This window comes from Bos grunniens, chromosome 5 (genome assembly GCF_055505025.1).
Source record: "Bos grunniens cultivar Pamir isolate PY7600 chromosome 5, Bosgru_T2T1.0, whole genome shotgun sequence".
In the NCBI taxonomy this organism is placed as follows: Eukaryota; Metazoa; Chordata; class Mammalia; order Artiodactyla; family Bovidae; genus Bos; species Bos grunniens.
The window spans coordinates 22,759,263-22,903,441 of record NC_141169.1 but is presented as its reverse complement, the minus strand read 5'-3'; the positions used below and the strand labels follow the sequence as shown (position 1 = coordinate 22,903,441).

The window sequence follows — 144,179 nt, the reverse complement described above, 5'->3', positions numbered from 1 at the left end:
TCTCAATTCTGTTACTGAAGCTGTGATTTTTCCATTTTAGATTTGAGATACTAAAGCTAAACACGAATATGGATTTCACTTTCAATAAAATCACTGGCTGGTAAGACCCAAATTAAAGCAGAGCATTGGAAATCAAGCTGCCTTTTTCTATTAGAACTAACAAAAGCTGTTTCATTTTCCAAATCCAAAGTTCTAGATGCTGAAATCCTATTTGTTGGAAATGCTAGGCATTATTAAAAATGCAGATAGTTATCACAAGCTGGCATGTTTTCTTGTGGTTGCCAGAATGTTTTAACGACAAAGCTAAGGACAGGTGCACGTAATAATACATCAGCATTTTAATCAAAGAACAAAGAAAAGGGAGAAGATGTGAACTGCTTCAAAGCATTTAGGAAAAATAAGGCTTCCTCTGGACACTTGGCTGTGACTCATTGTTAGGACAAAGGCTGTCTAAAACACATCTATTTCTTTATTATCTCTTCTTGAAGTGAAGTTTGACTTAAGTCAAACTCAATCATGTCTGACTCTATGTGACCCTATTGACTGTACCCTACTGGTCCTCTCTCCATGGACTTCTCCAGACCAGAATACTGGAGTGGGTAAGCTATTCCCTTCTCCAGGGGATCTTCCCAACCCAGGGATCAAAGCCAGGTCTCCTGCAATGCAGGCTGATTCTTTACCATCTGAGCCACCAGGGAAGCCCATGAATACTAGGAGTGGGTAGCCTATCCCTTCTCCAGGGGATGTCCCTGACCGAGGAATCAAACCGGGGTCTCCTGCATTACAGGTGGATTCTTCTCCAGCTGAGCTACCTGGAAAACCCTATCTCTTCTTCTCTATTGATATTTCTCTTCTACCTGTAGTTCTTCATCATAAAATAGCAACTATAATCATAATAATAACAACAACAAAACTTTGTTTGGCCTGGTGAACCCTTTCGTCCGTATCTAAAAAACAGATTTTTAACCTGGGTTCCATATTAACTTCCATATATATTCTTTTAATGGTACTTTCCCCCCTGGAAATTAGGTTCATAGCTTTTGCAAATGTGCAAAGTACTTACATCCCTCCCAAAGAAGTTAAGACCAAAAAAAAAAAAAAAAAAAAAAGACAAACAAGAAATACAGGGTACCCTTCTCTTAGTGCATCTCTCTTATACTGCCAGTTGTTTCAGCTGGACTTTTGATAAAGTCAAATCGAAGTTAAATTTTCTGGTCAGAAAAGATGTGGTGCTGCTCATTACTTTGAGTATTGTAGAAAGATGGGATTGTGCAGATACACTGCTAACCACTTCAGTTCAAATTTATCTTCCTTCCAAAACCATTTCCACTTTAACAGGGTACCGCAACCTCCTCCTCTTAAGCACCATTGCTTGCGATCCAAGTTTTCTGGGAATCTTTCCTGACCTTTCTCTCTCTGTCTAATCAGTTGTCAATCCTTTCAGGTCACCTTCAGAAGTCTCTTACACACACCTCTTCCTTTTGTTGTTAAAAACCAGCATAGTCTAACCTCAGTGATTTTTACCGCTGACTAAACCTGAGGATTACATAGAAAGCTTTTTACCTTATACTGAAGCTTAGACCCTTGACCCAGAATGTTCCATATTACTCCTTAGGGATAGCACCTGGGCATTTGAAATTTTTAAAAACTCCTTAAGATGCAGCCAGCGCTGAGATCCACTTGCCTAACCTCTCTTATTTGACTATGTGCATGCTCAGCTGCCTCCAACTCTTTGTGACCCCATGGACTGTAGCCCGCTAGGCTTCTCTGTCCATGGAATTCTCCAGGCCAGAATATTGGAGTGGATTGCCGTTTCTAGTCCAGGGATCTCATTTGACTACACACACACACACACACACACACACGTATTTTAACTATTCTAGCTATTTGACCTAGCTGCTGATCCTGTCCAATCTTGCTACTGTCTGTCTTACTCCACATTACTTTCCTCTCCCCCAGATTAGTCGTCTCAGTATCTTAATTTCCTTATGATTTTTTTTTTAATGCTTTGATTTTAATTATTTATTTGGCTGCTTTGGATCTTAGTTGCAGCATGTGGAATCTTTCAATGTGGCATGTGGGATCTAGTCCCCCAACCAGAATTAGACACTTGCCCCCTGGCCTTGGGAGCATAGAGGCCTAGCCACTGGACCATCAGGGAAGTCCTAGGTGTTTTTTTGTTTGTTTGTTTGTTTTAATCAGGAAACCTGGTTACCTTCCATTGCATGTCTGTAGAGGCACTTAAACTGCTCTGCAGGGCAGAGTTCTTTGACTGGGGGAGGATGAAAGGAGAGTGTTCTGGAATCTCTCTCTCTCCTAGTTTTTTTTTTTTTTTTTTTTTAAATATAGCTCACATCGCGCTCCTCTTGCGGACCGAGGGTCAGGATCTCAATGCCAATACTGTCATCGACCCCTGCACAAGCCCACGTGGCGCCAAGAAGCACAGCCCGGTCTACCTCAAGTCCAGCTAAAGGGTTTCCTCCGCACCCTCTCTCCTAGTTTTGCTACTGCACCCTCCAAGGTAGAGTGACTCAACTTGCTTACAGACACAATCAGTTAATGGCCAAGATGGATCTCGACCTCAGATCCCCTTACCCTTGGCCCCTTTTTTGAATTCAGAAAACTGCCTATCCCAGGGCTGTAATAATGGGTGATAGAAGCCAGCGCTGGGCTGTTGCCATTTTTCTCCATCTGCTAGCTCTGTTCTGCAATCTTGGCTTTCCTCTGTTTGGAACATCTTCAGCAGGTATATCTGCGTCTTCTGTAAAATCAAATATGACTGAAAAATTTGGCTAGTCCAATTTGTCATGATTTGTTGACAGCAACCCTGGGAGCTGTGGGACCAGTAATGCTGGGACCTCAGTGCCATGCCTGTCAACTTTATAATGCTGTGTTCAAACACATGTTCTGCTTTTGCCTCAGAGTCGGTCTGTGATGCTTTATATTAAACAGGTTAACTTTAGGACAAGCTCTAAAGGTTATCTAAATAGCAGCTTATTTGTAATTCAAAGAAAACCAGTGGTCAACCTGCCCAAAATTTTTATCCTTACCTCCCTCCCACAATACTTGAAGTTCTCGGTTTTGGTCACTCCTCCTAGTGATAAGGCAATCTTCAATTTGTAAAATGTAAATGTGACATCTTGAAAGCATAATATTTAATTACCAGCATTCATTAAGATCTTAAACCAGGTTTGATTTTTTTCTTCTTATATTAGCACCTGGTTCAGAGTGAAGTCCTAAAGAAATAGAACCAGTGTGTATAAAAGTTGATTGAGGAAGGGTGGGTATAGAGCAGAGCCGAGAAAACAAGCTAGAGCTTGGGTGCAGTGCTATAGAAGGAACCGGGACATTGACATTATTAACAGGAGAGACAGAATTGGAGAGAGCGCCTAAGAATAAGTTCTGCTTGATTCCCAATTTTGCCAAATACAAATTTTCTCCCAATATTTTCCTTGGTTAGCTCACTTTCTTTACTGATTTTGCCTGGCATTGGCTAAAATGCTGAAAATTTGGGAATAATAATAACATCAAGTTATTTCATCCTCCCCCACAACATTTGGAGGTGCCACTAACAGTCCATTTTACAAATAAGGACACTGAGGCCAAAGGCTTGGAGAACTGCTTTAGGATCATCCAGCAAGGAAACAGTGGAATCAAGGTGCCAACCCAAGCAGTCTGCCCCCAAGGCCTATATTCTTAACCCCCGTGATCCACTCTCTCCAAAATCACTGCATTTGTTTTATTTTAAATTTTTATGTATTTTATTTTATTTATTTTCGGCCACATCACGTGTCTGGTGGCATCTTAATTCCCTGACCAGAGATTGAGCCAGGTAATGAAAGCAGCAGTTCTAATCACTGGACTGCCAGGGAATTCCTGAAAATCACAGCATTTGTAAGCAAATGGTAGAGTGAAGCTTCAAATAATCTTCAATGAGGGAAGGGATAGTTAGGGAATTGGGGATGGCTATCGACACTCTGCTGTGTTTAAAATGGATAACCAACAAGGACTAACAACATAGCATATGGAACTCTGCTCAATGATATGTGGCAGCCTGATGAGAGGGGAGTTTGGGAGAGAATGGATACATGTATATGTATGGCTGAGTCCCTTCCCTGTTTACCTGAAACTATCGCAACATTGTTTGCTAATCAGGTATATCCCAATACAAAATTAAAAGTTTAAAAAAATCTGCAAATATAGTCTGATTCCAGATCTTTCTACTATAATGCCCCCTGGACTATAATAGATTTGTTCAGTCAGACTTTTACAGTCATAGAGACTCTTGTTTGTGGTCCAGAGAAAGTTTCTTGGTTTAAGATCTTCCTAAAGTTGTGGCAGTCTGGTGTCTTAATAACAGTGCTCTATTGTTTTAATATAAAATGCCCATTTGACAAAAGTGGTTGAGTGTAAACCTCGCAAGTGTTGGGCAAAGTCCCTGCCCAACTGTTACTGTCCTACACTGAAATGGAGAATTCAAGCAAAATTACTTCTTGTCTCTATAAAAGATCAGCTGAAATAAAAATTGGTTAATATTTCTCCTTCCTCTATATAGCCAAACACTGCTAAGTATCCAGGGAACATCAAAAGTAAACCTGAAATCTTGGGTTTAGGAAATCAAGGAACCAGCTTTGGTTGTATTTAGTAAGGCTCTCTGAAGGGCTTTTTGGATATTATCTAATGAATTCTCACAGACATTCAGCCAAGTGTTTATCTGTTTACCGCTTGGAGTGCCACCTTCCCACTAAGAACAACTTCCTGGAAGTAAAGCAGATGGCAGGTGTTGGATTCATATAAAAATGTGGTTATAGTTTAGAGAAAGACTTGCTCAACCCATCTTCTCCCCTCTAATGATAGAAGGAGTTCTGGGATGATGGTCCATTTGGGGGCTGGATAAAGAATGAAATGTGCTTTAGAGAAGTGCTACTAGAACTCAGCTTCTTGACAGTTGTCTGGGAGCTAAGAGAATGGAAACAATTGGGGAAGGGAGGTAGGAAGGGCTGAGGGAAGGGGCAGCAAGCTTACATGACTGTGTAGACTATAGGGTATCATCTTTGAAATTCTCCCCTCTTCTAATAGCTAGTTATTTTCATACTCAGATTATTTTTTCCTATTGTTCACATAAATGTGAAACATCAAACAAGGAAACCAAAATATTCATTTTGTCTGAAAAGATTCTTTTCTGTTTTTCTCCAGGTTTCAGGAGGAAAATGGCTGGCCCACTCTCTTAATAAATTTGACCTGTCTTTGCTTGTGAACATCTTTCATCTTTGTTTCATGGCTTAAGGAAACAGTAAGACATGGCAGCAGGGATTCCCAATCTTTTTGTTAAGAGAAGCTGTTTTTCATTTCCCCAAAAGCTTGATAGTTCAGTTGATAAAGAATCCACCTGCAATGCAGGAGACCCTGGTTCGATTCCTGGGTCAGGAAGATCCACTGGAGAAGAGATAGGTTACCCACTCCAGTATTCTTGGGCTTCCCTTGTGGCTCAGCTGGTAAAGAATCTGCCTGCAGTACAGGAGATCTGGGTTCAATCCCTGGGTTGGGAAGATCCCCTGGAGAAGAGAAAGGCTACCCATTCCAGTATTCTGGCCTGGAGAATTCCCTGGATTGTATAGTCCATGGGGTCGCAAAGAGTCAGACACGACTGAGTGACTTTCACTTTCATTTTCAAAGCTTTAAGGTCAACCGATGGGGGTGAGGAGATTTCAGCAGATGTTGACAGGCAAGCTGTCAACCCCCAGGCCACTGACTTAAGCTCTATCAGATCAGGCTTCGAGATCTACCAGCAGATTCTCATTGGCTGGTTGAGAACTCACGTACAAGGATTCTTCCACTGGATGAGACATGGGAAAACTCTTTTTAAAAAAGTGGCGGGGTAGGGGGGTGGGGCATATAACTTGCTCTTTCACTTCCCCAGAGCATGTTCGAGGAGCCAGCTAAACTCATTTCCTTCCAGATTCTTGAAGTTGATACAGTTTGGCTTCTATAATTTCTTAGCTTTGTACCATCCTTGTATGTATCCCAGACCAAGTTTCAAGTTTCATTCTCTTGTTGCCCTGAATTGAATTCCAGGCTTACCATCCTGGTTGAATGGGACCATGGGCCAGATTTTCACCCATTGTGGTACCGTCTTCCTTCTAAAGTCCTGCAGTAAGAACTTCCTTGGAAATGGATCTCTGACTATAGGTGCTCACAATCCCCACTGATTACTCTTAAACCATTCATAGTTCTTGAGTTTTCGGGTACAAACTATGCTTCTGTTCTGAGTTGGAGGACATGTACTATGGACATGGAGAAACTGAATTGTCCAAGTAGCCATGCTAGGATGATTCCCTAGGAATACCTTATGGAGGAGAGTATGGGCATCAGAATTCAACCCATAGAATTTCGAATTTTATAGTTAGAAGGAATTTCAGTAGATTCTTTGATCCAGTCCAAATATCTTACATACAGTGACCTTATTTTACAGATGACATAGAGGCCTGGAGAGAACTAGGAGTCATATCTGAAGTTACTTGGTTATCTTCTAAGAGTGCTGAGGGCCTTTGTTTTCTGCCCCCTACTTTATGCTACTTTATAGATATTTAAAGGGGCCTGTGATGCCAACATGTAATGACTTAGGTACATGTATTGTTTGCATTGGAAAGAAAAATAATGGAATACTTAATAAAGCTGTTAGGTAGTTAGAATAGGAAAAAGGAGTCCAAAATGGTAGTGGCTCAAAGACAAAGAAAGGGAAAAGTCCATGAAAAGGGAATAAAGCAAAAATCCTCAGACCAGAGTAAGAACCTCAGGTGAAACAAACATGCCCCCTTCCTGGCTAGCCCTAATTTGCATAGGGCAGGCGTGGGGTGGAGGGGAGACAAGACATATAAAAAGAGGGAGCCAAGACATGTTGAGACCTCTCCTTTGGGGTCAGCCCACCCTCACACCTCTGGGTGTACTAGCCTTTGTTTGCTAAATACAACTCTCAGCTGTAACTGAGCTGTAACACTGGTCTGCTGTTTCAAATCCTTGCTGTGGTGAGACAGAACCGAGGAAATTACACACTTTCCCAACAATGCAATATAGGAAGTCTCATGATATCAGTCCCTTCTGATTCCTAGTCTAGTTTGACTCCTTTAAGAATCTGGTCCAAACTCAATCAAAGTAGTGCCCTGTTGCATAGTCAGTGTTTATGGATTAATGCTTTAGATGCCTGACTTTATGGTATAGCATGTTGTTTCTTATTCTACTTTTGTTAACTTTATTCCATACTGGTCCTCTGTTAAAGTCTCCTCCTATCCTTCCCCCATTTGCCTCATGACTTGCCACCTCTACTTGGTTTTCTGCTTTTTCTTGGGTACTTCCTCAATAGCTGAGCGATTCTTCAAAAGTCAGATAGGTAACACTATTCCTGGGTCAACCAGGTTCCCAGTCTTACCTCCTATATGCTGCTTGTAGACAGCCCCCACCCAGTCTATACTAGACACTGGTGAGTGGTGAAGACCTTTTCTGGTGATCGTTCTTGTAATTACTAACTCTGGAACTACATACAAATTGCTTTTGTTGTCACTGCAGTAAAGATAGACAGAACTTAAGAAGAATGAGAGAGAGAAGAAAACAGATAGTGGGGGTTAGTTCGTGGAGTTCCCAGTTAGTATGTGTCTTTGCAATAACAAAGTAGTATCTGGAGTGCTAGATATGGAGTTGAAATACAGATTCTGTACTTGAACTATGCATTTTGAATTACTGCAGACAGAGACCAAGAATGTTCTTCAGTTGATATAAAAATACCCATTCCCACACAGACAAATGTGGCAGAGGGAACCATATGGAACCTGAGAAGGAATGGCCATATTTCAAATGAAATGTGAAGAAAAGATACAAATGGCATCAGGATATAGACATTTTCTTAACCCCAGTAGCTTTGGGTTAAGCCTTGTAGAAAACCTTTCCCCCCACCCCCCACCCCCGTTTGCTTTGTAGAAAGAAGTAGAAGCTTGTTTTAGATTATTATTGTCATCTAATATTATTGTGAATTTATCTCATTCAATATTGTTGTAAATTTGTATATATATAGTTATGTGTGTGCTCAGTCACTCAGTTGTATCTGACTCTGTGGCCTCATGGACTGTAGCCCACCAAGTTCCTCTGTCCGTGGAATTTTCCAGGCAAGAATCCTAAAATGGGTTGCCATTTCCTACTCCAGGAGATCTTCCTGACCCAGGTATCAAACCCACATCTCTCGCTTCTCCTGCTTCGGCAGGCAGATCCTTTATGACTATGCTACTGTGGAAGCTCATATGTAGTTATACTATATTCAATATCTATTGCCATATAATGAATTACCCCAAGATTTGGTGGTTTAAAACAACCACCATTTATTATCTCACAGCTTCTGAGAGTCAGGAACCCCAGAGTGACTTAGCTGGGTGGTTCTGGCTCAGGGTCTCTTATGAGGTTGTGGTCAAGATACCAGCCAGGGCTGTATCATCTGTAGGCTTGGATAGGCTGGAGGATCTGCTTCCAAGAAGGCTCACTCTTTGGAGTCACCAGTTCCTCACTAGTATGTCCAGAAGTCTTACCTATTTGCCATGTGGGCATCTCCACAGAGCTGCTTTGGTGGCCTCAAGACTATAGCTCTCCTAGAGTGAAATGGTCCAAGAGACAGAAAGAGAGAGAGACAGAACACTCAACACGGAAGGTGCTGTCTTTTGAGAGAACTTTTTTTATTTTGGTAAAAAATATATAACATAGATTTATCATTTTAACCATTTTTAAGTCTATAATTCAGTGGCATTAAGGACATTCAGTTGTTGTGCAACCATGACCACTATCCATTTCCAGATCTTTTCATCATCTCAAACAGAAGCTTTATATACCCATTAACAACAATTCTCTATCCACCTACTCCCAAACTCTGGTCATCTCTATTCTACTTTCTTTCTCTATGAATTTGCCTATCCTAGGTACCTCATATAAGTGGATTCATGTAGTATTTGTCTCTTTGTGTCTGGCTTATTTCACTTAGCACAATGTTTTCAAGATTCATCCACATTGTATCATGTATCAGAATTTCACTCCTTTTTATGCTGAATAATATTCCACTGTGTGTATATACACATTTTCTTTATCCATTCATGTGTAGAGGGACATTTGGGTTGTTTCCACCTTTGCTGCATATTTTAAAATCTAATATGGCAGTGACACACCATCACTTCCATTGTAATCTAGTCCCTGGAAGCAAGTCACTGAATCGAGCCCACTCGCAAGTGAAAGGGAAGGAGAGGAATATCAGAGAATTTGTAAGTGTATTAAAAAAAATACTTAAGTAAATTTTACTGATTGCACATGATTTTTTTCATGGGCTTTGGTCATTGTTCTTAATTCTCTTGTAGGTTTTGTAAAATGCTGAGTTTGAGAATCTTTCCAAGGGCTATACCTGGAGTAGCCCCAACAGAGCAAAGTGCTGAAAATGGACAAACCAGAAGAATGACATGCCGTATACAGATTGCCCTAATAAGGTACATTTTGATACATGAGATACCGAAAAAATACAGACCTAATTTCTATGCTGCTCTTAGGCCTGGATATACCAGCAGGAGGAATCAAAGTAGGTCTGCCTCATGTTTCATTTTATTGCGTGTGAGTGGGAACCATTTAAGTAGTAGTGAGCGTGGCATATGTTTTTTGAGCACATTCAGAGTTATTCCTGTTTGAGTCTGTCTTTGTATGTGGTTGAAAGAAGTAAAAATAACAACAAAGAAATGATCCCTCCACCAACCCCCCCCCCATAATTATCCTTTTTATTAATCCCATAAATGTTTTTATTTCTTTGTTTTAAGACTGGTACCACAAAGCTGAGCTCTTTTGGCTTTTTAATTTATGACACTATTTCAATTGTCTATTTTGTGATGCATGTGAAGAATTTGGAAGTAGTTTGCAAAGACGAAGGCAGGGAGGATAAAGAAGCAATTACCTCGTGCCAATTACACTGGGAAATGGTGGAGGTGCCATTCCGGCAGCGTTTCTGTCCATTTTTCTTCATTACTGTAATGGTGGCCACTCTTCTCATTGGCTGACACATTTCTCTTCATTACCAGCTGGGGTGATGGGGGTGATGATGAGTGTTCTTTACAGCTGGAATTCTGTGAAAGGCCAAGCAGATGAGAATTATTCAAACAGATATATAGAGGCCAAAAAAGGTGAGTGGTTAAAGTGAGGCTATTCTGTCCCAGAAAGGCTGAGAGGTAATTGCTTTTGAAGAGGGTTTGGTTCATGTTCTTCAACCAGGGGCTGTCCTACAGTGCTGGGATGGAATGGCTTATCTGAAGTATTCAGTGTGTTCTTATAAGAACTGAAGGGAAAACAATGAATTATGTATATCATAAGACAAATGTCTATTCCCTTGGAACCCCAGCTTCATCTGTCAGGGAGGGAGCAAGGCTTTCATTGAGTCTATGCTCAAAAAATAACCAACCCCCAAACTTTCCATTCCATCCCTCAACCCCTATAACATGCTATCTACCTATCTATAGTATCTATCTATCTGAGACAACCTTGTTATAGCAATACTTATAAAGCATGTTAACTATCAACTATTTGTGTATCTAGGTATGTATATATGTGTCTATCTATCTATCTGGGGAAATTTTGTTATAGCAACACTTTAAAAGCATATTAACTATCATCTCTCTGTGCATGCATGTATGTACATATCTATAAATCTAGCCAGCTAACAATTTTTTTGTGTAGTCAGAGTTCTCCAGAGAAACCAAACCAGCAGGATGTGTATGGAGAAAGAGAAAAAGAGATTTATCTTAGTGAATTGGTTCATGTGATTGTGGAGGCTTGGAGCGTTCAAAATCTAATGGAGTGAGCCAGCAGGCTGGAGACTCAGGAAGGAGTTGCAGTTCTAGTTCAAAGGCACTCTTCTGGCTTCTTGTTCAAGGGACGATAGTCTTTGTTCCATTAAGGCGCTCAACTGGTTAGATAAGGACTACCCACATCGTGGAGGGGGATCTGCTTTAACCAAAGTCCACTGACAGACTAATCTCTGGCTAATCTCATTAAGGCTAATTTCATTCAAAAAAGCACCTTCACAGAAACATACAGAGTAATGTTCGACCAAATATTTGGGCATCATGGCCCAGGCAAGTTGACACATAAAATTAAACATTATTCTATCTATCATCTTCAAATCTAAACCAACGAGGTACAAAGAATTTGTGACTCACAAATAAAGGTGGGGATTGGGTTTTTACCTAATGAAGAGTGTTTGAATTGGACCATGAAGAGTCTTTTGGAGGTGGGGCCAGTTGTTGAAGAATCCAGCATCTCTAGGCAGAAATGGAGCTCTGCTTTCCATCCAGCCTCCTTCCAGACCCTTGAATTGAGGGGAATAATTGCTCTAAGGGCAGGAGAGGATCTGTAAGTGAGTTTGAAAGAGGGGCAGAGTGTACATATCATTGGGAACTGTGGTGAATTGTTTCATAAAGAACATCTTTCAATTTAATCATCTAATTGCTCCTCTTGCTTTGATTTTCTCCCTAGCAATGACCCTCACAGTTATCCCATGAACCCCGCTCAATCAAACATGGCATTGTTGAAACAGGCTGCAGAAGTTCCAAGCCAGACAAGTAGGAACACGTTGGCTTCCCAGGGAAGGGCTCACAGGCAGGACTCTAGTTAACCCCTGCTGGCCTGGAACATTTGGGGATGAGGCCCTGGGAAGAGATTTCCACTAGCAGGGCATTGCCATTTGCAGACTCTGATGGTGTGTGCAGCCAGTTAAGAATGATAGAGGCAGTGTTCCAGCACAGCAGGCTTTCAGTATGAGACAGAGGCATGAAAGGAGTACAATATGAAAACAGCAGGTGAGAATGGATATATCACACAGGGAAAGGATGTTAGAGGAATATTGAGGGTTATTAATTCTCCCTGGGTCCTCTCAAATTCAGGAGCTTTGGCGAAAGCAAAGATAGCCTCTTGAATTAGGCCCAGCGTCCTAACAAGTGCCATAGCACCATCTGCTTAGTAGCAAAAGGCATAGGAGGTGGGAAAAACAGACCTGCATGCCAACCGGTGATATTTTCTTCAATAACCTTGATTTCCTTAGGGGCCTTCACAAGCTGTCATGTGTGGACAAGCTCAGGGAATTTGATGTTTCCTAAGTGATGCTTCTCCAGAGCTACTCCTACAGGCAAGATGGCATTTGCCCAGCGGCTTTGGGATAATTTGCACTTTTCTAAGGGCTTGAAACAAACAACAGAAGCAGCACCTGTTTGGTACCTGGAAAGTCCTTCCTAATGATTTATGTCTGTAGAGGCTTCTCAGCCTACTGTCTATGGGCAAGTTGTTAGACACTGTCCAAGACAAATGGTTCACCATTGAGAAAGAGCTTGATATTGTACCTTCCCACCTATCTCATTATAACTTTAATGAAACAAGGACCCTACCATGTATGGGTGCAAATCAACTATATCTCTGATAGATAGAACTCAGGGAATTCCTGAAATAACGCAGTCTTTTGGACTAGGTATTTGACTTATTTTCCTTAGGGTTTGAGCAACTTGTCATTTTCCTAAGCCAATGTCCTGAGCCTCTGAGATTATTATTGTAACATTTATAATTACTATAACAATCTCTGCTAGGTAGACCCAGCTGGCTTAAGTCCATTACGACTCTGCCCCAATTTGGCATCAGATATCCATTTGAAAAATGTGGGTGCACTAATTTCACCAGGCCTCTCCCCACTGTTCCTGGGTAACCTCCAGTCTCAAGGATTCAGCTACCACTTATAGTTGATGACTTGTAAACCATATCCCTCTTCTGAGCCCTGCATGTAGAACAGACACCTGAACCATATTTGAAACTCACCCCAAACTTGCTGCTTTCGTTTATTTCTTGGCTCTGTTATTGGTATCACACTTGATCATTTACTAGAATTAGTTACCCTTAACTTCTCCATCTCTACCCACTCTCACACATGCATATTTATTACCAAATTATGCTGATTTCATATTCTTAAGAGCATTTTTTTTCAGTGTATCTCTTTCTTTCCATTCTCCTATTACTATTGCCATAGCCCAAGCTCTTAGAGTCATCCTGATTTGTTCATAACTAGTCCCTTTGCCTCTTGCCTTAATACTTTAAAATGTTTAAAATCTCCCCATCATTTACAGAACTAAGCACAAAATTACTTATTCAGATCCTCTTTGACTTTTTTCCCGGTCCTATCTCCCAATAACTCCTCCTGTCCCTTTCTCCTCTTGTAATATCCTTTTAATTCCCCACATGTGCCCTGCTGCTTCCAGCTCCATGCCTCTGCGGGAGATATTTCTTCAATTTGGAACACTCATCCCACCCTTCTTCACAGGCTAATTACGTCTGACTCATCTTTAATACTCTGCTAAAGCATTATCTCTTCCAGGAAACCTCTTGTGAACTCCCGGATGGAACAAGGACCATTCCTCTCTACTGTTTCCTCTAAGACTCTGTGGCTATCTCTGTCATTATCTGCCATGTCTGTCTTTCTCATTGGATTTTTAGAACATTTTTTTTTTTAATCCTTACCTTCAAAAATCCTAGAATAGGACTGCAGTGGCCACTGAAAATTTTAATAAATAAAAATAAATAAAATTTTATTTATTCCTATATCTTTGCATTTTTAGACCCTCGATCATGGAATATTATTAATCCTACCAATACATTTATCTGGTTCACTAAGACATCCTAATATCAGTTTACTGTACATGGAACATCCCTATCTGAAAATCCCCAAGGATTTTGAGTATCCCCATTCTCAAAAGCCATACATCTTTTCTATATCCCACATCTACTTCTCCGGTAACACTGATCTTGAGACAAGACTGTTGGATCGAATGTCTCTGTGATGTATGTTTCTGGTATGACTGACATTGTGGACTTACTCTCTGGGACACCACAATCAGCAGAGCGTGAAACAAGCCAAAGCAACCTCGCACACCTGTGTGTCTGTGCATGTTGCTTCACTACTGTGTGAAGGCATTGACTCAGAATGTGTATGATTCTGATACATACTCAGATGTAAGAATTGTCACCTTAGTTTTTCTTTCCACGCAGAATAAAACTCCAGTAGAATTTTGAGATCCCATATATGCTGTCCCAAACTGACCAAAACGTTAGGTTAAAATCTACTTTTGCCCTGTAAATGCGGCTAAACCAGGTTTCTCTCAATCTGTATGGAATCTATGAGACTTTCTTAAGTTCATAACTTGTGTTTCTATTTTATATTTTATGTGCTAATTTTGGAAGCTACTTCAGGACTGCTCATTTCATTGTGAATCGATAACCTACCACAGAAGACCTTAGCTAAGATGTGTGTACAAATATGGTTATGAAATCTTATGTCTCTGCAGACTGTTCATCTAAATTTCTAATAAAGATGGTGAGTACTGAATCAAGAACAGAGTCCTTTATCCACCCCCCAATATAATCCATTTCCCCATATGGCACTCTATGATCTTTTAAAATCATAAATCAGATCACATTGTGCTTCAAATTAAAATGCTCCGGTGAATTTCCTTACACTCTCTATGGTCTTCAAGACTGCCCTGAGGAACTTCTCTGGTTATCCAGTGGTTAAGACTCTGCTTCCAATATAGGGGACACAGGTTCAATTCTTGGCTGGGAAACTAAGATCCCATATGCCTCACAGCGTGGCCCCCAAAAAAACTCTTCATTCAAGACTGCACTGACCTTTCCTATCAGACTTCATCTGCCTCATTCCTCCAACATGCCAGGCTCATGGCCAGTCCAAGCCTTCATATATTGCTAGTCCCTTGGTCTAGAGTGCTCTTATGTAAGTCCCCTTGTAGCTGCTTCCCTCTTGATAGTCAGGTCTTGGGTCAAATGTGAACACTTAAGAAATTTCCTCTCCTCACTGTAACGTGTAATGTGCATGATTTGTATTTTACTTGACATCTGTAATTATCTTTATGCATTTAGTTGTTTTATGAGAGCAGAATATTGTCTTGTTCATCAGTGTATCCCCAGCACCTGGAAGAACATTAAACTACAGGGATGCTCAATAAACATTCTTTGAATGAACGAAAGAATAATACCTTTTTGCTTATTTACAATGATCTGTTAATCAACCCCCTTTGGATATAGTTATTTAGTTAGCTACCAGTTCTGCTTGTATGTCCATGTTAGCAACAGGCATAGCAAGAAAGCCTTTGCCAGCACTTCCCTGAAGGTCCAGTGGTTGAGACTCTGTGCTCCCACTGCAGGGGGCATAGGTTTGATCCCTGGTTAGGGAACTAAGATCCCACATGCCACGTAGGTGGCCAAAAAAAATGACTTTCCCAAAATTCATTCTTGATACTGACATTCATGTGTGACACAGCTGTGGTGTTTTCCTGATATCCATGTGTCCATCCAAAAGGAAACACAGATTCATTTGACAGAACGTTTCCTTAGTGACCCCACACTGGTTCCTTGAGATCATCCTTTAGCTCTCTAATTTAAATTTTCCAGAAATTTCTGTCAGTTGCACTAGAGTTTATTCTGTTGATTCCCCCTTCCCTCAAACAATCTTTTTGAAAACCATGGAGTTCGTTCATCATCTCTCTCCTTCTATCCCTCTCATACTTCATGACTTCTGAAAGGTCGTTTATAGAGTCCTACACTCACATTTATCTGGTCTTTAGTGTGAAGGAGATAGCAAACCGTATGATTGAGTGACAGTATGGGCTTTGGAGCAGTAATTCTGACTGCAGTGTGCAATGCAATGTGACTCTGGAGGAGAGCACAGCACCCACTCCAGTACTCTTGCCTGGAGAACCCCATGGACAGAGGAGCCTGGTGGGCTATAGTCCATAGGGTTGCAAAGAGCTGGACATGACTGGAGTGACTTAGCCTAACATGGCCCAGCACAATACAGTGTGTGTAAGAATTACCTGGAGATCATATTAAAATGCAGATTTTGATTCCATAGGTCTGAGATTCCACACATCTAACACGCATGTGGGTAATAAAAATGCTCCTGATTTGTGAACTGTATGCTGACTGGAAGGCTCTAGAATCAGACTGTCTGGGTTCAAATTCCAGGCCTGCTGTGAAAAAGCTATTTAACTTCCCTGGGCCTCAGTTTTTACATCTGAAAAGTGGGAATATACTACCTTCTAGGTTTTTGTGAGGATTAAGTTAGGGTATATATATATCAGGCACTTAGAGCAGAACTGTAAATCTGATAATCAGTATTTTCCATGACTATCACTACTTTAGAATGCAGTTCATCCAGACTGGAGTTCATATAATTGTGATATGCTTTCTTGTCTATCTTGGGCTTTGATTCTCCTTTGACCAGAATTTCTATTTTCCATATTTTCCAGTTTGCTACTTTTTGATGGCAAAGAAGAAAGCACAAAGGAGTGGAGAACTTTAACTTGTTTTTGCCACATATTAATCATGTACCCTCTACCCCAAGTGGGCTTATCCTTATGTTTTTCTTCTTGTTTCCATTACACTTTGAAATATTCTATTTAATATTCTTGGCATTTTGGCAAACTCTAATTCATTCTGACATGACTCAATGTCAAGAGTCTGTTTACCAATAAAAACAGAAGCATTTTATATTAGTTATTGAGGATAGCTAAGTGATTTATTCAAACCTATTTTTGTGGCATAAATGCATAAGAGCTTCTCAGAGTCAGTATCTTGCTTCCCAGGTAAAGAAGCCAGATAATAACAGGTAAAGTTTTCAATTATCTCTGTTGTGGGCCAGATAGAACAGGTTGTGGAGGTTATTGTCAGTTTTCCAAGAACTCACCACACCCTTGTTTAAAGACAATTTAGAAAATGGGGATAGTGATGAATGGGATCATTCCTAGATGTACATTACATCAATTTTTACAAAGTTGTTGTCAAATTTCAGTTTATTTGGATAAAAACTGACTTAGGGTTGTAATGTCACATACATGCCTTATAAATCATGGCTGTGGTAAGTGTTATAAAAATTAAAGTGATAAGTCTGCAATTCTCATGAGACAGCAATCATCAGATTATATGATAAATTGAAGATCATCCACATCTAGGCCAGGGGCTGAGAGCAGGCAGAGTCCAAGGCAAACTACGCTGTGTGAACTATAAATAATAAGGACAACTTGCATTTGCATTCAATTTAAGAGATTATAAAATCTTCCCACATATATTATTTTATTTGAGCGCCCCAGTGGAATCTCAAGTAATTCCTCAGAAGTATTTATTTCTTTCCACTGCTTATGGAGGGGTAGTCAATAGCTCGGGCTCTTAAATCAGATTACCCGATTGTGTTAATTTAGGCCCTCCAGAAAACAGATGCCAAAATGGATTCAACAAGCAAGAGTTTTCTTAAGGCAAATGCCTAAATTGGAGAAAACAAGAGAGGGAGCTGGGATAGGCTGGGCGAGCCATTATCAGTGATGCATATCTGACCCTGAATGAAGAGAGAGGGAGGGAAATTGGGTGGAAGCATCTTAATCTGCTGTGAAGTCCAATAAAGATGTGGCAAGGATCTTAAGGAGTTCTTAAGGCAAAGTGAGCTGTCAGAGAAACCATATCATCCAGGAATGGCCCCGCACAGCATGCCTGCAATAAATTTCAGTGAGCTGTAGCTGGGCACGCTGGTCAGTGATACATCCTGTACTTGGAGATCACAGGTGCCCCATGGTTCAAATTTTAGCTCCACCATTAATTAGCTGTGTTATTTTGGCAAATTACTCTACCTCTCTCGAAGCCTCATCTTACTCATTTGTAAAATGGTAATAATAGTGGTACTTCCTATGTTGTGTGGCTTAAACCCTCACTGCACCAACAGCTTCAATAAAATAGGGGATCCAAGCCCATCCTACTGCTTGGCATGTGATCAGGCTGAAATTCATAGCCATCCTAGGCTAAAGGGCTTTCTAATCTCATCAGGAAGCATTTGAAATATTTTACCTTTTGACTTTTGAATATAATTCTCTCTTTAGAAAAATAAATGTATAAAGAACAAAGAGGTGATATACTGGGAAAAAAATGAGTAAAAATCTCAGAAACATGTAAAACTAATATCAAAAGATCTAATATTATGTCCTTGGAGTCCTGGAAGGAGAAAGGAAACACATGGGGCTGAAGAAGTGCTCAAATACCATGGCTGAAACTTCCAAAATTTGGCAAAAGACATAACCTACAGGTTCCAGAAACTGAGCTAACCACAAACACAGAAATACAGAAATCCGCATTAAAGGCACATCATAGTCAAATTACTAAATATTAAAGACAAAGAACAATCTTGGAAGCAGTGAGAGAGAAACAATACCTTACCTACAGGGGAAAGACAACTTGAATAAAAGTGGATTTCACATCAGAAATATGACAAAAGGAAGCAGTACATCATTTTTCAAGCGCTAAAAGAAAAGAACTGGCACTGCAAAATCCTATATCCGGTGAAAATACCTTTTAGAAATGAAAGAGAAATCAAGAGATTCTCAGATGAATAAAAACAAAGAGAATTTCTCACCAACAGAACTTCCTAAAAGAAGGATGGGGAACACGTACACCCATGGCTGATTCGTGTCACTGTATGGCAAAAACCAGTACAATATTGTAAAGTAATTAGCCTCCAATTAAAATAAACAAATAAAAAAGAATGGCTGGAGAAAATTCTCTAAGGAAAGGAAATGATAAAAGATGGACTTTAGAATGTTAGGAAAAAAAGAAAGAACATGATTAGCAATAATAAGATTAAATTACAATAAACTTTTCAGTTTTCTAAATTATGTTTGATGGTTGGAGCAAAAATTATAACAACGTCTCATGTGGTTCCAAATGTTTACTGAGGAAATATTTAAGCTAATTACATTTTAAACAGGTAATAAAGGGCATACAAATTAGCAAGAAAGAAATAAAACTTCCCCTATTTCCAGATGATGTGATTTTCTACAAAGGAAAAAAAACCTCCTAGATCTAATACACGAGTTTCTCAAGGTGCAGGATTCAAAAAGCATAAAAAATTCAGTTGTATTTCTATATATTAGCAATTAACACATAAACACTAAACTAAAAATAAAATACTATATGCATGCGAGTGTGTTAGTCTCTCAGTCACGTCTGACTCTTTGTGACCCCATAGACTATAGCTCTCCAGGCTTCTCTGTGCATGGGATTCTCCAGGCAAGAATACTAGAGTGGGTGGCCATTCTCTTCTCCAGGGGATCTTCCCAACCTAGGGATTGAACCTGGGTCTCCTGCATTGCAAGTGGATTTTTTACCATCTGAATCATCAGGGAAGAACAGTCAATCAAAAATGATGCACTTTGGTACAAATCTAATAGAATGTGTATGAAACTTACATGCTAAAAATTACAAAATGCTGACAGAAGAAATCAAAGAAGACCTAATCAAATGGAGAGGCATACCGTATTAAAAGATTCAGCCTAAGAAAGATGTCAATTCTCCCCAAATTGATATACAGCTTTTAACCCAATTCCTATCAAAATCCCAGCAAGAGTTTTGTAGATGTAGCCAAGACTATTTCCTTTTTTTTTTAAGGCATGGGAGCTAAGATAGATAAGCTAATTGTGAAGAAGAATAAAGTGGGAGGAGGGGTGGGGCATTCCCTGGCAGGCCAATGGTTAGGACTTGGAGTTTTGCTGCTGGGGCCTGAGTTCAATCCCTGGTTGGGGAACTAAGCTCTCAGAAACTGTACAGCATGGCCTAAACAAACAAAGTAAGAGGAATCATGTACTTGACTGCAAGACATATCATAAAACTTCAATAATCAGAATATTTGGTCATGGCAGAGGAATAGACACATAAATGTGTCAGTGGGACAGAATAGAGAAGGACCCCAGAAGTAAATTCACACAAATACACTCAACCAATTTTTGAGAAAGGTGCAAAAGTGATTCAAAGCAGGAGAGACAGCATTTTCATTAGTGCTGGAGCAATTGGAGATACACAGACAAAAACTGAACCTCAACCTGTCTGACACCTTATCCAAATGTTAACTCCAAATAGATCATAGACCTAAATGTAAAAAATAAAATGTAAAAGCTTTTAGAAAAGCAGTGAGAGGATTTTTCAGGATCTAGAGCTAGGCAAAAAATGCTTAGTTTTGACATCAAAGGCAAAAATTATAAAAGGAAAAAAATTATTATGTAAACTTAATTAGACTTGATCAAAATCATACCTTTTGCTCTGTGAAAAATCCTATTAAAAGGATGAAAAGACAGGATACAGACTGGCAAAAAATATTTGCAAACCACCTATCCAAAGGACAAGTGTACAGAATATGCAAACAACTTTCAAAATTCAATAGTAAAAAAACAATCCAGTTAGAAAATGAGCAAATGAGATGGAGAGACATTTCACAGAGCGTACAGAAAGGAATTAATACATGAAAAGATGTTCGACATCATTAGCCTTTGAATGAAATTAAAACCTCAGTGAGATAGTACTGCACAATTACCTACTTAAATGTCACATGTAACCTATGGGCTTAATATTGAAACCAAAGTATGAAAATTTATAAAATATACAGCATAATCTAAGGGACAAATGCATGAGGCACCCCTGCGCTTTATACTATTTGTCAGATACACTCACAACACTTTGCAACAGTAATTTAGAAAGCACATAATCAATGTTTTCTAGTTAAATGATTAAATTATCAGATTATTGAATAGTTGAATGAATAGATGGATGGTGTCCTAGACCGAATGTTTGTGTCCCCCTAAAATTCCTATGTTGGAAACTAATCCCTAATGTGATGGTATTTGGGGGTGTTTGGGAGACACATAGTCTTGAGGCAGTCTTCATGGTGGTATTAGTGTTCTTATAAAGGAGACCCAGACAGTTCCCTTGACCCTTCCACCAGGTGAAGACACATCAAAAAAACAGCCTTCTATGAACTAGGAAACAGGCCCTCCCTCACCAGACATGGAATCTGTCAGCCTCCAGAGCGACAAGAAATAAATGTTTGTTGTTTAAACCATCCAGTCTATGGTAGTCTACTATATATTTTATTATAGAAGCCCAATGGACTAAGGCAGATGGATGGATAGATGAATGTGTAGGTGGATGGATGGTTGGTTGTTTGAAATCAAGGAAGTATCAGATCAGATCAGTTGCTCAATCGTGTCCGACTCTTTGTGACCCCATAAATCGTAGCACGCCAGGCTTCTCTGCCCATCACCAACTCCTGGAGTTCACTCAGACTCACGTCCATGGAGTCAGTGATGCCATCCAGCCATCTCATCCTCTGTTGTCCCCTTCTCCTCCTGCCCCCAATCCCTCCCAGCATCAGAGTCTTTTCCAATGAGTCAGCTCTTCTCATTAGTTGGCCAAAGTATTGGAGTTTCAGCTTTAGCATCAGTCCTTCCAAAGAAATCCCAGGGCTGATCTGAAGTATGGAACAATGTAAAGCATGTTAAGACCTAAGACATTTACAAGCATGACGTTAAAGAGCTTCTTTTAACTGAGTTCTGTTCACAATACCCATTTAAAGGCACAGGGCCAGGGCAGAAGGATATAGGAAGTTCAAAGAATATCAGAAAAATTTGTCACAGCTTGTAACTAAGAACTCAAGTTATAGACATCTTTGGGGGAAAGTGCATGACTTCTTGGAATAAGTATGTAATACAGATGTTTTGAATAGAACTTTTCCTGTTATCTGCTGCATAATCTAGGCATTTGTGGGACTGGTATCTTTGATCTCTCAGACTTTTGGCTGACCACACCTTGGAAGTCTTATCTGTATTCAGTATGGCGGGAAATGCAATGGCAAGCTTCCTGACAAGGAAGGCTGGTAACAGAGCAACATGTGGGCTGGAACAACCGTTTGCCTGTCTTTGACTCCTGACAGGACTTGACCTCCACTTCTGAGCATTCTATTTCCTAGCTTTGGATCAGCGGTCACCACACTTGACCTCTGACCTCAGTGTGACCCCTGACCCTCCCAACTCCGTTTTGATTGTTCTGCATAATCTATAGTTCCCAGGGCGCAGAAGAGCTCTTCCACTAGCTCCCACCAGCTGTTGCCACCTTTGTTCTCTCTCTCCCCTGCTCCCTGCTGACTGAAATCCACAGCCCCTAACAATGGCAGGGTCCCTCCAAGTTGCCTTGTGTGCTGACTTTGATTGAATGCTAGTAATTATTATTAGGAGTGCCCTTTTCTGAAATGCTAACCATGCTGCTACATTCAGCATCTCATTTAGCATTCAAGGATCCCATGAGAAAGATATCATTTACCCCTGTCTTTGGCGATCAGGAAACTGAGGCTCAGCAAAATAGAATGTAACTGGTCTAAGTTCATACTGCCAGAAAGAATCAGATTTAGGGCCTGTCATATTTTACTCTAAACCCATCTCCCATGCTTCCTATTTATTAAAGATTCTCCAGAGTTCCATTGTTTCCTGGGTACTGAATATACGCATTGTGAAAAAGTTTTGTTTTAGTTTTAAAAGATGTTCAATTTGTAATGCACTGGACATCTCTCATGTGAATTTTAAGTCCTTTCAATTCCCCCTCTTATCTAACCTCAGATGCAATAACCAGTTTCATGAAGCTTTGACCAGTTTTAGCAGGTGCAAGCTGGCAGTATCTCATCTCAGTTCTCTGATACTTAGGACATTTGTGGGAAACCATGCCACTCATTCTTGCACAATCCAGAAGTATCCGGGAGCTAATGCCCATGAGTGCACCCTTGACTAGTGTGGGATGGGAGCCAATGAAGCACTTCCTCCTTACATCACCCATGGCCAGCTCCCAGATGCCTCTGTTAAACCTCCTCCAAAGATTCTGTAGCAGCAAGCACCAGTTAACTGTACCAGTGGTGAACTGGAAAAGTCATTTTTGTGTCAAGTTCCCTCCTTCCTTGTTTCAGTTCTCTTGTCTCTCACTTCTGCTCCCTGGAATCACCTCTCTAAAATAACTACACACACACAAGATTGACTTAGGATCAGATTCTGGAGGTTTCCAGGCTGGCCCTTCCTATTAATGAGTCTGAATTAGCGAATCCTTTTTAAAATTTGTACATCATCGTTTTGCATCTTACATGTCTGTATGACTGTGCACAAGGAATAATCCAGTTTATCTGACTTAGTTGATTTGGCTTTGACAGTGGTTTTATAACAATGTGAATAGATACCTATATGGAAGCTATTACCAACATATTTGTGTAAACATTTCTTTTGCACTCATAAGGGAACTTTAGTGAACTGCTAAGTAAGAGGACTCAAGTTGGTTCAGAAGTTTCCTGGCTGGCCGTTCATGGTTCTTATGTAAATGACAACTAAAACCTTTCCTTGATGACAAAAATCCACACTAACAAATTAATAGCTATTCTTTCACATTCCTCTGCCCCTGTAAGTACGCTTCTTGACAAGATGTATAATGTCTGTACCTGAATGGTTTACGGCTCTTTGCTCCCTGTAGGAACATACTCCCTGGCCATTTTAGTTCATTTGATCACTGGTTCTGCAACTGGTTGAGCATGACGAGGGAGGTGAAGAGGGATGTGCACTTTGGAAAGGTTTCCTGACGGTTCTGATACTCACCCAGTCCAGACCTTCCCACCACCCTCTGCTCCTCCACACCATGTGTGGTCTCACACACCTGGGGTACAGAGCAAGCCCAGATGCAAACGATGTGACGATACGATAAAATCATTTCCTTAGATCACTGCCTTCAGAATCTCTGTGGATTAAAAAAGTAAAAGCAGATAAATGAAGTCGGTGGAGGGAAGAAAACTGAAAATTGAATGCTTTTCTTTCATTTTATGTATGTATATATATATATATATATATATATATCTCCTTAAGAGACCCAGAGTTAAATTGCTTTTTATGAAATCTCCTTAGCAAATAAATTTGTATAAAAGCAGATAAGCTTAGAAATTCTCACATCTTTCAGAGAATCAAATATTCCAGGTAATTATGATCTAGGAGTCTGGGGAATTGATGGTTGTGGTTTATTCTGAATGTCAAGGCATAAAAATATATGAAGAGAGATCATATATAGATTATACACCACAGCTAATTCTCTGTTTTCTTTTTCCTCTGCCTTGAACAGCAGTCCTCTAAGCTGTATAAATGAACTAGTACAGTTAGCACAGAGCTGCATTATTTGACCAAATAGCAAGATTAGTCATATCAGAATAGTGTTTGAAAGAAAGGATTCCACTAGCTGCTTTACTGTTTTTTGTGTCTTATACAAAAGCTAGCATCACTGTTCATGTGGGAGTTAAGTCAGTGAGCACTGAGCTTTCAGAAAGACTTTCTGAATTATCCAAGGTAAAAAATAAATTATAAAAATGAAAATACACACACATACATTCACATGTGTGCATGTACACATACATACAGGAACAGCAAGATGATTCCATGATTTTGTTGTTAAGTCACTCAGTTGTCTGACTTTTTGAGACCCCATGGAATGCAGCACGTCAGGCTCCCTGTCCTTCACTATCTCCTGGGGTTTGCTCAGATTCATGTCCTTTGAGTCAGTGATGCTATCTACGTAACCATTTCACCCTCTGCCCCTTGTTCACCCTTTTGCCTTCAATCCTTCCCAGCATCAGAGTCTTTTCCAATGAGTCAGCTCTTCTCACCAGGTGGCCAGTGTTGGAGCTTTAGCAATAGTCCTTCCAATGAATATTCAGGATTGACTGATTTGATCTAAGAGTCTTCACCATCCCTACAATTTGATAGCATCAGTTCTTCAGCACTCAGCCTTCTTTATGGTCCATCTCTCACATCTATACATGACTACTGGAAAAGCCATGATAGATGAATCTATTTTTAAAATTGTAAATGAAAGCATTTGTTAAATTATTAAATATCAGCTTCTATGTGACACTTCCCAAAATGATACAAATTTCTTCTTCGTATACTTCATTCCAACCTCTACTGTAGCCTTTATGACATTTTAATCAAAGTTTGTTACATATCACCCTTCTTCCCAAAGAGATTGTAAGGGCATAGCGGACAGATACTGGCCTGGTCAGCCCTGGCAGATGCGTGGCATAGGGTAGACAAGTATGTGCTTTGGGGAGTGAATTAGTGAATGATTACAAATTATTCGGTAGTTGATCTATCCTAAGTGGTATCCAAGTTTTCCTTTTGATCTAAGGACACACCTTGGCTCATCACTCAGAAGATGCAGTATTCTTACCACATGGTTCTCCTGGTAGGTCATCTACAAACTGTTAATACAGAAAACAAACTATGCAAAATTTTATGAAATGTGCAGCACACGCCATAAAAAACAAGTGCTTGGGCCATCTCTGAGCCCTGTTTTGAGGGTATATTATTTACCAGATACTTTAATGCACCTTCTCTAAGTTTACCCCCACAGCCCTTAGAAGCGGTCATGTCCTCCATTTCCAGGTCAGGAAATGGGTAATTCAAGCAAGTTGCCCAGAAGTACACATCTCGGCACATGATCCAAGCTTTCAGAATCTATGCTCGGGGCTCATTTTACTGAAATGCAGCTGCTTTCTTCCTTTAAGAGTATTTGTTTAGACAAATATCCCAAGGGGGAAAATAGCCAAACTAACTGCTTGGCATTGCATTGGTTCAACACGAAACAACCTGTTGATGAGATGAATTACTCACTCTTCACTCGATTATTTTGTCGTCTTGTACACACAAGCATTCTCTGGTTAAGGATGAAAAATGTCTTTCATAAGACTGTTCAGCTCTGCCCCTGGCGTGTTCTGTTCAGTATGATGTTGTTATTTTTCTTTTAAATCTTCATGCTTCTTATTCCAAATGCAAAACAATCCAAGCTCCTTTGCGTTCTCATTCTGTAATTTATTCTTGAAGTTATTCCTCATGTTTTGTTTAAAATTTTTAGGTTTTTCTTTTTAAATGCAGGTGTGAGGCATATATAAGTTTTAATAAGGAGGGTTGATTTTTTTCCACCTGACAAACATACCTTTAATTTTACAGATAAATAGACAGCTATGATTTGCTATATTGAAATTCACCTTACAGACAACTTTTTAAAAGGCATGCTCTTCTGCAAAATGCAACATCTGTTCAGACCAAGGGACTAAAAGGAGCAAAGGTATAAAAATTCCTCCTGTAGCTCTATGAATGCTCTGATCGGTTGTCACTTTTCTAAATGCGATTTTCCCCCAATCACTACATTTCCAAGCGTCCAAATGGAGAATTATAATTCTGGACAATGATGGAATGAATTGGGCTCCACAGATGCTGAGGCAGCCGGTTCACTATTAGATTTCAAAGGCAACATTCCCAAACTGATGCCTGAGGAGATTTGTTTTTATTTGGATAACAGAAAACTCGAGATGAATAAAATGATAGCTTTACAAGTACTATTCAGCACTACTATGTAAATAAGTAGCTTACACAGCCAGACTTAGTGATAAACAAAGGAACACGTCAACTGACATTCAAACTACATTACTGCATTAATGTAATCTTCCTAGGTATGGGGTGAAGTAATTTCTATAAATGTGTATAGAGGCACAGAATAAAAAATCGCCACATACAAATTTTCAACAATTTATCCTGCAACAATAGAATCCTCGAAAACACACACTAAGAGTATCTTATTCTTCTTGCAACATTTTAGCTGTTTCCTTTATTTGAGCAACTAGAGATTTCTAATGACCTCTCATCAGATCAGTCAGTGGTGGGACTGACCTCATTCAGCACAACCAGTTGTTCATAATTGAGTTTTGTGAACTGTGCTGAGTAGTAGGTGCTTTCCATTGCAAGTGTCTTCTACATGATCCCCCACGAGTCCCATCCATTTCAGTTTTTCATTTCTTCCAGTAATTTGGGCATGCTTAGAGCTTCAGAATCTTTACAATATGATAAAGGGTGGAGTGTTGCCATTATCATGTATAACAGCATGTCTCTGTTCTGGGTGGGGATCTGTCTGCTCTGAGATGCAGGGGTTACATGGCCTCCCTAACTAAGGATTAATGTTTGTGAATTAGAACCAATCACAGAGTTCAGTTATTATTTAAAATAGTTGATTCTACTTACTGGGACCCATAGTGATTTCACTCTGTGATCAAATTCTTACCCATCCACTGTGAAATGAGGAAAAATAAGGTTAAGTCAGGGAGGTTCAATAACTGTAAGCTATTTTAATTCTGAAATTCCACTCCTCGGAGTCATTCTATGAAACAGTGGAGGCTGTAGATGCTAACATGTTGGTTTTCAAATCCCTACTTGGATAAGCTAAGGATTAACAATTTAAGTCTGAAATATTCATTCCAATCCCAAAGAAAGGCAATGCCAAAGAATGCTCAAACTATTGCACAATTGCACTCATCTCACACGCTAGCAAGGTAATGCTCAGAATTCCCCAAGCCAGGCTTCAACAGTATGTGAACTGTGAACTCCCAGATGTTCAAGCTGGATTTAGAAAAGGCAGAGGAACCAGAGATCAAATTGCCAGCATCCACTGGATCATCAGAAAAGCAAGAGAGTTCCAGAAAAACATCTACTTCTGCTTCAGGAACTATGCCAAAGCTTTTGACTGTGTGGATCACACCAAACTGTGGAAAATTCTCAAGGAGATAAAAATACCAGACTACCTGACCTGCCTCCTGAGAAATCTGTATATAGGTCAAGAAGCAACAGTTAGAACTGGACATGGAACAACAGACTGGTTCCAAATCGGGAAAAAGAGTATGTCAAGGCTGTATATTATCACCCTGCTTATTTAACCTATATGCAGGTTATAACCTATATATAGGTTATATATATATAACCTATATGAGAAATGCTGGGCTGGATGAAGCACAAGCTGGAATCAAGATTGCTGGGAGAAATATCAATAACCTCAGATATGCAGATGATACCACCCTTATGCCAGAAAGTGAAGAGGAACTAAAAAGCCTCTTGATGAAAGTGAAAGAGGAGAGTGAAAAAGTTGGCTTAAAAATTAACATTCAGAAAACTAAGATCATGGCATCCGGTCCCATCACTTTATAGCAAATCGATGGAAAAACAATGGGAACAGTGACGGAATTTATTTTCTGGGGCTCCAAAATCACTGCAGATGGTGATTGCAGCCATGAAATTAAAAGACACTTCCTCCTTGGAAGAAAAGTTATGACCAACCTAGACAGCATATTAAAAAGTAGAGACATTACTTTGCCAATAAAGGTCCGTCTAGTCAAAGCTATGGTTTTTCCTGTAGTCATGTATGGATGTGAGAGTTGGACTATAAAGAAAGCTGAGTGCCAAAGAATTGATGTATTTGAACTGTGGTGTTGGAGAAGACTCTTGCGAGTCCCTTGGACTATAAGGAGATCCAACCAGTCTATCCTAAAGGAAATCAGTCCTGAATATTCACTGAAAGGACTGATGCTGAAGCTGAAACTCCAATACTTTGGCCACCTCATGCAAAGAGTTGACTCATTGGAAAAGACCCTGATGCTGGGAGGGATTAGGGGCAGGAGGAGGAGGAGACAACAGAGGATGAGATGGCTGGATGGCATCACTGACTCAATGCACATGAGTTTGAGTGAACTCTGGGAGATGGTGATGGACAGGGAGGCCTGGTGTGCTGTGATTCATGGGGTCGCAAAGAGTTGGACACGACTGAGCAACTAAACTGAACTGAACTGAAGGATTAACAACTATGTATCAACTCCACAATTATCTAGACTTCGCTGGTCTATAAAATTCAAAATTTTTATCAAAAATGTTATTCAAAAATGTGTTGAGAAAATTATTCTTTGAATAAAATGTAAAAAATAATAAAGTTTCATAGGTATTTCACAGTTAAATCCCAGTGGGGTAAATATCTCATTGTAAAAGGAAGAACAGTAAAAGCCATTGGGAAAACTAAGTAGTAAAAGTATTATCATCAGACTGAGGAAAACTTCTAAGTAAGACAGGAAACTCAGAAAACATAATGGAAAAAAAGTATGAAAGTACAGATTTGACCTTAAGAGTTTTAGGTCTCAGGAAGTTTATTATCCAAGTTCCTTCAGTTTCAGCAGAAGTCAAAACTTTCATAATACAAAAATGTTTATTCAATATTAACACCCCTGCTCCTTCCCTGAATAGTATTCATGTTCAGTTGCTTCAGTCATGTCTGATTCTTTGAGACCACATGGACCATAGCCCACCAGGCTCCTCTGTTCATGGGATTTTCCAGGCAAGATTACTGGAGTGGGTTGCCATTCCCTTCTCCAGGAGATCTTCCCCATCCTGGGATCAAAACTTCCTGACCCAGGAATTGAACCCATGTCTCCTGTGTGTCCTGCGTTGCAGGTGGATTCTTTACTGCTAAGCCACCCGGGAAGCCCTTCCCTAACTAGTATACTAATACCTATTTCTACCCATTATGTCAGTGAACTAATTATTGTCTGATGTTGCAAACAGTGAATAAACAATTCAAAACAACCTGATTGCTAAGTGAAGTTACAAATCTTATAAATGTTGTAGGATTTTCACTTAAGTGATTACAGAGATGTTGGAGAATTATTTGAATCATAAGCAATGTCGCAGACAAATGATGATCCAAAAGAGTCAGAGCAGTTAACAGCTACTTTAGAGACCCTTAGGCAAAAGAATAAAACCCTCTAATATTTCTACAAAATAGATCTTCATTATGATCATAGTGGGAAAACACTTATTCTGTGGAGGGCTTTTTAAAGGGCTAGAGTACAATCTGACTTACATCTAACCTACTATCAAAATAAAATAATTGTCTTTGGATGTTTTAAAATTAGCTAATTGGGAGACTTCCCTTGTGGTCCAGTGATTAAGATTGTACTTCCTCTTGCAGGGGGTGAGGGTTTGATCCTTGGTCAGGGAACTAAGACCCCACTTGCCTCATGGTGTGGCGAAACAATAATTTTTTTTATAATTGGCTAATTTTTAGAATTAAACTTAATATAAGAAAAATAGCACCTTAATTCCTTGTCATCATTTTATTTTAAGGTTAAGACTAAATCAACTTAAAAATGTATTTTCCATGATATTTTGTTCTATCTTTAAAATGGAGTCACTTAATTTAGACTTATTGTATCAGATCTCCTTAAGACCACCTATTCATAAACATACATGGTTACATATGGAGAGACGAAGATAAACAAAGACTGGGGGAGAATATTGGAAGCACCCACTACTGGTAAAAAATTATTGTCTTTAATATATAAAGAGCATCTACAAATCAATATGTATAGGATAGACACCTCATATAAAATACTCATGAAGAGTATGAATTCAGAGACCAAATTATGAATTCAGAAGAAGAAATATAAATAAAGCTATGAAGAGATAGCTAACTTCACTAGTATTCAAGGAACAGTAAATAAGCTGAAGCAGCCAGCTAAGTCTCACCCATCAAATTGACAAAAATGACACAAACACATTCATCACATTTTGGCAAGACTGTGAAAAAATAACAATTTTATTGGAGTGTGAAAATTTAGATTTCTTTTTGCTGACTCATTTGTAATCTCTGCTAAAATCTAAAATAAGTGTATTACTTAATCTAACAATTCCACATCTAGTACCTATTTTACATAATATCTTCCCAATCCAGGATCGACCCAGGTCTCCTACATCTCCTGCCCTGCAGTCCGGTTCTTTACCTCTTGAGCCATTCAGTTCGTTCAGTCGCTCAATCGTGTCTGACTCTTTGCGACCTCATGAATCGCAGCAAGGCAGGCCTCCCTGCCCATCACCAACTCCCGGAGTTCACTCAGACTCACGTCCATCAAGTCAGTGATGCCATCCAGCCATCTCATCCTCTGTTGTCCCCTTCTCCTCCTGCCCCCAATCCCTCCCAGCATCAGAGTCTTTTCCAATGAGTCAGCTCTTTTCATGAGGTGGCCAAAGTTCTGGAGTTTCAGCTTTAGCATCAGTCCTTCCAAAGAAATCCCAGGGTTTGATCTCCTTCAGAATGGCCTGGTTGGATCTCCTTGCAGTCCAAGGGACTCTCAAGAGTCTTCTCCAACACCACAGTTCAAGAGCATCAATTCTTCGGTGCTCAGCTTTCTTCACAGTCCAACTCTCACATCCATACATGACCACAGGAAAAACTATAGCCTTGACTAGACGAACCTTTGTTGGCAAAGTAATGTCTCTGCTTTTGAATATGCTATCTAGATTGGTCATAACTTTCCTTCCAAGAAGTAAGCGTCTTTTAATTTCATGGCTGCAGTCACCATCTGCAGTGATTTTGGAGCCCCAAAAAATAAAGTCTGACACTGTTTCCACTGTTTCCCCATCTATTTCGGCTTCCCTAATATTAGACAAAATACATGCAAATATGTATACAGGATATTCACTGTAGCATTATTTGCAATGACAAATAAAAGAACTTACTAGAAAACTTCAGTAAATGTGGTGTATTCATACAATGGAATTTCAAAGACTCATTAAGTCAATGAAAGATGATTTTTTAAAACAATGTTAAAAAAAAGTCCAGGAACAAACAGATTTGGTCAGGATTATTTCATTTCATTCTTATGAATATATAGGTTTAGCACACATGTACACACACACTTAATTTTTAATGTTAAAAATTAAGTATTGTACTCACCGAATTCTTAACAGTGATTATCTTTGGGAGATAGAATTGGTAGAGAAGGGGGTGATTCTCACTTCTTGCTTTGTATTTATTTTTTAATGGTGTAATAATAGGTGAGTATGCTTTTCATGTGTTTTTCAGTATTTTTAAATAAAAGTTCATAAATAAATGCAGTTGATGAAAAAAGGCCTAGGACCTTATTTAAGGCTGCAGATATTATCCAAGGTGACTTCCATGGCTGAGAATACACTTATAGCCAAGATTCACATGCATGCCCTCCTGAGAACATGCCATTTCTCATCGTCTCATTCCATTATCTTCATCTGGGGCCCAGGAATCTGCAAAGATCGGTGTGTAAAGGTAAGGGAGTCTGTGAACTTGAAAGGGAAAAAAAAAAAATCACATCTATACTTCTTCTAACCTCTAATTGAAATGTAGCCATTTCTAAAATTGGGCGGGTGGGGGGGGGGGTGGGGGTGGGGGACAAATCTCAGAATTCTTAGTAGTACCTGCAACGTTGTTGCCAGTAGAAATCATAGCTATTTTCATATCTCACTGCCATTGTTAGAGACACCTCAAAACATTATTTACGAATGTCTCTGTCCTCAAACCATTTCAGACTCTCCATTATCTGTTCTTTAACACAGTGATAAAGCAGCACGTCCACTTGTGCACTGTGTGTGCTCAGCTGCTCAGTCTTGTCCAGCTCTTCTCGACCCCGTGGACTGTAGCCCACCAGGCTCCTCCACCCATGGAACTCTCCAGGCAAGAGTACTGGAGTAAGTTGCCATTCCCTTCTACAGGGGATCTTCCCAACCCAGGGACTGAACCCACGTTTCTTGCGTCTCTGGCAATGGCGGGCGGGTTCTTTACCATCGCACCACCTGGGAAGCCAATACTCTTTCATAAATATAATGTTTTCAGATACTATTTTGAGAACTATATATAGCAGGAGTGGCTTCCTTTGTAGTCTCTGTGTGTGTGTGTGTGCGCATTTAAACATTATTCAGAAAAGGAATCCATAGGACTCATCAGACATCTCCCCCTACCCCCGACCCCAGGGGCCATGGCTCGAATGTGAAATGTTTAAGAATCCCTTTAAGTGTATTGGATCTTTTGGAGAACGACACTGGAATGTGGTAAATACGACACTAGACTGTAATTTTGAAGTTTGCAGCTTACTCTTTACATTCTGCTCAAGGATGGGTTTAAAGCCTTTTGAAAGCCTCTGCTCTGTGCCAGGCACTTTACCAAGTGCTGAGATGATGATTTCAGTGAACAGATAAGGAGCAGTTCAATGAGCTCACATGGAGCTTCTGTCCAGAGGAATGAGGAGGGCAGAAGGCAGATAGTAAGGTCAGTCGCTCAGTCGTGTCTGACTCTTTGCAACCCCATGGACTGCAGCAGCCCAGGCTTCCTTGTCCATCACCATCCCAGAGCTTGCTCAAACTCATGTCCATTGAGTCAGTGATGCCATCCAATCATCCCATCCTGTGTTGTCCCCTTCTCCTCCTGCCCTCAATTTTTCCCAGCATCACTGTCTTTTCAAATGAGTCAGTTCTTTGCATCAGGTGGCCAAAGTATTGGAGTTTCAGCTTCAGCATCAGCCCTTCCAATGAACACCCAGGACTGATCTTCTTTAGGATGGACTGGTTGGATCTCCTTGCAGTCCAAGGAACTCTCAAGAGTCTTCTCCAGCACCACAGTTCAAAAGCATCAATTCTTCGGTGCTCAGCTTTCTTTATGGTCCAGCTCTCACACCCATACATGACCACTGGAAGAACCATACCTTTGACTAGATGAAGCTTTGTCAGCAAAGTAATGTCTCTGCTTTTTAATATGCTGTCTAGGTTTGTCATAGCTTTTCTTCCAAGGAGCAAGCGTCTTTTAATTTCATGGCTGCAGTCACCATCTGCAGTGATTTTGGAGCCCAAGAAAATAAACTAAACAGGAGATCAAATAAGTAATTACAGATAGAAATAAGTTCTATGAAGAAAATAAAAGAGCATGGATGGGCATTTAGATTCTGTTGTAAGTGCATCAGGAAGCTAATGTATATTTTAAACCAGGTGGAAAATTGATTGCAGGAGGATGAAACATAATGGTGGTTTGTAACATAGAGATGGAGACGTGGAAATGGAGAAAACTAGAACGGAATGGATTATGTTTGGTTGCTGACCAATAGTTTCCTCACTCCACTTAAGGAATAGAACATCCATTCTAGAGACTGTAAAACCAATCCTCTCAAATCACTAGTATATTCTGTAGATTAGACGGTAAGATGCCTGAAGAGTAGCATTAAAACATGAATTCAAACGGGTCATTTGACATGATACAGAGAGGCAAGAGGGTGGCTGAGTATAAGATTAGGCTGATAGAGTTCCTACAGAAGATGGACTCACATCTCCTTTGTAGATGTAAGGAAAACAAAATCATATTCTGTGAGAACAAGCATGTTGACAAAGCATGCCATTCCAAACCACCGGAAAAAATTAGGGATCGTATCATATTCAAAAAACTAAGGACAGAATGTCTTGGGATAGAGCCATATTTTCAACAAAGGCACACATGACCGCACTTGCAAGATGGAAGCCTGCTAACCAGTTCCTAGCAACGCTGGGCATTGTTCATAACAAGGAGCCTCTCAGCTCCATGACACATAGCCCTCGTCAGCAACAGCTGTGTGATCATTGTTAAGGCCTGGCAGCCGCAACGTGTTGGCAAAGCGCCTTGTGCAATGATACTGCCAGAATTATCTACCAGGGATGTGATACAACAACAATTATGTTGCTGCTTCTGCTGTTGTTAGTGTTGCTGTTCCTATCGCTCTACTTACTGAGCGCCTACTCCGTGCCTTGCAGTTTACTGGGAACTTTATGCATATTGTCATATTTAATCCTCAGACAAGTCTCAGACTCATCATGTTACTGTCTGATGAGTTCAATGCATGTTTTGTTTGTATTACATATATAACATATGCATTGTATGAGTAAAAATCGGTCTATTAGACACGTAGGATGTTTCCATCATTGTAGAAAGTTCTGTCTGACAGTACTGGATGCTAGATGCTTAACCAAAGGTTCTGTGTGTCCAGTTCAGTAACTGCATTAGTTACTGAGCTTTTGAAATGTGGCAAGGCAAATAAGGAACTAAATTCTGATGTTTATTTATTTAAATTGTATTTAAATGTTTTATTTTTTGTGGACTTTCCTGGTGGTCCGGTGATTAAGAATCTGCCTGACAACGCAGGGGACATGGGTTCCATCCCTGGTCTGGGAAGATTCCACATACCACGGAGCAACTGAGCTTGGGCACCTCAACTACTGAGCCTGTGCTCTATAGCCTGTGCTTCCGAACAAAAGAACCCACTGCAATGAGAAAACCCTTACACCACAACCAAAGAGTAGTCCCCACTTGCCACGACTAGAGAAAACCCGAGTGCAGCAGCAAAGACCCAGCACAGCCAAATAAATAAATACAATTAAAAAATTTTTTTTAATTGTAAGTTTATGTAAATATACATTTAAATAGCCAATGTGGTTAGTGGCTACCATACTGGACAGCACAGTTCTAATACCAAGTTTATGTAGCTAGCAAATATCAGAAGTAGGGATTCAATCCTGGGATTATCTGGTTCCAAAGTCATGCTTTAAAAATGAGTAGTAATTCTTGCTGATGTTTGACAGAAAACAACAAAATTCTGTAAAGCAATTAGCCTTCAATTAAAATAAGTAAATTAAAAAAAAATGAGTAGTAAGTGGGCACCCTAAAGGATGCTATCATTCTGCATCATGAGATCATTTCAGTGAGTGCTTACAGCTGCTTTCTGCTCTGGGAGCCTAAATTCTGGTGCCTTTAGTAACCTGTCCTGAATATGCTGTACTCATAGGCAGTTTCATCTGCTATGGACACTTTGGTATTGTTAATAGAGTCCCCTGGTTATGTCCATCAAGCTAATCAAATGTGAAGGTAGGAAGTAAAACTAAAAGAGAAACTATTGGTGTTAAATATTTCCTATTTGTCTCCCTGATCTACACCCGGCTGTTCTCCACTCTGCTCTGGGTCGAGAGGCCTGACAGTCTATGGGCTGTTTAACAGGGCTTCCTTGTCCTGTGGCTTCTGGTTGCGTTGAGCCAATGGCAGCCTCTATTCAGAACCTGAAGGGTAGGGAGAGAAAGAGATCCAAGTCTGGATTCCTCTCAGCTTTCTCTGCCAGGCCATTGTTCAGCAGTGGCTATATAATTTTACTTGAGGGCACAGCTCCTAGTGAGTGCATCTCTGCTCAAATGCAGGTGTCACTGGGTTCCAGTAATCACTCCTATTTCCCCTTCAGTTAAAACTCATAACATCTTCCCACTGATACTAGCCCTCTGGTGCTTCACTGAATCTTGTTGGTTTTCCTTAACTCTGCCCACACTTTTGTAAACAATTTCTTTACTAAACTCCTTTTTGCCAAGTCTTTTGAATGTCAGGTTCCTCTGTCCTCCACTATCTCCTGGAGTTTGCTCAAATTCATGGCCCTTGAGTCAGTGATACTATCCAACCACCTCATTCTCTGCTGACCTTTTATCCTTTTGCTTTAATATTTCCCAGCATCACGGTCTTTTCCAATGAGTTAGCTCTTTCCATCAGGTGGCCAAAGTACTGGAGCTTCAGCTTCAGCGACAGTCCTTCCAATGAATATTCAGGGTTAATTTCCTTTAGGATAGACTGGTTTGATCTCCTTGTTGCCCAAGGGACTCGAGTCTTCAACAGCACCATAATTAAAAAGCATCTATCTTTCGGCACTCAACCTTCATTATGGTCCAAGTCTCACATCTGCATGTAACTACTGGAAAAACTATAACTTTGACTATAATGGACCTTTTGTTGGCAGTGATGTGTCTGCTTTTTAATACGCTGTCTAGGTTTATCATAGTGTTCCTTCCAAGGAGCAAGCATCTTTTAACTTCATGGCTTCAGTCACCATCTGCAGCTATTTTGGAGCCCAAGAAGATAATATGTCACTGCTTCCACTTTTTCCCTTCTATTTGCCATGAAGTGATGGGACCAGATGCCATGATCTTAGTTTTTGAATGTTGAGTTTTAAGCTAGCTATTTTCACTCTCTTCTTTTACCCTCATCAAGAGGCTCTTTAGTTCCTCTTCACTTTCTGCCATTAGAGTGTTATCATCTACATATCTAGGAGCAGGAAATGGAAACCCACTCCAGTATTCTTGCCTGGAGAATCCTGCGGACAGAGGAGCTTGGAGGGCTGCTGTCCATGGGGCCGCACAAAGTCAGACACGACTGAAGCAACTTAGCATGCATGCTTGCATTGGAGAAGGAAAATGGCAACCCACTCCAGTATTCTTGCCTGGAGAATCCCAGGGACAGAGGAGCCTGGTGGGCTGCCGTCTATGGGGTCGCACAAAGTCGAACACGACTGAAGCAACTTAGCAGCAGCAGCAGCAGCATCTACATATCTGAGGTTGTTGATATTTCTCCTGGCAATTTTGATTCCAGCTTGTGCTTCATCTAGCCTGACATTGTACATGATGTACTCTGCATGTAAGTTAAATAAGCAGGGTGACGATATATAGCCTCATCATACTCCTTTCCCAATTTTGAACCAGACTGTTCAATGTCCACTTCTAACTGTTGCTCTTGACCCGTATAAAGGTTTCTCAGGAGATAGGAAAGGTGGTCTGGTATTCCCATCTCTTGAAGAATTTGCTGTGATCCACACAGTCATAGACTTTAGAGTAGTCAATGAAGCAGAAGTAGATGTTTTTCTGAAATTCCCTTGCTTTCTTCATGATCCAAGAATGTTGACAATTTACTCTCTGGTTCCTCTGCCTTTTCTAAATCCAGGTTGTACATCTGTAAGTTCTCAGTTCACATACTATTAAAGCCCATCTTGAATGATTTTGAGCATTACCTTGCCAGCATGAGAAATGAGTGCAATTGTCTAGTAGTTTGAACATTCTTTGGCATTGCACTTCTTTGAGAACTGACCTTTTCCAGTCCTGTGACCACTGCTGAGTTTTCCAAATTTGCTGACATGTTGAGCACAGCACTTTAATAGCATCATCTTTTAGGATTTTTAAATAGCTCATGGAATTCCATCACCTCCTCTAGCTTTGTTTACAGTAATGCTTCCTAAGGCCCACTTGACTTCATACTCCAGGATGTCTGGCTCTAGATGAGTGATCATACCATCATGGTTTTCCAAGTCATTAAGACCTTTCTTGTACATGTCCATCAAAAGACATGTGATTAAATTAGAGTACTTGTTTTATCAGGAAAACTATATAGTCATTAAAAAGAATGAAGAATATCTTGAAATACCAAAATGGAAAGATATCTGTGACATACTTTTGAGTGGGGAAAAAAAAATGTGTCAAACTGTACATAACATAAATTGCAATATTTCTGAAAATAAATGAGAATTCATGTGTGTATTCTACAAATATATTGAGTACCTACTATGTGTCAGGCATTGTTCTAGGCTCTAGGGATTTAGCAGGAGTCAAAACAGACAAAAATCCCTGTCCTTGTGGGGCTTGCCCTCCATTGGAGGGAAGGCAGACAATGAAGGAAATTAGTCAAACATATAGTATGTTAAGAGTAGGAAGAGCACTAAGTATGAAGAAAAGGGGTAGAGAGTGTTGTTCAGGGGCCCCCGTGTTGGAGAGAATGGTTAAGGAAAGTCTCACTGAGAGGTGACATTTAAGTAATGACCTGATGTGGATCAGAGGGCATAACTGGGAAAAGAATATTCTGGTAGAGGCAATAGGAAGTGCAAAGGCCCTGGGGTCAGGGCTAGGGTTAGGAGCACACTTCAGTGTGCCTGAGGTCTTAGAGAAGGGGTTGAGGAGGGCAGAGTGGCTGAAGCAGAGTGAGTTGGGGAGGAGATTTGTAGGAAAAGAACTTAGATGTTTATTTAACTATATGTGTTTATATGTGGATCTTAAAAGGTCTAAAAGTACCCACCAAACTCTTAACAGTAGTTGTTTCTGGGGAATGGGGAAAAAAATTACTTCTCTTTGAAAAAGCAGTCAGATTGTTTTTTAATTGAATTATAGTCAATTTACAGTTTTGTGCTAGTTTCAGGAGTATAGCAAAGTGATTCAGTTAGTTTGATCTATCTATATTTATATATTTTTTCAGATTCTTTTCCCTTATAAGTTATTACAAAATATTTAATATATTTCCCTGTTATACAGTAGGTCCTAGAGATTTCAGTTTTAATTTTATATACTGATGTATTTTTTTAATCTTAACATAGATGGGACTGGCTTTTAACATTTTAAACCCATTTGATTTTTGAAAGAAGAATCAGAAAACAAAAGACCATATAGAGATTTCATATTTGCCAAAAAATTAAAAATAACTCTCCAAAAGCAACAGTATTTCCACAGAAAGTGACTCAAGACATTTTTGATCAAAATTATACATTGATATTTCAGGATTATTCTGAGGGCTAACCTCAGTGCCGAGAGTTCCATTTTAAGTGCCTGCTATGCCAATGACAGCCCCACAGCAATTACTTACATCCCTTGTCTTCCTCAATGCTGTAGCCTCTGACAGTGGATTTGCATTTATTTCTATTGAATTTAGGGAATTTGTATATGAGAATATTATGAGATGTCACCATTGTGATTCATTAAGCAAACTAATAGCCTTAATAAAAGCTAAGGATGCCCTGAGGCAAGTTGTTAGAAGAAATTGGCCAAAACAACTTGTTAGAGTCTTCATTCAGTGTATAATTGCATATTCAACAGAAGTCCTTCTGAGCTCCCACTGAGACAAAACGGCAAAGCTCACTTCAACTGACCTGCATAAGATTAAATCGAGATTTCATTCCCTTACTCTTTGCTCTTTTTTATGAGAATAGTTTTTCTTTTCAGGAACTGTGAGATCTCTTCCTTCTTCCCTCACTTCCTTTTTTTTTTTCCCCTCTTTCCGTCTTTACCCTCATTTTTCCCCTTTGCCGCATACGTGGCACATTTCTCTCCTTCCTTCCAGTCCCAGATGGCACCTCTCTCACGTTTGGGCTCTCTCCTGTCTCCCTCTGTTTCCTTTTCCCCATGTATCTTTTTGTTTAATTCATGTCAAATGTTCATAACATGAAATTTATAATAGGCTTTTTACTTTTTCATCTTCTTTCTTTAAAAAAGAAAAAGATTGGGAAAACACTGTAAAATACAAATAAAGTGTTTTTCACTTATTTTTTTTTTTTTTAACATGAAGGAATATGAAGGTTTGCCCAGATGGGTTTCTATCACTGTAATTGAGGGCAAGGTGTGCACTGGACAAGGATGAGACTGTGGCCAACTCACCAGGGTGTTTGTTCTGCTGACTAACAGGAAGGCATTAATTAAGCCAGAACTTTTAGAAGAAACTGATACGGGATACCTGTGGTGCTGATTTCCATTCCTGTGCCCTTAAAAGATACTGCCAACCAGGCACTGTCTTGCCCCTTCACGGGTGCAGTTTCAAGGCCCTTCTCAACGCAGCACTTCAGGCAGCCATTCATTGGCATTAAGGGTGAAGCTTAGTTATCATTCTGCATTGGAAACATCTCTTTGAAGGTCATCTGACCCTGAGGCTGGGTTGTACCACTTCTCCAGAACCACAAGGTTAAGACGGAAGCAGTAAGTCTCCTTGGTCTTGGGGAATTGCATCAGAGTTCTCACTTGGATGAGCTGGTCAGGACTTTGACTCAAGACACCAAAATTTAATGAATAAAATTTTTAAAGATTCTGTAGTTTTTCCTTTTCTATTACTGACTCTAGCTATAGGGAAGAGATTCTTGTGGCCATATACAGACCCTTCAGTAGCTGATGTACTGTATGGAAGAGAGCAGAAGTCAAGGGTAGGTTGTCCATGGCTCAAGTTCCCAGTCTCCTCTTCTGCTCCCCCTCTCCCATCCACAGTCTGCTTTGAAATACCCCGGGTTACTCCAGACTATGTTTGTGTTGCCCCAGATCAAGATTCTTGGGAGAAATACAGAAAGTGAAGAGGAACTAAAGAGCCTCTTGATGAAGGTTAAAGCAGAGAGTGAAAAGGCTGGCTTAAAACTAAACATTCAAAAAACTAAGATCATGATATCTGGTCCCATCACTTCATGGCAGATAGATGGGGAAAAAAATGGAAACAGCGACAAACTTTACTTGCTTGGTCTCCAAAATCTCACTGTGGATGTTGACTGTAGCCATGAAATTAGAAGACTCTTGCTCCTTAGGAGGAAAACTATGACAAACCTAGACAACATATTAAAAAACAGAATTATCACCTTGCTGACAAAGGTCCCTATAGTCAAAGCTATTGTTTTTCCAGTAGTCATGCACGAATGTGAGAGTTGGACCATAAGGAAGGTTGAGTGCTGAACAATTGATGCTTTCCAATCATGGTGCTGGAGAAGAAGTCCCTTGGACAGCAAGGAGATCCAACTAGTCCATCCTAAAGGAAATTAGTCCTGAATATTCATTGGAAAGACTGATGCTGAAGTTGAAGTTCCAATACTTTGGCCACCTGATGTGAAGAGCTGACTCGTTTGAAAAGACCCTGATGCTGGGAAAGACTGAGGGCAGGAGAAGAAGGGAGCAAGGTGATGACATGGTTGGATGGCATCCCTGACTCAATGGCCACGAATTTGAGCAAACTTCAGGAGATAGTAAAGGACAGGGAAGCCTCGTGTGCTGCAGTCCATGGAGTCACAAAAAGTCAGACATGACTGAGCAACTGAACAACAAGATCCCAGTTATTGCTAAATGTATCTCTAGAGTTGCTTGGTCTTTTTTCTTTTTCTTTTCCTACTAGATAATGGAACTAGTCTCACTACATTGCATGCATGCTAAGTCACTTCAGTTGTGTCCAACTCTGTGCAACACTATGGACTGAAGCCTGATAGGCTCCTCTGTCCATGGGATTCTCCAGGCAAGAAGATTGAAGTGGATTGTCATGCCCTACTCCATGGGATCTTCCCAACCCAGGGATTGAACCCGTGTCTGTTGCGTCTCCTGCATTGGCAGGTGGTTTCTTTCCCACTAGCGCCACCTCGCTACATTAGTACCTCTTTTCAGTGTGACTTGGGGATGTCTTAGAGGTAAAGCACAATTTGAAAATATGAATTAGAAGCCCTAAAAATACCTCTCTCTTTAACCTAGCACTTCCAATTCTATAACCAATTAAAGAAACAAAATTTCAACCACATACACACAAGTTATTCATCTGAGCATTGTTTACAACAGAGAAAATAGGAAGCAATCTAAATCTTGAATATTAATGAACAAAAATTCCATATGGAGTACCACAGGAAAACTTAACCATATGACCTATTTATTATCCTTGTACTATACTGTGCAGCTTTAAAACTTAGAGTAAAATTGCAAACAGTAAAAATCTGTTTTCAAAAGCACTGAATATGAAACAACTAAAAACATTGATAAATAGCATCAAAATATTACCAATGGTATCTCTGAGAAGTGGTCTTATGTATTGTTTTTATTTTCTCTCTTTTGCTTGTCAATAAGTGGGTTCTATATTTTTCAAAACAAATCTAAAACATTTGAAATATAAATAAAATACAATAAAAATGTTATTCATTTTAATGAAAACCCTTTTCATTGGTGATTATATTAAGTGGGGAAGAAGGTGCAATATTAATACATTTATTTCATCTTTGAGTTCTGTAGTTCTCACTAGGGTACTTTGGAAGGAGGAGGAACACTGGAGTTGCCCCTTATTAATAAAGGGTTGCTTGTTTCAACTCTTTATCCTTGATTGATTTATGAGATAGGGATGGTTTTGTTTATTCTTATTGCTACCAAATATAACAATATTGCAACACCCACTGAACAGGTGGTTTTGAGGAAGGAATGAACCTGAAATTAGAAAGTCCTTTTTGGACAGTGTGATTCTGTCCAGACTGGTGGAATATTTAAACTTGGTCCTTTTGTAATCATGGATGCACAACTCCATCTGAGTAAGGAATAAAACAACCACTTCAGATACACGTTACTGTTTCTTGTGCTCCACGTCTCCTCTCAAACTTAAATTAGCATGTTCAATTGACTGTGTCTTTCTTCTGAGTAAAAACAGCACAGGGTCAAAACGGTTCAGGATAAAAAGTAGAACACTAACAAATCCCAGAAGATCGGTTAGTTCAGTGCAGTTGTTTCAGTGTGTTTCCTACCAGCTACAGCAGCAGCACTCAGGGCCACATGGTGACTTTTGAGGGCAAGGGACCTTTTGCCTTCATGTGCCCATCCCTTCATTAAATTAATACATCGATAAATAGGACTTCCATGGTGATCCAGTGGTTGGGGATCCTCCTGCCAATTCAGGGGACACAGGTTCGATTCCCCTTCCAGGAAGGTTGCACGTGCCTCTCAGCCACCAAGCTCCTGTGCCACAACTACTGAGCCCACACCTAGAGCCTGTGCTCCGCAGCGGAAGCCACCGCAGCAAGAGGGCTGCACAGCACAGCTGAAGAGTAGCCCCCGCCCTCGCTGCACCTAGAGAGAGCCCACCTGTCTCAAGGAAGATGCAGCACAGCCAAAAATAAATAATAATTTTTAATAAAGAAATAATTTTTAATAAACTCTTGAGAGTCCCTTGGACAGCAAGGAGGTCAAACCAGTCATTCCTAAAGGAAATCAGTTCTGAATATTCATTGGAAGGACTGATGCTAAAGCTGAAGCTCCAATACTTTGGCCACCTGACGCAAAGAACTGACTCACTGGAAAAGATCCTGATGCTGAGAAAGATCGAAGGCAGGAGAATAAGGGGGCAACAGAAAATATGATTGGATGGCATCGGTGACTCAATGGACATGAGTTTGAGCAAGCTCCGGGACTTGGTGATGGACAAGGAAGCCTGGTGTGCTGCAGTCCATGGGGTTGCAAAGAGTTGAACACAACTGGGTGACTGAACTGACTCAAATGAATAAATAAAAACAATTTTTAAAAAAAAAAAGATACATAAATAAGAGGGAAAATTTTCAGACTTCATTGATACAAAGATGAATATAGTCCAGCTTGGATCCATCATTGTATATTCTTATTTTCAAGAGTGGAGTTTGGGGGAGAATGGATATACATGTTTGGCCGAGTCCCTTTCCTGTCCACCTGAAACTATCAGAACGTTGTTAATCAGCTATACTCCAATACAAAATGAAAAGTTTTTAAAAAATGAATTAAAATAGTGCTTTTCATGGGCCTCTGAAAAGTAAAGTGAGCCACAGGCCCTCTGCCTACTGTGCCTAGTGAATAAGTTGGTCCCGGCATCACCTGGAAACATGTAAATGAAAATTCTTGGTCCTACCCTAGAGTTAATGACCAGAAGCTCAGCAGTGTATGTTTTGACATGACTTCCAGGATATTCCAAACTACACTCAAGTTTGAGAACACCTGGTTTAGATAGTTGAAAGCAGGATAGCTTGAACCTTACTCTGTAGAAGCTAAAAATTCCCCTTATCAGATCCAATTTTACTGCCAGACGAAGCAAATGATCTCCACCGTCACAGGTCTGTTTTTAGAGGTCATCATTTGACTGTTTGTCCAATTCGGCTTTATCACATACACAAGGTTTAAAGCCTTGAAAAGCAACATCTTAAAAAGGACCAAACCAGTCAGACTCTAAATGTCTTATACTTAGGAATTTTATCTTGGGAAGAAAAAGTCATATGCCTTCTTGTGACTATATATGCATTAATATGTATATACTGTGATACATGCTTTTTAAAAGCAAGCCATGCAATAAAAATCACAGGCAATAAGAAGTTGGACTCATTGTTGTCAGTGACACATTATAAAAAAGGGAATTCCCTGACAATCCAGTGGTTAGGACTTGGTGCTTTCACTGCTAGGGGCCTGGGTTCTATCCCTGGTCAGAGAACTAAGATCCCACGAGCCACATGGCATGGCCCAATAAAGAGAGAGAGAGAAAAGGACCTAATAAAAGCAGTAATACATTTTCCCCCCATCCAAAATAGTTAATGCACAAATACTACAGCACTTATGGCATTTTGTCTTGAAAGGGATTGAAGTTTGAAGTGAGCATCAAAAGAACCGTAGTTGTGAGTTACTGTGAAACAGTGGAGAGTTATCTGAAATGTGACAGAAAGCGGTAACGCTAGGTTTGGATGAATGTAGCTCACAAGTGGTGAAATAATAGCTGGTAAATGTTGGAGGCGTGTGTGCACTTGACGTATTCGTATGTAGCTTAGTTCATCTGGGTACAGTTTTCTGCACTCACGTAGTGTTTCTCTCATGTGAAATGGTACCTAAGCAAATGCAAAGTTTGCATTATGCTCAAATTGCTCCCTAATGGAACAAATTCATATTCTCAAACACGCATTATAGCAGAGCTGACTCCGTATGTGTGTATAATGTTATAGTTCCACATATACATTTCATATGCAAGTGTTATTCCTGCATCTGAGAGCTGACTTTGTATGTCCTATGAGTTTAGTGTTATCGTTTTCTATACAACATTAAGCATGAATGGACAAGTAAGAGACAGTGTGTGTGTGTGTGTTTATTTTTGCTAATGTATAATAAATCATATTAGTAGTAATAGTGCATTACTCAAATGTGATTCCAGGAAAATTAATTTGTGTATCAATCCAAAACATTTTGATTGTGAGTTTGATTGATATTTATATTTATTAATTCTAAGGAGTGACTGGCCATTAGATTAGCTTTTTTCTTAATTGTCCACACTGGAAAAAAATGGGGAAGAAAATCACACTTTTATTTGTGATTAAAAATTGAGACATACGCTTTGTGATACACAAAAATATATGTTTCTAGGTTTTCATATTCTGATACCAACCGTGGCATTTAAATTTTGCCACAACAATTGTGTTAAAGAATTAAATACGGGCAGCCCTTACTTTCCATGGTTTTGATACGCACATATTTCAGTTATCATGGTCTAGTTAAATAACACCAGTCCCCCAACGCCTTGGTTCAAATTTTAGTTACCATGGTATTCTAGCTGTGAGTAATTGTATAAAGTTCAAACTTCACCAGTAGCTCCTCAGTCCGAAAATCACTGTGTGAATAATAGATTCATATCACGATCAGTGACTAAGCCTGTCACTTTTTCTAATTTATCATTTTATTGGCCCTCAAACATTTGTTATTCAGTTTTCATCTAGACAGCAAAGCATATAGTTGTGTTACCTCCTTCTCTCCCAGTGATAAACCCAAACGAGCATTTTACAAAAACAGACAATCAAAAGAGGGAATTGGCCAACAAGGTGATGGAAATGTAACAAAGAAACAAATGGTTTTATTCACTGGATGTGAACTTTGACCTTATTGTAAATAGAGTTATAGAAGAAGTCAGCTGACTCTGAGAGGGTTGATACCACTGCAGTTGAAGAGTCTCTAAAGATCTAGGTAGAATTTAGCAAAGGCTTCCCCAGTGGCTCGGTGGTAAAGAATCCACCTGCAATGCAGGAGATGTAGGTTTGGTCCCTGGGTCAGGAATATTTCCTGGAAGAGGGCATGGCAGCCCACTCCCATATTCTTCATGGGAGAATCCCATGGACAGGGGAGCCAGTCAGGCTGCAGTCTACGGAGTCACAAAGAGTCAGACATGACTGAAGCAACTAAGCCCAGCGCAGCCCAGAATTTAGTGTAGTTAATTTATCAACATAAATTGGAAAAGGGGTTGGGACAAAAGAATGAAGATGTCCCAGAGGAAGAAACCCCAGCAAAAATCTTCACATTACAGAAACTATCAGAGATATTTCACTATGAAAGATAAAATATTGGAAGCTAAGGAAAACTTCAAAAGGTGTGTAACAATTTTTATTTGTAGCACACCAGACTCTTCTGTCCATGGGATTTCCCAGACAAGAATACTGGAGTGGGTTGCCATTTCCTCCTCCAGAGGCGCTTCCCAACCCAGGGATCGAACTCAAGTCTCCTACTTGGCAGGCAGATTCTTCACAATGAGCCACCTGGGAAGTCCCAATTAGCTAAGGCATAGAAATGATGTTTGCTCCATATAGTAAGTTATCTGAAGAGAATAAGACAAGTACTGCTCAAACTACTCTTGATATGTTGTTTTTACAAAGAAATAAAATACCTTAATTCCAATGTTTCTAATGTTTTAAATTATACTATAAATGTTAACTTTACTGCTTTCTAAATGATCTTTTACATTTATAACCAGTAAACTTCAGTTCAGTTGAGTTCAGTAGTTTAGTCGTGTCCAACTCTGCCACCCCATGAACCGCAGCACGCCAGGCCTCCCTGTCCATCAACAACTCCCAGAGTTTACCCAAACTCACGTCCATTGCATGGGTGATACCATCCAACCATCTCATCTTCTGTCGTCCCCTTCTCCTCCCACCCTCAATCTTTCCCAGCAGCAGGGTCTTTTCAAATGAGTCAGCTCTTCGCATCAGGTGGCCAAAGTATTGGAGTTTCAGCCTCAGCATCAGTCCTTCCAATGAACACCCAGGACTGATCTCCTTTAGGATGGACTGGTTGGATCTCCCTTCAGTCCAAGGGACTCTAAAGAGTCTTTTCCAACACTGCAGTTCAAAAGCATCAACTCTTTGGTGCTCAGCTTTCTTTATAGTCCAACTCTCACATCCATATATGACTACTGGAAAAACCATAGCCTTGACTAGATGGACCTTTGTTGACAAAGTAATGTCTCTGCTTTTTAATATGCTGTCTAGGTTGGTCATAACTTTTCTTCCAAGGAGTAAGCATCTTTTAATTTCATAGCTGCAATCACTATTTGCAGTGATTTTGGAGCCCCAAAAGATAAAGTTTGTCACTGTTTCCCCATCTATTTCCCATGAAGTGATGGGACCAGATGCCATGATCTTAGTTTTCTGAATGTTGAGCTTTAAGCCAACTTTTTCACTCTCTTCTTTCACTCTCATGAAGAGGCTCTTTAGTAAGCTTAATGTTATGTTAATAGTAACATTAGCAATAATGTTAATATTTCAACAAACAATTTTAAAGGTCACATAACAATAATAATTTCTTAGTTGATTTTTAAGATAGCTTTGCACATTTCAGCTTGCCTCTAATTTTTACCATCTGGCAGTATGTGAAGTGAGGAGTGACTGTGTAACCCATGGAAGATGTGAACTTGCAGTTATCTCTGGACTATCGACAAGAACAATAAATGTGTGTTAAGAAGAGGTTCATTGTTTTTAGAACACTAGGGTAATTTTGTGTTGTCTATTGCAAAAAAAATCCATCCAGATTTACTGGTCTCAGACTTCCCTGATGGACCAGTGGCAAAAAGTCCCCCTGCAAATGCAGGGGACACAGGTTTAATCCCTAGTCTAGGAAGATCCTACCTGCTGTAGAGCAACTAAGCCCGTGTGCCACAACTATTGAACCCTAGTGCTCTAGAACCCGGGAGCCACAACTACTGATCCTGAGTGCCCTAGAGCCCCAGATCCAAGCAAGAGAAGCTATTGCAATGAGAAGCCTGAACACCGCAACCAGAGAAGAGCCCTTGCTTGCTGCACTACGGAAAGCTCCTACACAGCAGCGAAGACCCAATGCAGCCAGTCAGCCAATCGATCAATAAAAGATTCTCTCTCAGTGCATAGCTGTACCGATAACAAAATTACTGATATCATTTTCATACAATTACTTGTTTAACCCCTACCTCAGGTAACCATTACACATGAGTTCTGATCCCATCTGAAGTCCTCTAAGGCAATCAGTTATTTTGGTGGAACAGGAGAGAGCAAGTCACTGAAGAAAGACGTCTAGTTTTTGAATTCTGTCCCATCAGCTATGAGACATCTTAGCACCAAGCTAACCAATGTTCACTGAATTTTAGGCTAAAAACCTTTAGTTCAAATAAATATCTTAGTAATATGTTCCACAATTTATAGATCATTCTTACCACTTGTGAATAATCATGTCTGGTATAGATGAGAGAGAAATGTTTAACATCTCCTTTACAATAGGAAACTGTATCATAATTGCCAAAAGGAAAAAGAATTAAGGAAAAATAAGGGCTTTGGGGTAGTAATTCTTTATGGTTGTTTTATAAATCATTACTAATTTACCTTGTGCTGAGCTCATTTCAAGAAAGTACTACCAATTGGTGCTTTACGCATTATCTTCTTAATAACTACCTTCTCTGCCTATGTGTATAATTTAGAGATAAGAGTGTTTCCCTTTAATCAGATGACCAGCTTCATCTTTAATCAGTTGTATAAGTAGGATTTTTAGATAAGTTATTAATTAGATTTACACACAACTGCCATCCTGGGTATTTCACATTATAGGATCAGTTCAGTTCAATTCAATCACTCAGTCGTGTCCGATTCTTAGCCACCCCATGGACCGCAGCACACCAGACCTCCTTGTCCATCAGCAACTCCCAGAGTTTACCCAAACTCATGTCCATTGCGTCGGTGATGCCATCCAACCATCTCATCCTCTGTCGTTCCCTTCTCCTCCTGCCTTCGATCTTTCCCAGCATCAGGGTCTTTTCAAATGAGTCAGCTCTTTGCAACAGGTGGCCAAAGTACTGGAGTTTCAGCTTCAACCTCAGACCTTCCAATGAACACTCAGGAATGATCTCCTTTAGGATGGACTGGTTGGATCTCCCTTCAGTCCAAGGGACTCTCAAGAGTCTTCTCCAGCACCACAGTTCAAAAGCATCAACACTTCGGCGCTCAGCTTTCTTTATAGTCCAACTCTCACATCCATATATGACTACTGGAAAAACCATAGCCTTGACTAGATGGACCTGTGTTGGCAAAGCAATGTTTTTGCTTTTTAATGTGCTGTCTAGGTTGGTCATAACTTTCCTTCCAAGGAGTAAGCATCTTTTAATTTCATGGCTGCAATCACCATCTGCAGTGATTTTGGAGCCCCCCAAAATAAAGTCAGCCATTGTTTCCATTGTTTCCCCATCTATTTGCCATGAAGTGATGAGACCAGATGCCATGATTTTAGTTTCGTTAATGTTGACTTTGAAGCCAACTTTTTCACTCTCCTCTTTCACTTTCATCAAGAGGCTCTTTAGTTCCTCTTGGCTTTCTGGCATAAGGGTGGTGTCATCTGCATATCTGAAGTTATTGATATTTCTCCCAGCAACCTTGATTCCAGCTTGTGCTTCATCCAGCCCAGCATTTCTCATGATGTACTCTGAATATATGTTAAATAAGCAGGGTGACAATATACAGCCTTGACGTACTCCTTTTCCTATTTGGAACCAGTCTGTTGTTCCATGTCCAGTTCTAACTGTTGCTTCCTGACCTGCATACAGATTTCTCAAGAGGCAGGTCAGGTGCCTGGTATTCCCATCTCTTTCAGAATTTTCCACAGTTTATTGTGATCCACACAGTCAAAGGCTTTGGCACAGTCAATTGCTTTTTCGATGATCCAGCAGATGTTGGCAATTTGATCTCTGGTTCCTCTGCCTTTTCTAAAAGCAGCTTGAACATCTGGAAGTTCACAGTTCATGTATTGCTGAAGCCTGGCTTAGAGAATTTTGAGCATTACTTTACTAGCGTGTGAGATGAGTGCAATCATGCAATAGTTTGAGCATTCTTTGGCATTTCCTTTCTTTGGGATTGGAATGAAAACTGACCTTTTCCTGTCCTGTGGCCACTACTGAGTTTCCCAAATTTTCTGGCATATTGAGTGCAGCACTTTCACAGCATCATCTTTTATGATTTGAAATAGCTCAACTGGAATTCTATCACCTCCACTAGCTTTGTTCGTAGTGATGCTTCCTAAGACCCACTTGACTTCACATTCTAGGATGTCTGGCTCTAGGTGAGTGATCACACCATCGTGATTATCTGGGTCATGAAAATCTTTTTTGTGCAGTTCTCCTGTAGATTCTTGCCAACTCTTCTTAATATCTTCTGGTTATATTCGTTCCATACCATTTCTGTCCTTTATCAAGCCCATCTTTGCATGAAATGTTCCCTTGGTATCTCTAGTTTTCTTGAAGAGATCTCTAGTCTTTCCCTTTCTATTATTTTCCTCTATTTCTTTGCACTGATCACTGAGGAAGGCTTTCTTATCTCTCCTTGCTACTCTTTGAAACTCTGCATTCAAATAGGTGTATCTTTCCTTTTCTCTCTAGGTGCTGGCTTTTACTTGGAGGTCAAGTTCACTTAGGAAATAATACTTTTGAAGTACAACTTCTATTCCTCCCACCAAAATTTACCATCGGTATGTGATTCAACCCAGAACTAGACTAGAACTTACTCCTTGGAAGGAAAGTTATGTCCAACCTAGATAGCATATTCAAAAGCAAAGACATTTCTTTGCCAACAAAGGTCCGGCTAGTCAAGGCTATGGTTTTTCCTGTGGTCATGTATGGATGTGAGAGTTGGACTGTGAAGAAGGCTGAGCACTGAAGAATTGACGCTTTTGAACTGTGGTGTTGGAGAAGACTCTTGAGAGTCCCTTGGACTACAAGGAGATCCAACCAGTCCATTCTGAAGGACATCAGCCCTGGGTGTTCTTTGGAAGGAATGATGCTAAAGCTGAAACTCCAGTACTTTGGCCACCTCATGAGAAGAGTTGACTCATTGGAAAAGACTCTGATGCTGGGAGGGATTGGGGGCAGGAGGAGAAGGAGATGACAGAGGATGAGATGGCTGGATGGCATCACTGACTCGATAGACATGAGTCTGAGTGAACTCTGGGAGTTGGTGATGGACAGGGAGGCCTGGCGTGCTGTGATTCATGGGGTTGCAGAGAATCCGACATGACTGAGTGACTGAACTGAACTGAACTGATGTGATTCAACTTGTTTTGCTATATTGAGATTGTAAGAATTTCTCTTTTTTTAATGCTATTTATTGCAAGTAAATGTTTGTGTTCTCCACAATTGTGCCTACATTTACACAACAAATAAATAATCTGGAGAAAAGCAAAATATTTCATTCATAAATCAGTTGCTTACTCTGTACAAAACTCAAAAATCAATTTGATTCCCCCACCCTGCCTGTATTTCCCTTGCAAAACGACAGCAGTTTGTACTGAAATGTTTGAATTTCCACCTGTTTTAACATTGTGTAGACATCCCTTCAGCCAACAGACCAAATGTTATAGAAGAAACCTTAAAACTCAGACAAATTATTCAAAGACTTCTAAACTACCACATTTTTGTACTGTGAATGATTGATTGAAATTTGTTGCGATTCCAGAAAAACTAAAACCATCTCAATGAGAGCAGTGCATGATTTGAATAATTTATAAGGCAACTGGCAATTCTGCAATATGTTTGCTTTAGCAGAAGCAATTAAAATAACAAAAATAGAGAATTGTACACAAGAGTGTGGAAAGAATAGACTGAGGAAAAATAGAAGTGAAATATATTAAATTACACTCCTGTTTGTTTATGTTTCTACATTGTCATCAGAGATGATTCACATGGAATCTTCGGAGTGTTCCATATACATAACATGCCCTTGAATGATGCTCTTATATTTTCCATATTCAGATATCTAACTCTGATTTTGAAAACCAGAAGAGAATTATGACGACTATAACTATGTAAAGCAGCATGCCTAGGCTGGGTCCTCTCAGGAAACATTAGATGTTAATGCTTATCATCAACCTGGCTGTCCTTTGTGGGACCATTTTGAGCTCAATGGGAATGTTTAGTGGCCCACTGTAATATGAATATGACAGCTGAGCAAGCCAAGTGGCTGCTTCCTCCGATTGTCTGCTGTAGAACAACTGTTTCATGAGGAATGAAAAGAAAATGGCATTCTCTTAAGTGCGTACCATGTGCCAGATACTCTGCCACTCACAGCCTATGTTATTTTAAAAATATTTTTGATTGAAGTAGAGTTGATGAACAATAGGAGTCACAGCTGTACACTATAGTAATTCACAATTTTTAAAGCTTATACAATATTTATAATTATTGTAAAATATTGTCCGTATCCCCTGTACTGTAAAGTATATCCTAGTAGCTTCTTTTGTGTATAATAGTTTATGCCTCTTAATCCTGTACTCCTATTTTCCCCTACCCCCTTTCCTCTCCCTACTGGTAGCCACTAGTTTGTTTTCTGTGAGTCTGTAAGTGCTCCTTTCTTGTTATATTCATTAGTTTGTTATATTGTTTAGATTCCACACATAAGTGATCTCATACAGTATTTGTCTTTCCCTGTCTAAACTATTTCACTTAACATAATACCCTCCAAGTCTACCCACATTGTTGCAAATGGCAAATTTTCGTTCTTTTTGGATGGCTGAGTAGTAGTCCGTTGTTTGTATATACCACATGTTCTTAATCCATTCATCTGTTTGAGTTTAAATTTTTTTTTATTTAGCTATAATTGATTTACAATATTTTGTTAGTTTCAGGTGTATATCTTCAGATTCTTTTCCATTATAGGGCATTACAAGATATTGAATGTAGTTCCGTGTGCTATATAGTAAATCCTTGTTTTTTATTTTAATCTTTTATTTTATTAAGATCTCATGGAAACCTTAGGCAATATGTCTACTGTGCTCATCGTATAGGGGAAGAAACTAAGATTCAAAGAGTTTATATGATAAATAAATCTTCCAAACAGAAAGTTGAGTTAAAAAAGCAATTACAAGGGCTTCCCTGATGGCTGGATGGTAAAGAATCTATCCACTAATGCAGGAGACTTGTGTTCGATCCCTGATCCAGGAAGATCCCACATGCCGCCGAGCAACTCAGTCTGTTGGCCACAACTATTGAGCCTACGCTCTAGAGCCTGGGAACCGCAACTGAGCCTGCATGCCACAACTGCTGAAGCTCGGTGCTCTTGAACCTGTGCTCCATGACAGAAGAAGCCACTGCAATATGAAGCCTGCACGATACAATGATGAATAGCCCCCGTTTGCTGCAACTAGAGAAAAGCCTGAGCAGCAACAAGACCCAGCACAGCCAAATATAAATAAAATGTTTAAGTTATTTTTTTAAAAAAAGCAATTACAGAGGATATCCCCATAACGTTATCTAAGTATTTTATTTCAAATCCTACCAAACAATATACATACACCCTAGACATAAATGCAGATAGAGTGAATGTTTAAGAATATGAGTAGGAATAACAAGCACCAAATTTAAAATGATTCTTGGACTTCCTGCATGGTACAGTGGATAAGAATCCACCTGCCAATGTAGGGGACATGGGTTCGAACCCTGGTCTGGTAAGGTTCCTCATGCTGTGAAACAACTAAGTCCATGGGCCACAGCTACTGAGCTCTCAAGCCCGTGCGGTGCAAGTACTGAAGCCTTAGGGCCTAGAGTCTGTGCTCAGAAACAAAGAGAGCCACTGCCGTGAGAAGCCCATGCACCACAAACGAGAGTAGCCCCCGCTTGCTACAACTAGAGAAAGCCCATGCGCAGCAAGGAAGACCCGAGCCATCAAATACATAAATAAATAAAACAGCATGATTCTTTGCCAGTGGAGTTGAAAATGGGGAGAAAGTACACAGAAGGGCTTTCATTCCATTGCCATGCTTTACTTTTAATCTAAGAATTGAGCATATGGGTAATCATCATATCATTCCCTACCCGTTTTGGGAGGGGATTGGGCTGAAATATGTTGTAAGGATTTTATAATAAAAGTTCGGCAACATCGAAAGTCAACAGCTATTACAGACGAGGCAGAACTGGATTCAACCCCAAGTCTGTTGATCCCCAAAACTGCATTCTCTCTGCTGTTATACCCTTTGCACCAGCTCGGCGATGCTGACGTGTTCATGGGGAAATACAGTTTGTCTAGGAATGCAGAAGGCGATACGGTATCTCCCTAGACCATGTGTGCTCAGTGCTGTCCAACTCTCTGCAACCCCATAGACTGTAGCCCGCCAGGCTCCTCCGTCCGTGGAATTTGCCAGGCAAGAATACTGGAACAGGTTGCCATTTCCTCCTCCAGGGGAAATTCCCAACCCAGGGTTCAAACCTGGGTCTCTTGCGTCTCCTGCATTGGCAGGCGGATTCCCACTGTGCCACCTGCGAAGCCCCCTCCCTAGGACTACTCACCATTAAAAGGACTATGCACCACTGAATAGGAATGGAGTAAAAAGGAGGAAACCAAGTGGGCCTGTGTTTTATGGTGAAGAAACCCATGCTGCTTAGAAGGATGATTAAAGAAACTCACTGGAGTCTCTTTCCTTGCTGCTGCTACATTCAAGTTTCCCCAGACAAGGGAACGAGATGTTATTAAAAGAAAAAAAATCAGCTAGCTTATTAACCACTTCAATACAGTAATAAAGCTAAGCAAATAAGCTGTAAAATTCCATCAACTTATAATTCTTCTGAGAGATAATGTCTAGGAGTAACTGCATGCTGGCTGCAAAATTAATTTGTGATGCACTTTTAAATGGCTGCTACATTAAAGTTCTTAAAATTGCCTTCACAGAATGTACCTTTCCTCCTGATTCCTCCCTCCCAGTCACTTACATAGTTCACAGAGAACTATGACTGGAATTGAGCCTAGAAAATATACATATCTTTGCATATTTTATAGATTTATTATCTCTGACTCAACTGATCAGTATATTCCTAGCTTTGAACATAGACCCTGGCACTTGGTAGGCAGTCAACAAATATTTGTTAAATTGAATATGAGAAATACTATCTGTTATTTGCATTATTTACTTCTATACGGGAGGCAGTGGGGTATGGTGATTACTCTTAGCAAGGAGTCAGCAGTTGGGAAGGAGGTCAGGGGAATCATTGGAACTTTCTGAAATCCTTGCTTATTACTTACAGAGCTTTGGTCTAACTACTTAACCCCTATAAATCTCAGTTCAGTTTCAGAAAAATTGGGATAATATTAGTGTCTTGTACTTAAAGTTTGTTGTGAGAATTAAATGAGATAATGCCTCTAACTTGCTTAGAACAGTGCTAGGTACAATAACTGGGACTATGAGGTAAAAGAGTTAGTCACTCAGTTGTGTCCAACTTTTTGTGACTCCATGGATAGCCCGCTAGGTTCCTAGTCCATGGAATTCTCCAGGCAAGAATACTAGAGTGGGTTGCCATTTCCTTCTCCAGGGGATCTTCCCGCCCCTGGGATTGAACCTGTGTCTCCTGCATTGACAGGCAGATTCTTTACTATCTGAGCCACCAGGGAAGCCCAGCATTATGGTAAGTGCATATAAATGTTAGCTGTTATTGATATCATTTTTGGTTCCTGCCCTAACTTTCCATGAGAGAGGTAAACAACATTTATGTCTCATTGCTCTCTGCATAGGTTTTTGTTTTCAAAATACCTTATGGAGCCCATCTTTTTTTTCCTTATCAAAATTTCTCTTTCTTAACAGCAAAGTCACCATTCGACTACTATTGCAGAAGAAAAATGACTTTACTCTCAAAGGCAACATTAAAAATAAAGAAAAGGAAAATAAATCAATAAAGGCAAAGGTCATAGAAACAGATGATTCGAACATACACCAATATTCCTGAGTGTTTGGGTTATACATACAGGTTTTAAAAGAAATACATAAATAAGCAGGACATCTGGAAGAAAACTACATGACTTGGATGCCAATGTCCAAACAATTTTACATGTCAAACTTTTTAAAGAGGACATGTAACTGACAAGTCTTAAAATAGAAGACTACATCCAAGGATTTCATTCTCTAGTAGTGTATTTTCCTCTCCATAGGAGCCAGATTAAATAGTCTTATACACACACACACACGCCATGCCCCAAATTACTTTCATTCTCCACCGTGTAGAAATGGACAGCTTAGAGGTTGCTTTAAGGAAGAAAAAAAAACAAGATAGTAAGGCTGAGGTTAGGGTAAGCTTGTAATTTCCTATTGCTCCCGTTCATCATCAGATATGGCCAATGTTAATCATTATAAAATATTTGCTTTAATCATCTTCAGGATTTTTGCAGTGATTATATTATATACAGGAAGAAGTTACAGAGATTTATCACTTACAGCAGCAGCTTTGAAACATTTTTTACCATGATCCCAGTAAGGAATGCATTTCACTGCAACCTAAGGGTTCTATTTTATTTCATTTGTAAAATGTTATTTGTGACCCACTACATTTATTTTCACAATCCACAAGTGGGTCATGACCCGCTGTTTGGAAAACACTATCTTAGAATGTTCTGTTCGGACTTTCCCATTGAAGTACCCAGGGCAGCAGGGGAGAGGGAAAGTTTTGGAGGTGGGGGTTGGGGGAGAGGTTTAAGAGAAGGAATATGAGGGCCTCACCCAAGAGCAAAATTTTGTTCAAGTTTCTTTATTTCACCTGTAAGATTTATCCAACTTTGGCATCAGACACCAAACACCATTAGTTTTCTTTAGAAGGCTTTAAATCTCCCAGTATAATAAAAACAGATGCTCCAGGGACACAGACTGTGTTCTCCTGGGGCTACGTCTCCTGCTAAGGGTATGCGCACATTACAGTCTGCAAAGCGGGCAGTCTTTGATGATGAATGTACCCCCAGATAGTTGGTGAATTTACCACCGGCTCAGGGCCTTTTGACTGTCTGACAACCATTCAGCACAGGTCTTGTGATGATCTCAGGGAGAAGATGAGGCCATTCCCCTTTTGCCCGTGGACACATGTCTAAGTGTGAGCCCTTTGCCTTCCTCCAGGGCTTCCGGGCCTGATAGTGGGGAAGGTGAGCATCTAACTGGATGACTCAGACCCTCATTAGCCCACACCACACATACAGAGCCTCCAGGCAGCCGCTGTGGGAGCAAGGGCACAGCCGTGCTAACAAGGTCACCTTGCAATGGGCTGAGAAGAGCTGGCCATGATGAGCCAGATGATGAATGTGGAGCCGTGGAATCAATCATTTTGAAGGGAAAACATGTTAATTCTTCTTTGTCTAGGCAAATGGCTTGACAGCAGCTTGACATCATCCTTGCCCTGAATCAGCCATCACCAAAATCACAGTGGGGCCAGAAAGAAAATGGAGAAAAAAAGTAAATAAACCGAGGGAGGGAGAGCCTTGGGCATTTTTAAAGCATTTCCCTTTCTTACTTGGTATCAAAGGATCCCAGTGGCAGTTTAGGATCCAAAGATGAGATGAAATGATGTAAGTATTGTGTTTTCTCAAAGAGAAACTTTGTGAAAGGTCAAACTTTTCCTTTGTGAACTCATACCCAGAGATCTGGTTTTAGGTATATATAAATATGCATAAATTCATTTAAAAACAAAAAAAGGAACTTCAATAGAACCCAAGAAGATCTCTTTGACTGATGGTTATAGATACAAATACACATAGACATTAGCAACAGAGCTTAAGCAAAAAACTTTTTTCACAAACCCAAATTGAAAGATTGCTGCAATAAACCATTTAAATGTGAGTATAAACTATATCTCTCTCGCTTTCTTTTTTCTTCTACTATGCTGGTTATTATTCTCAACCATAAACCAGGCCCTATAACTAAGGTAGATTTCAGCAGAATGCCTTAATGTAGCCATAAAAAGGACCCTGCAATTTAAAAGCCCAAGTTTCTTCTGTTTAAAAGTACAAAGGATTTTATTTCTTTCATCATTAAAAGAATAAAGTACATATGTGGAAATCTGGGCTTTGGGGAACTTGAACCCTCTGTTTCTCTAGCTGAATTCATAGTAAATGAATTCCAAGTTTAAGAAATTATTTTAGGCAGAAGTAGCCACTGTAATAATATTTAATTACCCTCAAGAAAAAAATACTTATATTGGCTACAGAACTTGAACATGAGGTTATAAAACATAGGGACATGAATCTTGTTGCCTTCTGGGACATTTCTGACTGCCAGACATGTTAAAATTCTGAATTCAAAATGTATAATCAAAGATGTTTCATCAGAGAATGTTTTTTAAAATATATATATATATATTTTTTAAATTTTGTACGTATAATATTTGAAAGGGCTTCCCAGGTGGCTCGGTGAATCTGCCTGTCAATGCAGCAGACACAGGTTCAATCCCAGGGGTGGGAAGATCCCCTGGAGAAGGAAATGGCAACCCACTCCAGTATTCTTGCCTGGAAAATTCCATGGACAGAGGAGCCTGGCAGGCTACAGTCCATGGGGTCACAGAGTCGAACACGACTCAGCATGCATGCATGTAATTAAAAAGCGAAATCAAATAGAAAAACTGTCTGGTTAAAAGATTTAAATGATTGGGACTTCCCTGGCAGTAGAGTAGTTAAGACATCGAGCTTCCACTGCAGGGGGTGTGGGTTCAATTCCTGGTTGAGGATCTAAGATCGTGCATGTTTCTCGGAGTGGCGAAAACACATTTTTTTAAATAAAAATATTTAAATTAAGTTTTAAAAAGATTTTAAAAATTATTGGATGACATGTAAGTATGCTGTTGGATGACTTATGAAATATAATTAGATGACATGAATATACTTATATAATGCAAGTTTTTTTTTTTTTCAAGCAACATGGATTCAGGTACAGAAAGGAAAAGACTATCATTTTTACCTTTTTATTCCAACTTCTTTCCTATATAGAGCCTCTCCTCTGACCAGAAAGCCTAATAGCCATTATCAGCCACCTACCAAGATTTTTAGTATCTAGAAAGTAACAAGCCTGTGCAGAATACTGGTGTATAGTAAAGTCAGATTTGAAGTAGATTATCAAGGATGTTAGCATTTCCTAGAAATTGTGCTAATTTTTTAAAAAGTATGTACTTTTAATTTTTATATCTCATTTTCACTCATATATTCACTCATTGTATCCCTTCACAACAATTAGGTGAAGCAGGAAATATCCTTCCCATATTTTAAGTGAAGAAATTGAGATGCAGAGCTGTGTCATTTTCCAGGCTAGGTGATATCTCCTTTCATAAATTTTCATAGCACTGAATGTTTCCTTCACAGCACTAACCAGAGTTAAATTAAGTAAAAATATTTATCTTGCTGCTTCCTGAGAGTGGGAACCTGCCCCGCTTGCTTATCACTAAATCTCAATCACCTAGCATAATACCTGCCACAGAAGGGTTCTAGAAAAAGCTATAAAGGGGGACTTCCCTGGCAGTCCAGTGGTTAGGATTCCACACTCCCAATGCTGTAGGCCTGGTTTTGATCCCTGGTCAGGGAACTAAGATCCCACAAGCCATGCAGCCAAGTAAATAAATATTTAAAAATATAAAAACACAAAACCCTTAAGAAAAGCATTTTATTCACCATCACTATGTGAAAATAACTTTGAATTTTTATCAGTGTCCTGAGTACAACCTGAGGATTTGGAAACATGATTGTTATTTCTTGGTGGTGGTTCAGTCACTCAATCATGTCTAACTCTTGTGATCCCATGGGTTGTAGCCAGCCAGGCTCCTCCGTCCATGAGATTTTCCAGGCAAGAATACTGGAGTGGGTTGCCACTTCCTTCTCCAGGGAATCTTCCCAGCCCAGGGATTGAACCCTGATCTCCTGCATTGCAGGTGGATTCTTAACTGATTGAAGTACCAGGGAAGAAACATAAGCTTTTCTGAGTCATCCCAAACTGATGGAGAAAGATTCTCAGGCAATGAGTTCCCCAGGTGTTCCCATGTACAATAAAGTTTCAGCCAGTTTAGCTTTAGGGAGAAATTGAACTGCTATCACAGGAGTTCAGGATCAGTTGCCCAACTGCCCATTCACAGAAGTTTACCAGTGGCTGAAGATTTCAGCCAGGGCAACTAGAATCCATCATGGAGAAACCAGAACTCAATAGATTGTCCCACTGCTTTTTTGATGAAGTTAATTCAGTTTGGGCATTAATCCAGTTTAAGTGAATGAATCAGGAGATAGAGAAGGTCGACTGCCTCCTCTGTCATGTCTTCATAGGTCTAATGTGCTCCGATCCATCTCCTCTTCCTCTATTCCTGTAGGATTTACTGCTAGGATTCTAGTACACCAGCATCAGTTCTCATTGCACATTGTCTCTCATTGCTGTTATTTTAAGAGCTTTTCCATCATGTTAAAATATTAGTATGATACTTCGTTGGCTGATCCTTCTTTGTCTTCCATAGAAGGGATGCTAAACATGCAATAACATGCAAAGTGCATCTTGTGGATTATTTCTCAGATAACAAAGCCTGGTGTCTCAAAAACCTGAGGTTAAAATGGGGAGGCAGATGGCAAGGAGGTTCAAAAGGGAGTGGATATATGTATACCTATTTTGGGGAGTCCAAAATCACGGCAATGGTGACTTCAGCCATGAAATGAAAAGATGCTGACTTCTTAGAAGGAAAGTTATGACCAACCTAGACAGCATAATAAAAAACAGAGACATTACTTTGCCAACAAAGGTCTGTCCAGTCAAGGCTATGGTTTTTCCTGTGGTCATGTATGGATGTAAGAGTTGGACTACAAAGAAAGCTGAGCACCAAAGAATTGATGCTTTTGAACTGTGGTGTTGGAGAAGACTTTTGATAGTCCCTTGGACTGCAAGGAGATCCAACCAATCCATCCTAAAGACGATCAGTCCTAAATATTCATTGGAAGGACAAATGTTGAAGCTGAAATTCCAATACATTGGCCACCTGTTGCGAAGAGCTGACTCATATGAAAAGACCCTGATGAGGGGAAAGATTGAAGGCAGAAGGAGAAGGGGACGACAGAGGATGAGGTGGTTGGATGACATCACCAACTCAATGGACATGAGTTTGGGTAAACTCTGGGAGTTGGTGATGGACAGGAAGGCCTGGCATGCTGCAGTCCCTGGGGTGGCAAAGAGTCAGACATGACTGAGCTGCTGAACTGAACTGAACTGATGGCTGATTCATGTTGAGGTTTGATAGGATACAAAAAATTCTGTAAAGCAATTATCCTTCAATTAATAAATAATTTTTTTAAAGAGGCATTTTTAAGAGTCCGAATTCTAGATTTACACTATCGAAGTTCAAATCCCACTCCTCCTCTTTAGGGCTATACACTCCATACCAAGCCACTTGGTCTATTTATTGAGTTTCCTCATCTGTAGAATTGAGGATCATAGTAATATCTAGCTTAGAGGATTGCCAACAGGATTGGACAAAGTACACTGTGCAAAGCATAGTCCCAGAAATTTAATGACTTCTATCCAATAACACAAGAGAAGACTCTACACATGGACATCACCAGATAGTCAATACTGAAATCAGATTGATTATATTCTTTGCAGCCAAAGATGGAGAAACTCTATACAGTCAGCAAAAACAAGACCAGGAGTTGACTGTGGCTCAGATCATGAACTCCTTATTGCCAAATTCAGACTTAAATTGAAGAAAGTAGGGAAAACCACTAGACCATTCAGGTATGACCTAAATCAAATCCCTTATGATCATACAGTGGAAGTGACAAATAGATTCAAGGGATTAGACCGATAGACAGAGTGCCTGAAGAACTATAGACAGAGGTTCATGACATTGTACAGGAGGCAGTGATCAAAACCATCCTCATGGAAAAGAAATGCAAAAAGGCAAAACGGTTGTCTGGGGAGGCCTTACAAATAGCTGTGAAAAGAAGAGAAGGAAAAGGTAAAAGAAAAAAGGAAAGATATACCCATCTGAATGCAGAGTTCCAAAAATAGGAAGGGGAGATAAGAAAGCCTTCCTCAGTGATCAGTGCAAAGAAATAGAGGAAAACAATAGAATGGGAAAGACTAGAGACCTCTTCAAGAAAATTAGAAATACCAAGGGAACATCTCATGCAAAGACGGACACAATAAAGGGCAGAAATTGTATGGACCTAACAGAAGCAGAAGATATTAAGAAGAGGTGGCAAGGATACACAGAAGAACTATACAAAAAAGATCTTCATGACCCAGATAATCATGATGGTGTGATCACTCACCTAGAGCTTGACATCCTGGAATGTGAAGTCAAGTGAGCCTTAGGAAGCATCACTATGAACAAAGCTAGTGGAGGTGATGGAATTCAGTTGAGTTATTTCAAATCCTAAAAGATGATGCTGTGAAAGTGCTGCACTCAATATGTCTGCAAATTTGGAAAACTCAGCGGTGGCCACAGGACTGGAAAAGGTCAGTTTTCATTCCAATCCCAAGGAAAGGCAATGCCAAAGAATGTTCAAACTACTGCACAGTTGCACTCATCTCACACGCTAGTAAAGTAATGCTCAAAATTCTCCAAGCCAGGCTTCAACAGTACGTGAACCACGAACTTTCAGTGTGAACCATGTACTTTCAGTGTGAACCATGTTCACACTGGATTTAGAAAAGGCAGAGGAACCAGAGATCATATTTCCAACATCTACTGGATCATCGAAAAAGCAAGAGAGTTCAAGAGAAACATCTGCTTTTGCTTTACTGACTACACCAAAGCCTTTGACTGTGTGGATCACAACCGACTGTGGTAAATTCTTAAAAAGATGGGATGCAGAAATCTGTATGCAGGTCAAGAAGCAACAATCAGAACCAGACATGGAACAACAGACTGGTTCCAAATCAGGAAAGGAGTATGTCAAGGCTGTATATCATCACCCTGGTTATTTAACTTACATGAAGAGTACATCACGTGAAATGCCAGGCTGGATGAAGCACAAGCTGGAATCAAGATTGCCAGGAGAAATATCAGTAATGACAGATATGCAGATGACCCCACCCTTATGGCAGAAAATGAAGAACTAAAGAGCCTCTTGATAAAAGTGGAAGAGGAGAGTGAGAAAGCTGGCTTAAAACTCACTTTCAGAAAGCTAAGATCATGGCATCCGGTCCCATCACTTCATGGCAAATAGATGGGGAAACAATGAAAACAGTGACAGACTTTATTTTCTTGGGCTCCAAAATCACTGCAGATGGTGACTGCAGCCATGAAATTAAAAGACACTTGCTCCTTGGAAGAAAAGCTATGACCAACCTAGACAGCATATTAAAAAGCAGAGACATTACTTTACTAACAAAGGTCTGTCTAGTCAAAGCTATGGTTTTTCCAGTGGTCATGTATGGATGTGAGAGTTGGACTATAAAGAAATTGAGTGCCAAAGAATTGATGCTTTTGAAGTGTGGTGTTGGAGAAGACTATTGAGAATCCCTTGGACGGCAAGGAGATCCAGCCAGTCCATGCTAAAGGAAATCAGTCCTGAATATTCATTGGAAGGACTGATGCTGAAGCTGAAACTCCAATACTTTGGCCACTTGATGTGAAGAACTAACTCATTGGAAAAGACCCTGATGCTGGGAAAGATTGAAGGCGGGAGGAGAATGGGATGACAGAGGATGAGATGGTTAGATGGCATCATTGATGTGATGGACATGAGTTTGAGTAGGCTCCAGGAGTTGGTGATGTACAGGGAAGCCTGGCTTGCTGTAGTCCTTCGGGTTGCAAAAAGTCAGACACGACTGAGCAACTGAAGTGAACTGATCCATGCTAGACATCAATTAATTTAGTTATTATTGTTGCTAATATTTTAAAACTATTATTCTAAGGAATTTAAAATTATTATTAAGATACTTAAATCATTATCATCAGTACAGCTTAATGATAGAGAGTACGGATTCTAGTTGCTTGAGTGGAAATCCTCGTTCTGCTGGACTAGCTATGTGACTTGAGCAGTTACTCATTCTTTCCTTATTATTCTTACCTGAGAAATGGGGATAATGGTGCCTACTTCATAATGTTGGGAGGGTTATAACAATATACATGTAGCCTCCATATGATAAGCACGGTCTGTGTGAGCTAGTACTACTACTACAAGTATTACTACTGTTACTACTGTTACTCTTACTGTAATATTAATAGTAATGCTGCTGCTGCTAAGTCGCTTCAGTCATGTCCTACTCTGTGTGACCCCACAGACGGCAGCCCACCAGGCTCCGCCATCCCTGGGATTCTCCAGGCAAGAACACTGGAGTGGGTTGCCATAATAGCTGCTTTCAAAACACAAACTTGATTCAGCTTGGTGGAGGCCAGATCTAATTCTTTTTCTTTTTCTGGTTGAACTGAGCCTTTGTTGCTATGTGCGTGCCCTCTCTAGCTGCAGCAAGCTGTTGCTATTCACTAGCTGTGACTAGTTGCGATATGCAGGCTTCTCATGGCAGTAACTTCTCTTGTTGCAGAGCACAGGCTCTAGACACACGGGCTTCAACAGTTGCAGCACCTGGGCTCAGCAGTTGTGGTGCATGGGTTTAGTTGCTCCACAGCATATGGGATCTTCCCAGACCAGGGATTGAACTCATGTCCCCTGTACTAGCAGATAGATTCTCAACCACTGGACCACTAGGTCCAGGCCAAACTTAATTCTTAAATGCTAATTAGTCTTTTTTTTTTTAATAAAGCAATTACTTATTTTTAATTGAAAGATAATTGCTTTACAATAGTGTGTTGGTTTCTGCCATACATCAAGATGAATCAGCCATAGGTATACATATGCTTCCTCCATCCGGAAACTCCCTCCCATCTCTTATCCCATCCCACCCCTCTAGGTTGTCACAGAACCCCAGTCTGAGTTCCTTGAGTCACACCCCAAATCCCCACTGGCTATCTATTTTACATATAGCAGTGTTTATGTTTCTATCTATTCTCTCCATTCATGCCCCCTCCTCCTTCCTCCCCACCGTGTGCACAAGTCTGTTCTCCATGTCCGCGTCTCCATTGCTGCCCTGCAAGAACGTTCATTAGTACCATCTTTCTAAATTTTATATATATGCATTCATTATGATATTTGTTTTTCTCTTTCTTAATTACTTCACTCTATATAATTGGCTCTAGATTCATCCACCTTATTAGAACTGACTCAAATGTGTTCCTTTTTATGGCTGAGTAATATGCCATTGTGTTTATGTACGACAGCTTCTTTATCCATTCATCTGTCAGTGGACATCTAGGTTGCTTCCATGTCCTAACTATTGTAAATAGTGCTTCAATGAACATTGGGGTACATGTGTCCTTTTCAATTATGTTTTCCTCAGGGTTTATACCCACTAGTGGGATTTGAATCATATGGTAGTTTTATTCCTAGTTTTTTGAGGAATATCCATACTCTCTTCTATCAATATGTATGTCTTCCATCAATAAATTGGCTGCATCAATTTACATCCCCATCAACAGTGCAGGGGTTTCCCTTTTCTCCATGCTCTTTCCAGCATTTATTATTGGTAGATTTTTTGATGATGGCTATTTTGACCAGTGTGAGGTGATATCTCATTGCAGTTTTGATTTTCACTTCTCTAATAATGAATGATGTTGAGCATCTTTTCATTTGTTTATTAGCCTTCTGTATGTCTTCTTTGGAGAAATGTCTGTTTAGGTCTTCATACCACTTTTTGATTGGGTTATTTGTTTTTCTGGTATTGAGTTGCATGAGCTGCTTGTATATTTTGGAAAGTAATCCTTATCGTTGTTTCATTTGCTATTATTTTCTCCCACTCTGAGGGTTTTAAATGTAATATATTCTTAAGCAAGCAATATTTGTTAAATTTTGTTTCTTGACATTCAGTTTCTGGGCTTATGTGCAAGAGAGTTTTCAGAATTACATCTGAGTGTAGCTCAAATTCCAAGAGCAGCAGAGGTGGGGGAAAATTTGAGCCAGCAAGTACATTTATCCCAAGTTTGGACCTGAACACTCCCTGGATTGTAACTCATCTCTTAATCTGCCTGAGTTCTCCCAAGTTGGCCCTGTTGGGAGTTGCCTTCTGGCTCTGACATGCTTCCTGAGACTTGGCAAACAGAGAGCCATCCTTGCCAGTCACTCTGACCATGTGCATTTCACAGCTTCTGTTTTTACTGAATCCCAGGGCAGGAATGGAACAAGGAGAGGCAGTTCCATCAGAGAGTGGACAGGAGAGGCACCCAGCTCAGCTAGGAAAGTGTCCTGGGTTGGAACCTCCAGTCCTCAAATTATCATCTCTTTAATCTTGAGAGTGAGTCCCCTAACCTCTCTGATACTCAGTTTCCTAATCTGTAAACCTGTTTGATTTGATATGTACCTCATGGGATTATTACAAAAATTTCATGAGTTCGTTGAGCTATTTGAAAACCTGTTGCAAGATGTCTGGCCCTCAATAAACATCAGTTGAACCTGAATCCTAAATCTAAGCCCTTTGCTAACCAGCCTCCAGGAAACTTTTCTTTTGCTCTCTGAAAGCGCCTCTAGAAGAGGAACCTGCTCCATTGCCCACAAACATGCTCTCATCTGCCAGGGTGGATTTGAATCTGTACATACTTGCATTTTTCATCCTGTTCAATCCCTTCTCCAAAGAGACCTACCCACTTCATACTCCTCCTCTGCTACCTACCAGCGATCTGCCTTCTAAATTTCCAGCTTCTTCTAGCCCTGCTGTGCACATGTATATTTTCAGCCAAGATCTCTGCCCTTCCTCATCCTGCCCCCATCCTCACAGGTCTTCTAATTATTCCTTTCATGCTTCTTCCCTATAGCATAACCTCATTCTACTGTGAACTCCATTATGTAGGTACCATGGGGAATGTCAAAGTCAAAGTCCTCACTGATGCCTACTGCAGCTGTCTAAGTTCTTTTCACTCTTTTCAATTCCTGATCTCATAATTCCAGTCTTGGCACATGACTACATCTCTCTTTCTGCTGTGCAATATAGGATTATCTCTGTGTAATTTTCCACAAACACAATTCAGCTTTGTTCCAATAGAGAGAAAAACTTATTTTTTTTTACCCATAGAACTCCCTTGACACCATAATAAAATGCTTCTAACTATGAATGTTTCTGTTAAAAAGCTGGCAGTAAGAAATAGTTGGTTTATCATTAAATCTATGAGAAGTTAGTGTGCAGGTGAAAGATGATGCACAAACAGTTTCTTGCCATTCCTAGGGTTCCTTGGCTAGGATTTAGAATAAGAATGGACTTTTTCCTAAGATGAAAGCCCATTCATCTTTTTTTCTTTTAGCTCAGGAAATAATGGCTTCCTTTAGCTGGATAAATAACTTTAAAGAGAAATGAGAAGGGATGTGTATACCTTAGTGTCATTAAATGGCATGAGGGAGTCATTACTTAGGACAGAATTTAATGTTGAATAATGATTTAATCCACCTCTTAAACAGTGTTAGATGATTCTGAAGTTCCCCAAAACTGAAATTACAATCTCTGAGGGCCTGAGATGGTCCCTTCATGGAGTTACTAACAATAAGGCTTGGTTTGGCATGCAGCTCTTCAGGCGTGTCTTATTCTTTCATTTCAACTTTTCTTACGGAGTCATCTGTCTGATTCTCTTTTCTCACATGTGAAGACACCTATATTGTTTGTTAACACATACTGAAAGTGGTGTTTTGCGTCATGAGGAAATGAATCTAATACATAATGTTGACCCCACTGTAAATACTAGCTTGCGAAGGATCACCTTAGTTGCTGTTGTCCAGCCGTTCAGTCGTGTCCAACTCTTTGCAACCCCACGAACTTCAACACGCCAAGCTTCCCTGTCCTTCACTGTCTCCTGGAGTTTGCTCAAACTCATGTCCATTGAGTCAGTGATGCCATCTAGCCATCTCATCCTCTGTCGCCCCTTCTCCTCTTGCTTTCAATCTTTCCCAGCATCAAAGTCCTTTCCAATGAGTTGGCTCTTCGCATTAGGTGGCCAAAGTATTGGAGCTTCAGCATCAGCATCAGTCCTATGAAAAGGATCATCTGTAGCACCATAAATGCAGAAAATTATGCCAAGCCTAGACTTGGCATCCAACATAACTGATCTCTCCATACTCCAAAATCACTGCTGATACTGTCCTTAAACGTCAAAGGTCATGTCACTGTGTTATTTTAGAATCGTTTATGAGTGTAAGCAGTGGAAAGCACCAGCATCTCACCCGCGACCTTTCCTAAGCACTTGCTGACCTCCCTTTACCATTCCAGTTTCCTCTTCCTACCACCTCTGACTTTGAATGTGGTGTCCCAGCCCAACTAAAATATTCATGGTGCTGTAAACACACCAAGTCCTTTGGTTTCCATGCCTTTTCATCACATTCCAGTCATGGAATGTACCCCCATGATTATACACCCACAACCAGCCACCACCTTTTGATCAGTACTTGACTATCCTTCAATTAAAGAAAAGCCTCTACCTTTAAAAGAAGTCATCTCTAAGTCATGGCAATGAGCAGCCCATGCACCTCGACTAGAAAGTAACCCCTGCTTGCTGCAACTAGAGAGAAGCCCATGCAGCAATGAAGACCCAGCACAGCCAAAAATAAATAAATAAAACTTTAAAAAAAGAGAAAAAGGCACCTCTTCTCTAAACCCTGTTTTGAGTCTTCTATCCTTGAATAGATTATGTCCTTCCCTTCCCTCTCTGCTTTGTGCTACTCTAATCCCTAAGAGCTGTGTCTGGACCTCAGCATGTTGCACACCGAACTGGTATCATTAGTTTGAGTCATAGGCTGTGCTTATTCATCACTGTCTCGCCAGTGAAAGACTAATGAGCACTGAGTAGTCAATCAAAAACTATTTGATAAATTAATGGTCTGTATTTTTGTCATCAAAGCTAACAAACTAGGAACGTTTTTAGAAAACTGGAACTGGAGATATGTGACATAAAAAACAGCAAATGAATGACAGCAGATGCTCCTTATCTGTTAAAGGAGAGCCATGAATTGATTATTCATTTTCACTAGGAATTATATTTAGGTTTTTTGACTGTTAGATTCAAAATAATGTTAATATTTAGTTCAATTTCAAGAATACTATATGTTAAAGATATCTCAATAAAGTTGTTAAAAAACTTTTAAACTTCAGCAACAAAACTATAATCCATTAGAAGCCTATCAGTGTATTGAGAAGATCCCCTGGAGAAGGGAATGGCCACACTCTCCAGTATTCTTACCTGGAGGGCTACAGTCCAAGGGGTCACAAAGAGATACGACTGAACACACACACACACACACACACACACACACACACACTTATCACAGCCTGTATGGGACTGGACTATAAACTTGAATAAGAAGAACCAAAAGCTTAGAGTTGGCCAACAAAAAGAAAAAAGAAAAAGTTTGAAGCAAATTATTTCAAGGTAGATAGACCTGTTGTTTACTAGTTATTATTGACTTTTAATTAAGTGTGGAGCCATGTGCTTTCATATATAGGAGATATTGTGATATTATATCTAAGAGCTTACACTCTGGAGTCATCCTGCCTGGGTTCAAAATGCAACACAGCCGTTTTCCATAAATTTTAAATCTTAGCTAAGATAATCAACCATCCATGTCTCAATTTTCCTCATCAGCAAAATGGAGCTGATAATAGTACTTCATAGAGTTAGTGTGAGGATTAAATTAGGAAATCCACCTAAAGAATTCAGCAAGCAGTCAATTTTCAGTAGTTATCAGCTGTTATTATCATTTGCCTACTTAAGCAAGAAGAGTTTACTTAAACAAAGGAAGAAGGAGAAGGGCTCAATGTGTTAGAATACAAGAGAGCGAGCACAGCTGAAACAGGGATTCTCAGAACCTGCTTAAAAGTTTAGTCCTTAAAGAAGGGTTGGGAGGAAAGGACTAGAATTCTTTTAGAATTCCAGAATGACTTGGCTAATTGCCCTCATATGGTAGGAGAGGAACCACAGTGAACAGCTGTACGTTGAATGCAGAATGGGAGCCTAACCTGCATTAGCTTCAGAGTTAGTCCTTCCTACTTGGATGCTTTCCTTTTGCTCTGCAGAAAAGGGGAAAATGCGGTTGGTTTCCACAGATGGGTGAAGGGGAGTAAAATGGGCGACGGAAACCAAAAGGTACAAACTTCAGTCATAAAATAAGTCCTGGGGATGTGCTGTACAGCCTGGTAACTGTAGTTGCTAATTCTGTATAGTATATTTGAAAGTTGGTAAGAGAGTGGATCTTAAAAGTTCTTATTACAAGAAGAAAAAAAAAAAGTAACTGTGTGTGGTGATGGATGTTTACTAGACATATTGTGGGATCATTTTGCAGTATATATAAATGTCAAATTATTAATATTGTATACCTGAACCTAATATAATGTTATGTCAATTACATTTCAGTTTTAAAATTTGGAGGATAAGAATGAGAAAGGAAGTGTATTTCTAACATTGTGTTAGTCACTCAGTCGCGTCTGACTCTTTGCAACCCCATGGACTGTGGTCCACCAGCCTCCTCTGTTCATGGAATTCTCCAGACAAGAATACTGGATTGGGTTGCCATATCCTTCTCCAGGATTTCTAACGTTAGCAACCACAAATTATTTGTTGCAGATATCATCTAAGTGGAATTTTCCCTAAATATTAGCAAATTTAGGAGTCCTAGACACATTTCCATTTCCAAAGTGGAAGGTCTTTTCTTTCTTTCTTTAAAAATAGCAGGTCCTTGAGGATTTACTACACTTTTCTCTCTTCTTTTGCATATGTTTGATGATTTTTAAAAGTCAGTGTCAAATGTAAATAGCACCACAACAGAATTTTTTTTATTACAAAAAGCTTTCTGCTTCTGAACTTTGCTTATAGTCAGATGGACTAGATGGAATTTGATTTTCCTTATGTAAATAAAATCTTCCCTTCTGTTTTTCTGCTTGGTCTTTTCATTCTGATGTTACATTGAAAGTTCCTTCTTGCACTTAGGTCAGTTTTTCTTTATCTAGTTGATGCTTGTCTCTCTTCCCATTTTTCTTTTTTTTTAATTTTAGTTGTTGTTGTTTCTACTCCTGAGAAAATGGGACCTCTAGGGTGCATTCTGGAACCCTCTCCCGTCGGAGCTGACTCTGGAAAGCCCTCCCAACCATGCAAGACAAGTTCCAGAGGTTCTGAGGCTAGTGGTGTGGAACAGGTGACTTCTCACTCTATTCTCAGAGCACCTGAAGAATAGTCTCAGGGCTTCCCTGGTGGCTCAGTTGATAAAGAATCCGCCTGCAATGTGGGAAACCTGGTTTTGATCCCTGGGTGGAGAAGGGAAAGGCTACCCTCTCCAGTATTCTGGCCTAGAGAATTTTATGGACTGTAGAGTCCATGGGGTTGCAAAGAGTCGGACATGACTGAGCAACTTTCACTCACTGAAGAATAGTCTCAAGGTCTCTCTCCATGCAAAACAAAGGTAAAAGTTGAAACCCTACTAAAAAGTTGATGGCAGATCCAAAAATAAGGCCTAGTAGCAAACAGCAAACACAGAGGTCATGGCATGGGCTTCCCCTTAGTTGCAGTGTCCTTCCTTTGGGCTCTAAGCCTCCTGTGCGTGCGTGCTAAGTTGCTTTAGTTGGGTCCGACTCTGTGACCCTATGGACTGTAGCCTGCTAGGCTCCTCTGTCCATGGGATTTTCCAAGAAAGAATACTGGAGTGGGTTGCCATGCCATGCTCCAGGGGATCTTCCCAACCCAGGGATTGAACCCACATCTCTTATGTCTCCTGCATTGGCAGATGGGTTCTTTACCACTAGTGCCACCTGGGAAGCCCTCAAAGCCTAATAGTTTGGCCTAAATGGTAAAGAACCTGCCTGCAATGCGGGTGACCTGGGTTCAATCACTGGGTCAGAAAAATCCCCTGGAGAAAGGAATGGCAATCCATTCCAGTATTCTTGCCTAGAGAATTCCATGGACAGAGGAGCCTGGCAGGCTGCAGTCCATGGGGTAGCAAAGAGTCAAAGAGGACTGAGTGACCAACACTTTGTGGAAACTTTAGCTGAGGCATGTGGAATCTAGTTCCCTGATCAGGGATCAAACCCAGGCTCCCCGCAAAGGGAGCTCAGATCTTAGTCACTGGACTGCCAGGGAAGTCCCATCACAGTCTTACATGTCCAAAGTTATACTCCTGATTTTCCACCCTACAGAGCTATTTCTCCTCCCATTTTTCCATTTCAACAAATGGCAGCTCCTTCCTCCAAATGCTCAAGGCAAAAACATGCAGATATCCTTGGCTCCTCTCTTACTTTCTTACCACATCTAAATCCTCAGAAAATCCTGTTACTGTGCTAAATATATGTAGAATCTGAGCACTCCTCGTTGGCTTCACCTCTCACACCTTGATCCAAGGGAAAATGACCTACCATTTAGTTTAGGTTATATCTGATGGTACATCGGAATATCTCAGAAATTTAACACCAAAGATGCTTGTTTTACACTCCTGATCAATGGGCAGCTGTCACTGGAGTGATTCTGGAATCCAGCCTCCTTCACTCTTGTGACTCTGACCTTCAATACTGGCATCAAAGCTGCAGAGGCAAAAGAGCATGGAGGTTTTGTGGGTCAGTCCTGGGAGTGGTGTACATCACTATTATTCACATTTCATTAGTTCTAGGGAGGGTCATCCTTAACTGCAAGGGAGGTTGGGAAAACTACAGAAGAGAAAACAATTTGGTAAATAGGTAGGCAATCTCTTTGACTTTCAATCTAGACTTTAATTAACAAACCTTTTGCAGTTAGGTTTCCTGTTTTTACTTCTGTGTTTCTACAGGTTTTTCTCAATATATCAACCTAATGATCCTTTTAAACTTAACTCAGATTGTGTCCATCCTTTGCTCAAAGCCTTCCAATGGCTTTCCTCCTTTCCTGTTTATTCCAAAATGCTTATCAAGGTTTATACAATCTACCTTCTACCAACTGCCTTGATTCACTTCTTACCACTCTCCGTCCTCTTCACTCCCTTACAACCACACTGGCTGCCCTATTAACTCTCTAATATGTAGGCACTTTCACATTTCATCTTCCCTTCGCCTAGAACACTTGTCCCTTAGATATTCTCAGGGTCCCTCTCTTACTGCCTTCAGATCTATGTTCAAACTCCAGTTTATTAAACAGCCCTTGTTGAATGACCTATCCAAGAAGATCCTCCTAATCATCCTTTCTCTCTACTCCCTTTTATATCTCACTTAACTCATTGTATATTTGTCTCTAGGCTTACTGTCTCTCTTCCAAGATTCAAATGTCTTGGAAATTCCCTGGTGGCCCGATGGTTGGACTCCAAGCTTTCACTGTGGAGGGCATGGGTTTGATCCCTGACAGGGGGACTGAGATCCTGCAAGCTTTGAAGGATGGCCAAAAATGAGTAAATAAATTAAATTCATGATTTTTCTTTAAAGCCACTAAGTTTAAAAAAAAAAAAAGTCTTCTCTTATGAGAGAAAAAACTTTGTTTCATCCCCAGCTCCTTGGTAGTAAGAACAATGCATGGAGTAGGGGCTTAACAAATATTTTTCTAATTACTGAAAAGGTGAATGAATGAGTGAGCAGATGAACTGTTTAGCACATCACCTGGCAGAAAGTAATCAAACAATGCTACTGTTGCTGTGATAAACAAGTTTTTCTCTTAGATTGGAAAGAGTGTTGATTTTTCCCCCTATTTTATTCATATTTTGTTTTCATGATTAAAAAAACTGCAGATACAGTCTAAATTCTTCCTTAAGCTCTCATCATCTGTAACATGCTCTCTCTATTTTTCCAGCTTTTCATCTTTATACACTTCTACTTCAATGCCTGATGTGTTCTATACCTACAGAATGAGGTGAGAGGGATCCAGATAAAGAAGAAGAGAGTAAATTTACCATTCAACATGCTGCTGCAAGTAAAAAATTAAAAAGAAAAAGTTAAATGATCACATTTTTAAACGTATATATTTATTTTCTTTTGACTGTGCTGGGTCTTCGTCGCTATGCATGGGCTAAGTTAAATTAAAGTATATATTTATTTAGACTGTGCTGGGTCTTCCTTGCTCTGCATGGGCTAAGTTAAACGACCACATCTTTAAAAGTATACATTTATTTCCTTTTGACTGTGCTGGGTCTTCGTTGCTCTAGTTGTGGACAGCAGGGGCCCCTCTACATTGTGGAGCATGGGCCTCTCATTGTGACGGCTTCTCTTATTGTAGACAACAGGCTGTAGGGTCACAGGCTGCAGTTGTTGTGGCGCAGAGATTCATCAGTCATCGCTCCTAGGCCCCAGAGCACGCAGGCTTCTGTAGTTGCCCCTCCCAGGTTTAGAGGCTGTGGCACACAGGCTTCGTTGCTTCACGGTTTGTCCACTGTGCCACCAGGGAAGTCCTGAATGACCACATCTTATGCTAAAAAGGGATAATATCAAAATCGCAGCCAAATATCATTTCTGCTTCATTAAGAGAATTGAAAAATAATTTGTATCTATATTCAAGGCCTCATTTTCTCAAACTAAAGCAACAACCATCTCTATGACTGGAAATAAGGTGAAACAAATATGACTTTTTCTTTTACTTTATGAGAAAAAAAAAAAAAAAACAAACCTCCCAAAGCATTTCCAAAATTTCTCAGACGTTCATTAAGCAAAGTATTCCACCTGATATAGTTTGTAGATGAGGGGATAAAAAAATCACATCCTGAGAATAGTCTAACCAGGGGTCAAAGGTAAATCGAGAATAGAATTTCTAAACTGTAAAACAGATATTAAAATATGACTTTCAGTTAGCTCAGAAATGAGCTCTAACACTCTTTAACTGTATCTTCAGAAGTGACTCCTTTTGTTCTTCCAGTAATTGAGATGTCAAAGGGTAATTCGCGGCTACTCAGAAAGATTGTGTCTGATTTTGTTAAAAATTCTAAGCTAATTACTGGTACATAATGAAAAATTACTAGATTTCCCTGAATTCTTGACAGGTAAAAACATTCTTAAGAAACTGTGATAAATAAGACTTCTCATATTCATTTCATAACTTTCTTCAGAAACATTAAAATCTGTTCAAATTAGTGAAGCTTTATTCTTTTTGTGTGTGAGATGTAAGTGGGGGTGAAGAGGCAGTTGAGAAACCTGCAAAGTCCACTGTTACATTAGTGAATATATGTTTTCCGGTAGGATAGGAATAACACTGATTTTCAAAACACTTTGAATATGCTACTTCCAGGGTCAAGTACTTTCAGAGGAAGAGACTATTTGTTGGGAAATGACAATAACCTTCTTAGATCCCTGTGGACCAGATGTTCAGTTGCTCCATCAACTGTTTTCCAGCAATGAAAATAGGAACCACTCACCCACTCTCAGTGGTCCCTACCAACTCCTCCAACTAAATGATGGTCAAGTCTCAGCTAAGAAATGAGTCTAGTTCACAACCAGGTTGAATTTGCAGAGCACTGTGTTAAGAGACTTGGATTACTGTGATATTGAATGGTTTGCCTTGGAAACGAACAGAGATCATTCTGTAGTTTTTGAGATTGCATCCAAGTACTGCATTTCGGACTCTTTTGTTGACCATGATGGCTATTCCATTTCTTCTGAGGGATTCCTGCCCGCAGTAGTAGATATAATGGTCATCTGAGTTACATTCACCCATTCCAGTCCATTTCAGTTCGCTGATTCCTAGTTGTTGACATTCACTCTTGCCATCTCGTGTGACCACTTCCAATTTGCCTTGACTCACGGACCTGACAGTCCAGGTTCCTATGCAATATTGCTCTTTACAGCATTGGACCTTGCTTCTATCACCAGTCACATCCACAGCTGGGTATTGTTTTTGCTTTGGCTCCATCCCTTCATTCTTTCTGGAGTTATTTCTCCACTGATCTCCAGTAGTATATTGGGCACCTACTTACCTTGGGAGTTCCTCTTTCAGTATCCTATCATTTTGTCTTTTCATACTGTTCATGGGGTTCTCAAGGCAAGAATACTGAAGTGGTTTGCCATTCCCTTCTTCAGTGACATTCTGTCAGATCTCTCCACCATGACCCGCCCGTCTCGGGTTGCCCCATGGGCATGGCTTAGTTTCATTGAGTTAGACAATGCTGTGGTCCTAGTGTGATTAGATTGACTAGTTTTCTGTAAGTATGGTTTCAGTGTGTCTGCTCTCTGATGCCCTCTTGCAACACCTACCATCTTACTTGGGTTTCTCTTACCCTGGACGTGGGGTATCTCTTCACAGCTGCTCCAGCAAAGCGCAGCCATTGCTCCTTACCTTGGATGAGGGGTATCTCCTCACCGCCACCCTTCCTGACCTTCAATGTGGGATAGCTCGTCTAGGCCCTCCTGCGCCTGTGCAGCCACTGCTCCTTGGACGTGGGGTAGCTCCTCCCGGCCGCTGTCTCTGGCCTCCAGTGTGGGGACTGGGTAGTTCCTCTTGGCCGCCGCCCCTGACCTCGGACATGGGGTAACTCCTCTTGGCAGCCGCCCTTTGGGCATGGGGTCCTCCCAGCTTCGGCCCCTGATCTTGGACATGGGGTAGCTCCTCTTGGCTGCGCTTAGTGTGCTTGGTCGCAGCCGCCTGCGCTTAGTGCGCCCGTCGCAGCTGCAAATCTGTATGCAGGTCAGGAAGCAACAGTTAGAACTGGACATGGAACAACAGACTGGAACAGACTGGTTCCAAATCGGAAAAGGAGTAAGTCAAGGCTGTATATTGTCACCCTGCTTATTTAACTTACATGCAGAGTACATCATGAGAAACGCTGGACTGGAAGAAACACAAGCTGGAATCAAGATTGCCAGGAGAAATATCAATAACCTCAGGTATGCAGATGACACCACCCTTATGGCAGAAAGTGAAGAGGAACTAAAAAGCCTCTTGATGAAAGTGAAAATGGAGAGTGAAAAAGTTGGCTTAAAGCTCAACATTCAGAAAACAAAGATCATGGCATCGGTCCCATCACTTCATGGGAAATAGATGGGGAAACAGTGGAAACAGTGTCAGACTTTATTATTTTGGGCTCCAAAATCACTGCAGATTTTGGGCTCCAAAAATCATGACTGCAGCCATGAAATTAAAAGACGCTTACTCCTTGGAAGGAAAGTTATGACCAACCTAGATAGCATTTTCAAAAGCAGAGACATTACTTTGCCAACAAAGGTTCGTCTAGTCAATGCTATGGTTTTTCCTGTGGTCATGTATGGATGTGAGAGTTGGACTGTGAAGAAGGCTGAGCATGGAAGAATTGATGCTTTGGAACTGTGGTGTTGGAGAAGACTCTTGAGAGTCCCTTGGACTGCAAGGAGATCCAACCAGTCCATTCTGAAGGACATCAGCCCTGGGTGTTCTTTGGAAGGAATGATGCTAAAGCTGAAACTCCAGTACTTTGGCCACCTCATGTGAAGAATTGACTCATTGGAAAAGACTCTGATGCTGGGAGGGATTGGGGGCAGGAGGAGAAGGGGACGACAGAGGATGAGATGGCTGGCTGGCATCACTGACTCGATGGACGTGAGTCTGAGTGAACTCCAGGAGTTGGTGATGGACAGGGAGGCCTGGCGTGTCGCAAAGAGTCGGACATGACTGAGGGACTGAACTGAACTGTGTTAAGAGAGTCAAGGGGCACTTCCCCGATAGTCCAGTGGCTAAGACTCAGTGCTTCCAAGGCAGGGGCCCCATTTCAATCCTTGGTTGGGGAACCAGATCCCACATGGTGCAACTAAGAGTTCACATGCTGCAATTAAAGATCCCTAATGCCGCAACTAAGACTTGGCAAAGCCAAATAAATAATAATTAAAAAAAAAAAAAGAGTCAAGAGAGGGCAAGAACAGATATGGAAGGGGGTTAAAATCATAATCATCTAAAAGGAATTCTGAGCATGAAGTGAGTAAAAGGTCCATTCCAGAGAGTGATTGATAAGTTAGAAACAAAAGTCTAAAGCTGGAACTGTGGGCACAAGTGGGAGAGCAAACTTGGCTGGAAGGGTTGGTTGATTTAGAGCTCCTGGAGTCAGAGGAGATGAAGGGCAGCCCTTCACTTGCCTGGGCATGACCAAGAAATGAGAAGAGGGAGGAAGGGAAGGAGAAAACATGAGGGGAGTGGTCAGGAGCATGCAGTGAACACAAGAACTTGCTGGATGTTCTCCTCCAAGTGTGGCTTTATGAATCACTTGCCTGAGAATCCCCTGGGAAGCGTGTTTCAAACACATATTCCCAGGCCCCACCCCAGACTTCCTGAATCAGAGCAACAGAAGAGGAGCCTAGGAATTTAGACTTTTAACCGTCTCCCCAGATATTGTAGGCACACTTACATTTGTATGCTAAATTCTTTACCTGTATTGTTTTGCTTAATCTTTCAAAAGCTTTTGTGAAACAAGTACTATTATTATTATCCCCTCCCTAAACAGGAAACTGACTCTGAGAAAGTGGCCCAAGGCAGAAAGTTTATGGAAGGAAAAGCCAGAATGCAAACTCATTCATCCTGATTCCAGATTCTGTCATTTTTAATCAAGCTAAACCAGGGGTCCTCAAACTTTTTTTGTAAAACGGTCAGGTAATAAACATTTTAGGGGTAGTCGCCTAAATGGTCTCCATTGCAACGGCTCAACTCTGCTGAAGACAGCAGGTAAGGACATGGTTGTGGCTGAGTGTCCGATAAAACGACAAAATCAAGTCGTAGACTTGATGACACTCTAGACTCAGAATTGCTTTTCCAAGTGTTCAAAACAGCAGCGTCTTGGAAGCTTGTTAGAAATATAGAATCTCAGTCTGCTCCAGACTTACTGAATCAGAATCTCCTTTTCACAAGGTCCCCAGGGATTTTTATGCACATTATAGCTTGAGAGCCCTGCTGCAGGACATTTCTGAAGAGCTTCCCTCAAAGCTCTGCTCTTGGCATTTGATGTCCATCCTTTCTGGCATGTGAACTCAATTTCTGATAGTGAGTATGCCAGTCACGTCCCCAAAAATTTTAAATAAATAAAAATATTTAGTCAAGGGGCTTCCCTATAATGGCTCAATGATAAAGAATCTACCCGCCAGTGCAGGATACACTAGTTCAATCCCTGGTCCAAGAAGATCTCACATGGCCACAGAGCAACTAAGCCGTTGTACCACAACTGCTGAGCCTGTAGTCCTGAGCCCATGCTTCACAAGAGAAGTCACCTCAATGAGGAACCTGCGCACTGCAAGGAAGAGTAGCCCCTTCTTGCCACAACTAGAGAAAAACCCGAGAAGCAACAAAGACCCAGCACAGCCAAAAATAAATACATCCATAAAATTATTTTTTAAAAATCTTTAATCAGGAAAAAAAAAACTTTCAACTAAACTCTATCAATTACTCTTCCTAGTCTCTTTTTGCCTTTATTCTTTCCAGGACGTACAGAGGCAGTATTCATCTCCTGAAAATGAGGAAAGAGTAGGAATCAGGTTATTATTTAACTTTTTATTTGATATCTACTTAAAGTTTCAAGGCCAGTATAAGCAATGCCTCTCTGGCCCAGATTAATTAGTTTTTACATTTTGGCATAATTTGCTTCATTATGGTATCTCCGTCTAGGTAGAAAGAAGATGATGAAGAAAGAGATAATTTTTTCTTTCTCAAAACTGTTTGAGTAGATTGCAGAAATCATATCCCTTCACCCCTACATACTTTGGTATGGACTTCTTAAGAATAAGATAATTCTATTACATAGCTACACTTTAGTGATCAAAATCAGGGCATTTAATATTAATACACTACTATATATTATCTAATCCACAAAGTCTACTCACATTTTGTCATTTGTCCTATCCAGGGTCATACATTGTATTTAGTTTTCATGTCTCTTTAATTTGGAAGACCTCCTTAGTTTTAATTGTGTTTCTTGACCTTGATATTTTTTGAGGGTACATTTTAGTTTCTTGGCTTCCATAATAGCTCAGTTGGTAAAGAATCCACCTGCAATGCAGGAGACTTCAGTTCAATTCCTGGATTGGGGAGATCTGCTGGAGAAGGGATAGGCTACCCACTCCAGTATTTTTGGGCTTCCCTTGTGGCTCAGCTGGTAAAGAATCTGCCTGCTGTGTGGAAGAACTGGGTTCCATCCCTGGGTTGGATGCTCTGGAGAAGGGAAAGGCTACTCACTCCAGTATTCTGGCCTGGAGAAATCCATGGACTGTATAGTCCATGGGGTCACAAAGAGTTGGACACAACTGAGTGACTTCCACTTTCACTTTTAGTTATTTAGTGGAATGTCCTTCAGTGTGGGTTTGTCTGATGATTTCTTAGTTAAATTCAGGTTGTACATTTTGAGAGGAATATTACCCAAGCACCATTGTGTTTTTCTTGATGTATCATGTCACTTCATCCTGATTTTGGTGATACTAGCTTTGGTCACTCAGCTAAGTTGGCGTCTGCCAGATTTATTTACTATAGAGTTACTATTTTTTCCTTTGTAATTAATAAATAATTTGAAAGTATATAAATATCCCATTCTTCATCAAATCTTTACCACTATTTTCAGCACTTATTGATGATTTTCTAACTCTAATAATCTCAGGTCTGTCTCACTGCAGCAAAGATTTGAAACGGCGGGCCAGCGTTACAGCTCTGTTGCAGCTCAGAGTTTTATTCCACAAGGGATAGTACACCCTCGAGGCGTGAGGGCTGGCTGACCCCAAAGGAGAAGCCCCAGTTTGGCTTGGCTTCCTCTTTTTACACGGGTTTGTCTCCTCTCCCCTAAGCCTGTCCTATGCAAATTGAGCTAGCTAGGAAAGGGGCATGTTTGTTCCACCTGAGGTTCTCACTCCAGTCCATGGATTTCTTTTGTTCCATTTTCACAGGCTTTTCCCTTTCATTGTCTTTTAGCCATTGCCATTTTGGACTCCTTTTTCCTGTTCTAACTACCTAAACTACCGTTCCTTCCATATGTAGTAGCTGGCATGCTACTGTAAGGTAGAGCTGTTTCTTCTCTCCCATTTATCTATTCATCTATTAATGTATATCATTATAGACTCATGGATTCTCAGAGATAATATTTGCATCAGTCAAGTTGATCTCAATGCATACAGAAGTTTGAGAACCACTTTTGAATGAAGAAAATAATTTCCAGAGAGGTTAATTAGATTACCCAAGATCAGAGTATTAGTGGAAGGCTAAAACTCTCTCTCCAAACCTAGTGTTTTATTCTTATTTTCTTCTTATTACTCCAAGTCTGAAGGGTGAACAACTACTGGATCATCTAAAGGTGAATCACTTGAAAAACCTGTTAAAATGTTGCTTCCAGGGATTCTCATCCAATACATCTTGCACAAGGCCTTCCAATTTGTACCAAAAAAAGAACTTAGTACTTTCTATCTATCCACTTCAGTGCTTTTTAGAAGGAAAATATAAACAATGATAATATGTCTTTGATTCTAAGATAACATACATTTTAAGAAGCATCATCAATTTAATAATGAATCAGTGCCACATTGAATGCAAACTTTAAATGTACACATTATATACATTAAGGTTTCAGAAAGATTAACATATGAAAAATACTCATTTTAAGCTTGTAGAGGGCTTTCCTGGTGGCTCAGTTGGTAAAAAAAATCCACCTGCAATGTGGGAGACCTGGGTTCAATCCTGGGTTGGGAAGATCCCCTGGAGAAGGGAAAGGGTACCCACTCCAGTATTCTGGCCTGGAGGAAAATTCCACGAACTGTATAGTCCATGGATTCACAAAGAGTCAGATACAACTGAGTGACTTTCACTTTTTCACTTTAAGCTTGTGGTAATAAGCATATAAAAGATCTTTGAGAACTATACATAAAACAATTAGGTGACTATTCTGCTTCATAGCGCTTATATTAGTGCAGTTTTTTTTTAAATTACATTATGTCATAATGACTCCCCTCAGTGATAGACAGCCAGTTCTGTAAGGTCAGTCTCAGTATTTAGTTAGTACTTATTTTAGTCAATATGAGTCAGGTTGGTTTGTTACCACAATGGTCATGGATGTAAAGCTGGATTTCTCAACCATTCATGATGCTGCTGTTGTTTAGTCACTAGGTTATGGCTGACTCTTTTGTGACCACATGAACTGTAATCTGCCAGGCTCCCCTGCCCATGGGATTTCCCAGGCAAGAATACTGGAGTGGTTGCCATTTCCTTCTCCAGGGTATCTTCCCTACTCAAGGATCAAACTCATGTCTCCTGGATTGGCAAGCAGATTCTTTACCACTAAGCTACCTGGCAAGCTCTCTTGTGACGTTAGGAACTAGATAATTCTTTGTTGTAGGGGACTGTCCTGTGCATTTTAGGATGTTGAGCAGCATTCCTGACTATGGCCAGGAATGTCTCCCATATTCCATACCACCACCCACACAAGTAGAGCAGATCAAAAATGTTTCCAGACAGAATGACCCTGGAGGGAAAAATTACCCTTGCTTTGAGAACCAATTGTATTGAGTTGAATAGTGATCTCTCAAACCATAATTTCACCAGGAAGTGACCTGTAAATGTGATCTTACTTGGAAAAAAGAGTCTTTACAAATGTAGGTAAGGATCACAAGATAAGATAATCCTGGATTTAAGTGGGCCCTAAATTCAGTGACTGTTGTCCTTCTAAGAGAGACAGATGAGTCACAGGAACTCAGATCGAGTGATACTAATAACACAGGCAGAAACATGTAAACCACCACAAAGTAAAGAACGCCTTCAGCTGCTAGAAGCAGGAAGAGACAAGAAAGAATTCTCCCTTTCGTGGCTTTATTTTGGGCTTCTGGCCCCTAGAATTGTGAGAGAATAAGTTTTTGGTTTTAAGTCACTACGTGTCCGGTTATTTGTTATGGCAGCCCTAAGAAACTAACACACCAATTGTCTCAGGTGAAAAGAAACTTCAGTTTATATTGTATGTATATTTATTTAGATATAACTGTTATTTAATCACAGACGATAGGAATATAATTTGAACTGGCAGCAAAATGTATTCATGGGAAGAATACTGAGCTATTTGAAGTAATCAAATAAAGGCTGATTGGTCAAACTTTGCAAAAATTAGGGATTGATTTAAGCTTTAGAAAAAAATCAGAAATAGGTGTTTATACACTGCCCACCCTTTTTCTCCATCCCCATCTATTGTTTTCTCTCTTCTCTCCTTCTCTGTGCACAATGGCATGCTCTACAGCAGAGGACGGTCCCCAACCTGTTTGGCACCAGAGACCGGTTTCGTGGAAGACGATTTTTCCATAGACCCAGGTGGGGTGGAGTAGGGCAGGAATGGGTGGGATGTGGTTTCAGGATGATTCTTATAAGGAGCCCACAACCTAGACCACTCACACGTGCAGTTCATAGTGAGGTTCACACTCCTATGAGAATCTAAGGTCACTGCCGATCTGACAGACAGCGGAGCTCAGGTGGTGATGCCAGTGATGGGGAGCAGCTGGAAATGCAGATGACGCTTTGCTCACTCACCTGCCACTCACCTCCTGCTATGCGGCTTGATTTCTAACAGACCATAGACCATGGCTGAGGGGTTGGCAACCTCTGCCTTATAGTACAGGAACCAAGCCATCTATGGCCCCCAAGGTTTATACCTGGAGGGTCCCACAGCCAACGAGAGTCTGACTTCTCTGCCCTCAACCCAGTCTTTTTGATTCTGGAATAAGAAAACATTTTGATTCTACCTTGCTTGCTCAGATGCTTATACTGAAAACAGTCAACTACAGCACAGGCAGGGCATGGTTGTGTAAAAACTTTGTATTCCTTATACACCCAAATGGATGAGATTAGAAGGCCAGTAGTTTCCAGAAGAAAAAAATAAAATAAAATAAAATTCTGGGCATCCAAGCCTACAAATATCTACCATAGTACATAAATCTATATGGTTAGCTTAAAAGTATAATTTTCTTATTGACACAATTTTTGGAAAGCATGATGTCAACTTAATGTTTCTTCCTACTCTAAACTTAGTCATTTGACCAGTTCTTTAGATAGGCATGGTGGTAGCAAAAAAAAAAAGTCTTGGAAAACGTAAATAGAAGTACCCAATGACTTTTACTGTCATCAGTCAGTCAGTCAGTTCAGTCGCTCAGTCATGTCCGACTCTTTGCGACCCCATGAATCACAGCATGCCAGGCCTCCCTGTCCATCACCAACTCCCGGAGTTCACCCAGACTCACGTCCATCGAGTCAGTGACGCCAGCCAGCCATCATCCTCTGTCGTCCCCTTCTTCTCTTGCCCCCAATCCCTCCCAGCATCAGAGTCTTTTCCAATGAGTCAACTCTTTGCATGAGGTGGCCAAAGTACTGGAGTTTCAGCTTTAGCATCATTCCTTCCAAAGAAATCCCAGGGCTGATGTCCTTCAGAATGGACTGGTTGGATCTCCTTGCAGGCCAAGGGACTCTCAAGAGTCTTCTCCAACACCACAGTTCAAAAGCATCAATTCTTCCATGCTCAGCCTTCTTCACAGTCCAACTCTCACATCCATACATGACCACTGGAAAAACCATAGCCTTGACTAGACGGATCTTTGTTGGCAAAGTGATGTCTCTGCTTTTGAAAATGCTGTCTAGGTTGGTCATAACTTTCCTTCCAAGGAGTAAGCGTCTTTTAATTTCATGGCTGCAGTCACCATCTGCAGTGATTTTGGAGCCCCCCAAAAATAAAGTCTGACACTGTTTTCACTGTTTTCCCATCTATTTCCCATGAAGTGATGGGACCGGATGCCATGATCTTCGTTTTCTGAATGTTGAGCTTTAAGCCAACTTTTTCACTCTCCTCTTTCACTTTCATCAAGAGGCTTTTGAGTTCCTCTTCACTTTCTGCCATAAGGGTGGTGTCATCTGCATACCTGAGGTTATTGATATTTCTCCCAGCAATCTTGATTCCAGCTTGTGTTTCTTCCAGTCCAGCGTTTCTCATGATGTACTCTGCATATAAGTTAAATAAACAGGGTGACAATATACAGCCTTGACATACTCCTTTTCCTATTTGGAACCCGTCTGTTGTTCCATGTCCAGTTCTAACTGTTGCTTCCTGACCTGCATACAAATTTCTCAAGAGGCAGATCAGATGGTCTGGTATTCCCATCTAAGTGGGAAAATAACTGAATCTTCAACAAAATCCTGGGTATGGAAATCCCACAACATTTAGGGGTAAATGCCTCAGCTTTGGGATCCAAATAAAGCCTGTAATGAATCATTCAAATGTCCTCTAAAAAGATCTATTTACAACTTGATTAGAAATGATGAAGCATGTTGTCATCGTTTATTGAATGAGGTAAAAAATAAAGTAGGGTAAATTTTAAAATTCTCCTCTATTTACTTCTCTGTTTTTTAATTAATCCATTACATCCAGTTTTTAAAGGCTCTGAATGTCATGCCTCATCCGTTTTAGTACATCAAATCCTTTCCCAACCTATGCTGACAACACAGGTCTCTTGTCTCAGTGCCCTATTGGATTATAGAGATTACTGATACATATCCTGGGGTCTGTCTGTTTAGAGATTTAAAATGCACCATCCTAAAATAGAAGTGATGGCCTCAACACATGGATTTTAACACCTCGTTTGGACAGTGGAAGTGAGACTATAATTGGTAAATCTTACAAGCACTTTTTGCCAAAAGGAATATTTTCCATGTGGTGGACTATGACTAAGAATCTTTTCCAAGCCATAGGAGCCAGTGGATACTCTGAGATTAAAGGAGCTAAGGGAAATGTTTTAAAAATATGCTATTTGCATATTTTCACAATTGACTTCTCTATTGCATAAGTAGCCCTTTGGTCAATATTTAGTTGTTGTTTAGTCTCTAAGTCATATTCAACCCTTTTGCAACCTCATGAACTCCACTGCACCTCAGGCTCCACTGTCCATGGGATTTTCCAGGCAAGAATACTGGAGTGCATTGCCATTTCCTTCTCCAGGGCATCTTCTGACACAGGGGTTGAACCTGCATCTCCTGCATTGGCAGGTGGATTCTTTACCCCTGAGCCACCAGGGAGGCCCAGTTAATACAGTGATGGATTGAAAGACACACGCCTGACTCACAGAGTGGTGGATGCTGTGAGGCCCAGGTCAGGTATACCCTTTCAGACCCAGGGACCCACTCTTTCAGATGCTAAGAATGCTGGCTGCTGACTTTAAAGGGCCCTGCATTGCCCCAGGTTACATACTCTTCTTTTTTTTAATTAAAAAAAAAATTTTTTTTTACAATTTTACATTCTACATACTCTTCTGAATGAGTCTGCAGCCTGGATTCATCCTGGATGGCGGGGCACAAAGGCTCCACTGCCAGATTGCTCAGTGGTAAAGAATCTGCCTGCAATGCTAGAGACCTGGGTTCGATCCCGGGGTCAGGAAGATCCCCTGGAGAAGGAAATGGCAGCCCATTCCAGGATTCTTGCCTGGGAAATCCCATGGAAAGAAAAGCCCAGAGAGCTACAGTCCATGGAGTTATGGAGTTGGGGATGACTGAATGACTTAGCACGCAGGCACGCATGCCTTGCCTCTACTTGGGACAACTCTGACGGGCCATCCCGGCACTAGAGCTTCTCGGGTGGAGGATGGATAGAGGCCCCAATGGCACCTGCGTCACAGGTCAGAGTCTCCCCCTGCCCCATCCTGTTGCTCACGCACCCACAGGTGTTGTTCCCACAGCACTCCCCAGGTTACTACGGGTACGTACATCACTGCCTCAGACTCCTTGAGTACCCCAACCAAAGACAGAGGATTATATTGAAAATATTGGACCCAGAAGCAGTGGATCTGAAACAGCTGAGAAAATTATTCTGGCAAGAAGGTGCATTCAAAGAGAGCTCTACACTTACTCTCTCTCTACTTCCCAGCAACCAAATGAATGAACACTTGAAATTTTGCACAATCTCTGGTTCTCTCAAAGGGAAATAAATTGAAAAGGAAAGAGGAAAGGGATATAAGCAGGAAAGGAGACAGGTTGTTGTTGTTCAGTCACTCAGTTGTATTGGACTCTGTGACCCTATGGACTGCAGCACGCCAGGCATCCCTGTCCTTCACCATCTCCCGGAGCTTGCTCAAACTCATGTCCATTGAGTCACTGATGCCATCCAACCATCTCATCCTCTGTTGTCTCCTTCTCCTCTTGCCTTCAATCTTTCCCAGCATCAGGGTCTTTTCTAATGAGTCAGGTCTTCATGTCAGGTGGCCAAAGTATTGGAGTTTCAGCTTCAGCATCAGTCTTTCCAATGAATACTCAGGACTGAATACTCAGAATTTGATCTCCTTGCAGTCCAAGGGACTCTCAAGCTCAGATTATGAACTCCTTATTGCAAAGAGGCAAGGGGGAAGAAGAAAAATGTGAGCTGAATAAAAAAAGTCTGCTTTGCAGTTTTACACTTTTAAGAATTCTTTTTAAGTAATTGCAATAGTTATTTTTAGAGTATAGTTACCATTCATTGGATACCAATTATAGACTTACTACTTTACATGTGCTATTTCTAAACCTAAAAAAAAAATACTGCAAGGGAGATAATATTATCAGAGAACTTAAGTGATTTACCCAAGGCACAGAGCTAGACAAAAGACAAAACAAGAATTTAAAATAAGCTTTAGCACTAAATCCTGCTGTCTTTTCTTTAAGTAAGGTGCTGCCTCTCTTCTCAGTGAGGAACTCAGACCCACACCAGGAACAAAGTTTGGCTTTCTTTTGAAAGATAGCTACTGTAATACTTGGGACTCTTTTCCCAGCAAGGGACAGAGACTCAATTCAAACTAGCTTAGACGATAATTTATTATGAATGAGGATACTGAGATGTTTCATGGAATCTAAGAAAAGATATTACTTGATCTCAGAGAAAATCTGCAACCACGGACAACAAAACTTTAAGAATTCACTTTCTCTTTGCCACATGTGGAAAACATTATAGCCAACATCTTTGGAACTTTACAGCTCTGAGTAGAAAGACCAGCTTATTTTCTTTGTCCCAAGGGGAAAAAAATATCCCACTTCATTAGCCAACCCCAAACCAGTCACCTCTGACCTGGGATCAGAATTACAATGTAATATGTTTATCTTTACTATACCCTGTGGATAGAAGCAGTAAGAAGAGAGTAAAGATTCTAGAAAAAGGGAAAGGGGGCAAGGAAGCTAATAAATATCACCATATAGATTCATTATATCTCCGAAACATATCACTGTACAATTTCTCAATTCAGTGAAAGAGGGGAGGCAGGTTTAGCTTGGAAAGCAGCTCTAAGATTATAACCTTATTGTGACAGAGAGAGAGAGTGTGTGTGTGTGTGTGTGTGTGCGCACGCTCGCACACGCACAACCCAAAGGAAAAGGATGGAAAAGATAAAGCAGGAAGTAAAGTCTGGTTCATTGGGGAAGCTAAAACTTGCCTCACTTAAGCCGGAAATTAATTTCTTCTTGATGACGATGACTGAAGGAGATTGAAAGAGTAGGTAATGAAAAAGCTTAAGATACATTTTTCTGATGGTATTGTGCATGAAATTCTAAGAGAAATTAAGAAGCGAGCTTATGCCTCCCTTGGAAGTGAGTTAATAATCAGATATATACTTTATTAACATAGGCTTCAAACCATTTCCACTCCAGCCTGGCCCAAGGGGCTCCCCAGAGGAGCAGGGTTTCTCTCCAGGCCCAGCTGCGGACTGAGTCGCACACCCACCTTCGCACTGCGCAAGAGAACAAAAGGGCCTTTCATTCCATCCTCCCTAGAAGGACTCGAGGTGGAAAATGGCTATTTGTTCCCTCTGCGACATATATGTCTGATAATATGCGTGGGCATGCATACTGACTGCCTGCATTATGTATGAATCAGACCCCACTCCTGTTCAGCAACAGCTGGAGAGATTTTTCTCCTCCAGATACCCAGCTGCAGTAGAGCCCCTCCCCCCAACACGTGCCTGCGCCACACACACACCCTATACATGGGCACTGGGGACAATTGCCCTAATTTACCAGAACCTAAGGACCACTGGAGCCAGCGCATTGTGTTTTTGAGTTGCTTTCCTTTTATTAAAATGTGTTTTTCTTCCATAGTGACTGCTGCCATTTTATTAATGGAACAAAGACTCTGGCCAAACAAGCACCCTAGTAATCACCTCAATTCATTCTCACAACCAAAGGCTTCTAAAAAACAGTTTTTTTTCAAGCTATTGGTTGGATGATCCCCCTGGGGAAATGCTTGCCACTTTTAAAGATGTTTTGAGCCAAGAGAAACTAGGATAAAGGCACTATTGGGTAGTTTTTCTTGTTGCTGTGTCTTTGTTTTCACAATCCATTATCACCAAGTTCCTGAACTCTTTTACTGAAAACAAGATGTTGTTTAAAACAAAAAGAATTATAATACCACTTACCCAGGCCTAAGTTGAAGCACCATCTAAATGATATTGTTTTTAGGATGAAAGCTGCAAAACCACTGTAAAAAACAGTGGTCTCCCAAAAATTCAAATTATCTGGCCATTTGCAAAATATTTTAATGAAATGAATATTAAAATATTTTGGGGTTAGAAGATCTGAGTAAATTGCTTGAATTTTGCAATTCCTGCTGGATGTGTGCCATCTTACAAAATTGTATGTCAAAGAAAGAAACATTATATGTTAGAAAATGTTATGGAGAGTGATGTAAGTTTGTTTAACTCTATTTAACAGAAAGGAATGTGTTTGTGGGCTTATAAACAACCTAATCTATGGGCTGAAAATATCCTGCCAAAACTGACCCCTGGCCATCTTCTCTCCCCAAGAAAGCCTCCTAGAGTAAGCTCCTTGTAAAATGTTTCCCAAATAGACCAGACTTTATACAGTGGCCTCCTGAAGATTCAAAGGAAAACATAATAATCCTTGATAAACTTGGCTGCCTAGTTGAAAAAGCTATATGAAGAGTCTAATGACCGGTTTCTTGCTGGAATGTCCTCTATAGCAGAGGTCAATCATCCATCCACTTTCTCCATCAGACAGCTCGAAAAAATAAGATCATAAAGGTAATCTCCTCTATCTCACCAGATTTCTGAGGTCAAAGCATTTATGCAGTGAGGTCTTTCAGTGCCATTAACCGTGAAAATAGCCAATATCAAAATAATTCTGAATTTCAAAACCAATTTGAGTTTTAATCTGAGTATTCAGGCTATTCACCCTTGATACTGACGCATCCAGCCATTGGTTCACCTTAAATTGGTCAAATTGATGAGGTCAGTGACATTCGATAAGAGACTGCAATGTACTGTCTCCATTGTTTGTATGACTGTTTTGCTTTTCTCATTCTTCCCTCAGTACAGAGCTTTGAGATGGTGGATTGGGAATATATTAGAAACTTTGGAGCCTTCTGGCTGTTTGGGCTCTGGGCCTTCCTCCCTTTCAGCAGCGGTGTGAGGGTTGTGGAGAAGGTGAGCCTCTTGGAGAGGGAAATGGGGACAGAGGGTTATTTAATGTCGGCGGGAACATGGAATAGCGCTCATCAACATGGTGTTGAGCCAGACCATCCTTGGAATTAAAAAAGACATGAGTTTTAACGTTTAGCTTCACTCATAACAGATTTTTCTCTGAGCCTCATTTCTTTTTTTTTTTTTTTCCCTGCTGCAATGGGTCTTCGTTATAGCACATGGGGTCTTTGTTACCCAGTAGTTGCCTGGTGGCATATGGGATCTCAGTTCCCTGACCAAGGATCAAACCCAAGTCCTCAATGTTGGAAGGTGGCCTCTAAACCACTGGGCCACCGGGGAAGTCCTTGCACCTTGTTTCTAAAACAGAGATAATATCTTCCTTTTTAAGTATTAAATCTGATCTTGGAAGGGAAGTGCCTAGCATGGTGCTTGGCACGGAGTAAATGCTCAATAAATCAAAGTTACTCTCTCCACTGCTGTTCAGCTGTCTGCTGCCACCATCTAGAACTCCAGCCTATTTGTCTAGGGCCCTGTAAATCACCACTTTTATATATCGTCTATTTTAATTCTTACAGGAATCAAAAGAAACAATTATTATATCACCATATTAGAAATTAAGATGCTGAAACTTAAATAATTTGCCAAACTTGAATCCAGACGTTTCTCTCCAGAGTCAGGATTCTTTGGTACTGTAAAAATTTTACGTGATAGATTTCACCACTTCTCCTTGCCATTATAACCCTTTCCTTCCATGTTTTCTAATATTGGATGTATAATGCTTTTGAATACAAATGGATAAAAGGCTACAACTCATTGTATATATTGTAAAAGGGTCTCCCTGGATAACTATGCAAGGGACCAGTTAAATTCATTTACTAGTCTATTGAGGCCAACTTCTCCATTCTCAAGCTCAAAACACATTGTATTCTAAGCCCATGCTTTGAAGAAATCTAGTAATAAAGAGTTGTCTGTGGGAGGTCTGTTCCTTGTTGTTTCTGAATTATCATTAAATGGACATACGGTAAGTTGAATTCAGACCAACATTTCTGAACCTATTCAATTTCTTTGAGTGAATTAAAGGGTAACATCAGTTTGTAAGCATTTTCAGAAGTATTCCACTGAAATTAGGTTTTACTGATCCCAGTTCTTCTCATGATATGAATTAAGAGTTGAGTATAAAAGAAAATGGATCTTTTCAAAAAGAGAGCCAAATGAAACATGCCAGGTATAGGACTTGGGATTATGTATGTTGCTCCTAAATTAAATGCTTTCAATGGTGAGCTGTCATTAAAAATTACAGCTTTAGCATTGCTTTTCCAGCATTTGCAAATCACGAAGATGACTTATGGAAAACAATTTTCTTCAGTGGCTGGGCTCTCCAGCTGCCTGTAATTTGATTATAAATTTCAAATATACTTTGTGTGGCAGAGGGTATATGCTGAGAAAGGAGTGTTAGTGGGGAAGGAGACAGGGACTATAGTCTTTCCTGAGTAACTGAGTAACAGAAGTGAGCATTAGATATTTACATTTAGCATTTCAAAGCCTATAGATCAAGGGCGAATTTTCACCATCTTGATAACATTAGTCTCAGTAAATACTATTCCCTTTGTGCCCCAGAGGAAAAGATCAAATTACCCCAAGAAACTTATACAGTTGAGAGATTTTAGTAATTTTCCCATCCTATTTTCTTTCTCTCCCTCTTTCTCTCTCTCTCTGTCACAGACAACATAAATTGCTCTTACGGAAAGTTATAATGTGATGAAATTAGATTACTCTTCAATAAGAAATGATTATTCAAACCTTTTGGAGACATGTCATTCTAGTGTACACAATAGTAGATCTCCTTTGTGTTTTTGGAGAATGAGAAAGGGCTTCTGAAAGAGACATGGAGTTCCAGCCTTTAATGGGCTTTGAAAAATACCAGACTTGAGGGTAGTAAGTTGACGCCATTAGGAAAATTCAATAATATTCTTATTTTCCTATTATCATAGAGGCATCTGCTGCTTGGGGGGAAATAATGAAATAAAGGTTTCTTTCCTACACATCAGTGCCATTCAGAGATCTCATGGAAACCTGTTTCTGCAGCAAAGAAAGTGTAATTCTGCAAGTCAAGAGCAGACCGTGTCCTGTGTGACCAGACACACTGACTCCTGCTTGCCTAATATTTAAGGGGAAAGTTGACACTTGGCTCTCTGACACAAATTCTGACTTGACAAAGCAATATAATCTTCTCAAATAAGGTCAAAATATCTAGAAAAACTCAGCTATTTACTATTGAGCTGATTTTCAGAGACAAAGAGCCTGTTTGTTTTAAAACAACATACTCCCGTCAACCTTGCCTTAAAAAATCAATAAACTTGGAGAATGTCTGAGATTTTTTTTTCCAAATTATGAACATCCTTTTGATTTTATTCTCTAATTTGTATAGCACAATAAATATAAGTGTAAATGCATTTCTTTTCAAAATAGAGTCTCAACCCAACCAGAATTCACTGTTTTCAATTATGATTTCCAATGGATCTCTTTCTGGGGATCAGGTTTTAGAAAGCAGAATAAATTAATGGCAGATACTAGTCAAAATTTTGTGTTCCTTCAGGACCCAGTTTCTGCAAACTCCTCTTGGTAAAAAAATTAAAGTTCACTACAGTAAAGGGAACATATCAGTAAAAATCCCTGCTCAGGGCATTTCATTAATATGTTTGGAATTGTAAGAGAGAGGGGATTTTCTCTTCAATCTCCAGCCTCACATACCTTGGAGCTGATGAATTCTGCACATCTCTGGGATTTGCAGGAGGTTACAGAACAAGATTACGCACCCTGGTGATATATTTACTGCAAGGACAACCCGGGCACAGCTGCAGCTTGAAACCAGAAATGTGTGGAAAGAGTCTAACCGTGAAATACTTAAGGCTATTATTTCTTCAGAGCATCATTCCGTACCCAGGAAATGAAACCGATCAATTCTGCTTTTCTTTTTCATTGTTGTTGTTAGTTTAATGCAATTTAGTCTGAGAGGATGAAAACTGGTACCTGACTTTATGATTTACTTATGTAAAATCAGGGCTGAGGAAAAGTTGGGTCCAGTTGATAGAGATGATATGTAATTAACTGATTTGCAAAGAATGAGAAGGAGGCAAAGCTCTCCATTTGTGGTGCAAGAATGGATGGTTTGCCTCTCCTTTCAGGATTAAATTGCAAATATCATTTAATGTTGAAAGGCTTTTTGGAAATAATATCACACTGAATTTCTCAAGTGGACTCCCCAGACTTTTTTATTTCCTGGTTCCTAAATAATTGCCGAGGGCACCACAGATAGAGCAGCTAACAAAGACAGACAATGCCCTCATCGAATCCATAACCTTGCAAGGAAAAGAGACTTGAGAAGGAGAAGAAGGACATAGATAATAATAGAGTTACAAGCCTTGATAAAGCTAGAAAGACTAAGTACTCCAAGAGAGTGCATTATAAGCCTTGCATATTCGTGTTAATTTGTCTGCTTTCTCTTATCAGTCTATAAGATTCTTGACCAAAACAATGTGTTATTTAAAATAATTGCTTAAAAACGTCTATTTGTTAATAATCTGTTCCTAGAGCCTTGCACTGTGCATGGCACACGGCAGACACTTAGCAAACTTGGTTAGTTGTGTTTGTTGACGCAAAGGAAATGGCAACCCACTCCACTACTCTTGCCTAGAAAATCCCATGGATGGAGGAGCCTGGTGGGCTACAGTCCATGGGGTCGCAAAGAGTTGGACACGACTGAGCAACTTCATGGATGGAGCATTACTCATGGAATCCTTACAGAAATCCCAGGAACTAAATTTCAGGGTTGAAAGTGAAAGTGTTAGTAGCTCAGTCGTGTCTGAGTCTTTGAGACTCCATTGAGCCTGCCAGGCTCCTCTGTCCATAGAATTCTCCAGGCAAGAATACTGGAGTGGGCTGCCATGCCATCCTCCAAGGGATCTTCCAGACCTAGGGAATGAGTCTGGGTCTCCTGTCTTGAAGGCAGATTCTTTACCATCTGAGCCACCAGGGAAGCCCTTTTCAGGTATTAATGATCTTATTTTGTTGTTGTTCAGTTCCTTAGCTGTGCCGGACTCTTTGTGAACCCATGGACTGTAGCCCATCAGGCTCCTCTGTCCATGGGATTTCCTAGGCAAGTATACTGGAGTGGGTTGCCATTTCCTTCTCCAGGGGATCTTCCTGACTCAAGGATCGAACCCATGTCACCTGCAGGCAGATTCTTTACCACTGAGCCACCCGGGAAGCTGGCCTCATTTTACTGATAAGAAAACAAAGGAAAAATGAACTGATTTGCTCAAACCATCTCAGCTAATAAACCAGAATGAAAACAGGTCTTTGAATTCTGAAACCAGTGTTCTTTCACTACACAGCACTGCCTCCAGAAAAAAATAGATAAGATAAAGAATGGAAATAATACTAAGACTATATACATATATTTGTTTGCATGTTCACGAAAGGGGGAAGAAAAAGGGGAGGGAGAAACTTCAGAGTTGTACATGAATTAAAAGGAACTCAATTCATCTTCACATAAAAATACTATGGGATAAAAGCCAAAAACTTTTCTGAGAATTTTGTATCTCCAGCAACCTATATTTAAACAGTTGTAATTCTTTTTAAAGAGCCCTTCTATTCAAACTTTTCAAAGAGAAGATTTGCCTTTTAGTGGGAAATCTCTTTTCCATCATAGAGTTAAAATAAAACTTCACAAGTTTGGTTATTTGTTGTCAATTTTAGCAGACTTTTTCCCCCCTAAACTACTAAACTTAGTATATAAAAGAAAAAAAAAAGTACAGGCTACAATATATTTGAGGCCAGACTGGAAATGTCCATAGGAGGTGTCTTAGTCAACTTGGGCTTGCCATGACCAAGTACCAGAAACTTGGTAGCTTAAAAAAGAGAAATTTATTTCTCACAGTTCTAGAGACTGGTGAGTCCAAGCTCAAGGTGTCAGCTGGTGGGAGTTCTTTTCCTGGTTTGCAAAGCTCCCTCTCTTGCTGTATCATTATGTTGCAGAGAGTTGTCTTTCTCTTCTTCATCTAAAGCCACTAATCTTATCATTCAGTTCAGTTCAGTTCAGTTGCTCAGTCTTGTCCGACTCTTTGCAACCCCATGAATCGCAGCACACCAGGCCTCCCCTGTCCATCACCAACTCCCGGAGTTCACTCAGACTCACATCCATCGAGTCAGTGATGCCATCCAGCCATCTCATCCTCTGTCGTCCCCTTCTCCTCCTGCCCCCAATCCCTCTCAGCATCAGAGTCTTTTCCAATGAATCAACTCTTCATATGAGGTGGCCAAAGTACTGGAGTTTCAGCTTTAGCATCATTCCTTCCAAAGAAATCCCAGGGCTGATCTCCTTCAGAATGGACTGGTTGGATCTCCTTGCAGTCCAAGGGACTCTCAAGAGTCTTCTTATTTGAAACATCTTCTTCTTAATGATCTTATCATTAGGTCCTTACACTCGTGATCTACTCTAACTCCAATTACCTCCCAAAGGCCATTGTTCAGTTGCTCAGTCCTGTCTGACTCTTTGCGACCTCATGGACTGCAGCATGCCAGGCTTCCCTGTCTTTCACCATCTCCTGGAGTTTGCTCAAACTCATGTCCATTGAGTCGGTGATGCCATCCTCTGTCACCCCCTTCTCCTCCTGCCTCTTCGCATCTGGTGCCCACAGTATTGGAGCTTCAGCTTCAGCATCAGTCCTTCCAATGAATATTCAAGGTTCATTTCCTTTAGGATGGACTGGTTTGATCTCCTTGCAGTCCAAGGGACTCTCAAGAGTCTTCTGCAGCACCACAGTTTGAAGTCATCAGTTCTTCAGCGCTCAGCCTTTTTTACTGTCCAGCTCTCACATCCATATATGACTCCTGGAAACACCATAGCTTTGACTAGACAGACCTTTGTAGGTGCCTCCCAGGACTGCTGTTGCCAGAGACTCTATCCTCCCTGTAGGACACTGCTGACTTATGCTCTGCCTCAACACTTAAAGGCAGGTCAGGCTCAGTCTCTGTGGGGGTCACTGCTCCTTTCCCTGGGTCCTGGTGTGAACGAGGTTTTGTTTGTGCCCTCCAAGCGTCTCTGGTGGATATGAAGTTTGATTTTAAATGCAATTGTGCCCCTCCTACCATCTTGTTGTGGCTTCTCCTTTGCCCTTGGTCATGGGGTATTTTTTTTTTGGTGGGTTCCAACATTCTCCTGTTGATGGTTATTCAACAGCTAGTTGCAATTTGGGTGTTCTCACAAGAGAAGATTAGCACACATCCTTCTACTCTGTCATCTCCTATCCCAGATTTGCCTACAAAGGTCCCAAAATCCACATCTCCAAATATTATCCCATTGGGAGTTAGCTCTTCAAGATAAGGATTGGAAGTCAGCCACAGGGGAGGCAGAGGGGAGACAGAAACATTCATTTCATAATAGGATGTATAACTAAAAGAAATAAAACCAGTTCTATTTTACAAACACCCACACATACATACTAGACTTTGTCATACTCCACACCTTTGACAAGAAAAGTCAGGGATGAGATTATGCCTAATCTTGAGGAACTACATCTGAATAATTGAAATAAACAATCCACAATGGAAGACCAAAGAAAGCTAAACTGGAATGAATCATGCATTTAACATTATTTTTAAAGAAATCAGAAATATTCAGACATAAATAAGTCAGCGGGAAAGTCAAACACTGATATAACTGGCCCAGAAGAGCCTTTTGAATTTAACTTGAGTATTTTGGAGCTATAAGAACTGAAACATCTTTATTTTAAAAGGGTACAGTATTCATCAGAGAAGGCAATGGCACCCCACTCCAGTAATCTTGCCTGGAAAATCCCATGGACGGAGGACCCTGGTGGGCTGCAGTCCATGGGGTTGCTAAGAGTCGGACACGACTGAGCGACTTCACTTTCACTTTTCACTTTTATGCACTGGAGAAGGAAATGGCAACCCATTCCAGTGTTCTTGCCTGGAGAATCCCAGGGTCAGGGGAGCCTGGTGGGCTGCCATCTATGGGATCGCACAGAGTCAAACACGACTGAAGCGACTTAGCAGCAGCAGCACAGTATTCATAGAAATAGATAAGGTTTGAAATTTAAACTACTCTCTCAACTATTACCAAAGTGGAAAAAAAATGAGCATGTTTTACATTTTGCTGTCTTCTACCTAATTAGCAAAATCCAAACAAAGAGGGACTCCCCTGGTGGTCCAGTGGTTAAGAATCTGCCTGCAAATGCAGGGGCCTCGGGTTCAACCCCTGAACTGGGAAGATTCCTCATGCAGCAGGGCAACTAACCCCATGCGCCACAGCTACTGAAGCCTGGGGCCCCTCGGGCTCACGCTCTGCAACAAGAGAAGTCCCGCAATGAGAAGCCCGTGCACCACAACTAGAGGGTCGCCCATCCACCACAACCAGAGAAAGCCCGCACGCAGCAACAAAGACCCAGCACAGACCTAAACAGTAACAATAACCACAGGAAGCATATACTGTAATGCTGCTTTATTTTGGGCCTTGTAAACAAAGGTTGATGACCAATATAACCACCAGATAATCAAAAACTTGTCTTGGTTAGTTGTGATATTAAGGATAAAACCTTGCACATAATGTGTATTTATTTTGATTTGTGTCCTGCCTGCTTTCAACTAGAATTTGTGGTGGTAAAATAAATAAATAAACAAATCACTATATTTGTCAACACATATTGGATTGCACGATCCAGAAAACCCCAACCCCAATGCGTTAAGCATAAAAGGGCATTTATTGGCCCACATGGTTGAAGTCTTGAGGTAGAACCCACATCTAACACAAGAATTCAAAGAGGTCAACTGGCCTTGGTCTGCCTATCTTCATATCTCAGATCTGCTTTCTTTTGGGCTGGCCCCATTCTCAGGCATTCTACTGAGGAATAAGATGGGGGTCAGACACTCTGCTTTTTTCATCCCACCCTGTTGGCCATTCTACTGGAAAATAAACACTTCCTTTACAGTGATGCCCATAAAAACATTTGAATGCCCTCTGATGGGCCTGATTTGTGTCATGTCATGGCTTCATTCTTGATCCAATTACTGAGGCCAGGGCAATACAGCACAGTCAATGGCCTGGCCTGGGTTAGGTTTCCACCCTCGGCTCTAAAAAACCAGAATGAATTCCCTCTAAGCCACAAGGACTAAGATTGGGATAAAGACAATAAGCAGGAAGCATTGAGATTCCATTATCACAAAAGAGGGAAATATCCTTAATGTAGTTGAACGCTTTGGGTGTCTACCACAACCCAAGTACAATAAAACTGAACCACTGACAAACTCTAGAAAGCGGAAGTCATGTATAAACGAGGGGGTGGTCTTGAGAATAAGGGGAAGCAGGGGAGATGGTATGTCGTAGAAATATGGATTGAGAAAATCCGGAATGATCACGTATAAAACTTTGCTCTGAGTTTCTTAGAAGCCAAGGCAGAGTGACATTCAATGGAAAGAAAACACCTCATCTAAACAAAGGAAGTTCCCAGCTTGCTGGATGATATAGATACTTTTCTGGCTCTGAATTCTCAAAAGAACTTGTCTCCAAGACCTTTAAATAAGGCTGAGCAACATAATGAGGTCCTATTTTTTTTTTAAAGCAAGTTTTTAAAAAGAGCTGGTACACATTCTGCTCAGTGAAAGCCAAGGACATAGCATTACACAGTGGCTCTGGAAAGTCAATTATTCAAAAGGCTGTAGTGACTCTGTCCAAGTATGTAACCTAATGAAGCACTCAAAGGTAGAAAACCGGCAATGAAATACTAGCCCTGCACTTATTAGCAGAGCCACCATAGCTTAGTCCCTCTCATTCTCTGAGCTTATGTTTTTTTAAGTGTAAAGAAGTGGTAATAATACCAATACTTGCTTTGTGTGAGAATTAAATTAATATATAAAAGTACTTTTAACTCTCTAATGTATGTGCAAATAGGTAACATATTTTCATCAAACGATACTCTAGGATCATCTAGATAAAGGATAAAGTCAGATCAGATTATACATACTTTATAATTAATTGCATAAAAAGTTCAACCAATGAGTCATTAAATAGTAAAAGGTTATTTTAAGTTTTCATTGCAGCTCTAATAAAAAACCTTTTTTTACTCCTCCATATTTATTATTATTTTATTATTTCCCATGTTTCAAATAAGTGAGATGTCATCCACCAAAAAAACAGTTGTTTGAGGACATTATTACCAATGTGATCCCTACCACCACCATTACTTCTACCAATTGCTACAATTTATTGAGCATTTACTATGGGTGAGGCAGGAAATGAAATGCTTCATATACATTTCAAACACAATCCCGGAACTAGGAGTGACAAGGTGAATTTTATAATGCCCCTCAAGAGCAGTAAAACATTAGACTAGTTACTTATCTCTGGTCCTGCTTTTCTCTAGGCTTGGATCAATATTGATTGTACATCTTAGAAGTTTCCTTCCAGACTTTAGTATTCTATTACTTTGTTAGGGTCAATTTTATGGTACAAATTCTCACATTCATGTCTTTTTTTTTATCTATAAAGTGAGGCATATGGGATCTTAGTGCCCCAGCTAGGGATCAAACCTGAGCCCTGTGCAATGAAAGTGCAGTGTCTCAAACATTGGACTGCAAGGGAAGTCCCTGTGTTATATGATAAGTGCTTTTACCTCAATTATGAATGTATACTTTTCTTAGAATGTTCTCTTTGGTAGTATATCAAAAGCAGCACCATCATTTTTATTCAACAAACCTGATGGGGTATTCTTCCCTAAGAGTGAAGGGCATATTTACCACAATTTGTGGAATTTTGTGGAATGTTTTCCCTGAAAAAAAATAGCAAGGAGTCAATGAGTTTGCATTATTGCCTTAAATTAGTGAGTGGACATTCTATTTCAAGAAAAAAAAAAACTTATTTTTTTGCCTTTATTTAAAAATTTGAGATATAATTGGCATAACATGATTTCTTAAACCCCCCAGCAGTTCAGCGGCTTTCATCAGTTAAGATCACAGTTATCAGTAGTATACCAAAACGGTACCTATCAATGGTTTCTCAATTTTGGTTACACATCATAGTCACTGAGGAATTTTTAAAAAATATGAATGCCTGAATCCCACCACAGAGATTCTGCTGATATTGGTCCAGGGGGCATTTTGGATATTGGGATTATTTTTGCCAGCGCTTTTCCAGATGATTTTAAGGTAGAGTCAAGACTGAAATTGACTGGCCCATCTGGTGTTATCTGTGAGGCAGGGCATCACATACTTAAAGAAGATCTGCCAATCTGGAAGAGGTGGGGGATGCTCTGTTGGAAAAAAATCAGCAGGATCAACCAGTTGAGCCTCATCCAATACTTACATGCTATGCAAAACAGGCAGTATAGAAAACATTTGCTTTTTAAGAAGGATTTTTTACTTATGTGTGTTACTTGGGAAGCTCATTGACTGAGTGGAGAAGAAACGTGATGTCATTTTGTCAGTGGGAACCTGTGTCCTTTTTCTTTTTCTCTACTGGTTTTTAATTGTCAAAATCCAGAGGTTAAGAAGCTGCCTTCCAATACAAGGGACACTGGTCTGATCCCTGGTCAGGGAACTAAGGTTCCACGTGTCACAGGGCAGCTAAGCCTGAGCACAACTCACAACTCCACAACTCCCTATGGGCTCTGGAGCCTCTGTGTTGTAACCAAGACCTGGTGCAGTCAAATAAACAGATAAATATGTATTTTTAAAAAGACTTAAAAAAAAAAAAAAAACGCCAGAGGGGGCACCTGGGTAGGGTGATTTTTATTTACCACATTCTCCTGACCCTCTAACCCTTATTGGGCATCAAAGTTCTTTTTCTCATTCCAAGGTTTTTTGGACATGGTATATAATAACTTTGTTTCCTGCAAGCTCTATTTTAATTGACAGAACCAATAGACACAAGAAATCATGACCAAAATAAGAAACCAACTCAAGTAATCCCTTGGGGATTGCTTTGCTTTCTTAAATAAAATCCAACACATGGTCCTGCTCAGGCATGTTTGGGAAATTACACCCATTATGTCTTTTTGTTTGCTTTTAAAACCTGCTTCTTTCATTTCTTGCAAATTTTTCTGTCCAAAGCTAAATTGATTCTGCACAGCAAAGATAAACTCCAATCCAGAAACTGGAAAGAAAATGTTTATGTGGTTGAGGTGCACATTTATAGAATTCCTGATTGGGTGGTGAGACCCAGAAGATCAGCAGTCCAGCTTCTGGTGGATACAATAGCCCTTTTTCAGTTCATTGACATGAGAAGTTTTCATCTCCACCATGAAGCTTGTCAGGTCTGGTCTACGGATGGCTGATATTTTTGTTCTTATATCTGCTTGTGACTTCTTAGATGAAATTTTGAGGTTACATGTATAAATAATATGGAAGGAAGTGAATGCTTGAGGTTAATGTTCACAGGAAAAACCAGGGAGGGGACTTTTTGCTAAAGGTTTTTTTTGAAAAGCTGCTCTACTTTCTACAGACTGAGGTAGTAACCCCAAGATAAGGGGTTTTCACAAAATTTTTGTCAGTTTTTATAATGAACACAAAACTATATCCCATAATCTGAAGCGGAAATATTCAAATTAGTCACAGTGTTATACAAATTTTTTGTCTTTCCATTTTACAATATGATTAGAGAAAACTAAGATGTTTCAAAGAGCAAAAGCAAAATAAATAAATAAATGTCCTCCATTTAGGGGTAAAAAAAAAAAAGGCCACTAATAATAAGTCATATACTCACCGACTACTTGAAGATTTCAGAGTTTTTCTTTTCTTGTATTGATTTTCCTATTGGTAAGAGTCCTTAATAATTTTCTCATGTCTCAGCCTTTATCACTATTAAATAATCTGTTAGATATGTGTGTGTGTGTGTGTATGTGGGTGTGGGACTAACATAGTGTTGTAGGTTGATTGTACTTCAAAAAGCAAATACACAGATTTGTAGAAAAAGAGATCAGAGGACCTTCCCTGGTGGTCCAGTGCTTAAGTTGCTGAACTTCCTTTGCAGGAGACAAACGTCCAATCCCTGGTCAGGGAACTAACATCCTGCATGCTACACGGTGTGGCAGGAAAACAGAAAAAAATTAACATTTTTATAAAATGTAAAAAAAACCCCAAGAGATCAGACTTATGGTTACCAGAGATGAGGGTGGGGGAGAAAAAACTCAATAAAGGCAGTCAAAAGCTACACATCTCCAATTATAAAATAAATAGGGATGTAATGTACAACATGATTAATAGAATTAGTACCACTGTATATTATGTATGAAAGTCATTAAGAGAGTAAATCCTGAATTCTCATCACAAAGAGAATGTTTTTCTTTTCATTGTATGTATCTATATGAGATGATGGATGTTCACTAAATTTTTGTGGTAATCATTTTGTACTGTATGTAAGTCAAATCATTACGTTGTACATCTTAAATTTATACAGTGCTGTATGCCAATTACTTCTCAAAAAAACTGGAAGAAAAAAAAGTTTGGGCTGTAAATAATAGAAACCAATTTTTGGTTAGTTTAAGCAAAAAATTAAGCTTCATTGTAGAGTAACTGGGATTATTTCATGGTACCTAAGAGCTAAGATACGTCTCTTAGTGTTTTAGGGTGCCTTTAAAATGGTCTCAATGATCCCTGACTTCTGGTATTTACACCGTGTATTATCTCCTCCTCATGAGTGTAGACTGGAAATGCTGACTTCTAACAAATAAAGTACAGCAAAGTGATGGGATGTCTCTTCTAAGATCAAGTTATAAAATTCTGTAGCTTCCACCTTGTTCTTACTCTTTCCACTCTGATGAAGGCAGATGCTGTGATGTGAGCTGCCCTCTGAAAAGCTTATATAGCAAGGAGTTGACGACAGCCTCTACCCACAATTTAGAGGAGCTCAGATTCTTGATGTAACAGTCTGCGAGGAACTGAATCCTGCCAACAACCATGTGAAAGCTTGGAAAATATCCTTTCCAAGGTGAGAATTCAGATGAAGCCACAGCCGTGGTCAGCACCCTGACTGTAACCTTGTGAGAGACCCTGAGATGGAGGGTCCAATTAAGTCGTGTCTAGATTCCTGACCCACCAAAATTGTGGGATAATACATGCTGTTGTTTTAAGTCACTTCGTTTTGAGATAACGTGTTACCTGACAATAGGTAATACAGTCAGCAACAGAATGCAGGAACACTGGGGGAATCTATAAAATATTTCTGCTCCTTGATTCTCTTTTCTTCTGGTTGTCTGTCTCACTGAGCTCTCGTTACCAAACCACTTTGCTTTCTCCTCAGTGCAAAATATACCAATAGTTCCCGCATTTACCTGCTCTCTGTTTCTGTCATACAGAAAGAAATCAATGTCTTTTTAGGCACATTTTCAAAACTATCATGGCAGGAATCAGACTGGCTGATCTAGGCTCAGAAGCCCATCTCTGAACCCATCATCTCTCTCAGGAGGGAAACACAAGGAAGAGATTGTGATTGATCTTGCTTGGATCCAGTGTACTAATGCAGCAGTGTTTATAGTAGGTATGAAGACTGGAAAAGGTAGATTTGTAATTTGCTTCACAATTTTGCTCACTTTGGCCTATTGTTTAAATAATTTGAATTGCTAATATGTGTTCTATTTGAATGAATAATCTAACAGGCACCATTACTCTAAAAAGTAAATATAGGGGGGAAAAAAGACCTTTAAAACATTTCCCACCTAGAAAATGCATCATATAAAACTTGGCATTTGTGCAAGGTACATGCCAAGAAGTGGAAAGTAATGGACACTGACATGCTTGATTATTCAGGAAGGATATGGTTTGACATTTACGCCAACTGAAGGTTCTTACTCCCATTGTATCACAGGCTCCTTTGGGCCTCCGCTCTCTGCCTATTGTCCTACATGTGTAGAAAAACTGATAAAATTCCAGCAAAGTGGGGGTGGCGGGTGGGGGCGGATGTACGATGAGTTGTTAAACCAGGATGGTGAGCACTTACCAAGCTACGGTGTTTCTCCAGTTACACTTGTGTAATTGTGACACATGAAAAGATCCCTTCAGAACTGCCAGTACATAAAAGAGCAGAACACTGACTACGATCAAACAATGTACACAAAACAAAGTGGCTTTGCTGCCCTCTCAGTGGGATCCAAACGAAACAAATGATGCAAGGTTGTATGTTTATTTATTTTTTCTTTTTTGGAGGGGACACCCAGATGGTTATATTTTGACCATCAGACTTGCTTTGTGTATCAGTACACCCGTGGCGGATTCATGTTGATGTATGGCAAAACCAATACAATATTGTAAAGTAATTAGCCTCCAATTAAAATAAATAAATTTATATTTAAAAAAGTGTTTTATAAAAATTAGCTCTGAAATCAGAGAAAATAAGCATATTTTTTCCTGCACTTTTGGTGTACTAGGAGTATCAGTGAGAGGTTTCCAAAAAAAAAAAGCATCCTGTTGGAAATGGATAACCTCCATTCCATTTCCAACCATTCTGTTGGAAATGGAAATTATATAACCTCCATCCGAGGTTATGTAATTATGCGTGCATGATGCTAAAGGGCAGTTAGTCTGTGCATGGGCTGCCCTTGGAATCAGAGGTAGGAATGGTGGGGTGACGAGCACACAGCATCCATATACAACACAGCGGACATCTGAGGCACCTGGGCTGTAGAACCACTTGGGTGCAAGTCCTGCTTTTGCCAAGTACTAGACTTCAGGCACATAGTTTATATTCTGTGCCTTGGTTTCTTCATCTTTGAAGTAGGGAAAATTTTCAGAGTACCTACCTTTACACTCTTGTTGTTAAGATGAGATAACATAATTGATACAGAGAGTCTGGCACAATGCCTAATATACACCAAGCACTCAAATGTTAGCTAATGTTATTACTTTTGATGATATCAGTTATTTAAACTCCCTCAACCCTAACGTCCTCATTTGTCAAATAGGGAACTGATTGTAGCAATGGCACATACAAAGTTATATGTGTGACTCAGCATATGATATTATGCACACATTTCATATGTTTTCTGAATTCTTTGAAAGTGAGATGGGAAACTGAGCTGAGAGTTGCTTTGCAATGATCTAGCGTCACAGCTGCAGTCAACATGGTGGTGAATTAGTTTTCATGACAAAAGACCACAAACTAGACGGCTCGAAACAACAGAAATGTATTCTTGCTCAATTTTGGAGGCCAGGAGTCCAAAGTCAAGGTTAGGTTATAGCAGGGCCATGTTCCTTCTAGAGGCCTTTGGGGAGAATCCTTCCTTGATTCTTCCAGCTTCTGGTGGTTTCTGGTGTTCTTTGGTCTCTGGCTGAATAACTCCAGTCTCTGTTCCTGTCTCCACATGGCCATTTTCTCCGTATGTTGTAGTGATGGTGTAGTTGCTAAATCACGTCTGACTCTTGTGACCCTACGGACTGTCAATTGCCAGGCTCCTCTGTCCCTACAATTTCCCAGGCAAGAATACTGGAGTGGGTTGCTATTTCCTTCTGGGGATCTTCCCAACCCTGGGATTGAACCCGCATCTCCTGCATTGCAGGCAGATTCTTTACCACTGAGCCACCAGGGATGCCCTCTTCCCTGTGTCCTGTCTCCAACCTCCTATCTGTTCACTAGTCTCTTATAAAAACACTAGTCATTGGATTTAGACTCCACCCCAAATCGAGTATGGGCTTCCCTGGTGGCTCAGAGGTTAAAGAGTCTGCCTGCAATGTGGGAGACCTGGGTTCGATCCCTGGGTTGGGAAGATTCACTGGAGAAGGAAATGGCAACCCACTCCAGTATTCTTGCCTGGAGAATCCCATGGACGGAGGAGCCTGGTAGGCTACAGTCCATGGGGTCGAAAAGAGTCAGACATGACATCGAGTACAGTTTCATCTGGAGATTCTAAACTGATTACATCGGTTAAGACTTTATTTTAAAATAAAGTCACATTCTGAGGTTCTGGGTGGAAATTAATTTGGGGGAGGGCACTATAGTATCTAGCTCACTCAGTTCAGTTCAGTTCAGTTGCTCAGTCATGTCCGACTCTTTGCGACCGCATGAATTGCAGCACGCCGGGCCTCCCTGTCCATCACCAACTCCCGGGGTTCACTCATTTCCAGACACCTCTGACTCTTTGCCATTTATCTTACTTTTACTTCAACCCATTTACTGAACACACATTTGGGGAGTACCTACTGTGTGTCAGATCCAGGGACACAAAGGTAGTTCCTTAAAAGAGTTCGTAATATTTTGAGAAAGATGCACACTAAACAAGTCTATAGTGACAGAGAGAGAAAAGTGGTGTTTTATCTCCAAGTGGTTAGAGAGAGCTTCCTGAAGGAAGTGAAACCTGCAGCTGTCACAAGTCCTTGGCTCGTCTATACTCGAAGTACACATGGCAGATGAGGGTATGTGAGAGGAAAGAAAAAAAATGAACTTGATCAGACAGGCCGCGCTTTCCCTCTGGATAATACAAAACTAGCCAACAACTAGTACCCAACCAACGTACGTCACATAGAATCGCATCCAAAATTCCAGGCAAATGAATATCAACGAATAGCAAATTAGAACGCTGCATTGTGACATTTAATTTAAAATAGAGCATTGATGTTGACTCTTCTAAGCATGAGAAATACATATTTATTTAAAAAGGGGAAAGTATATTGCAAAATGTTTCTATTTCTGATTATTACTTCACTGGGACAGAATGTCACTGATTTCTGAGTTATTTAATTGATTACAGATTGCCATAATACACAGTGTTATAAGCTCTCTTTATGGTTATGTTTCTTTTCTTTTTTTATAATCTCATAAATATGATAGTTTAAAATACGCCCCTGCAGCTAACTGGTAACTTAGATGTTAACTTGTCATTGCACCTCAATTTTGTGAGAATAACTTTGGAGGTGCAAGAACACTTATTTTCAGTGCTTTGGAGGTGACAAATGTGTTACCTCTAGACTTTGTGAAGCTCACCCCCACTTCCCTCACGCCACCTAGATTCTTAGTGAGTGTAGGTGTTATGTATTTTATGATAGAGGATGTGTCCTCAGACAAAATCGCATGTGCAATGTGCGTCACAAGGATTCTATTATATTTCTACAATGACTACTTCATAGCTGCCTTAGGCTATGGCACTCCAAGCTTTGGAGCCATATTGAAGACGCTCTTTGCTTTGGTATCTACTAAGAGTAACTGTTTAATTAATTAGTTAATTTGGCTGTGCTGGGTCTTTGTTGCTGTGCACAGGCTTTCACTAGTTGCAGCAAGCGGGGCTTACTGGTCGTTGTGGTGCAAGGGCTTCTCCTTGAGGTGGTTCCTCTCGTCGAGGAGCACAGGCTCTAGGTGCGTGGGCTTCAGTACTTGCAGAATGAGGGCTCAGTAGTTGTGGTATGTGGGCTCTAGGGTTTGCAGACTTCAGTAGTTGCAGCACATAGGCTCAGTAGTTACGGCTCACAGGCCCTAGAGTGAGGGCTCATAATTGTGGCTCATGGGCTTAGCTGCTACATGGCATGTGGCATCTTCCTGGACCAGAGATTGAACCCGTTTCCCTGCATTGGCAGGTGGATTCTTATCCACTGTGTCACCAGGGAAGTTCTAAACAGTAATTTTTTAATCTGAGGTAGTTAAACAGAGAGGACAGACATTGAATGAAATTGTGAAGTATGTAAAATTTTTCATCATCTTCTTGCTTCTCTTTGCTCTACACTCAGTATCTGAATAGGCGAATAGAACACCAAGATTTTCAAAGATGGTTAATAAGCCTTGAATATACTTAAAGTTGCAATTAACCTTTTGTTTTAAGAATTAGAAAAATGGTAAGGAACCAATATGGCTGCCATGAAAAATAAATGCAACAATGGCATCTTATTGCTTCCAAGAGCAAGCAGAATTTTTCACAAGTGTCCTTCAAGGCCAATTTTTACCTATCCAACCTTTAGTCATAGCCATCTTTACTATTTCTTTAAAATATGATAGAAGATATGGACTTTCTTATCAAAATAATGCATAAGTACAATTTTAAAATATTTTCAGTGGATTTTTAATAGATCCCCATCTCCCTGCCCCAAGGATCAAGCCCATTCTCCTACCACTTTTAGACTCAAACACACCAGGGGATTGGGGCTGGGGTGGCAGTAATATTAATACTTCTCCTCTCCCAGTTCAGACTAGCTTCTGAATATCTTCTTTCAAGTTGTCATTGCAGACAGACCCACTGATCCTTCTTATTTTAGAGGTCTGTCTGTCAATCCTATGGAAAAGCACTGTGTGGAAATAATAGCAGGAGGATTCCAAAAACAATAATAGGACAGTTAAAAAGCTCAGCCCTTAAAAGGCCCTCACTCCTTGCTGAGAGGGTTATAGGAACGCTGCTGCCTGATTTTTTTTCTTTCAAGATGGATCTCTTCTGATGAACTTGTTGAATTCTTTCTCCTTCATCCTAGGAAAAACTCAGGAGTATTTTGAAAGTAATCCTAGGAGAAGATTTATCTCAAGTAGATACTTGGCATCCCTGAGCTCCTATGGGCTGGGTGACCACTACTTAATGGCTCTGGGGACTTTTTCAGAACACAGATTCATTGATCTTTTTCCTAAGGAACAGGTAAGTGTCATGAAAGTAAAAGTCACTCAGTCATGTCGGACTCTTTGTGATCCCATGGACTATACAGTCCATGGAATTCTCTACACCAAAATACTGGAGTAGGTAGCCTTTCCCTTCTCCAGGGGATCTTCCCAATCCAGGGATCAAACACAGTGATCAAATCCAGGTCTCCCGCATTGCAGGCGGATTCTTCGCCAGCTGAGCCACAAGGGAAGCCCAAGACTACTGGAGTGGGTAGCCTATCCCTTTGCCAGCGGATGTTTATGACCCAGGAATCGAACTGTGGTTTCCTGCATTGCAGGCGGATTCTTTACCAACTGAGCTATCAGGGAAGCCCATGAACTCCTTATAAAAGAAAGCCAATGTTTTTTAAGAACCTTGTAGGTGCCCCCTGGAGTAGGAAATGGCAATCCATTCTACTATTCTTGCCTGGAAACTTCCATGGACAAAGGAGCCTGGTGGGCTGCAGTTCATGAGGCCGCAAAGAATCGGACATGACTGAGTGTGCACGCGCACACACACACACACACACACACGAGGGCACTGGAAAGAAATATCTTTAAGGAAAGAATTCATTCAGTCAAAACACAACTTAATGCTCATGTTGCAGCCTGGAAATAAAAAGAAAACTACCCTTAAGGAGCTCACAATCAAAAGTTTCATTGTTTTCCTATCTTTTTTAAACAGCAGCTTATTTTAAATAATATCTTATCATCTTATTGTTATTTATATATTTTCATTTTTTGGCCATGCTGCATGGCATGTGGGATCTTAGTTCCCTGGAATCGAACCTGCACCCACTACATCAAAGCACAGAGTCTTAACCACTGAACCACCAGGGGAGTCCACATTTTCTTTTCTGTCTTACATTCTTCACCCACTCAACTTCATTGTGTTTCAGCCTAAGTATTTATTGGATTATTTTGAGTTCTAAAAGAAGATGCTTCCCACTCTAAATTTCCTACCTTTTTAAGTAAAAATCACTGTTTAGATTCTTTTCCTTCATAACTCCCCTATCTCTGGTTGCCTGATTTAGGGATAAAAAAACACAGGACACACAGTTCAATTTGAATTTTAGATAAATAGCAAGCAATTTTTTAGTATGAATGTGCCCCAAATGTTGTATGGGACATACTTATACCAAAAAAAAAAAAAAAAAGATGTTTATCCGATTCTGACTTACCCGGACACCTTGTATTTTACTTAGCAACCTTACCCTTACCCCAGCCCACCTCTACAGAATAAGTTGGCATTCAAGTTTAGTGACATCAACACACTTAGAGCATCTTCTTTATTGTGTAATCCTGATCACAGAGGAACATGGTAAACTCCCTAGAAAACCAAACACCCCCTGCCAGACTGTACTAACTCACTCCCCTCCGACACAGACCCTCCCTGCTGAATGGGACACTTGAGCCACTGCAATCCCACATAACACTGTTAGCGACTGGAGGACATATTATTTCTTCCCTTTACTCACAGATGTGACTTTTTAACTTCATTTTTCTATAAAACAAATCCTGTGGGTCTAGTTCGCCTATCACCTATCCTCATTTGTCTTTTACATTTTGAAAGGAAACTAAATGAGGATAATGTTGGTCATTACCAAGCGCAGATCTTCAGAGTCTCTGTGTGGCAACAATGCAGGAAAGACTAAAGTCTGCAAGTAAATTCAAGCTACATTTTAGTCTTCTCTAAAAAGACAAGAAGAAATTATTGGGCAGAACAACGGATTTGAATGTCACTTACAATCTGGTAAAGATTTAGAAGGTTTCAAATGAAGCCTGAGCTCCTCTGACAGAGCTGGCTGTTTTGAGCACAACAGATACCATAGTTATCGCGCAGAGAAGTGAACACCAAATATGTAATTTATTTAATGCAGCACTTTTACAGGTAGAGTACCATGCCAACAGATATGATTTTTTTAATTGAAACCTAACCGTAATTGAAATATGTGGTCACTAATATCTGCAATCAGCCATTTCTACGGTAGTTTAATATGCAGCTGCTTTGAAATGTGCTTGCAGATTAGCAAAATGTCAGACCCCACTTTCAAAGAAAGCTGTCTTCTGGGACATCACTTATTCTTGCTCATAACTTTAATACGATTACCTCCCACTGTAGCAAACCAATTTTTTATAACATTCTAAAGAGACGTTATGCACAGAAGAGCCTGGGATATTTCCAGTTAGGATGGCCATCTCTGAGACAGGTAATAGAGACTGAAAAATGCCATGACACCCATATCCTGGGTCCTTGTTAGATTAATTAAATGCGGAGGCCATTAGATGAGGTGGTTCTAACACCTTAAAAGCCTACATGAACAAACCAAAACCTAAGACTATAAATGCCTCATGATTAAGAAATAGAAACCTCAGGACAACCAATCACAAACAGCCAGCTAGGATTGTCCCAAATCATGCTTAAGCTGTAATCAAAGAACTTCCTTGCTTTGCTCTTTCCTTTTCTCTCTGTCTTTCCCTGGCTCCTGTAGTTGGAGCACTTCTAACCACTTTTGTTTTGTTGCTGCCTGGTTTTAATAGATTTTTGATCAAATAAACTCAACATTTGTAATATGCCTAAGTTATTCTTCTAACACCATACAGAAGTCATTTATGGACCTGGCATTTGGATGCTCTGAGAAATGGGGTGTAGGTCCAGATAATTATTCCCCAAGAGCAGAGTCTAAAATAAGAGAGCTGTTTGTACCACTGGTATGTAAACCTCACTTTTTAGGGAAACATACAAGAGCTCTATAGTTCTGAAATCTGCATGTGACTTTTTAGGGGTTAAGGAAAAGTTCAGAGAATTTGCAAACAGCTTAAAACTTGCAAATAAGGCTGTTCAAACCCAAGAGTAAATCAGAATGCACAGGCTCTTAGGGCAGTCAAAGAGAGTTTTAAGGCCTGAGACTTGAGGCATTAAGGACCTTGCCTTGTAACCTGATTAAGAAATGCCCCTGCCTGCCTATCTTATCTGTTTCTCAGGATAAGTCACAACGCCTTTAGCTATTTCTGATTTAGGCCTGGCTGGGTGTGGATCCGTACTATTTTGATTATATATCTGCTGGTTGTGATGATCTCATTACTTTGTTAATTAAATTTTTAGCTTATTTTAATCTCCCTTTAACAGTTCACTTTTAACCATGGGGAAGAGGAAGTACCTCCTCAGAGAATAGTGTCTGCCCCAAAGGTGGTTCTGCAGCCTTCCTTCCTGTGCTTCAAATTATAGCCTCCTGTCAGGTCTGCTAGAGAACCCCAAAGGCCCAGGTTAAACATATTCATTCAGGGGATTTCCCTGGTGATCCAGTGGTTAAGAAACCACACTTCCACTGCAGGGGATACAGGTGTGATCCCTGGTAGAGGAACTAAGATCCTGCATGTTGCGAAAAATAATTATCCAGGGACTTCCTGGTGGTCCATTGAGTTAAAAATCTAACTCCCATTGCAAGGGATGAGGGTTCGATCCCTGGTTGGGGAAACTAAGAGCCCAAGCTGGAGAGACTGGGCGCTGCAAAGCAAGATGCCACATGCCCCAAGGAATATTTTGCTTACTCCAGCTAAGACCCAACACAGCCAATAAATGAGTAAAATAAGTAAATATTTTTTAAAAATTCATCCAGGTAATTTAGGAAGACCACAAATTACACTTCTGGGGAGAAGTGCAAATAGCCCTAAAACTCTCGAAATTGCCAGAATGAAATGCCCCGGAGGCTGTACATGGACCAAAAGCAAGACCTCCAGCAAGTGTCATTGTCCCTACTGTCCTTCTCTTGCTACTTATTCCTCTCTCCCTCATCATTCGATTTTGTTTGGGAATTATCTGTTCATATCCTCTGCCCATTTCGTGGATGTACACTGCATGTGTTAAATTGGCTTTTCTGTGTGATTTATCATTTGCAATACAGTGCTAGCTCCCTGATTGATCTCTTCAGGCCGAAGACAGACTCCGAAAGACTCTTTTCAGGTGCACTTATCTACTAGCACCTATTCTTGCCACTTTATGTGATGCTAAGGCTATGGTTTTTCCAGTGGTCATGTATGGATGTGAGAGTTGGACTGTGAAGAAGGCTGAGTGCCGAAGAATTGATGCTTTTGAACTGTGGTGTTGGAGAAGACTCTTGAGAGTCCCTTGGACTGCAAGGAGATCCAGCCAGTCCATTCTGAAGGAAATCAGCCCTGGGATTTCTTTGGAAGGAATGATACTAAAGCTGGAACTCCAGGACTCTGGCCACCTCATTCGAAGAGTTGACTCATTGGAAAAGACTGTGATGCTGGGAGGGATTGGGGGCAGGAGGAGAAGGGGATGACAGAGGATGAGATGGCTGGATGGCATCACTGACTCGATGGACGTGAGTCTGAGTGAACTCTGGGAGTTGGTGATGGACAGGGAGGCCTGGCGTGCTGCGATTCACGGGGTCACAAAGCGTCGGACACGACTGAGTGACTGAACTGAACTGAACTGAATGCAGAATATATGCCCCTGGACACTGGCTCTTTTAGATGAATAGGAAAAAAAAAAATGTCAGCTCTTTGTTCGTTCTGTCTAGGCCAACACATTAAGAATATCAACTCTGTTAAAGCTTAAAAAATATTTTTGCTTTGTTGTCATTAGTGCTTCCTTTTGTTCCTTGTGGGGTTTGGTGGCTAGAGGTTTTAAAGTTTCATGCAGTCAAATCTATGCTTCTCGTTAGAGTGTATTTCCACATCAAGAGTTTCTTGCAGTTCCTGCTTTGAAAACCACTATGAATATAAATCTTAAAATATATAATTAATAAAAGACAGTTTAAATATTATAACTATATATGTACATGATTGTATATATATGTAATTATATAGCTATAATAGCCCAAACCAGCAGAGTGCTTCCTAGCGTTTAGCAGTATGACAATGGACACAGAGTCAGGAACTTGCTTGTCTGATCTCTAACCACATGCTGCCTGTTGTGTGTTCTTGATGTTCTATAGGAAACTCTTAAGAACCTTCCTATTCTCTCCTTTTTCCTCAAAAAAGTCAGTCCTAAAGAAGTAGAATAGAGCAAAGTAGGTATGGGCTTCAGGGCAGGACTTTGGGGGCTGGGGAGCTGGAGTGCTCCAGAGGTACTACTGTCAGAGCACAGGTGGAAAGGGGACTTCCCAGTCTGGCCAGGGGTAAAGACTCTGCCCTTCCAATGCAGGGCTTGTGGCTTCAATCCCTGGTCTGGGAACTAAGATTAATATCATTAATCTTTTTAATATTCATCAATCTGATAGGTATTAAATGCAACTTGTTTGCATTTTCCTGACTACTAGTAAGATTGAGTATCTTCTACTTTATTAATTATCCACTTTCCTTGTTATTTAATAAATATCTGTTCCTGTATTTTGGCTATTTTTCTCTTGTTGGTTTTTGTCAACTTGTAAGAGTTCATTGTGCAAAGATATTAATTTATCACACTTTAATTTTTACTATATATTTAATATTAATAATTTCTTGGGGTAAAACTCCCTGGTGGTCCTGTGGTTAGGGCTCCGTGCTCCCACCTCTGGGCACACTGGGTCAAGCCCTTGTTGGGAAACTAAGATCACGAGTGCCTGTGGCATGGCCAAAAGATAAAGTAACTTTTAAAAATCTCGTTTTTCTGTCACCAAAGATCTGCTGGAGAAGTGATAGGCTACCCACTCCAGTATTCTTGGGCTTCCCTTGTGGCTCTGTTGGTAAAGAATCCACCTACAATGTGGGAGACCTGGGTTCGATCCCTGGTTTGGGAAAATACCCTGAAGAAGGGAAAGTCTACCCACTCTAGTATTCTGGCCTGGAGAATTCCATGTACTGTATAGTCCATGGGGTCGCGAAGAGTTGGACACAACTGAGTGACTTTCACCTTCATTATAGATGCTTATCTTCCAGCCTTAAGAAAAATTTCCCACCCATCCCTACTCTTGTGGATCTATCTACACATTTTAAAACTTTTCTTGTACTGGATTTTATTTCAGTGATGTAGTCCAAGTGGATTTTATTTTGTATATAATATAGCAGTCTAACTTGCAACTGGAAACCCATTATTCAGGACTATATAAAATAAATCAATCTCCACCTTTCCGCAGTGTTTGATGTTAACCTTAGACTTTTTCCTATGCACATATAATCCTTTGATATGTGTATGTGTGTGTGTTTACATGTACACACATACATACACACACAAATACTACACGTTTACCATGATGTTTTTGTTTTATTCTTCTTCACTTTGCTTTCTTTGCTTAAAATGCTGAGAAGGAACTCCAGTGTATGGCTCCACCTCATTCTTTTAAAAGCATGCTGTCTTAAGAACTGACAAATCTGACTCATTTAAGCCATAGCCAATTAACTGTTCCCAGATGAAGAAGTCCCCACGGTAACATTTTCAGTTGCCCCAGCTTTCTAGGTCCTGCTCTGAATTGCTGTTGTTTAGTCTCGAAGTTGTGTTCAACTCTTTTGAAACCCCATGGACTGTAGGCCACCAGGTTCATCTGTCCATGGATTTCCCAGGTGAGAATACTGGAGTGGGTTGCAATTTCCTTCTCCAGGGGATCGTCCCGACCCAGAGATCAAACCCACATCTCTTGCATTGCAGGCGGATTCTTTACCACTGAGCCACCAGGGATGCTTGCTCTGAATGGTGAGCCCAAATCTCTATAGGGTTCTTTACTCAATTCCCCAAGAAGGGAATCACAGTACCTGCCTCTACAAAAAAGGACAGCCTTCTACTGGGTCACCTTCCATCAGTCAGCTCCACAGTCTCTCAACATTCTGCGCTTGCTGGCTTTCTTAATGAGTTGCAGGTCTGACTCCTCCCTGCATGAAAAAGGAGAATTTAAAGTACCACTGTTCTACTGCTGACCTTTTTTGGTGCTTTTTAATCTATGGGAGGTTTGGGGATAGATATAGTTAAAAATAACTGAAGACTCCTGCAATATTTATTGATCTCTCATCAATCTTTGATTCCATAGACAGGTACCACTTAGCCAAGCCATATGATTTTGATATTGATTCAAGGTTTTTAATCTTCCCTCAGAGCTTTTACTGCCACAGAATTGCAAGCAGGGTTCATTCATTCCTCATATATGTATTGATGCCACTGTTTACCAAGCCCTGTGTTAAGTACTGTGTATATACTGGTGAGCAGAATCATCACAATGCTGGATAGTTACGGATTGCTTTGAACAAATTCTAACCCCAAATGTGATTAAAAACATACTTTGTCCTCAACTCTCCTTTGAAGCATCTATTTAAATATTTGATGCAGATTTAGCCTCCCTTATGTCTTCCTGCCACAAGAAACAACAAGCTCAGCATCTTTTCCTATTGAAAAGAGAAGGTATTTAATGCTGTAGGCACCACCATGGCACTTTCCAAATGATTTTTGTCTGAATAGTTTAGTGTCTTTTTAACAGAACTAATATTGTTGATATTGTTGATATGGGTTAAAGATCATTTGGTGTTCTAAAAATATTTATTGAGTCCTTATTATATGTTAGACACACTATTCTAGGATCTAGACCCAGAGGCTATTTTTTTTTTTTTTTTCTGCCATGGACTCCTTTAGCTTAAATATATGAACTCCTTCTTAGAACAATATTTTTATAAATTCGTAAGTTAAAATACATTCTGCTGCAAAGAAAACCAATTGCCCTATACCTTGGTTAACAATGTTAACTCATTTATTTAAGCCCTGATATTGTCTTTAAATTAAAAAAACTATTAATTTTAATGGGAAATTTTATTATGTATTACATCTTACATCTTAACCTAAGACATTCAAATAATTTTCAAAGATTTAAATATATATGGGATATTTATACAGATATATATCCTATATAACCAGACATGCAAATGTAATAAAACTTTGTATAAGCAATAACAACTAATTTGAAAGTAAGCTAACAAATAATCCAATGAAGGCTTATTGTACTCATCCAAAGAAGGAGTGAAGACTGGATAATGGATGCTGAATGTACAGGGAAAGAAGAGGGCATTTGACATTAGAAATCTCATTATTCTTTGAACATTATTTTCTTCATAGACTTTTCAATCTTCTGGAGGTTCATTGTTACTGAGGTCAGATAAGCTTAACATTTTATCTCTACAGCAAAAATAAAAAAGCAAAACACATGCACACAACAGACCAAAGGGTTGTAAGAAATGAAGATGCTATGTCTTCATCTCTTGCTCGGTTGTCATCGTTCCATTGCTAAGCTGTGTCCGACTCTGCGACCCCATGGACTGCAGCACGCCAGGCTCCTATGTCCTCTACTATCTCCTGGAGTTTGCTCAAGTTCATGTCCATTCACAGGCAAAGCAAACATATTTGTGTTCATCAGAACAGGGCAATTTGTTCTGATATAAATTTATTTCCCAAGATACTCTGACTACAGAAACCTCTTTTGAGTGAACTGATGAGTTTGTCTTTGCCTGCAATTATAATATTGACACAATTTCTCATACTGTGTGTATTTCATGTGTTTTGGGTAAAATTTTCTTTATATTGGGCATAAAATGAAGTTTGCCAAAAGACTTTTTTATGAGTTATATTGCTGAAAAGTCATTAACTGAACATTCATTTGGTGAGATACATCTTTTATTAGCCATTGGCATATGATTCTATAGACAAAACTTGAGGGTCCATGGATTCAGCTAGGGGTTAAAAAGAAAAACTGAACAAAACAGACACAAATACTTGCCTCTAAGGATCTCATATTCCTCACAATCTACACAGATGATAATTCCGTTCACAAGGTCAATTTGTTCAGCTCATAGGAGGTGCAATTTGTTCCTTTTTTATAGTCCCAAGTCCCAAGTCCCAACACAGTCCTCCTCAAAATCAAAGTCCCAAGGAAGTACAATTATTCTGTTAAAGGTTTGTTTACTTAAATGTTTACCATAGCCTCCAAAATCTTCCATCCAGATGTCTTTGATGCTACTTGATCTAGATTAAGGATAGGCAAAGTATTGCCCCAGGGCTAAACCCATTACCTCCTGTGTTTTGCAAACAAAGTGTCATGGGATCACAGCCAAGCTCATATAGTTGATGGCTGCCTCTACACTACACTAGCAAGAGTTGAATACATGTGACAAAGATCCTCTAGCCCACCAAGTCAAAATGTATATTCTGACTCTCTATTTTAAAAAGTTTGCCCATCTGACCTAAATTTCTAGAGTTGCAAGTGTTATTGAATATTTGAGCAGATCTAAAGAAGCTTCTTTAAAGACACTTTTAAAGAAGCGTCTGCCTACAATGCAGGAGATCTGGGTTCGATTCCTGGGTTGGGAAGATCCCTTGGAAAAGGAAATGGCAACCCACTCCAGTATTCTTGCCTGGAAAATTCCATGGACAGAGGAGCCTGGTAGGCTACAGTCCATGGGGTTGCAAAGAGTCAGACACGACTGAGCGACTTCACTCACTCACTAAAGAAGCTTCTTAAGAGAAGCGGCCTTGGTTACAGATTTTCCTATAGCGCTCTTACAAAGCAAATAAGAAATAAAACTTCTTAAGAATGAATTGTCACTTTCTAATTTTCTAATACTAATACCAGAATTCTCATTGCTCTGGTGCTTAATGGGTGTAATAATACATTTAGAACTCTAGGGTGACTTCTTCCTTATTCTTTTGGATAAGATTAACATCTTAAATGCACCTTAAATGCAATTTACAAGGTGCCTCTGGTTCTAGCCTCACATACTTTGGTCTGTTTCTTCTCACTCCCCCTGTTAGGACCACATGATCCTGCTTTGGGCAAACCTGTGTCCTCTTTGTAAATTTGTTTCCTTAGTCTAGAGAGCAATTTTCACCCCCCCAGGTCTTATGTGGGTTAATTCCTACTCATTTTCAGATTTCTGACTTCTTGTTGCTGTGGGAAAGATTTTTCTGATTGTTTTTTCTGTCCCATCTCTCTAAAAGTTAGACTTTCAGAGCACCTGTATGGCTCAGCAGTAATAAATCCACCTGCAATGCAAGAGGTGCAGTTTTGATCCCTGGGTTGGGAAGATCCCCTGGAGAAGGAAATGGCAACCCACTCCAGTATTCTTGCCTGGAGAATCCCATGGACAGAGTTGCCTGTGGTGGTCACAAAAAGAGTTGGACAGGACTTAGTGCCTAAAAACAACAACAAATTTCTCTTTTACAGTAATTTTCAGAATCTGCTATAAAAATGTCACACTTACACTATTTAATTTCTGTCTTCCTATCAGATTCCATAATGTGTGGGACCATTCTGTTCTGTTTGTGGCCAGATCTTCAATGCTTAGCTAGTACCTTATTAGTTAATCAAATTTATGAAATGAACTTATGAACACCACAGAACACTCATACATCAGATATTTAACAGTGAACTTATTCTCAGCTCTTGCTAGGAGGGTCAAAGTAAGAATGTACCACCTAAATGTTTTCCTGAATTTCTTATAAAATTATGTAAACTTGTTCCATATTATAAATTGATAAATGTATCAGAATTTAATGCTAATATAGTTTGGAGGGAATAGTGTCTTTTTTTTAAGTTAGCAAAAGAACAATATAGTTTGTTGTGTTTCTCTTTCTCCTGGATGCCAAGAAGTTCAAAAGTAAATTTATTTCTTATTTACAAGAATGTTCTCCAAACCCAGATTCCTGGTAAAAATTCTTTCTTCTTTCTTTACATGTTGTGTTAGGCTTTTATTCACTTAAAAAATCTGTTAGATATTTGCTTCATGTCAAGTTGCCTCAATTTTAAGTAATTATAACTTGATCCTGTTTAAGACTCATAACTGTTCTCATTAGAGCAAGTCCAGATCTGAAAAACTGCTAGGAATGAAAGCTACACCTGGTGGTTCTGAGTGTCCTGAATTAAATTATATGACTGCCTTCAGTGTGGGAAAGAGGGGCTGGGGAGGGATGGTGTCCTGGAAGTCACTTTTGTTTTTTTAAAGCAGCAAACTAAACTGGAGTCAGTTATCCACTCCTCATGGAATTCGAACAACTTAGTACTGATTAGTGCACTGCGGAAGCAATTCAGCAAAAACCCAGAGCTTCTTGAGCCGTAAGTGTGGGACACAGCCTTGCCTCTGTGCATCTAGTTTGAAACTAGGACCTGCTGGGTCACTTCTTGCTTCCATGATAGGCTGGTTTTCAAATTACTTCTCTTGCCTCCTTAAATAGAGCCAGGGGATGGGGGTGGATGGGAGAGGAGGTGACTTAAAAGGTCTCATCCCTTTAGGGGGTGGGGGAACTTAATCACAAGTCTGCACTTGCTTCAGATGATTAAACAATGAGTGTTTATGAAATCAAGAAAAATATTTTCCCCCCAGAGTTTTCTTTTCAAAGAGTTCTCTGTGCGCTCTGGCTAATTTAAAAAGAGCCCCATAGGGTGCTTATTTTTTTTACACATATATTGCCAGAGTAGTTCCTGTTTTGGTTTAAATGTGTTCCTTCTTTTTAGTCAGATGAAAGAGAACTTTCTTTAAAAAGAACTTGTCTGCTGATCCTGTTTGTTAGAATGAGCCTAAATAAAGCTTCTGTTAAGAGTTTAACTGTTGAGCTAAGTCCTCTCAGCTAAATTATCTGGCAATTTTCATTCTTAGTTGGGCTATGTAACTGGAGTGCCCTTATTATCCTCTTTCCTACCTGCAATGTCTGCCTCCCCTGAGGACTCCTCTGAAGTAAGTATCTTGAGGAAAGGGCTTTTTCTTTCAATTCATTTGGCTTATTCTGCGTGGAGTGTGATGTTGGGGTGTGGGTGTGGGGAATATGCCAGGCACCTTAAGTGAGTAAGTCATTAATTTTGCAGCAGGCAATGACCTAAGAGAGGAGTGACTCAGTCTACCCATGAAAAAATGACATACCGAAGGCTTTAGAGGTGGTACACAAAAGTCTAAAGGGGAAGGGGCATGGAAAGAGGATGTAGAAGCCCCCAGAGCTGGCCCCCATCAGCCTCCTACCAGGCTCCCCCGTCCCTGGCATTCTCCAGGCAAGAACACTGGACTGGGTTGCCATTTCCTTCTCCAACGCATGAAAGTGAAAAGTGAAAAGTGAAAATGAAGTTGCTCAGTCGTGTCCGACTCTTAGCGACACCATGGACTGCAAGCCTACCAGGCTCCTCTGTCCATGGATTTTCCAGGCAAGAGTACTGGAGTGGGGTGCTATTGTCTTCTCCGCCCGTCAGCCTAGGAGGCAACTATAACAAGAAGCTTTCTTAATGTAGCATTTCATTCAAGAGGAAATTCTGGTATGATACAACAGGAAAAATAAATTAAACAAGCAAGCAAACAGAGAAACAACATGCTGAACGTGGATGAAACTCAAAACTTTATGCTAAGTGGAAGAAGTGTGATACAAGATACAGGTCTGAGACAGAGGGCAAGAGGACAGGGCACAATCATTAAAAGAAAGACACAGCTGTTAAGGATGCAACATAAACTGGTTAGAACCTGCTAGGTACAAGATGGCAGAAGATTTGACTTCCTGTGGACCTTGAGCCTCATTATATGCTCATTGTAATATACCAGCATGCTGAATGACACACCCACAGGCACCATGACAGTTCCAAGGCCAACCATGAAAAGCCAAAAAGTGGCCAAATTCTTTAAATCACTGTTCCTTGTTCAAAATAGTTGGGATAATCCTGCCATTTGTTAGCCTATGAAATTACCCAGCCCATAAAAACTAACCACCCCATATTTGGTGGCCACTCTTGCCTTCTGAGGAGAAGGCAATGGCACCCTACTCCAGTACTCGTGCCTGGAAAATCCCATGGATGGAGGAGCCTGGTGGGCTACAGTCCATGGGGTCGCTAAGAGTCGGACACGACTCAGCGACTTCACTTTTACTTTTCACTTTCATGCATTGGAGAAGGAAATGGCAACCCACTCCAGTATTCTTGCCTGGAGAATCCCAGGGACTGCGGAGCCTGGTGGGCTGCCGTCTATGGGGTCACACAGAGTCAGACATGACTGAAGTGACTTAGCAGCAGCAGCAGCAGCATGCCTTCTGAAACTCCAATACTTTGGCCACCTGATGCAAAGAACTGACTCACTGAAAAAGACCCTGATGCTGGGGAAGATTGAAGGCAAGAGGAGAAGGGGATGACAGAGGATGAGGTGGTTGGCTGGCATCACTGACTTGATGGACATGAGTTTGAGCAAGCTTCGGGAGTTGGTGATGGACAGGGAAGCCTGGCGTGCTGCAGTCTGTGGGGTCGCAGAGAGTCAGACATGACTGAGTGAATGAACTGACTGACTTGCCTTCTGAGGAGCTTCCCAGGTAGTGCTAGTGGTAAAGAACCCGCTTGTCAATGCAGGAGACGTAAGAGATGGGTTTTGATCCCTGGGTCGGGAAGATGCCCTGGAGAAGGAAATGGCAACCCACTCCAGTATTCTTGTCTGGAGAATCCCATGGAAAAAGGAGCCTGGTGGGCTACAGTCCATGGGATCACAAAGAGTTGGACACGACTGAATGACTAAGCAGCTGCCTTCTGAGATGGACCACATTCTGCCTATGGAATGTGTATCTCTCTAAATAAATCCCTATGGTTTGCTTTTGAATTCTTTCCTGACGGAAGCCAAGGAACCTCACTTGGTGGCCTGTCCCAGGGCCTCGCCTGAGACCTGGGACATGACCATCCTCTCTGTGTTCTATTCTCCGGCAACAAGGCCATGGATTCTATGATTTCCATACAGAAAATGTCCAGAATGAGCAAATCTATAGACAGAAAGTAGGTTATTGGTTTCCTGGGACTGGGAGGGCCAAGGTTAAGATTGAGATTTTGTTGAGGGAGATGAAAATGTTCTGAAACTGATTATGGTGATGGTTGCACAAGTTGATACGTTATCTCAAAATTATTGAAAGGTACACTTGAAACAGATGAATTTTATGGGAAATATATCTCAATAAAGCTCTTTTTCCAAAAGGTGAGATCATCCATTCAAGGGGACTAAGGATAGAAATTTCAAGGATAAAGATAAAAGTGCTCATTTTAACTCTCACAGCTCCCACCATCTAAAGACTGTACAGAGAGGTTTGTTTCTACAGGGAGATCCATTCCTGAGTGCTGTATCTCTTACTACGGTTTCAATGTTTGAAATCTACTTATGCAATAAAGAGTAAGGTCAGTCATTATAAATAACAGGGAGACAGACCATTTCTTGAGTTTGACGGTGGTCACCACAAACTTCAAATCAGTTTTCAGAAGCTGAGAATGTTTCCTATGTTTTATTGAAAATGATGGAAAGACTTAAAGAGACTTCTATTAAAACACATGCAAATATAGAATGTTTCCAGCACATGCAGTAATGCTAATGATGGACCCTTTACTTTTGCATTTGACTACATCAAACTGTATTATAACTATTATCTAGGCTGAAGATTGCTTTTGCTTCATTTATAAGAATTTACTAGCCAAGTGGATGAGAACATAATAGGAAGTTTCTTACTTTATTCCCTTTAGAAAATATAATGCAATTTGACATGCTAATCATAGCCTCCCCATTCCCTTTTTTTTTTCTTTAGAGGACTTCTCTATAGCTAGAACATAGTCTTTTTCAGAAATTTGTATCTAACTTGCTATGCCTTATAGATGAATACATCCTAAATTGCATTTTCCAATGGGATTTCAACCCTTGAATTTCCTGCTAAAGTATATCCAAATGCGTGATGATGGTTTTCACAATCACGTTGGATATCTATATGTAGGGCTTCGTATTTATTTATCACACTTACTTTTGCAACTTGGATGCTCCTTTGTTTTAGCTGGACATTTAGAAAGGGATGAAGCGACATTACTTAATGCATGTAAACCTTAATTTACTTTGAGATTTTATCTATTTATTTATTTTGGCCACACAGAGTGGCATGTAGGGTCTGCATGTGGGCCAGGCCAGGGGTCAAACCCATACTCCCTGCAGTGGAAACCTGGAGTCTTAACTATTGGACCTCCAGGGAAGTCCCTACTTATTTTAAATTCAAGTTCCTTAAAAAGGACGTTACTGCTTTTCCTAAAAGTGAAAATAAAGGCCTGGACTATACCAACATTTGATGAGATGATTATCTTATCAAGCTTCCTGAATATTAGCTTCTCTTTTGAGAGTAACATAAGGACATCACTGTACACTCTCACTTGCCTATTGTTTCAGAAGCTGAGAAAAATGCATTTTACCCAGACTGCAGAACCTCAGAAAAGCAAATAACCACTCACTTAGAACATATTTGATACTTAAAAGGCAGCTTTTACATATTAAATGAGTATGCTAGTTTTTTTCTTTTAAGGGACAAGATTTCTATTTGAGATAGTATATGCCTGGCTATGAAGTTTGTTTGCTGGTTTTATTTATTTATCTTTAGTGAGGAGAGAGATTTTATTTATTTACTTAGTTTTGGGCTGACCTGGGTCTCCACTGTTGCATGTGGGGTTTCTCTAGTTGCAGTGATCGGAGGCTACTTTTTGTCGCAGTGCGCAAGCTTCTCAATGCTGTAGCTTCTTTTCTTGTGGGGCACAGGTTCTAGGCATACGGGCTTCAGCAGCTGTGACTGCACAGGGGCTCAGTTGCTCCAAGGCATGTGGAATCTTCCCGGACCAGGGATCAAATCCATGTCCCTTGCATTGGCAGATGGATTCCTTTATTCACTGTGCCACCCGGGAAGTAAGTCCTATTTGCTGAACTTAAATTAGAAATGTTGTCCTTACTTTCTAAAGCAGTTGTCCTGGAACATTAGTGCTAAACTGTTGAACCCCACCCCTCGAGTTTCTCTATTAGCAGGTCTAGAGCCCAGAGTTTGCATTTCTATCAGTTTCCTGGGGTGATGTTGAGATGGCTAGCCTGGGTTCACACTTTGAAACCTGGCTGCCCTATGGGTTTGGCAGGAAAGGGAGATCTGTGTCTTCCATATTCAGAAAGTTATAACTACTATAGTTAGGCCAGGGCCATAACTTATAAGAACTTTGTATGATTCCTTAAGGCTTTCAATTTTCCAAAGTTGATTCTTATCATCTCTTTCCCCACACTGTTGTTAAACTGTAAAACTGAAGTAGACTGTTGGTGCTGGGAAGATGCAGATAAACATCCAATAAGCCTGAACAGTGGGGGATTGCCCCAGGAGACAGAGTAGATGGTGGCAGCTTTACAAAGAAAAAAAAGTAAGTGAAATCATAGGGTCTGCTAAAAGGAAGGATGAGAAGCAGCAGCATGTTACACCCTCAGTCGTGTCTGACTCTTTGCAACTCTATTGACTGTAGCCCGCCAGGCTCCTCTGTCCATGGGATTCTCCAGGCAAGAATACTGGAGTGAGTTGCCATGCCCTCCTCCAGGGGATCTCCCCCACCCAGGGATGGAACCCCTGTCTCTAGCATCTCGTGCATTGCAGGAGGATTCTTTACCACTGAGCCACCAGGGAAGCTGGCGAGAAGAAGAGATAGACACAAAAGCAACCCTTCTTGCTGCTCTCCAGCTCTTTCACCAAAGCCCTCAAAGCTCACTGGACTCCACTTAATTGTTGGAGGACTGTGGGGCCGACCCACTTCCTAGTTCCTTCTGCCAATTTAAGTCAAAGGAGAAGCGAGATGCTAAAATAGTCTAAAATAGAAGGTATTTTTTTTTTCTACTTTCTCTTATCTGCCCCTAGGGATAGTTTTCATTCCAGTGAACTTATTTTATTTGGCAGATTAATGTTTTAATATGTCCTTTGATTCATTTTTCAGGGAGCCTTTTAAGAAATATAGCTGTATTTTCCAGGATATGTCAGCCATGAGAACTCTCCTAAGCAGCCTTGAGTTTTTTTTTTTTTCCTTTCTACCATCTCTACTAATCTCCAAAATGTTTTATACCTTTATAAGATTTTATTTCTCATGATCCCTTTAGAAAAGGTATCAGGAATTTGCCTCCAAGTTTTGTAGTGTAGACTTGAGGGTTTAAATCTGGTTGTTAAGACCTTGAGTAAATTACTTATTTTCTTTAGGACTGAAACCTCACATGTTAAATGCAGACAATTATACTTACCTGGTGGTATTTCTGGGAGAATTAAATGGGATGCCTCTAAAATACTTAGTACACGGGAATTCTCTGCTGGTACACTGGTTAGGACTATATGGTCTTACTGCTGAGGGCCCAGGTTCATTCCCTGGTTGGGGAATTAAAATCCCACAAGTAGAGTGGCACGGCCAAAAAGAAATAGATACATAAATAAATAAAAAGTAAAAATAAAATGGGCTTCCCAGGTGGCCTAATGGTAAAGAACCCGCCTGCCAATGCAAGAGATGTAAGAGATGCAGGTTCGATCCCTGGATGGGGAAGATCCCCTGGAGAAGGGCATGGCAACCTCCTCTAGTATTCTTGCCTGTAAAATCCTATGGACAGAGCAGCTTGGCGGGCTTCAGTCCATAGGGTCACAAATAGTCGTACATGACTGAATTGATTTTGCAAATGCAAAAAATTAAATAAAATACCTAGTACAGTGTCTGGTTCACCTTCAATGATGTTAATTTGTATGATCTTTGTTCAGTTCAGTTCAGTTCAGTCGCTCATCATGTCCGACTCTTTGCGACCTCATGAATCACAGCACACCAGGCCTCCCTGTCCATCACCAACTCCCGGAGTTCACTCAGACTCACGTCCATCGAGTCGGTGATGTCATCCAGCCATCTCACCTCTGTCATCACCTTCTCCTCCTGCCCCCAATCCCTCCCAGCATCAGAGTCTTTTCCAATGAGTCAACTCTTCACATGAGGTGGCCAAAGTACTGGAGTTTCAGCTTTAGCATCATTCCTTCCAAAGAAATCCCACGGCTGATCTCCTTCAGAATGGACTGGTGGATCTCCTTGCAGTCCAAGGGACTCTCAAGAGTCTTCTCCAACACAGTTCAAAAGCATCAATTCTTCGGCACTCAGCCTTCTTCACAGTCCAACTCTCACATCCATACATGATCACTGGAAAAACCATAGCCTTGACTAGATGGACCTTTGTTGTCAAAGTAATGTCTCTGCTTTTGAATATGCTGTCTATGTTGGTCATAACTTTCCTTCCAAGGAGTAAGCGTCTTTTAATTTCATTGCTGCAGTCACCATCTGCAGTGATTTTCAGTTCAGTTCAGTTCAGTCGCTCAGTCATGTCCAACTCTTTGCGACCCCATGAATCACAGCACGCCAGGCCTCCCTGTCCATCACCAACTCCCAGAGTTCACCCAGACTCACGTCCATCGAGTCAGTGATGCCATCTAGCCATCTCATCCTCTGTCACCCCCTTCTCCTCCTGCCCCCAATCCCTCCCAGCATCAGAGTCTTTTCCAATGAGTCAACTCTTCGCATGAGGTGGCCAAAGTCCTGGAGTTTCAGCTTTAGCATCATTCCTTCCAAAGAAATCCCAGGGCTGATCTCCTTCAGAATGGACTGGTTGGATCTCTTTGCAGTCCAAGGGACTTGCAAGAGTCTTCTCCAACACCATAGTTCAAAAGCATCAATTCTTTGGCACTCAGCCTTCTTCACAGTCCAACTCTCACATCCATACATGACCACTGGAAAAACCACAGTCTTGACTAGACGAAACTTTGTTGGCAAAGTAATGTCTCTGCTTTTGAATATGCTATCTAGGTTGGTCATAACTTTCCTTCCAAGGAGTAAGCGTCTTTTTATTTCATGGCTGCAGTCACCATCTGCAGTGATTTTGGAGCCCAGAAAATAAAGTCTGACACTGTTTCCACTGTTTCCCCATCTATTTCCCATGAAGTGATGGGACCGGATGCCATGATCTTCGTTTTCTGAATGTCGAGTTTTAAGCCAACTTTTTCACTCTCCTCTTTCACTTTCATCAAGAGGCTTTTGAGTTCCTCTTCACTTTCTGCCATAAGGGTGGTGTCATCTGCATATCTGAGGTTATTGATATTTCTCCCGGCAATCTTGATTCCAGCTTGTGCTTCTTCCAGTCCAGCGTTTCTCATGATGTTCTCTGCATATAAGTTAAATAAGCAGGGTGACAATATACAGCCTTGACGTACTCCTTTTCCGATTTGGAACCAGTCTGTTGTTCCATGTCCAGTTCTAACTGTTGCTTCCTGACCTGCATATAGGTTTCTCAAGAGGCAGGTCAGGTGGTCTGGGATTCCCATCTCTTTCAGAATTTTCCACAGTTTATTGTGATCCACACAGTCAAAGGCTTTAGTATAGTCAATAAAGCAGAAATAGATGTTTTTCTGGAACTCGCTTACTTTTTCGATGATCCAGCGAGTGTTGGCAATTTGATCTCTGGTTCCTTTGCCTTTTCTCAAACCAGCTTGAACATCTGGAAGTTCACGGTTCACGTACTGTTGAAGCCTGGCTTGGAGAATTTTGAGCATTACTTTTACTAGCGTGTGAGATGAGTGCACCTGTGTGGTAGTTTGAGCATTCTTTGGCATTGCCTTTCTTTGGGACTGGAATGAAAACTGACCTTTTCCAGTCCTGTAGCCACTGCTGAGTTTTCCAAATTGTTACTGCTACTCAGAAGCAACTCTTTAATCCTTTTTCCCAATTGCTTTAACAAGAAGAACAGTTTTGCCCCAAATCTATACTTGTCACTGTCTGATTTCTAGTTCTCTTATGTTTCTTGATCTAAACCTAGTACAAGGGTCTTAGTTTGTGCCCTTGAATTCATATCTAAGCAAAGCAAAGCAGGTTGGCAGGTGGGGAGGCTCCTAAAAGTGGTCTGATTCCCATGGATAATCAAGAAAAGAATAAACAAAAGGCATTAAGTCTCTAGTTGAAGAGATGAAAGCTTAATTATTTAAAGATTTAAATAAGAATTAGAGACAAAGATATGTCACTTCAAATGACCCCAATTTAATTCATCATCCTTGAAAAGTGAAAGTGAAGTCGCTCAGTCGTGTCCGACTCTTTGTGACCCCAGAGACACCAGGCTCCTCTGTCTATGGGATTTTCCACGCAAGAGTACTGGAGTGGGTTGCCATTTCCTTCTCCAGGGAACTTCCCGACCCAGGGATCAAACCTAGGTCTCCCACATTGTAGACAGATGCTTTATCGTCTGAGCCACCAGGGAAGTCTTTTTGATGGGCATCATCCTTAGGACTTTCCAAAAAATAAATGTGATCATTTCACTTCCCTGCCCAAAACACTCACTCTCCCCTCACTGCCAGGTAACTATGGCCCTATTTACTCACCAGTTTTTTCAGCAATGTTTATCTTCCTCATAGTGGTTTAAGTCTTTAAAATACTTCCAGATCAGGTCCCCTCTTTTTCTTCCTTCCAGAGACTTATCTATGGGCCAACTTCACTGACCAGAGATCACTTAGCAGAGATCACTCACTTTGGGGACTGGCTTCCTTATCTCCTTCTGTCCCCATACACACCCCAAAATAAATACCCTGTCTCTATTTGCTATTAACAGTCTGTAAAGATCTCTCCTGCTTGAACCAGCTGTGAGTTTTCTAAAGCTAGCACCAAGGACACCTAGGACTCTGGAAGTAAATTCACAACAGAGCACAGAATAGATAATACTTTAGTGAATGCCTTCAGCAACAAGGAGGCTCATCCAGCTCAGCAAGGGAGTCTCTGGGCCTAAAGGTGCCTTTGGAGAGGGAGGGGCCAGATAAAGAGTAAAACCTTTGCTGAGCAGGAATTTAAGGAAGGGGACATGAAAGGGTGGTGGGGGAGGCCTACTGGACAACCTTGTGAACTGTAATACAGCCATTAAAAAAAAAAAAAAAAAATCTGGGACTTTCCTAGCAATAATGCAGGAAGCCAGGATCACAGGGATGAAGTGGAAGCCCGGAGCTTAGGAAGGACTCCTTGTGAACAACTTCAGGAGAGAAGGGTAATGTGAGAGACTGGCAGATGACAGCCCTGTGTAATCTGATATATAAAAATACTAAAATGTGTCTACATAACACGTGGAGAAATAAGATAAGAAACCTTAAATGGGAGCGATGTGGAGACTTCCACAGTGTTTCTTAAGCAGCATATCCAAGTGACTTTGGTCTCCATTTCATTTGCTTTGGAAATGCAGCCTATCCTAAAACAACATTTATCTAAAACACCATGGAGTAATCTAACACTCATGGGAGCCAGAAAGACAGTGCCACAGTTACTTATCTTCTCAAATATTGACTGTCCGATTTTAAGCAAGACAACTTGCTCTGTGTGATCTGTCAGCTGACAAACTGCAAGTCACGTTGTTTTTTGTTAGTTTGTTTTTTTTGTGGGTTTTGTGTGTGTGTGTGTGTGTGTGTGTGTGTGTTTGCAAGTCATGGTTTTGATGGACTCATTTGTATTTAGATGTCTATTTAACATCAGTCAACAGCATTTACTATGTCTTGGCCTGTTTCTTAGGCATTCACAATAGTGAATGACAGAAGATGCCTGCCCTGTGAGAATGTACAGACCAGAAAGGAAAAGGGATTAATAAACACAGTAAATCTAGTATGTCTGATCAGTACCAGGGCGAGGGCAAGGGGAAGCAGAATACTGTAGACACTTACACAAGTCCAGAGAGTCAGGGAAGTCTTCTTGGACGATAAGCAGATATTAGCTAGGGAAAAAAAAAAAAAAAGGGGAGGGGATCTTCCAGGCAGTAGGAATAGCATATCCAATGAATAGCATAAAAGCCTAATTTAGTGTTCTCTTGTTCATAGATTAATAGTTTTGATGAGTTCCCAAAGGCTGAAATGCAAAAGGTGACATTTAGTAACTTAAAATGTATTAACTTAAAAAGACCATGCTTTATTTTCTGATATGGATACCTTTCTTACTTTGGGGGTGTTAAAACATCATCTTTGCCCCAAAATGATAGTGACAGCAGATGATAATGTAATTCTTTAAATAACGTCTTTGGCAAAATAAGATTTTCAAACTTGTGTTGATTCCTAAATTTTACTAGTCTATGAAATAGAGAAAGAAGTTCATTCCCTCACCCTATATAAAATTTTCTTTTTTTATCTATCCCTTTCTTGGTTAACACAATTACTCAAAAAGTCTACAGGGTGCTATGATTTGTTAGTTCAGAGCAAACTGTTCAGGTAACAATTGAACTAAGGGATGGGAATATAATCCAGCCCTTTGAAGACTCTAGTTGCTTGATAGTTTCCTCTATAGAAAGTACCTTCTGAACTCTTAAGCATTCCAAAGATCTGACATTTGTCACTCGCAGATTTATTTTGAAACCCAGGTTTCTGGATTGTTTTGACATATTCCTTAAAGTGTTGTTTTTTTTTTTAATAGTGCTTTGAAAATTTTATAGGTTTTAGAAATTAATTTGATAATTATATATATCACAGGCAATTTAATATACCTATCTATCTATCTAAGGACTTCCCTGGTGGCTCAGACAGTGAAGAAGCTGTCTGTAATGTGGGAGACCCAAGTTCGATCCCTGGGTGCGGAAGAGCTCCTGGAGAAGGGAATGGCAGTCCACTCCAGTATTCTTGCCTAGAGAATTACATGGATAGAAGCTACAGGCCATGGGGTCGCAAAGAGTCAGATGCGACTGAGTGACATTTTCAGACGGCAGGAGGAGAAAGAACAGTTCTTACTCCTTGCCCCACTCTGCCTGTCTTCTGTCTATGTATGTGGCTTCCCCGGTGACTCAGATAGTAAAGAATCCACCTGCAAAGTGGGAGACCTGGGTTTGATCCCTAGGTTGGGAAGATCCCCTGGAGGAGGACATGGCAACCCACTCCAGTATTCTTGCCTGGGAAATCCCAAGGACCGAAGAGCCTGCCAGTCCATGGGGTCAAAAACAGTCAGACCCGACTGAGCTACTAAACAACAAAGTTATTCCACTTAGTCCTCATAACAACCTTTACATTTTGTAGAGATTACGATGCAGAGAAGTTAAATAACTTGCCTAAGGACACAGAATGAAGAGTTGGGTTTCTAAGTAGTTGGGAGTACCCTATAGTTTAGCATATTAACAAGATGAGAAAGTGCCTTTACAAATTCAAGATGTCAAGAAATACCTCCTAGTTTCTTGGATGGGAACAGCCTCACCAAATTTCTGGAAAAAATATTACTAAACATATATATGTCCAGATTTGAAAACCATTAGCTATTAACATTGTCCACTATCTAAAGCTTGCATTTAGGACCAATATTTACCTCCTTTTTTCCCTCCTGAGTACTCCCTAGATCACCCTAGTCTAAAAGAGTAATTTCTTAAATCCATTTCTCTCTTAAAGGAATGATTTAAAGTGGGAAACACACACATACAATAGAAAACAGTGGGAGGAAAACCCCTTCTAGAATATGTGAGTTCAACTTTCTGTTAAACTCTATTCTACTGATTTTAAGAAGCATTTAGAAAGGGTCCAGCTGCTGTCTGGGAAGGCAGTTAAAAGTAGTGACCATTTCATAGTGTGTGCAAATGCTAAATCACTATGTAGTACACTTGAAACTAGCATAATATTGTACCTCAAATACATTTCAATGAAAGAAAAAAAAAGCAGTGGAGAAAACATGGGCTGGGAGACAGGAATGAATTCAGATCCTAACATTTTGTTAATTTCATTATTTCTATTTTGTAGATGAGTCAGTTCAAGCTCAAAATTTTTGAAGAAGAAAAACTCACCTGACTTCTAATCTAATGCTCGAATGACTGATGGTGTATGGAAACGAACAGAGCAGAGGAGTAAGGGTGGTGGGGGTTAGAAGGATATCAGAAAATCTAAATCTAGGGCTACGGTAATTTTAAAGATTTACTTGTTTTCCTATCTCCATTTTGAGTAATGCAAGAGGTTTCACGTCCCTAGGGAAGTAATTACCATGACATTTACTTTTAAGCACAGTTCTATCTGCAGAGTCCTAGAAGGAAACGAATGTATCTATTTACCATTATTTTTTATGCACTGATGCATTTATTCAAAGAAAACACTTTCATGTCAACGCTTTTAAATAATTCAGTTTTACTATCTTTTAAAGTATTTATTTCACGTGTAATTATTGTGTATAAATGAAAAAATAACCTAAAAGCTATTCTTTCAAGCCCAGTTTAACATATTTCATTCAAACAACAAGTATTTTTCTCCTACTGCTTTATGGTGAATTGTACTTTCCCCTTCATTTCTATACCCTTTGGCTCAGCAGTGTTTTGCAATATTGATGACCAGCTAAGCTCAGGATATTTATTTCCATCTGGTAGAGTTCAACTTCTGCCTCTTGTTTGCTTTCTCCATCTGCCCAGCTCACCATCTTTTTTTTTTTTTTTCTTTTCCCCTCCTCTTTAATGGAGTTCGGGTTAACCCTCTCGCAGGCCTAATCGCTTTAGCAGGCTCATGCCTTCGTATTCCCGCGGACCCCCCGGCCCCCCAGTTTGGCAAGTAGGACTTCAAGTAACCTTAAATGTCTGCCCTAGTACTCTCACAACCTTCAAATTTTATCTTTATTTTCTTGTTTCATAAAGAACAGCAAAAGGCGAAGGCTGAGACAGTTACTTAGCTTAGAAAAAGAAACAACCTTCGGTTTTGTGCGTAAACGGTGTAAAACGCATTATATAGATTTTTTTCTGTTTATAGATTAAACGTTACGGTTACCATACTTATCTTCAGTAACAGGCTTTCTTATCAGTTTTAAGATGGGTTCAGTAAGGACTCCATTCTTCTCTCCTTTTGACTCTTGATGTCACTGAACAGCAACCATAAAAGGCTTACTAACCCTCGAGAGCCGGTTCGCTCCACTTTTCTCCACACTCCCTGTATCCTCAGCACTGGTACCCGCACCCCGCTGCTCATCCTGTCCGTGGAGCCAGCCACGTAGACTAGGCGTCGGGGACAGGATGTAAACACCGAGTACAGTCAGCGGGCCACTGCCATGCAGACGTATCCGTGCCGCTGGCGCGGGTGTACACAGCCTAAGCCGGGCTGCTTTTATCTGCACAGCATTAAGCCTCCTCGCAGGCTAGCCCGGGCAGAGTACTCTTGCAGAGGATGCGCTGGCGCGGTGCCTGGAGTTGCTGGAGCGGGAAGGAGGAGCTAGGGCTGGGGGGGGCGGGGCTTTCACACGCGCACCCCTAGTTTCTTCCTTCCCCCGCCACTTGCTCCCCCTTCTCCTGCTGCCACTCCGGGGTTTATTTGTTTACAAGCGGATTACGTCAGCTCCTCCCTCTCTTCCCAGTCTATGGACCCGCCCCCTGGCCCCTTTTTCCCGCCCCCTCCGACTCCGAATCTGCTTGCGTCACAATGGTGCGATCTCTGGATTGGCTAGACTCGGCCGTCACGCTCCAGCTACGCCACTTCCTTTCCGTGGCTTTATAAAAAGTGCTGCACCACCCCTTTATCTCTTAGCCCGTCGGAGCTGGAAATGCAACTGTTGGGAGCTTCGGAGGCTGCGGAGCTGGAGGCGGAGGCGGCTGGGGAGGTCCGAGCGATGTGACCAGGCCACCGTCGCTTGTTTCTTCCACTTTCCTGCCGCCTCCTGTGTCGAAAATAACTTTTTTTACTATAAAGAAAGGAGAAAAAAAAGTAGCCGTACGCCGCTCACGCCCTCTCTCCCTCTCAGCCCTCTGACTTGTGAGGGAGCCCGGGGTGGCCGCTCCTCCGTCGGGGCCGCGCCGCCGAGCCCCGGCCGCCCCGGGCCGCCCCCGCCCGCCGCCCCCATGCATCCCTTCTACAGTCGGGCCGCCACCATGATAGGCGAGATCGCCGCCGCCGTGTCCTTCATCTCTAAGTTCCTCCGCACCAAGGGGCTCACGAGCGAGCGACAACTGCAGACCTTCAGCCAGAGCCTGCAGGAGCTGCTGGCAGGTGAGCGGGCCGTGGTGGCAGGAGGGCGAGGGACGCCGCGGGGGGAGGGACGCGGCCGCACTTGCCGGGGCCGGGCCGTCGGGGCCGCGGGAGTGTCCGTAGCGCCCCGGGCGACCGCGCTCGAGTCCGGCCGCGGGATGGTGGCTGGCGCGCCGGGCGGCCGCTAACGGCGGGTCCCGGGGAGGGTTTGGGGATTGGGTCGAGGGCGCTCCCTGTCCCCCCACGGTTGGTTAACGGAGGGGAGAAGAAAACTGACGCACAACAAAGAAACTAAAGCCGACCGAGGCGGGAGCTGCGGTCCTCGGACGTTCCGCGGATTTCGGGGGACAAAGGACCCGCGGGGCTGGGGTGGGTTCGACGCTCCCTCCCCCCACTCCGATCCAACCGTTGCGGGCTCGGCTGTCGGGCCCGGGGGTAAAACGGCGCGGCTGCCCCGAAGCCCGCTCGGGACGGACGTGCGGTCTCCCCGCGCCTCCTAACCTTGCCCATTAATCATCGGATTTGTCACCGGCACAATTACAGCCCTGCCCAGAGTGTGGTTTAGGGTGGCTTGTTTTCCTTCCCTTCGGGGTTAACACTCCGGTGGCGTTTCTCCTCCAAAGTCATAAACCCCATTGTGTGCGGCCAGGGTGGGGTGGAGAAAGTAAACAGGTTCCCGCCTGGCCGCCGGTGCCGTCCGGCTGGCGCAGGCTGCGCGCCTGATTCCCGTTTTGGCGGCTCAGCCGGTTGGTTCCCGGAGATTGTTTTGTCCCGTGCAACTGTTATTTCTAAAACCCTGCCCTGCTCGTTTTCCATCCACACACATCCGCGAATGCGATGCTGGGCTTTTAAAAAAAAAGTTGATATTCGGCATTTTCACTCAAAGGAGCCAACGGAAGGAGGAGACTAAGGCGGGAGCCGGCAGTAACGGCGTCTAAGCATTGTTTTCTCTCTTTTCTTCTGTAGAACATTATAAACATCACTGGTTCCCAGAGAAGCCCTGCAAGGGATCAGGTTACCGTTGTATTCGCATCAACCATAAAATGGATCCTCTGATTGGACAGGCAGCGCAGCGGATTGGACTGAGCAGTCAGGAGCTGTTCAGGCTTCTCCCAAGTGAACTCACGCTCTGGGTTGACCCGTACGAAGTGTCCTACAGAATCGGCGAGGATGGCTCCATCTGTGTGCTGTACGAAGCCTCACCAGCAGGAGGTAGCACCCAAAACAGCACCAACGTGCAAATGGTAGACAGCAGAATCAGCTGTAAGGAGGAACTTCTCTTGGGCAGAACAAGCCCTTCGAAAAACTACAATATGATGACTGTATCAGGTTAAGATATAGTCTGTGGATGGATCATCTTATAATGGATGGATAAATTTGATTTTTGCTTTGGGTGGGCTCCCCTTGGGGATGGATTATGGAATTTAAACCATGTCACAGCTGTGAAGATCTGGCACAAGATAGAGTGGTAAAAAAAATTTTTTTTAAGTGACAGTGCCATAGTTTGGACAGTACCTTTCAATGATTTTAATAGCCTGTGAGTCCAAGTAAATGATCATCTTATTTGCTAGGAGTGAAGTCCTAGGATGGTTTCAGTTTCTCCCAGACATGATACCTAAATTTTTACGTCAGTCCCTTTAATGCAAATCTGTATTTCTTTGCAGTAGAACTTGCAGAGAAGATTTGCACTATTACACTTAAAACTTGTTATCCTTTTTGGCAGCTCAATAGGAAAGCTCAACATTTTAAACATGGAAATACTGGAAATTTTATGACAAGACTTTTACCTAGCACTTAAATATGTATAAATGTATATAAGACAAACTAGTAAGCATGACCTGGGGAAATGGTCAGACCTTGTATTGTGTTTTTGGCCTTGAAAGTAGCAAGTGACCAGAATCTGCCTTGGCAACAGGCTTTAAAAAAAAAAAAAGACCCTTAAAAAGACACTGTCTCAACTGTGGTGTTAGCACCAGCCAGCTCTCTGTACATTTGCTAGCTTGTAGTTTTCTAAGACTGAGTAAACTTCTTATTTTTAGAAAGTGGAGGTCTGGTTTGTAACTCTCCTTGTACTTAATTGGGTAAAAGTCTTTTCCACAAACCACCATCTATTTTGTGAACTTTGTTAGTCATCTTTTATTTGGTAAATTATGAACTGGTGTAAATTTGTACAGTTCATGTATATTGATTGTGGCAAAGTTGTACAGATTTCTATATTTTGGATGAGAAATTTTTCTTCTCTCTATAATAAATTGTTTCTTATCTTGGCATTTTAATCAATCTCTTGTCATGATTATAGAGGTTCAGCTAAAAGAAATACATTTCTCAAAAGACTCAGGTTCTGTAAGCCATGTGAATGTCAGTTGCACACTGGTCATGCTGAAAAACATTTGTTAAGGAGTAAAGATGATTTTTGTATACAAATTTAGGTGTTAGAGGGGTAACATACTTTTTCTAAGAAAAGTTCTAAAGTTGAAATATTGGACACAGTCCCAAGCTAATGGCATGAAATGAGGATGAGACAAAGGTAACATCAACCAAAAAGAGTTACTCAAAGGATTACATTTCACTGCTTCCCTGTTGAAGTGAAGAGAGAAACGTTCCATTCTGGCCCACCTTTGAAAAAGTTATTTTGCCCCATGGATTCCTTGTTCATTTAGAAAATCCTGGGGCAGGTGACCCATAGTCTTAAAGACCAGACTAATCACTGCAGAGATTGGTTGCTATTTTGCCTTTCATCAGCTGCAAGATTTACATAAAAAATCACTTAAGCTGGAATTCAACAAAAGGTATGTTTGCATTTTTATTCTCAAGTTGAAATGCTGAGTTCTTGATGCATCATTTTCAGACTTCAGATAAATACAAAGAACCTAAATGAAACAAATGAACACTTCTTGCTGGAGTGTAGATTGCCCCACTAACCCGTATGATAAAGCTCTTTAATAATTCTTTGGCTGTAGGAAGAATAACATGGTTTTTCAGTACAAGTTGAAAATGAAAAATTTCTTGAGTTTTTCTCTACGCAAGTATGTTACTAACATAGTGTCTTTTGGGTGGTATCCATGTAAACATGTTCAAACTGGAAATAACACAATCTAGGTTATTTGGAAATCGGTAGTCTGAAATATGGAGTTTCATTTCTCCCTGTACATTCTGATTTTTGTAGAGACAAAGGAATACCCGACTAAACAAGCAGGTATTTAGAATACAGAGGGTGTTTGTGTACTTTTACCAGCAGGCTGTCCTTGAGAGTTTGAATTAAAACCACAGCACATGGACTATCCTTGCCACTTACTAATGGTGTTATTTTTCAGTCTGTTTTTCGGAATCCTATCCCCACCCCCTCTAGTTTTTCAAACAATACAATAAAATAGCTGGTAGTATAGTTTTTACACAGATCTTAACCCAGTGCTGACTGCTACTGTTTACCAACTCCAATTCATCTGGTAACTCATTTGAAGTTGTGTGTGCCTGTGTTCAGAAGCCAGTAACTGGTAAAGCTTTGCACACTGGGATCTGGGGCGAAGGATGACTTTCGGACAGTTTAGGGGGATATATTTTAGTACCTAAAACTTCTGTCAAGGCTTTTCTCAGATGGGGAGTCATTCTTGAAGATACTGACATCAAACTTTTGGTATTTTAAAGAAATTTGAAGCAAGGAGAACTTAACAATTCAGGTGATGCCTGGCATATAAGGAACTGGTAAAATTTCCTCTTTAAAAGGCTTGCAAACATCACTAAGACCTAGCATCCAGCTGTTTCCTGTGACTTTAACCTTAACATTCCCTGGACAATTGTCTCCAGTTTAGTAACTATTTAATACATCTTTTTCATTGCTTCTGAGAATGTTTTACTGAGCCATTTTGATAAAAGCATTTGAGTCTCTTGTATGCACACCTGTGTGTCAGGCTTATACACATAGACATTTTTAACAGTGTGTTGTGTACTTTTTAAAAAAACTTTGATAGAATTTAAAGGGCATTTTAGACTGCTTGAGTGAAGAGTTTCTTAGGGATCCTATCTTAAAAGGATCTGCTTTTTTTCTCTTTAACTGCTTTCAATATTGTTAGTTGCCACTGGCCCCAAGATTCGTATTTATTAGCACTAAGTTTAGAAATAATTACTTTGAATTTTAACAGGTAGTTTTTAAATTGCTTTCTTTTCTTCAAATGTAAATACTGTCTTGCTCTATAATGCAAGAATGAAGAAGGCTTAAAGTGGATTGTATGGACAGAGTTACCCTATTTCCTGCAGGATAATGGGGCTGTTTGCTTTCCCCCTGCAATCTGGAATGACAGTCACATGTTAATCACTCTTAATTTCCAATATTTTTGTAATGATAGACTGGATAGGCCACTAGAAAATTGCTTTCTGGTACAATTGCACAAATGATTTCTCCCACATTGTAGGCAGACACTTAACCGTCTGAACCACCAGGGAAATCCTTAAGTCACTATAACTCAAATTGCAAGTAATGTTGTTTTGTATAGGTGTTAGACATCACAGGATTGGCCTTCAAATTAAAAAGAAGCAGTATGCCTGACTCTTCTTGAGTTTCATGACCAAAGGTTTCAAACTCCCTTTAATCTTAGAAACAAATATATCTACTATTGACATTTTCTTTGGCGATTTTTAACATATCTGATACTGTCCTTCCTCTTTGTAGAAGAGAAATAAGATAACTGCAACAGTCTTCTTCAGTATATTGAAGTTTAAAGATACTGCCTCTCCCCTTTGCCTTCGTATTTCAGGCGATATGATAAGAGGCTATTGATAAACTTTGTGGGGAGATTTTGTCCATAGTTAATATATATATACATATATATATATACTTCAAAAAGTGTATTTTGGATTGTCTGAAATGCTGAATTTTGTACTTATCTGAAGGTATGCAAATAATTTAGTCTCGTCTCTCAGTCTCTGCAATCAAACTTTTGTATATGACTGCTGCCAAAAGTATAGCAATGGTTTATTTTTCCTGTTTGGAAACAGAAGTTTGAAAAAAATCTTTTGTGGTGAAATGGTTAGTAGTTTGTGCTACTAACCAAATCCAAACCAAGCTGCTTCACGGAGTCCTTAGTTCATTCACATGAATACAAAGGGGCCAGAGGAATTCATAGGTTGAATTACTTCTTCTTATTTCTATAAATCTTTGTTTTCTTCTGAAAGTGAAGGAAAGTCATTAAGCAAGATGTTAAGTTTGGTGATTTTGAGATGCTCCTGAGCAAGTAAGCCTTAGATTGTATTAATAGTGAGGGTTGGCACCATTTCCTCAACAGACAATTTGTGGAGTATAGTTGCCATTTACTTTAACTGCCATCTTGACTTGATGTACCAGTTTTTTTTTGGCATTAATCAGTGTGTCAAACAGGAGTGGAAAAATGGTAAGGCTTCTGTCACAGGATACTCAATTTTCTTTCTTTTTTTTTTTTTTTTCCTTAATGCTTTGTCATCTCATAGTTGAATAATCTTACGGGGAACATTTGGAAGTTCAACTTTTGACTTTTATAATGAGTCTTCATGTTAATTTGTCGTTTTAGTGTGGACGATGCAGTGATCTTTTAGGAATTCTATAATTATAGATTATTAATATTGAGAGAACTGATTCACGTCCAGGGTTGGATAAAAAGGGAAAGAATGGAGAAAATGAAAAGTAGGAAACTTAGCTGAAATGGAGGAATTGAAAGGTTTAGTAGTAAAAATGAATTTGCTGTGGTCATAGGTGTTCATCAAGAGAGGTTTGTGCACCTTGGTCTTTGGCAGAGAGTTTGGGAAATACTACTGTAGGGATTCTGTAATTCATGAATCGAGGACAAAGTCTACATTGAGTTTGTTTGTGAACAAGCAAGTCAAAGTGGTAGTGAGGTTTATGGCCCATATTAGGTGGAGACTGAGCTTGGGGTAAGTGATGAGACGCATAAATAAACCACATTCCTACAGGCATTTTTAAAGAAGTTCAAATGTAGCGCTCAATGCCTTTGTCTCAATGTTTTATAAAGGGAGAAGATTTAAGCTGTCTACTAGACTTTGATGGTGATAGCCTCGTTCCTGGTACCTTTAAGTTGTGAAGGCGTTTGTGACTGCATTCCTCATGATAGAAGGATAATTGAGTGCAGGCCAGACACCTGTCTTCATAACAGGGGCCACACAACGGAGAAAAACTGTCATTAACTGCATTCCTGTGTTTGGAGAATATTACATCAAACACTAATTATTTCAAACTGTACATTGATAAAGACATGTTTGCTCATGGGTATTCTTTAGTAATTAGATAGGTCGTCCCCAAAGTTATGTCATTCTTTTAAAATATTGTTGCTTGTGTTTTCATGTGTGTATGCAAAAGCATGTGGTACATTTTATAAATGCATGTATATTAGGGATATACTAAAAATTGTATTGATGGGGTGCATGAACAAAAAATTGAAACTGTTTCTCTAGGTTATCACTAAAGTAGATGAGTGTTTTTTCTCTCGAGAGTAAGTTGATCATTATGTTCTTTAAGTGATGATATTGTCTTAAAAGAAGAAGCTGTTGTAGCAATCCAGAGAAAGTTGTTTAATTTTCGTTAATCTGCTTGAGTACTTAGTTGTAAAATTAAGACATCTTTTAACACCCAACAGGTACCCCAAATTAAGTGCTAATACCCATTCAAAGTCCATGTGCTCCTATATATTAAATTATGTATTGACATGTTTTAGAATTCACATTTTATGTTCTTAGAAATTTTCTTTTTAAACATTAGGGTTCTTGTAACATTTCATTTATTTGCATGGTTGTAAAAGAATGGACTTAATGTAGTAGTAGGTCAGTGCTTATTTACTTTTTGCAATTATGATTTAGCCAGAAATCTTGTTTCTTTTCCCTCTTGTTCTGAGCAATCCCTAAATTTTTAGGAAAGAAAAATGACTAACCAGTTGGACTTTATTTGAGAAGATTCTATATATGGGCATAAACCTAAAATGGTCATATGTAACAGTTACGCTATAAGTTAGACTGAGTGCATTTTTCAGTCTTGATTTATGGCAGTTTGTCCCCTCAAGTCAATAGACTAAATGGAATTGTATTTTCTATAAGTTGCACTTGTAAGCCTTCAGGTTACCAATGTACATTTTTATTTGACCACCCAACAACTGGGTGAGATTGGTAGTAGGTAGATCGGTATTTTTAATCTTTATTTCATGGATAGAAAACTTGAGGTTTAGGGAGTTAAATTTGCACCAAAGGTAAATAGCTAGTAAATGGTTAATTCATAATTTGAACTCAGGCCTTACTGAACCCAGAATCCAAGTTGTTAACTCTTAGTATATTGTGATATAGATTGATTTACCTTGTTTTGACATTGTTAGAACATGCATGCCTTAACTTCTCATGGCTAATTAGTCATCTTTGGTCATTTTCAGCCTTGAAATCATAATCTTTTTACCCTCTATGCTCAGGAAGCATAAAACTGTCTTAAACTAGGCTTCTTTCTTTGGGAGGCAGTTAGAATTTAGTATAAAGAATACTTGTCTTGGACTTCCCTGGTGGCTTAGATGGTAAAGAATCCACCTACAGTGTGGGAGACCTGGGTTCAATCCCTGGGTTGGGAAGAGGAGGGCATAGCAACCCACTCCAGTATTCTTGCCTGGAGAATCCCCATGGACAGAGGAGCCTGGGGTCGCAGAGAGTCAGACACGATTGACCAACCAAGCACAGCACGCCGTCTTGGACTTCAAAGAATGAATAGGAGTCCAAGGTGTACGGCTTGCACCTTGTGGCTTTGGACAAATTGCTTAGTCTCTCTGGGCCTATTCACTTCATCTGTGAAACTGGAGATAAAACCCAGTCTGTTGTTAAGGTCAAACACCTAGGAAAACTCCAAGCACCGAATGGCTGGATTCCTAGAAATGGGATGAACACTCCATATCATGGGAGCAGATGAACTATGGTGGGATGGATGCTCTGTATCACGGAAGCAGATGAAGTATGGAAGATGGTTTTCTTGCTTTCTTGAAAATTAGACGGTGTCACCTGCCAGTGCTTGGAGTTTTTTGAAAGTCTTGCTTTTCCAATAGCTGTGAGAAATATGCTTGTGTTTTTGAAATAATATAGGAAGGAAAATGTCCCCCTGCTCCCCTCTGTCTTTTAAGGGTGAAGATACAGATAACCTAGGACTTGCATATTTATTTTACAGACTTTCCCTTAACATTGCAGTTTTCAGAGCTATATTCTCAGTAAAGTTGGGGGGGACAACATTTTTCAGATCTTTTATTTATATTGAAGATACTTTAAGTTGGGACAGGGAGTGAAATGATCAATTACCACTATCTGTGTATAGTGTATAGCAGTGGAACCCACATGGTGCACATTTGCATCCATTATCTTGTTTAATCCTTATAGCTCTTTGCTATATTAAAAGAAGTTGACTTTTCCCAGGGTTTGCAGTCCTTTGAGCCATATGTGTTTGACTGTGTTTTTGCAAGAGATTTTCAAACAGAGCTCAGTGGTTCTCAATCTCCTTAATCTAGAGTGGTTTGAGTACCTCCTTTACTGCAAAGAAAAGCAGTCTTTTTAAATAAGTTATCAGTTTGGGTTTGAGTTTCTCCTTGTGATGTAACCTGATACAACCTTTGCTTGAATCACTACCAATATAATTGATATTTTTCTAGTCAGCCATTGGTGACTCAATGACCATGAGTTCTTTCTGGTTTAAACTCAAGTCCCTTTTTCTGTGAAGGTGTCTTCATTGAGCTAGATAGTGTAACACTGCATAGCTCTATGAAGGAGGCACACTGAGCCAGCAGAGCTTCTTGCTATTTTGCAATAGTATATATTGGAAACTATTGGAAATATATATATATATATAGGAAACAAAAGGCTTCAAGAGACTTAGAGGCAAAATTCCTTAAACCCTTTTAGAAGTCTTGCATCTTAAAGTCCCTGTGTGGTTCAGACCTTGCTTGGAGTTGTGTGTAGCTTTGTAAATGAGTCATTGTGTTCCTGTCATGTTTAAGGTTGCGAGGTAAGAGTAAGAGCTGGGAACTAACTGAAACAAGGTTTGGGTGGCCAGTGCTATCAGTGAGTCATGAGTTATCCCATGAGACAGCAGTTACGGTTGTGGAGTTAGAGATGGGGTACTTGTGCAATATTAAAATAATAGATGTCTGCTGTCTTCTACTTCCCAGATTCTTGCATTTCCTCATTTCCCTGACCTTTTAAGTCTGCTGGGATCCTTTCTAGTGGTTAACGAATGATCAGTGTTTTGTCTTGTATCTGTTACATTTATTGAACAAATACTGAGCCCTTCTATGTGCTAAGTACTGTGCTATAAGCACTGAGGATACAAAAATAGTCACTGTCTCTGCTCTCAAGGGGCTTGGAGTCTAGTGGCAGAGAGAGAGTTACCTAACAAACGTAAAAATTGGACCTGAGAGATACTCAGGGAAGGAACATGGTGGAGTGGTGTCCTGAGAGACCTGACTACTGTAGAAAGCCTTCCCAGAGAAAGGGCTACTTGAGCTGAGACTGAAGGATGAGTAGGGGTTTTCAGTGAAGAAGGCAGGGAAGAGTTAAGTGTGTGGCTGCATTCCCAGGTGGTTCAGTTCAGTTCAGTCATTCA

At 40.5% G+C, this 144,179-nt stretch overlaps 1 protein-coding gene and 1 long non-coding RNA gene across 2 annotated transcripts; one reads left to right on the top strand and one right to left on the bottom strand.

Moving 5' to 3' along the window:
- Positions 1–79,230: 79,230 nt before the first annotated feature.
- On the bottom strand, positions 79,231–133,785 carry LOC147371398 (uncharacterized). Its single transcript, XR_015163540.1, has 3 exons — positions 133,515–133,785; positions 79,725–79,890; positions 79,231–79,351 (listed from the first exon to the last, which is right to left on the bottom strand). It is a non-coding gene; the product is annotated as an uncharacterized LOC147371398 (long non-coding RNA).
- Positions 133,786–134,141: 356 nt separating this feature from the next.
- Positions 134,142–136,857, top strand: BTG1 (BTG anti-proliferation factor 1). The gene is made up of 2 exons (XM_086399012.1): positions 134,142–134,602; positions 135,548–136,857. The coding sequence occupies exons 1-2, from the start codon at positions 134,455–134,457 to the stop codon at positions 135,913–135,915; spliced, it is 516 nt and encodes a 171-aa protein (XP_086255138.1). The 5' UTR covers positions 134,142–134,454; the 3' UTR covers positions 135,916–136,857.
- Positions 136,858–144,179: the final 7,322 nt, after the last annotated feature.

Bases quoted from the DNA above. Each gene is read 5' to 3' on its own strand.
- BTG1 (XM_086399012.1), top strand. From the start codon at position 134,455: ATGCATCCCTTCTACAGTCGGGCCGCCACCATGATAGGCGAGATCGCC. The intron at 134,603-135,547 runs GTGAGCGGGCCG...TTTCTTCTGTAG, and splicing joins CCTGCAGGAGCTGCTGGCAG to AACATTATAAACATCACTGG.